Source organism: Phaenicophaeus curvirostris, chromosome 1 (assembly GCF_032191515.1).
Source record: "Phaenicophaeus curvirostris isolate KB17595 chromosome 1, BPBGC_Pcur_1.0, whole genome shotgun sequence".
Taxonomy (NCBI): domain Eukaryota; kingdom Metazoa; phylum Chordata; class Aves; order Cuculiformes; family Cuculidae; genus Phaenicophaeus; species Phaenicophaeus curvirostris.
In genome coordinates this window covers 206,782,648-206,920,236 of record NC_091392.1, presented here as the reverse complement: position 1 = coordinate 206,920,236, position 137,589 = coordinate 206,782,648, and the positions used below count along the sequence as shown (strand labels likewise).

Below are 137,589 nucleotides of genomic sequence, written 5' to 3'. Positions count from 1 at the left end.
TTTCAATATTAAGCCATCCATTATTGAATTGGCCATTTTTTAGCAATTATCTTCATTCCAGCATTTACAGAGGTATAACACCTAAACCAGGATGTTTCCTTCAGGAAGCTTCACAGACTAGGAGGCGAACTGCATCCTGTGCTGCATCAAAAGAAGAGTTGCCAGCAGGGTGAGGCAGGTGATTCTGCTCCTCTTCTCAGCTCTCGTGACACCCCACCTGGCGTACTGTGTCCGTTTCTGGAATCCCCAACATAAGAAGGTTATGGAACTGTTGGAATGGGTCCAGAGGAGGACTATGAAGATGATGTCCCATATGAGGACAGGCTGAGAGGGTTGGGGTTGTTCAGCCTGGAGAAGAGAAAGATCTGAGGAGACCTAAGAGCAGCCTTCCAGTACCTGAAGAGGCCTCCAAGAAAGCTGGGGAGGTGGGAGGTGTCCCTTCCCATGGCAGGGGGTTTGGAACTGGATGAACTTTAAGGTCCCTTTCAACCCAAACCATTCTTTGATTCTAACACTCTTCATAGAATCATAGAATCACCAGGTTGGAAGAGACCCACCGGATCATCGAGTCCAACCATCCCTGTCAAACACTAAACCATTGCCCTTAGCACCTCGAAACATACATTCCAGCTCTCTGACTGAAAGTTCCCAATATCTTGTGTAACAGAGGTTCTCTAGTGAGGAAAGTACTAGAAATAAATGTAGTGAGAATTTGCTAGTTGGATGGAAGCGTGGTTAAGTGAATGTAGCTTGTGGATTCTGAATTTCTAAGGAGCAGTAGGGAGAGAATGGGTCTGTTTGAGGCTTTATTCGAGGGTACTTGCAAATGAGAGAAAACTAATCCACCCAGTAGGCCACCACCGCCCAGCTAAAGAAGACATGCTTAGATAATATGAGGGCCCAGATAAATATCATCCCTAAGAAATGGAGCATTATTGAAAAATATCCAAAACATATTATCCTGCTGCAGGTATTTTCCTGTTCCCAGATGTCTGCTGCATACCATAGCTACAAAATATGTGTCTCTGTTTCCATGAACACACTCATAAAGTTTTTTTTCTTGGCTGACTTTTCAAGTTAATAATAGTCGAGGCGCTTTGGAGAAAGAATTATGTCAATGATACACAGGTTCAGCAAATTGTCAAAGAGTTCTGCTATGCAATTAATCATCTTCTCTCCATTACAATTTGTAAGTGCCAAACGTATACACAGAACCATTTTTATAATATAGATATCACAGACATGTAAGTACCACATGAACCAGCTATTAAAAAAGTACCATGGGTGCTTACTGCCACACAGATTTGTAAATCTTTCTCTGTATAAGACACCCTTTCAAAAATTGGCGAGGCTGTTGCATTTAACTGTCATCATTTTTATGACAGTAGTTTAAGCAAATCAGCATCTCGATTGTATCTGTGCTTGCTAAGCTGCTTCATCTAGAATAACGTGCATTAGGTTTTTGGGTTTTTTTGCCAAAGAGATGCGATTCCTCATTAAAAAAAGGCAAAACCAAACACAAAATCAAATCCAAAACCATAAGAAAAGTTATCATCTAAGAGATTTGTTTTCATAAAAGGATTGAAGAAAGGTTCCACATAGATCAGGAGACTGATGGTACTTAGCAGGTCATCAACAGTAGCTTCGCTGGATCCTCTCCAGTTCATTGAGTCAACATATGATCTCCCAAGATCAAGCAAAGAGACAGAAGTTGTCTTCTTTTCTCTGTGCGAGAGCTGCTGCCTTGCACCCCTGTGCATGGTTTAGTGTTTGATAGGAATAGTTGGACTCGATGATCCGGTGGGTCTTTTCCTACCTGGTGATTCTATGATTCTATGATTCTATTCCGAAGGAGCTGCAGGTTACGTTTTCAATGATTTCTGTGAGACACTTTATGACTCAAACTTCTCTGAGAACCAAGAGCAGCTTTCCTCCTTTTCAGGGAGAGGTAACCTAAGCCTGAAAGTTAGACTTCTGAGTGATGTAGATTCCTAGGTCAGCCTGATTAATCGATCTGCCTGCTTCTATTTTCCCCTCTTTAAAACATCATCCAAGTCAAGCTCCTTGTTGCTTTACACCAGCATGGTCTCAGAACACAGTTTCTTATAAAGTGTATTAATAAGTAAAACTGTAGACTGGACACCAGAAGAATCACGGAGGAATTCCAGGGGAAGCAGGCTCATCTCCAAAGGCATCAGTGCCAGGAGTGCTCATGTCTTCCCCCTTCTATTCACTTTTCCTCTCCAAGGGATTCTGTGAGAACTCCATTTCTTTTAAAAGTCAATAGTCTATTGCAAATCTTAACATTCTTTATGGAACTCAAGAATACAAAATTTCCAGGTTATTAGCATTTATTACCCCAATAACTTTTGGAAGTCAGTTTTATAATGTGTATACTACAGCATTCCACACAGATCAAAGCAAACAAACTGCTCTAATTGGGTTTTGAGATCAAATACACCAAGCTTTACATTCACTGATCTACACGTGGCTTAAATTATCTATATTGTACAATCCTGGACTGCATATTTTGTGCTGTACAGTAAGTAGAACACATGTGGTTTGGAATGTGCCTACTATATGCATTAGTCTTTATGTTAACCAACAGGATCACCTAAATGCACAGTCAAGAGCCTAATAAAAGTTGATTGTGATATCCAGATTCAGACCTGATGTTGGAAAGACACCGGTTCATTGACTTCAGTGGGGTCTGCAGGTGCTAAAAGTAATGTTAAGCCTTTAATGTGAGGCTTCAAACACAAGTAGACAAAGAACCAACACAGCACAGAGTAAATTCTGGCCTCTCTCTCATTAATGTGTTCAATTACTCCACATTTCCATGAGTGAAACTGGTATCAGAACACGTGCATGCATAGATTGCAGAATTCCCCCTCTTTTTGTTTTTGCCCTTTTTTTTATACAAGAAATACGGTGTTCATGCCTGCATATGTGTGGGATTTACATTAATACAAATAATATAAAAAGCCCCACTTCTAAAGACTATGAAAGTTTTTGTTGATTTAAATGGATAAAGAGAGAGAGAGACCAAAAATTATTTTCTTGTGTTTCACTGAGAATTTTAAAACACATTTCAAGAACATACAAGCAGATCACCTTGAAGGAACTTGGGTTCAAAAGATGTTTGAACTACGTAGATAAATTAAATTTCCTATTTCAAGATATTTGAATCATAGAATGATTTAGGTTGGAAGGGACCTTAAAGATCATTTAGTTCCAAACCCTTTGCCATGGGCAGGGACACCTCCCACCAGATCAGGCTGCTCAAAGCCCCATTCAAACCGGCCTTGAACACCTCCAGGGATGGGGCAACCACAGCTTCCCTGGGTAACCTGTGCCAGTGCCTCACCACCCTCGTCATCAAGAATTTCTTCATAATGGCTAATTTAAATCTTCCCCCTTCCAATTTAAAGCCATTCCCTTCATTCTGTCACTCCATGCCCTTGTAAGAAGTCCCTCCCCAGCTTTCTTCTAGCCCCTTCAGGTACTGGAAGGTCGCTCTAAGATCTCCTCAGAGCCTTCTCTTCTTCAGGCTGAACAAACCCAACTCTCTGGGCCAGTCTTCACAGCAGAGGTGCTATTGGTAGCTATTTGTCTCTTGTAGGAATGTATCAATATTTAGAATCATAGAATCATAGAATCATAGAATAACCAGGTTGGAAGAGACCCACCGGATCATCGAGTCCAACCATTCCTAATCATCTTTTAAGAGTTACTTGACAATTAAGAACTGTTCAGTGGTACTTTTTATAATAGAATATTTGTATGATGTGATCAGAGAGAGTGTCCTAGCATGAGAAATAGGATATTTTTCAGGGAATTCAGATCCTTTCTCCCAAGAGCTGTGAAATACACTCGGGTCAGTGCAGTGAAGCAGCGTTTTGAGAAGGATGTCAGCAAAAATCAGGCCTAGAGGAAATCTGTTTGGTCACCAGGAACAACACCATCTTCTAGACAAGCTTTGATGAAACACTTGCTCATTTTTCTGTCTGTCCCTGTGTTTCTAACTCTGTAAAGCAATCCCTTCTCCCTGCCAGCTGCAGGGCCATAGACATGCGCCGTTCCATCCCGTGTCATTAACACCAGGGCCGGCCCCGCGGAGAGGAGCCTGGCTTGGCAGGCGTTCACTGATGAACCTTTGGCATGGAGCAGGCAGTGGGAAGATGCCTTTACTCCAGGAATATCTGCAACTGCTAGTGGATCTGCCCTTATATGTAATATTTCAAATATTACAGGAAATCATTGATTATTAACGTACAGCAGAATGTAAAGCCTAGCACAGCCAGAATCCATGATAACAGTTTTCTCACTTTCCAGAACTTTTGGCACCAGGAAACCTGAAGGCACACTTGCTAGAGAGCTGTCACTAACTTGTCTCACAGGAACAGCCCTCACAGCTGACAAGAGTGAGATCTTTGTCAAAGCTTCTACTGACGCATGGTTTTGATGCTCCACTGTTTGGAAAGAAGTGTAGCAGAAACAAAAAGGCTTGGGATATCTTTAAAGAGGAAAGGCAGAGAGGATACACAGCTGTGACTGGACATCTGCTAGTGAAGCAGTGTAACATGAACACAAGAGATGAATTCTTCTTTTTACCATGGTGCATTAGGCAGGAATTAACCAGCAATGCTAAGAGACGAAGTAATATTGTAGGTTAAGCTATAAACTATTCTGCTACCATAAAAGAAAAAAAGAAAGCTATAAAATGGTGAAATCTTTCCTGGAAAAGGGTATATTTTCATGTGTTCTTATTTCTGAGCTAGAAAAAAAACTGACAGATACCCATTTTCCAGCAGTTTCTGCACTTTGAGATGTGGGAGGATATCATGCAGGATGTTGATGTGTTTGGAACAAGTGCAGATGTGCTCATCAGCAAACAGGCTTGATTTTTCAGTCAAGGTGATCACTCCCAATGTATATTGCTTTCAGAAGAGATGGAGGTGAAATACCTGAATATCCTACAAACAGCTAAATCTTTTTGTGCCCTTGGACCTGAACTGAGGAAGCACTTCAGCATTCCAGAAGAGCCTAAGGGGCAGATTTAGACTAGACACAAGGAGGAATTTCTTCACAATGAGTGTGGTGAGACACTGGCACAGGTTGCCCAGGGAAGCTGTGGATGCCTCATCCCTGGAAGTGTTCAGGGCCAGGTTGGATGGGGCTTTGAGCAGCCTGATCTAGTGGGACGTGTCCCTGCTCATCACAGGGGGATTGGAACTAGATGATCTTCCAGCACAAATGATTCCATGACTCTATGATCTTTTCAAGCCATGTGGACATGAAACAGTCAGTAATAGACTTCAGACTGGAAAAAATGAAACGGTAGTTGTCTTCTCTGGCTATGTCCATGTTGCCAAATGAAAGAGAGAGAAATTCACAGCACTAAAGTCAAATAGCATGACCTGACTAGTGCCCTTGCTGTGTGGGACACTCTGCCCGCCAGGCTGACTCCCCCTGCCCAGCACAGGAGATGGCTCAGCATCCCTTCTGGCTCTGGAGTAGTGTCCCTGGGATCCTAAGGCATGAATATTATTCTAAATGCATTTCCTACTTGCAAGGTTCCTAAAATTGTGTGAGGGTTGTGTGCCAGAAGGCCAGAGTGAGTGAAGCTCAGGGTAGTATGATCCAGGGTGATTGTTTGAGATTTCTGGGATGATGCTTAATAACAGATCAATCCATGGTGACTTTTTTTAGCAACACCTGAAAGAGACTTCAACTATCACATTGGAAGAGCTAAGTGGAGGGGTCCAAACCAGAGCAGGAGAGTGAGCTGACCATTAAGCCATCTAGATGCTCAAAAGACACGTCCTTCAGCATGTTGCTTAGAGCCATAGAATCATAGAATGGTTTGGTTTGGAAGAGACCTCAAAGCCCATCCAGTTCCAACCCTCCTGCCATGGGCAGGGACACCTCCCACCAGACCAGGCTGCTCAAGGACACACTCAACCTGGCCTTCAAGGCTTGCAGGGAGGGAACAGCCACAGTTTCCTAACCTTTCCCTCTGTCTCACCAACCTCATTGTCAAGAATTTTTTCCCGATGTCTTGTCTAGATCTTCCCCCCTCCAATTTAAAGCTATTCCCCCTTGTCCTGTCACTCCATGCCCTTGTAAAAAGTCCCTCTGCAGCTTCCTTGGAGGCCCCTTCAGGTACTGGAAGGCTGCTCTTAGGCTTAGCAGCACCTCATGAGTTCTTGGTGGAACTGGTCTGCTTCCGTAAATTTATGTAATCAAGATCTCTGTGTAGCAGGGAACTGTATACCAAATATCATTTAATAACTACAAAGCTAAATGAGAAGGGTAGAAGGGCACTTCAGTGGTCGACAGGTAGAAGCGTTTGGAATCCAAATCTCAAGAATACAGGCAGAAAGTTATGGCTAAACGAGGTAACCTTTTTTTGTGCCTTTCTTACACGGGATTTATTCTGTCTCTGGAAACATTTACTTTAATACATTCTTCTGTAATTCATTTCTGTATATATTTTCCATATTTTCTCCCCTATTTAATTTTGTTACCAAAGGTTACTTGCATGGAAACAGAAATATTTTGAGGGTTTCTATCTAAGTTTTTCTGCTTTTTTTTTTTTTTACATCATTTTTTTTGCTTAAACTCAAACTCTGTCTGTCCAGTCTGTTTGAGTATTGCTCCTGAGACTAACAATGGGATGGCTCAGCTGTGACAGGGATGTTTGCAGAGGAGAAGCTATACCCTAGGGAACAGCACCATCAATCCCCATATCAGCTTGGCTTTTCCTGCATGTGCCTGACGCCTTAGAGCTCAAAGGGCACTTGAAATTCAGGAGTATTTGTCCAACCGGTTCCAGCAGACACGGATTTACCAGGCAGTGCCTCCTTCTGCTGCAGCTGGAGAGAGGCCAAAGCAATGCACAGTCAAGTAGGTGGAAGGGGAAAAGGAGGAAAGGAGAGAGAATCTGCATGCATATCTGTATGTGATCCTGGTCTCCACAGAGTTAATTTTGTATCCCAAAAGCAGGCTTTTCCAGCCTCATTCCCCTGCTTAAGTAGAATCACACCTACCCCTCATTTCCCTCGTTACTTAGCAAAAGACAAGAGAAAGGGTAATGCTTTTCTCCTGATACCTGCTTCTTGGCTTTTATAGTATTGCAACTCTGTCTTAATATATATATTCGGTTTTCTCTGCGCATTCCTAAAGCGAAGATAGAAAGCAGTAAGCGTACTAGGTCAAACACGGCTAGGAAAAACACAGCAGTGCAGATATGGGTGGCATCCAGAAAAGCTGCAGGAGTCATCCTCAGACCACCTACCTACCTTCTGCGTCAAGACTGCTGCAGCATATAAATTCAAGACAGCAGAGCGCAGTCCCTACAGCCTGTTATCCAGAACTGCCTACTGTAGGTCGCTCTTGTATATAATTCGATGCTAAGCTTAATACGGCTGGGTTTCACACAGCCCACTGCATTTTTACTGGTGTTGAATGTGTCTCGCTCATATAAAAGATAAAACATGCTAAGCCTCCCTTTCTCTGCTCCACTTTATCCTTTCATCGCTTTATTTCTCCTGACAGTGAAGAAATGGAAAACACCTTTTAGATTTGTTGAAAAGAAAAATAAGAGATGATCCATTTTCTTTTTCATTTTTTTTAGCTAATGTTTAAGCTTAAATGTCTGTAACTTTTTTTAACAGCTTTTTTTTTTATTAGCCACTTGTTTTTACTTCAAGAGTTTTCCCGGTACAGTTTTAGAAGTGTGGCTGTGTCTACCAGTAGTTTATTTTAGGGACTCTAAAGCACATGTTTCTTCAGTGAATCCTACTGTCTTTGTAGTCAAATGCAGTCAAAAGCCACATTTCATCTGACTAAAACTTAGATATTTAATCTAACGTAGTTGAATCAACTCCCTTCAGAGTCAATGAAAAAAAATAAGATGTATATAAAATAAAAATGTCCAAGATACAATTCACTTCTCTCTACTGATTGCAGAAATAGCAGGAGAGCCTACTGGACTATAAACCAAATTTTAACTTGCCTAAAAAAGATCACTTAATTCATAAAAATGAGGTAGTCCCATCATTTTGAGAACTGAGATTAGGAAAAAGGAGGTTCTTTTCTGAAGAAGGGCTTTGATTTGAAACAGTTGCACGGGATCTGATAGCAATATCACTACTCATGCGTAAACATTTCATTTAGAAATAAGTGGTTTTATAGGAAGAAAGAGTTTCAGGAAAGAGATAAGTGCAAAAGTCCTATAAAGCTCTCTTGTATTCCTGAGATATTTGACTGCACACAGAGTACTTTCGCATGAAATACGACCCTCATGTTCCAATTCCTTTCACAAGGAATCAGTCTTAAAAGGATCATGGCAGTTCGGAACTTAGTAGGATCGATAGAGGATGTTCCATCCAATAGTTATCCAGGGGTTTGGAAGTCAGGCTAGATGAAAAGTCTTCAGGAGATGTATCTCGACCAGAAACACTTGAGAATTGTTAGATCAGGTCATTACTGGCAATGTGCTCTCACAGCCCAGAAGGCCAACGGTGGCCTGGGCTGCATCAAAAGAAGTGTGGCCAGCAGGGCGAGGGAGGGGATTCTACCCCTCTGTTTCTCTCTTGTAAGACTGCTCAAGGTCCCATCCAACCTGGCCTTCAACACTTCCATGGAGGGGGCAGCCACAACTTCCCTGAGCAACCTGTTCCAGTGTCTCACCACCCTCTTACAATGAAGAATTTCTTCCTAATGTCTAATCTAAATCTTGCCCCTTCCAAGTTAAAACCATTTTCTTGTTGTCCATCCAGCTTTGAGTCTACGTTGCTTCATATCCCTCCCTCTCCAGTCTTGCCATAGATATTGGGTCCCTGACAGTAAGATTTTGAGCCTGGCCCCCAAGATTGTGATGAGAGGATCCCCCCATGCCACTTTCTAGGCTTTCCTGTCTCTGTACCATCTGTATTGCATCTTTCATCATGGAGAAAACTGCAAAGCAAAAATGACAAATGATGCTTCAGGAAAAACTGAGCACCCAAAAACTTGCCTATTTATTTATACTCAGTTCAGGGTTAATTCTCGGACTGTTCTTGTCTACTCTACCATCACGTCTTCTGACCCCAAAGCCCATACTGAAGCATTATTAAACTTTCTTAAACCCAGACCTATAGAACAGCAACATCATCTGTTCCAGAAGTGCTGTGGAACGTACCTCGTCCACGATACTTTTCTTCGTGAAACACATTAATAAATAAGGGGGCAATGTCCTTATAATCCAGATTGCGATCACCCGAGAGTCAAATAAACAGAAATTGCCAAAAGAAATAATGTAAATGGCAGGTACTTTTGTATTTGAATGCTATTGATTTCATTTCCAGTAGAGGAATTGATCCAGCAGATTTGATTTATTGTTTGCTCAGCTCAATAGCATTGAGTTAGGTATTGAGCATGATATGTGCTACTGCAGTTATTGTTTCCCTGAAATAATTTGGTTTGATATATAAACATTGATTGAATTTTTACTATTTTAATACCAGTCATTATGGTACTGGCATGACACATGCAAGCACAATAAACTGGTCTTTATTTCCTGAGCTAGTGATATGACTTCTACAATTCTTTATTCAGATCTAAAGTTGTTGTAGCCACTTTCCTTACAGGGTGGGAAATCACAGAATCATTAAGTTGGAAAGGACCTTTGAGATCATCAAGCCAACTGTACCTGTCCACTACTAAATTGTCATATACTTTCTCTTTGCACACAACAAGCCTCTCAACTGATGGTCTTTGTGATATTCTGTGTTTGGGTTTCTGCTAATTTGCTATGTCTTTTCCTTTTGTTTTCCTGCCTTGCTTGGGATGTGCTGGGTTTTGCTTTGCAAAATCTCGGGTTTTAGTACAAGATAGAATCACTCCCACTGTGTGGTGTTGTGCACCTGCCCTCACATTTGCTGCAAGCAGGTATTTGCCCTTGTAATCTGACTCTATCTCTTCGTGTGTAGTTTTCATTAGCTGCACCTTAGCTGTACTCAAGTGCTTTCACTTTACAGAATACAATCTTCCCTGCAAATCTTCACTTCTACCTGTTCTAAGCAACATCGTGTCCATTTCTCACAGGGAATGCTTTGCTTTGATCTTGTTGCCAGTTCTAATGCTTTTAATTTGATGTCTAATTATTCCCTATAATAACTGTTTCAGTTCATGTGTCTCAGCTTTAGTATAAGGGTGATTAAGTACTCAGTGATCCTGCTTGGCAGCCAACTTCTAGTGAAAAAACACACAATTCTCTGATAGCATTCCTACAGGAGTCCATGTGCGCTTAAAATCTATGATGATTTTAGAAATGTATACCCTTCTTTATGTTCCCAGGATCTAAGGTATTGTGAGCTGTGATGAGCTCGCCATAAATAGAATTGTAGAATCATAGAATAGTTTGGGTTGGAAGGGACCTTAAAGATCATCCAGTTCCAAACCCCCTTTAATGGGCAGAGACACCTCCCACTAGATCAGGCTGCCCAAGGCCCCATCCAACCTGGTCTTCAACAGCGCCAGGGATGGGGCAGCCACAGCTTCCCTGGGCAACCTGTGCCAGTGTCTCACCACTCTCATCATGAAGAAATTTCTCCTTATGCCTAGTCTAAATCTGCCCCTCTCCAGTTTATACCCATTGCCCCTAGTCCTATCACTCCAAGCCTTTGTAAACAGTCCCACCCCAGCATTCTTGGAGGCCCCTTCAGGTATTGGAAGGTCGTTCTAAGGTCTCCTCACAGCCTTCTCTTCTCCAGGCTGAACGACCCCAACTCTTTCAGCCTGCCCTCGTATAGGAGGTTCTCCAGCACTCCAATCATCTTTGTAGCCTCCTCTGGACCTCTTCTAACAACTCCATATCCTTCTTATGTTGAGGATTTCAGAGCTGGACTTAAACACCTGTGTGAAATACTTTCTGAGCTGCATAATTGCAGTGCAAAGACTTTTTTTATCTGCTTTTCTTATTTGTTTTTTTTTTGTAACATTATGGAATGATTGTGTTACATATAAGAATGCTCATTTAAAGAGAACTTTATATCCTAATTTTCCCAGTCTTTGATGGACCAAGATTGCAACCGGTTACAGCCCTCTCACGTGGCTTGAAAAACTCTGGTGACTATTGTAATGCTAAGAAACACTGAGCTACATACATTGTTATAGATTGGGAAACCACAACAAATTTAATTAATTATAGCTTGCTAACTTTGTCAGTGCATGTTTCTAGAGTTATAGGCAATACTTTATTTTTTTATATCAAATAACCAATTATGTTACAAATGGAAACTGAATTTATACAGCTGTTCAAAGGAATAGGTCTGTAATGTAGAGACAAACTGGCTCTCCTTTTTCTTTCCTTTTCCACTGGAAAGTGATTTCAACTTTCAAAACCAGAGAGAGAATTTCACCTTAAGGATGTTTCCCCTTGCAAGGTTTAAGAAAATATAAAATTCTTTAAATTAGAAATTAGAAACACATGTTAATCAAATATATTTATGCTGGAGCACCTCCCACACGAGGACAGGCTGAGAGAATTGGGGTTGTTCAGCCTGGAGAAGAGAAGGCTCCAAGGATTCCTTATAGTGACCTTCCAGTATCTGAAGGGGCCTCTTGGCCATGTAAGAGCAAGTATGATGACCATGGAGTTAGCACAATATTGTAAGTGTGCTACGCATGTGAATGTTTCCAGAGAAGATTTCACAGATGGAACAATAGCTGCTGCTTGAAGGAATCCTCATTTAATCTTTATATTTTACTCCTGCAGTAGCTGACTGGAAATGTTCTCATTTGGTGAATATCTGGATTTACAAGAGCAAACTTGCACTTTCCACCTTTTTTTTAAATTCCTGGTTAGGCAGGAAACTTTCAGACCTATTATGTTGGGATATATCTATTATTTTGACTAGTTTTTCCCTTCACAATAATCTCTCCCTCACTCTTCTGCTTTCATCTCACTTTAAAGCTTTATAATCCATATCTCCTCTCCAATGGAAAAGAAAGGAATTTCAGTTCTTTCTCACACTTTGTGCTTCTGCGATCATTTTGTCCCTGACTCTTTCACCTCTTCCCACTCATGTCTTGTTGCTTGTGTCAGAGGAGCCTATTTGCCTATTTTCTATACTAAGCAGCACGTTGATTTCCCAATCTTTTTATAACCTTCCTTCTTTCCCCATCAGATTCAGATTCCTTGCTTCTGTCTTTGATATCACATCATTCTGCCCTGTGGTGAGCCTAATGTTACTTGTTCTCTCCCTTCCTCTCTATTTCATTTTCTTAGTCTCCTTCCCATCCACTTTTCAGCTTGGCCATGTTATTTTCTCATGTTATTTTAAATCCAGTCTGATGGGAATTTCAACCTTACTATTGTTTTAAACTGCTCTTTGCCCACGGAGATATAAGCAGCAGAAGTATTTCTAAGTACTAGCTGTTATTTATTCACCACGTGCATGGCGAACCTCTTCTGCATTAACAGTACCTGTAGGTCCTGCTCTTCTTAGAAGCTGCAAATAAAACGAGCTCGTGATCAAAGTATTTCTTCTACAAACACTGACGATTTTAAATTCTGATTTCATCCTAAAACAGCATGGTAGCTTTTGATACCAGCTTTGTGAAGTTCAAACCACAATTGCATTCATATGCAACCTGACTCAGGTTTCCCTTGTGAATTTTTTTGTGTTCTAAATTAATCCAAAGAATGTGACTTTTCTGAGCAACCCAGCTACAGCACGGGTGGATGAGGTACTGAGGGGCATGGTTTAGAGATTGGTGGGAATGGTTGGACTTGATGATCCAGTGGGTCTCTTCCGACCTGGTGATTCTATGATTCTACAGATATCTTTCAAGTGTTCCCTAATCACTGTTCAAGCAAATATTCCCAAATCCTTTTTTTACACTATCAGTCCAATATCAATGCAGTAAATTTAAAAGGGAGATAAGTATGAGATACAGCTACATTTATTTAGAAAGACAGTAATTTGTTTATTTACAAACACTGGGGTTTGAAATGATATTTTCCCTAAGTCTGTGCCAGCATGTCAAAGAAAAAATAAGTAGATGTTTTCTTGTTAATAATATTTGTTTACCTTGGTATAAATGTGTACAAACAGACATGACTGGGACAAGCTTACAGCATGCCTGCAAGGCATATTTTGAAATGTATGGACACAGACTGGGGTTGCCTAACAGCAAGAGGATTAGTCTTGCAGCTAAAATGACGTCTTTAGCATTTTGCTAGCTATCTTTCTAAATCTCTATTTGGTTGATACCTATGCCCTCTTGAAACCAGCAGAGAGTTTTTTGAGTGGGCACAGTGCCACCCCAACAGATGGTCACAGGCGAAGGCATGCCAGGGAACCAGTATGTGCATCATGTTTGAGTATTAAGCAATGGATTTCCATCCAAGAATGTCAAAACAGCAGGCAATGCAGAACATCTGAGCCTATGGTTAAGGGGGTGTGCTGTCTATTCCCAATCATAGCTGGATTAACATTCAAAATGATAGGGTTTTTTTAATTAAAAAAAAAAAAGGAGAAAACGTTCTCCAGCTGTGAGATTTTGGCTCTAACAATACAAGAATGGAAAAAAGATTTAATGAAATACTCATCTTTAACAACTACACATCAACATCAAGCACCTGAAATCTCTCCAAGTAAATACAAATAGGCTTCCATAGCATAGCTCAGTTCCCTACTGAATAGGTTAACCAACAGCAGAAATTACCTGCAGATTGCACGTCACATTAGCCCATGTCTGCTTTCTGGTAGACACATTGGAGTCCTGGTCAGGGTTTGTCACACACCGTGTCAATGCAAACTAGCAAACACTGGTGAATAATATTTTAGTTGTGCCCAGAAATTTTAGTGCATCAACAATTGACAACACTCTGTACACTGGGAAAATACAAATTAAAAATGCAAAAAGAGTAAATCCAAATTACATATCGTACATCTTTCTGTTCATTTCTCATACTGATCTGTAGTAGAAGTAAAACCCTGAAAGAAATGGAAGGAACATACAAAGAGCTCTGAAGATGATCAGAGCACTTCTGCTATGAGGACAGGCTGAGAGAGTTGGAGTGGTTCAGCCTGGAGAAGAGAAGGCTCAGAGGAGACTTTTGAGTGACCATCCAGTGCCACGAGAAAGCTGGGGAGGGACTGGTTACAAAGGCTTGGAGTGATAGGACTAGGGGTAATAGGTATAAACTGGAGAGGGGCAGATTTAGACTAGACAGAAGGAGGAATTTCTTCACAATGAGAGTGGTGAGACATTGGAACAGGTTGCCCAGGGAAGCTGTGGCTGCCCCATCCCTGGAGGTGTTCAAGGCCAGGTTGGATGGGGCCTTGGGCAGCCTGATCTACTGGGAGGTGTCCCTGCCCTGTTGGAACAGGGTGATCTTAAAGGTCCCTTCCAACCCAAACTATTTTATGATTCTATGATTTTTTGATTCCAAGATTGGATCCAGCATTTAGGTCTCCTGAGAGCAGACTTTTTTCACTAACAAAAAGCAGAGGTAAAGTACTGCTTTCTCAGTGCTAGCCTAAACAATCATGAACAGGATTTAAGGTTTAAAGCACTGGAGGACTACGGGGAAAATGAAAGGAGCATTTGCAGCCTCCTATATGTCATATACCATTCCCATCACCCACAGGGTTGATGTTTGGGCTTCATACTAAAATAGACATCCTACAAGATGGTTCTATAAGGTGTGAGCTCTCTACCTTGCAGGTTAATGGAAAATTAACCTTAGGTTTTGTCACAGGCAAGAAAAGGTGCTCCAAACCAACTATTTACATCTCCTGCCTCCAGAGTGATGCTAACATTTTTCACCTTTTCCAAATTCACTGGAAAAGTACCCTTTCATGATCCTGCTTTCACTGTTGTCTGCAAGCATGATCACCTAAGTTCCTAAAACAACTCTCCAGCTGCTTTTCTTCTGTCCTTCCTTCTCTACCCAACAGTTCAGGATGTTTTAGATGCTCTCTATATGATGAATCTCCTCTTGCATTGGTTGAGAAAATGACAAGTAAAATGGCAAGGAAATTTGAAAATAAAGAAGTACTTACTCTAATTCCTGTTCCTAGGGAACATTTACATTACAATTTTGATGCCTTTATAGATGAGCTTGAAAGTAATTAACACCTGTACCAATTTCATTGAAACACTTCATTGCAGCAGTCACTGCAGGGAGAAGACTGACTTTTAACCAGGGTGAAAATGAGATTTTCAGCTGAGTTCTGTCCTGACACACAGAGCATTCTGTTAGCCTTGTCTGAATTATCTAAGTTACAGGAGCTGCTCCGGTACAGACGTCTCCTTCATCTTTTTGCTGTGATGACAATTTTCACTTCTACTGATATGGAATGCTATTTTCTATGACTCCAGATGTGATAATTTCCATATTAATTCTCCCGGGATAGATTAAACATTTGGGAAATTCTGTTGATTTTAGGTATATGAGATAGTTGGGAAGCAGCAGGACAGTAATTGCATACACAAACACACAAGTTGTCTTTCAGAAACAAGATATTTATTACCCAGAAAACATAAAAAGATTCAAACAAGGCTTTCAACTCTCCCCAAAATAGTCTGAATGCTTAACAGAAGCAGTTTTCCTTGCAGTTGTACTGTAAAATAGCACATAAATAATGTTCCAAGTTTTCCTTTGCAGCAGTTTCTACACAAATTTGAATTTTCATATTCACATTATATGAAAACCAAAGGCCAGGTAGAATTTATCCAGTAGTCTGCTGCTGAAGATACGGGTGAAAATGACTGTGTTATAAATGTCTTCTGGAAGAAGAGAAAAAAAGAAGTGAGATGAATATGGAGCCATGGGAATTGAGGACAACCCTACTCTGGGTTGAGTATATATTATAGTATATATAGTATATAACTATTGAGTATATATTGAGTATATATTATAGTATTTATAGTATATAACTGCCTGTATATATTATTTCTATACTATCTAGAGTTGCTGGGAGCATAGATGGGCAATGAAGCTGGTGAAAGGGCTGGAAAAGGTTTATGAAGAGCAGCTGAGGGAGCTGGGGTTCTTTAGTCTGAAGAAAAGATGGCTAAGGGGAGACCTCTTCACTCTCTCCAGATACCTAAAAGGAGGTTGTAGTGAGGTGGGAGTTGGTCTTTTCTCCCTAGTAACTAGTGATAGGACAAGGGGAAATGGCCTTAAGATGTGCCAGGCGAGATTTTGGTTGGATATTAGGAGGAACTTCTTCACTGAAAGGGTTGTCAAGAATGGGAACAGGCTGCCCAGGGAGGTGGTTGAGTCACCATTATTGGAGGTTTTTAAAAGACGAGTAGGCGTCATACTTGGGGACATGGTGTAACGGTCAAATAAGCAGGATTGAATCAATGGTTGGACTCAATGGTCTTCAAGGCCTTTTCCAACCGAAACCATTCTGTGATTCTATGATTCTATAGTTTATGATTGCTCTGACAAATTCTCTCCAGTTAGATCTTGGTATCAATTAAACAGCTTTGAGAAAGCTCTGGGCAGCCTGTTGAAGGCAGGCATTTTGCATGGGGTGCTGTCTGTGTTTGCCAAAGAAAGGTCTCCAGTTCCTCCGAACAGGCATGTTATCAGAGCTCCTTTTCTGTCCTTTTCTTTCCTGATACTCTTTTAGCCTTTCCTTGCTCCCATTTCGAGTGGTGCCTAGCTCCAGGGGTGCTTCTGCATCTAGATTTGCTTTGATACACCAGCATCCACATCCCACTGACTCTGGCCTACATAGGACTGAATAAACAATTCCCAGAAGCCCAGGACATCCAAAATAGCCTAGGTCAATGCACATGTGAATTCATTTATGTGGTATATCAAAAAAGGGGTTTCTATGAAGTAGTTGGCAGTTATACAGTTCTCTGAGTCCTTTTCTTTCTCAGCAGTTGGTACATTGTGTAGTTTTTTTCACATCTCTACTCAAAATTGAGAACACTGAAGTAAGAAGATACTTGAAAAAGCCAACCTTGAAGGTTTGAGAGCTTATATTAGCCTGCTGAAGCTCTTACCAAAGATTTGACTTTTGCTAAGGACAGTGTCCTCAAATCAGGTACCACTCATCATTTGTTCAGTGTCCTAGTGGTGAAAAGGCAAGAGCTACTCCAGAGGAGTGCCTCTTTCTGGAGGAAAAGACTAAAAGAAGTAAAATGAACATGAAAAAGGGTGCATTGAGGCATGAAAGGGCAACTTCAGGATGTATGTTTATGTTCTTGAGGAGCTCAGAAAACTGGTGAAAGGAGTAGTTAAGTAAACATAACTGCTCTTCTACTTGAAATGATGGTGGTTCATTTTGTCCATAAAGAATGATATAATGGATATAAAGACTGATATAATGGAAGCACACACCTGTTTATCTTACTTTCACATGTTACCTGGAAAATGAACCTGACTGCCCACCTCAGAGCCTCTGTTTTAGAATAATACAGAATTGTAGAATCATAGAACCATAGAATGGTTTGGGTTGGAAGGGGATGTAAAGATCATCCAGTTTCAACCTCCCTGCGATGGGCAAGGACACCTCCCACTAGATCAGGCTGCCCAAGGCCCCATCCAACCTGGCCTTCAACACATCCAGGGATGGGGCAGCCACAACTTCCCTGGGCAACCTGTTCCAATACATCCTCTATATACACCCTTTAAGTGATTGGGGTTGAGTAAAGATTTGAATCGTTTTCGTATCAGTTTCCCAGATTTGTTTCTCATCTTTCAGGATTTTTGTATTTCACCAAACATTCACAAAACAGTAAAAAGCCTGCAAATCCCTGCAAAGTCAAAAAGATCAGTTGTAATGATTTAACTTGAGAGCTGACACGCCTCTACTGGAAATGATCCACCTTTAAGATGAAAACTATGCAAAGGAGGTATTGATTTATGATTTGCAACAAATGCCAGTATTCTCTACATTTGAAGGGTTTGAAACTGTATCTGAGCAAGAACTTTCCTGCAAAATATGTGTGTTTACTGATCAAACTGTTTATGTGGTTTTCCTACCTCTTCCTATGGTATCTGTCTTTTATTTAGGGAAGAAAATAAAATAGAAGCAGGTGTTAATCTCTATATTATTGCTACTTTCTGAACCATTTACAGTGCAAGGTATTCACAGCACAGATTCAGAATATCTAAATCTTGAGATGTGAAAAAAAATTCACTTCTAAAGGCTTAAAGTACCAGTATTCATGAGGGCGAGGAAAACAGTATGGGTCCAGGAATTTAAGGGATAAGAAAGGTTTTTCTGGATTAATATGTAGTGTGTGTTTTTTCTTCCAGCATTATATGTCACTTGCCAGAACTGCTTGATGCTGTGAATTAGTTGGGATTTGTAATTTCATGAATAATTCACAACTCACTGCAGTGATTCCAGAAAGTCATAACACCTTATCATACATTCATATCAGTGCTCAACACTGAAGGGAATATTGTTTTGTTTCTAGAAAGTGTTGTGATATCTTGGAGAGTAAGCGTAGTTCAGTTAAACATTAATAAAAATTCTTGGGTGCTTGCATTCATTTTCTTCCTTCCAATCTTCTGTGTTAGCCACAGCAAAACATCTTTTTTAACCTTGACACCCAGCCTGAAGCTACTCCATGGCCTGTGCCCAGGATTTTGTCACCATTTCAATGGCATTCCATTAGTTTTCCTGGGCTACTGGAATTTTGCCTTTAGGGTACCAAATAGTCACGTCCTGTAGAAGATGAAGTAGATTCACAGATCCTATCTGTGACTAAATTGAACTTCAAAAAATATTGTTGTCACCTTTCCTTGGAGACCTCTACAGAGAACAAGAGACCCAGGTAAGAAGGCAGCATAAAGCAGGAGAGAAAATGGTTCTGAAGTGGAAGTTTTTCAACTTAGAGGATCAAAATCTTATGTCTGATAATGACAGTCTGAGCTAGTAGGGAATAGATCTTTAAATACAAAGAATTCCTTTCTGAAAATCATAGAATTACTAGGTTGGAAAAAATTTTTGAGAATAAGCCAAACTGCATTGGTCCACTACTAAATCACATCCCTGAGCACTTCATCCACCCATCTTTTAAATACCTCCAGGGATGCGGACTCAACCACCTCCCTGGGTAGCTTCTACCAGTGCTTGATAAACTCCTCTGGTGAAGAAATTTTTTCTAATATCCAATCTGAACCTCCCCTGGTGCTTCTTGAGGCCATTTTCTCTCATCTTATCACCTGTCACTTGGCAGAAGAGATCAACCCCCACCTTGCTACAGGGCAAGGGGTGATTAGATTCGCACAGGACAGGAAGCGTCTTTGCAGACCATGTGCAAAACGAAAACTTAATAAATGTAGTTACAGACTAAAGAGAGAACCCTGGAAATGTGCAACCACATAATTCTTATTTATCCAATATCTCGGACAAATCCCAGAGGAGCAAAGTAGAAATGTACTAACTTAGAGCAACTCTAAACTGATGGCTTCAGGGAGCACAGATGGGGCTTATCCTCATGTGTTGTGACAGATCAGTTCCCCACCACAGATGACTTGCTAAGTTCACAGTAGGTCTCAGAAGTCTGAAAGCGAGAGAGTCAGTTTTCAGCGTTCAAAGAAAGACTTGTTTATAACTGCGCTGGGAAGAAGAAACACGTACCTGTCCTTCTGCCACTGTACCTGCAAATCAGGGTCAACGGGAAAAGTACAGAGGCCAGATTATCTGCGTTTTGCTGAATCACGTACAACTCAGCAAAAGGAGGATAAAACTCAACTAAATTGGAAAGGCAGCATTTTATGCTTTTTTTGCACTGGTGCCAAAACTGGGTAGAAATAAAATGAAGGTTTTAGTCCAAGATATCTTCCTAAATACCTGAAATCTTTATTATAGAGCCTCAGAACTTCTTAGTTAGTGTTATCTTGCTGTTATGAAAAGATTTTGACTGTTTTCCAGAGTGCCCTGGGTTTAGGGTCTTTCAACAACTAAAATAGTTTTAATACGAGATGATGTTAACATGGTAAAATGAAATTATTATATCTGTCATTGATGAATATGAATAAATAAAGCACTATTTGGAGTAATAAATCTCCATACTTCTGGGTAAATAATAATGAGTTTTGGGGTCCTCGAAAATTATTTGATGAATAATTAGGAGTTACATGACTTTTTTAGTCGAAGCAGACACAGGTTTGCTTAAGAAACTCAGAAATGCTAGAAGAACTGTAACACTGCAAAATGTTCATCGGAGCTAAGAAGATTGACTCAGAGCAGTAGGCACTTGAACTATTGAAAAGAAAGGATTTAGAAACTTGTGCATCTAGATTCAGATGAAACAGAGACAGAATTTGGTTTGATAGACAGGTAAGGGAGTGCCTCTCTGTTCCCGACTCTAAGAAGTTAAATGAGCCCCTAGAATAGCATTCGCAGCAGGTTTTCTCTGTGTCTAAGACAGTGATAATGATGAGAATAATACATTTCCCTGGTAGGGTTCCACTTAGAACACAGTGTTCTGTTCCTGTCAATTCAGATTAAACAAGATATTACAGGCTTTGAAAAGTATAGGGAGAAAGTGCAGTGAACTATAAAGATGGAATTGTACAAAAACAAGTAAACATGTGTGTCTTAGAGGTTCAGGGAAAACTAAATAGATAACATCTCAAACGTGTGTACAGTAAACCTGACAGGTGTGATGATAGAGCTCCTGTAGCCACGTGTGAATGTACTTGTCCATAACAGAGTTCTATAAATGTTATAGGCAGAAACCAAGTACAAATTATATGTCAGGTTAGCCAAATGCCCCTTACAAGATAATGTTTTCAGAGAACTACAGATAAACAGTTTTATGGGTTTTATTTTTCAGATCTACATTATACTCTCGCCCCACGAAGGTATCGGGGCATGGTTCTGCTAGGGGGTTGACAATTTCCAAGAACAACATAATGGAAATACACATTTTTCTCTATTTAGAAAATAATTTTAAAGCCATTTTACTGTCAATCTCTAGTCTTTTTCAGGTACTTTAGAGTGAAGGCTTGAAATGCTTTTGAGTTGAGTTGTTCTACTGTCTTTTGCTATCCCCAAGAAAACTTTCAGTGTGATAAAAGAATCATAGAATGATAGAATCAGAGAATCAGAGAGTAGTTTGGGTTGGAAGGGACCTTAAATCCCATCCATTTCCACCTCCCACTAGATCAGGCTGCCCAAGACACCATCCAGCCTGGTCTTGAACACCTCCAAGGATGGGGCATCCACAACTCCCCTGGGGAATTTTGATCTTGTGAGGAGTGCATTGAGTTGATGAGGACTGTGATGGAGGTCAGCAGGTTTAAATGGACTAGGATTCCATTTTCACTGAGCTTTTCATCACAGGTGCTTCATGTGGTCAAAGTGTGTTTGTGTTTTTTCGCAGAGCAATGTAACCTCTGGGATCACTGTTAGACTTTCACCTGCAAGGATGGCTGCAAATGATACTCCATGATAAAGAAATTGAGCTCCCAGTCTTTCTTCTCCTGGTGGCCTTCAAGTGAGAGGGATGACGGTGCCAGGTGAGGGGTAGATGAGCAGCAAGTGGGAGTTGCAGACCAGGAGGAGATTTGCACCTTGACATGTGAGCTGGGGGTGGGAAACTGAGCTGAGGAGGTCAGAGAGGAAAAGTAGAAGAAGGTGGGAAAAGGCAGGGCAAAATGTAACCTGATTTGGAAAGTAGGAAACCGAGAATGAGAACAAGAGCTGTGTTGGATGACCACTGGCTTGGAGGACAACATGGATGGAGACACTCTGCTTACACAGGGAAGGTTGCCTATAGCGTGGTCTTTTTTGGAGCTAGAAACTGACCCCAGAGGACATTCCAGTACCTGAAGGGGGCCTCCAAGAAAGCTAGGGAGGGACTATTCACAAAGGCTTGTAGCGACAGGACTAGGGGCAATGGGTATAAACTGGAGAGGGGCAGATTTAGACTAGACATAAAGAAGAATTTCTTCATGATGAGAGTGGTGAGACACTGGCACAGGTTGCCCAGAGAAGTTGTGGCTGCCCCATCCCTGGAGGTGTTCAAGACCAGGTTGGATGGGACCTTAAGCAGCCTGATCTAGTGGGAAGTGTCCCTGCCTAGGGCAGGGGAATTGGAACTAAATGATCTTTGAGGTCCCTTCCAACCCAAACAGTTCTGTGATTCTATGATTTATGATTCTATGACGTGTCTGTGCAGCATGTGGCAAAATAATTTGTCCTATTCCGTGCTCATCTAATCAGCTGGCTAAACAACCATTAAAGGCTCATAGTTGCCACCAGCTTTGTCATTAGATGAAACAACAGAAACCTAGGGAGCCAGGAGCCTGAACTCTGCTTAGCAATTCCCAGGTCAGAACCTAGTATTGTTCTGTCTGATTAGGTATCTGTTGGAAAGGGGCTGCTCTTTCCTGTGGGTGTTTCTTCTGCTTATTTTTAGGAGAAAAAGCCTTATGCCTTTTAAAGAATATTAAGCTTGCAAATTCAATTCAGAAGTTGACAAAGACCAGAACTAACACTGCTCACACAGTCTGATATTTACAATATCTTTAATTACAGGATCACATGTCATCTTCTATAGAACCCTTGCCTCAGTCAGGATAGACATGATAGGTGGATGAACCAGGACGTGTGGGAATTGAGTTATGGTGCCATTAGTGTCTGAGTAGGGATTCAGGCCACCCTGATTGCAAAGCAAAGTAGATGCATTTAATACACTTGCTCTGGGAGCTTAAAGCTACTCAGTGATGAAGGTTAAAGGGTGAAGATTAAGCCAGCAGTATACAGTAGACACCTTTACTTAGCAGCAAATATTCCCATATTTGAATTAAATTAATGGTGTGTGTTTCAGTTTTATCTACAGTCCACCTTCCCAACCATCATTGGCTGTCTCATTTCCAGAGTCATGCCAGCAATTGTTCCTGTGGAGAGTTTTTAAGGGGATACGCAATTATACGCAATAGAAAATGTCCATTAAGTCACTAATTGAGAAGACCTCTATCCAAATTGCTCATTTCTCTCAAACCAACTGTTTTACCTAACAGATCCTGAAGCCTTTGCCCAAGACCTTTGTGTGTAAAACACGTTTTATTTTTAATTAAAAATGGAATACTGAACTCCAGAAACTGAGTTCAGTTTCCGGTTATATTTTTTTTTAAATTAAAAGAAATCTCGCAGTAAAAGAAGACCCAGAAGTGATACAGAAAGTAATTTTTTACAGAAAGTAATTTTTTACAGAAAGTCATTTTCTGCCCCTTTTCTATCCACCCAGCTGTATTCACAACTGCAGCTGGTACAGAGCCCAGATAAATGTTGCTGCAGAGAAATGCATCCATTTTAGTGGAGTAGCTTGTGTGATTTCTCATAAATGCTTTACAATAATGACAGCCACAGCTCGGAAGCTATCATGGTCTTTTTCTCTGGAGAGCAATACGTGAACCATACTTAGTGTTTAACCTTTTCTGAGAGGGCAAGTGAAGCAGGAGTCAGGCATAATCAAGAACTAGAAGAGGGGGGAGGAACTATATAATCAAAAATGTTTTTCAAAACTGTCATTCAAACAGTTTGTTCTGGTTTGTTTCAATGTGTCCTTTTCTTGGGGGCCGGGAGGGTGGAGAGAAGGGCACGAATTGTAAAAACACTTCATGGCTGATCAAAAAAAAATATAGCTTTTCCACACAGGTCCAGAGGAGGGCTACAAAGATGATCAGAGGGCTGGAGAACCTCCCATATGAGGACAAGCTGAGAGAGTTGGGGCTGTTCAGCCTGGAGAAGAGAAGGCTCCAAGGAGACCTTAGAGTGACCTTCCAGTACATCAAGGGGCTACAAGAAAGCTTGAGAGGGACTGTTTACAAAGCCTTGTAGTAATAGGACTAGAGGAAATGGGTATAAACTGGAGAGGGGCAGATTTAGACTAGACATAAGCAGGAATTTCTTCACGATGAGAGTGGTGAGGCACTGGAACATGTTATCCAGGGAAGTTGTGGCTGCCCCATCCCAGGAGGTGTTCAAGGCCAGGTTGGATAGGGTCTTGGGCAGCCTGATCTAGTGGGAGGTGTCCCTGCCCAGGGCAGGTGGTTGTAACTGGAAGGTCTTTAAGGTCACTTCCAAACCATTCTATGATTAATTTGCATACCGACCAGAGAGTTACCTCGCTCTACTGAGTCAAAGACCTCCCTTTTGAAGGCCTTTCTCCTGTGTGGAGCAAAGTGAAAACATCAGTTTTGTACAGGCAGATGCTGTCCACCTGCACTTGCCCATGGTTTTACAGCCCATTGGGGATCTCCTCGTGCATTTGGCCTCACAACGGTGAAGTCTTTCGTAGCTCTTGCAACTGATTTCAGTTGCCTGCAAGATGAAGCCACTTGTAAGTATGCAAAATACCCATGGACATCTCTAAACTTGAAGGGAAGGGTCCTTAAGTAAGTGATCCTAGATTCGTTTGCAGCCTGTCCTGGACATCAGAAAAAAGTTATTCACAGAAAGGGTCATTGGACACTGGCAGAGGCTGCCCAGGGAGGTGATTGAGTCACCATCCCCAGAGGTATTTAAAAGACGGGTGGATGAGGTGCTGAGGGGCATGGTTTAGTGATTGATAAGAATAGTTGGACTCGATGATCCTGTGCGTCTTTTCCAACCTAGTGGTTCTGTGATTCTGTCTTCAATGCTAAAGAGCACACATGGTTTCTAATCCGAATACAGATCCTTTATTAACTCACCACCGAGCACGAGCCTTTGTGTCTGGAACAAAGTGTTGCTGTGGCAGCTGGATACATATGAAAGACCTTTGTGCTATAACGGCCACTGCTCATGCGTTTTACCCTCTCAAAAATCATATCTATTTCTACATATTTAGCATGTTACAAATACATATCTCACAGCTAATTTGACATTAAAATTGTTGTAGTCATTCTATCGGTTGGGATTTATTTGTTGTTTTTTTGTTGTTTTTTTTTTTCTTAAGTGCTAGGGAGGTAAATGAGAACATAATTACATTGTCAAAGTCAATAACAGCAAGCAGGCTCTGTCAGGTCTTGCTGCGCTCAGCACTGTTTCACAGGAACTGCTGGGGAGCTCTTCCGCCACCAATCCATTTGGCTCCATTTAAGAACTGAGTACAGGAAGGTAGTTATTGTACAAGATTAGTTTCCTGTATGCTGCAAATTGGCAGTAGCAGAAAAATACAGGATGAATTTATTAGCTTGCAAGGTCAGCTAATAAAAAGAAAACTCTGTGGCTCGGACTGTTGTTTACTTTAAGTCGGATCGCTTATTAGACTTCATGCAAAATTTAAGCAATTAACTCCTGCGTTTCCAGCCCACAAAATCATCACACACACACAAAAAAAACCCTAATACAAAGCTTAGCCGTGATGTTCATATTCAAGGAATATTGCAGGGCTAAAATGCCCTCCTCTTTAAAAAAATATATATACTAAATAAACAGACCTGGAGAACCACAGACAAGTGTACTAATTGCGTTTTGTCACTACTGTAGAATGAATATGATGATGAAGATGACCCTATAATATTTCATTTGTGCAATGAGCATAAGAATCAAGTTTTGGGAGAGATTGATGTTGCTAATGAGATTGAGATTAGGCCTAAAAATTACTTTCATAGTTCAAGGCAAAAGTAAACATGAGTTTTGGACAAAAGATGGTGTTTGAATATAATAATAACGCCGCGATGTTTCCAAGGAACACTATATGGTGCAAACTCACTGACGTAATTAAGTTATTCACCAATGCCAGTTCATACTACCTGATCATCTGGACTTGGTTCCTGGGATGTCCAATGCCTTCTGGAAGATCTTGAATAAGTCACAATGCATCAGGAAGATTTAATTGAAAGGGATGTGGGGAGCTGCATTTTTAATGTAAACTGAGCAGATCTGGGGGTTTTGGTAAGTTAGTGCAGTCAAGAAATCAGAGATAACTTCCATTTCCATGGGGGTCACACTAGGTGGAATATTGAAGAGTGTTTTGCAAATGCTGGTCCTGAGCCAAAAAGTTTTTATTTACATACATAGCTCTGTTTACTGAGGTTCCCCCCTTAAAATAAATTAAAACACTCATTTTGAGGGTTACCTCTTGGAGTTGCCCACAGGTTCCTCTGCCTGCTCTTCTCCGTCCTGTAAAGTTGGAGCCTTGGAGCAGGAAGAGAGTGAGTGTACTCTTCCTTCGCTCACTCTCTCCCAGAAGGAAGTAAGATGGCATCTTGAATCCCTACAGTACTGACCCACTAAAGCCTATGAGATTTTAACGCGTAATTTAATCTGGGTAAGGTTTAATGATGCAGCCAAGCTGGTCTATGGCAGGAAGCAGGGTAGATCTCCTTTAAGCCATGGTGTGCAACAAAGCAATTCCCTCTTTGGAAGAGAGGAATTGTTGTAAGTCTGCCTCCATCTGAGACAAGAGTCACAAAAGAAGTGGTCTTGCCTCGTCTCCAGGATAGTCAAGCAGTTGCAAGCAAGTCGTATCATGACGATAAGCAAGTAAGATAAGCAGGAAAGTGTTTGCGTTCACCTGAATGAAGACTACACAAAGCTTCCTTTCTACAGTTTGGTTATCTTGGTCCTTGCAACTACAGTAAATAAAAATGCAGGCTCTGAGGGAGCAAGAATTTGATTGAGTTTTTAATCCTAGCACAACTTGCCTTTTAAATTACAAACTAAATCCAAGTTTTATCAATCTCTGCCCCACAGTCTTGCTGAGATTTTCCACATTCCTTTGCTAGCCAGTTTAATTAGAATTTTAAGGCTTTCATGTTCAAAGTGTCCACTTTGAACTGATGGGGTCAGCAGAGTTCAAAGGAAGGGATGAAAAAGTCGCAAGTCTGAAATAGAAACAAACACCAAGCCTTATCCCAGCTTCACAAATGCTGAGGAAGTTTGGATCTGGAGGCAGATATTGCAGTTTGAGTTTGAAGGCAGAAGGGAAAATTATGATTTTCACACTACAGGGCATCTCCACATGTTGCGAAGCTGATCAACCTTACCACAAACCCTGAGCCAACAGAGCTAATCCAGTAATAGCTAGTCTGGAAGAGAAAATATAGCCACTTCTCTTGCTTTCTTAGTCCACCACCAGGCTGAAGACTTACACCTGGAGAATTTTTATTAGGACTACTGAGGTTCACATAGAATCACAGAATGGATTGGGTTGGAAGGAACCTTAAAGATCACCCAGTTCCAACCCCTCTGCCATGAGCAGGGACACCTCCCTCCAGACCAGGCTGCTCAAGGTCCCATCCAACCTGGCCTTCAACACTTTCATGTACAGGACATCCACAACTTCCCTGGGCAACATGTGCCAGTGTCTCACAATCCCCATTATCAAGAATTTCTTCCTAATGTCTTATCTAAATCTTCCCTCTTCCAGTTTAAAGCCATTCTCCCTTTTCCTATGACTCCATGCCCTTCTAAAAAGACCCTCCCCAGCTTTCCTGTAGCCCCCTTCAGGTACTGAAAGCTGCTGTAAAGTCTCCTCAGAGCCTTCTCTTCTCCAGGCAGAACAACCACAAATCTTTCAACCTGTAATAACATATATGTAAAGGAGTGCTTAAATATAGAGGGTCATGCCAAGCATCATTTAGGAGAAATATTAACACTATCTTCTTGGTTTGTAATTATGACTTGTCACATTTCTCCCTCCCCCACAAAAAAAATGAAGTATAATGTAAAAAAGTATAAGAAATCATAGAAAATATACAAAATAAAAAAAAAAAGCTTTTACATTGTAGTGCATGTTCAGTGACCTGTTTGCACATAGGTACCCAAATTGTTACAAGTTGCATGTCTGGTTTTGAAATTCCTTATTTTTATAGAGTGATAAGGGATGTGATAAACCAGGGTGACGGCATTCCTAGTATTATTCAAAGAATACAATATAAAGATTTATTCCTACCCACTAGTGCAGAAACACAGAGCTAAATGAATAAAAGAATGAATACACACACTGTAAAAAACACTCTCCCCTCCAGGCGAGATTAGATGTCTGGTTAAACTGTTCTGCATGAAGTCCATCATGCGTAGCCGTGCACACTTTGCCTACAAAGAAAACACTCTCTCTCTCTCAGCAAAGAGGGGGCTGAACCATACCAACAGGACAGCCAGCTTTGGGAGTTTTTTACCAATTCCCAGTTTACAATTCCCTGCCAACTGGAAGTGGATGGACCTGGTGTTTACCCTGAATGAAAGTAGCTGAAGGAACATGAAAAAAAGGCCATCAATACATAAAAAAAGAAGGTGGTGCATCAACATAAACGTTATGTAAACACTAATGTAGTAAAATGTAGTACAGGGGAAGAGTAGAGCTCAGGTGAGAGGGAGTTTAGCCAGGATCATTGTGCATAAATCCAGGATTTTGAGCTTTTATTCATCAGATATAATGTGTGTTGCTGTCACAAGTGTTTGGCTGGCATTTGTAGTGTTACCTGGTTGAAGAACAGGAGAACAGATATATTAAGGTCATCTATCTGGAAGTGGAAAACACCCAGAAAGTTTTAATACTGTTTCTGTTATTCTAGTTTTCTTGCTCAAAGGGCATTTAAACATTCCCACCTTGTGAGGAGGAGGAATCATAGAGTGGTTGCTATTGGAAGGTGCCTCAAAGCTGATCCAGTTCTAACCCTCTTGAGGTGGGCAGGGACACCTCTCACCGGACCAGGCTAACCAGGGCCCCATCCAACCTGGCCTTCAACATTTCCAGGGTGGAGGAATCCACAACTTCCCTGGAGCAACCTGGGCCAATGTCTCGCTACCCTCATCGTCAAGAATTTCTTCCTAATGTCTAATTTAAATCTTTCCCCTTCCAATTTAAAGCCATTCCCCCTCATCCTACCACTACGTGCCTTTGTAGAACTTCCCTCCCAGCCTTCTTGTAGGACCCTTTCAGGTGCCTGAAGGCTGCTGTAAGGTCTCCTCGGAGCCTTCTCTTCTCCAGGCTGAACAGCCCCAACTTTCTCAGCCTGTCCTTATATGGGAAGTGCTCCACCGCTCTGATCATCTCTGTATCCCTCCTCTGGACCCGTTCCATCAGTTCCATATCCTTCTTATGTTGGAGATTCCATAACTGGATGCAATACTCCAGGTGGGGTCTCACAGGAGCAGAGAAGAGGGGAAGAATCACCTCCCTCAACCAAATGGCCACATATCTTTTGATGAAGCCCAGGATACTATTGGCTTTTTGGGCTTCCAGTACAGGTTGCCAGCTCATGCTGAGCTTCTCATCAATGAGCAACCCCAAGTCCTTCTCCTCAGGGCTGTTCTCGACACGTTGCCCCCTCTCTTGTAATTAAACTGCAAAGTACCCTGAGCCAAGTGTAGGATCTCTCACATGGCCTTGTTGAACCTCATCAGGTACACACAGCCCCACTTCTGCAGCTTGTCCAAGTCCAGGACACTCAGAAGAATGCGTCTTTTGGCCCTGAAAACATACACAGCAGCCAATGCTCAAGAAAAGGAATCATAGGGCTAAGGAAAACTGCTGATTGAAAGAGGTGTTGAGGCATATTTGGAACAGAAGAAGGCTGGCAGAAGGGGAAGGATAAAATCTCTTATCGCAGTTCAGACAAGTTACATAAGACCAGTAAAAGGGATGAGGAAAAGATGTAAATGGTAGTGGGGAAAGGACTATAGTTTTCTCCCTTTTTATCTACTATTTTCCTCTTCCTTCCTGTATCCCTTTTATTCCCAATAGATTGTTCCGCGGATGTAAATTTAAATAGAAATCCAAATTAAAACAAGGTTTCGGTAACAGTAAAGCTGACCTGTCCTTCTCTGTGGATAACCCTACAGCAAGTTGGCCCCTAAAAATACTACAGAGAGCCATGACTCATGCTCACAAGCATTGGTTGATCAATGGAAACTTTGAAGAGTCTTTTCTAGGTATTTGTGTGTGAGAACATGCGCATGAGAGAGACAAAGAGCAGGAATGTGTTGCTATTAGATACCTCACTGTGTCCTGATGAATCCAGTGTGTGAAGGTAGCACTTATTCTGCACTCCAGAAGGCCTGCTGTGTTATTCCCCCTGTACAATTGTTTTGGCCCTCTTATCAGAGCATATGTTAATGGCTTTATGCTACTTACACTGAGAGCTGGAAATTGCTAAGAATTTCAAAGCTCCATCAGGGAGGAAGTAAGAATGGTAGATGCCCCAGAAACACCCTGCGGAGACATTTAACTCCTAGCTGCATTTTTACCTTTAGACTGTTTTTTCAAGCACTTACTGTTTTCCCTCAGCTGGCAGAGGCACCTTTTTTCAGCAAAATCTCCCAGTGCAGGAAAAAAATGCTATTCATATCCACGTATATTAATCAACTGAGAGTAAAATCCGCTTCTGAAACATGAAACTGGTAAAGCAGAGCAGCATATTAGCTTGAACACATCCAAGTACTGAATGAAGATGCTCAGCATCTGTAGTAAAGCATCTTATATGCTTGCTTTGTAAATCGTAATGAAGAAAAAAGTGATTTGTGCGGTACATTTGGCAGCTTTTGTGTTTTCTGTCATATATTTCACCTCTTTATTCCTGTCACAGAACACTGTATGTATATTATTAAAACCTTTAGAATAATGAACAGCTATAGTGAGACCCCACCTGCAGTACTGTGCCCAGTTCTGGAATCCCCAACAGAAGGAGGATATGGAACTGTTGAAATGGGTCCAGAGGACTGACACGAAGATGATCAGAGTGCTGGAGCACCTCTGCTATGAGGACAGGCTGAGAAAGTTGGGGTTGGTCAGCCCAGAGAAGAGAAGGCTCCAAAGAGACCTTAGAGCGATCTTCCAGTACCTGAAGAAAAGAAAGCCTACAAGAAACATGGGGATGGAAATGCACCCTGTTGAATGGCAAAAAAATGAGTGAATTGTCATTTCTGCTGAGCTCTTGCTATTTTACCAGAAATCTTCTTTAACCAGGGCCAGCAGTAAGAACAGTTCTCTCTCTTTTAGGAAATGCCTATATAAACTATCGAATGAAACCTAGTGGGTCCAGATTCAGACAGTTGTGACTTTGATTCACTATGTTATTTGATACAAGAAAGAAAACGCCACATCAGGAAGCGAGAATGGGTAATAAGTGAAAAGAAAGGGGTTGCAAGCATGCCCTCAGGCTAATCTGTGTCTGGTAATTGATCTCCACCTATAAAAAGCCATATATCTTCCATGCTTGATGGTATAAATCCATGCAACCACTGCATTTTGGAAGCTCCATGCAATTCCAGGCCATCCCCCTTAGGAAACAATGAAGTGGACAAGGAAAGACTCATAGAAGGGAGACAGGGACTGGCAAGGGTGTGGAAAGGCTGCTCTGTGAGAGGGAATTAAGTTGACTGCGACCTCTCAGTCTGGGAAGGAGACAGAAGAATATGACAGGAGTCTTAAGAGACATTGAAGAGGGGAATGTTGTAGTACGAAAGCTATTGTTTCTTCAAAACAAGTGAAGTTTCTTTTTCCATGAGGCACGGAATTAAACTATGGGACTCCTGGCTGCTGTAAAGCTGTGTAGAGCCAAAAATATACATATCTTTAAAACTACCTTCACGGAGTCGCAGAAGGAAAATCTATTGCGAGCTACTAAGAGGCAAGATATTGCCTTTGTGCCAGGTGGATTCTAGCCCACTGCTGATGAAAGGCATAGCTAAGGGGCATTCACTATCCTCTGATTGCTCTTATAGACCCACCTCATCATCAGTTACTGGACTGCATCACAGAGAGAGGATATAGAGTCTATCAGACCCCTCTGGTCTGTCTCAGTACAGCTTGTTCCTCACATCCTTACATTACCTTTATTTACAATGCAGGAGCTCCATTCCAGACAGCTCCTCTGTCAGCAAAGACTGGCTTCTGCTTGCACAATGAATGACCAGGAGACGTGGTTATACCTAAAAAGTCAGCTCTTTGCCTCCTACAGCATCAAAAATCTCTGGTACTGAGAAATATCTCTATATATACACTACATATATTCAGTATATATCTATATACCAGTTTCATCTTCAGCTCTGAGCAGTCAATCAGTGTGTATATAGCTCAAGAACAAGCACTGATGCCTCTAGTCCATCAAGAAGTAAGCTCAATCATCTAAGTGAGCACTGAGAATGACAGGACAGAAGATGATGTAGTCACAACAAAGCAAAGGAAAGGATATGTGCAGGAGCTATGAAACTGCATTTTAAGGAAGGCAGATGTTTGCTGAAAGTTTGAGGTTTTGCAAGAGGAGAAAGATCTATAGCTTGGAGCTTGCAAATAATTCCATTAATTAATCTCTTTTTGAGAGCTGCAGAAATCAGTTTGTTGAATTGGAATCACAGAACCATAGAATAGTTTGGGTTGGAAGGGACCTTAAAGATCATTTAGTTCCAACCCCCCTGCAATAAGTATATTTTCAATCAGTATTGATATTATTTGACTAAGAAAACAGAACCAAATACTAATAACATGGAATTTATAATCAAACCATTGGATAATTTAAGTCCATTTAACACCTATCCTCATAAATCAGCCCATCTGCAAAAATCAACTAATTATTATACCTCACTGCATTATCATCCTGCTCAGCTTGTGTCTACTTTAAATAATTTGGAGATTTTTTTTGTTTATTAGCATTGTAAGAAGCTTCCTGCAACTGTACAAATAACTAAGAAAGATGAGAGCTCAGAACTTCTGAATAGAGTGTGTGCTTTATTTCATCCAAATAAATACTTTGATAGATTTCACAAGAAAAATAGCTTAGTAATTTCCCTGTTCAGCTCAATTTTCACTGAAATTAAAAAGCACCAGAATACAGCTGAGAAAATAAGCTCTGTCTAGTTGTACTTTGTTTACATTTTATTTATGTGGATCAGCTGCAAAATAGAGTGCTAATGCTATCCATCTTTAATGAACCTTTGTACTAAGGACAGGGAGTTTATGAGGACTAAACCCCGTGAATAATATTGGACTTCATAACTAAGTCAGCACAGTAGGACTAAAATGCTTTATTGGATCTTACTCACAAGAGGTTTATACTATACTGCTGATACCTTCCATTTCACTTAATCACTTTTATGAACGGAAGCCAAGCCCCTACTGCAAAGTGCCACCAGAGAGCTTAGTGATCTAAATGACACTTCTCTGAAGCCTCAGAAAGTCTCTTTGTTCTGGAGAAAACATACTAAATCACAGCAACCTAACCCTCATGGTTTCTTAGTCGCTTTAGGAGGTACTTGTCTCCACTCTTCTTTCATGGGATTATATGAAAGAACAGAGACATTATTGAAATGTATCTGTCATTCATCTGCATTGTCACAGCCTGCATTGTCTATACGTAACTCAGTACGCAGAAGGTCACATATTTGTATTTCCTCAGGGCAAGAAGTTTAGTAACAAGGTTTTGTAACGTAAGTGACTTTATATATGTGATTGAGAGCAGCCCTGCAGAGAGGGATAAGGTGGTGCTGGTTGATGAGAAGCTCCACATGAGCAGGCAACGTGCACTCCCAGCCCATGTGGCCAACAGTATTCTGAGCTGCATCAAAAGAAGCGTGGCCAGCAGGGCAAGGGAGGGGATTCTGCCCCTCAATTCTTCTCTTGTGAGACCTCATCTGGAGTACTGTGTCCATTTCTGGAATCCTCAACATAAGAAGGAGATGGAGCTGTTGGAACAGGTCCAGAGGAGGACACAAAGATGATCCGAGGGCTGGAGAACCTCTCATTTGAGGACAGGCTGGGAGAGTTGGGGCTGTTCAGCCTGGAGAAGAGAAGGATGTGGGGAGACATTAGAGCAGTCTTCTAGTACCTGAAGGAGGCCTACGAGAAAGCTGGGGAGGGACTTTCTGCAAAGGCATGTAATGATAGGGCAAGGGTGAACGTCTTTAAATTGGAAGGGGGAAGATTTAGACTAAAGGGTAAGAAGAAACTCTTGATGCTGAGGATGGTGAGGCACTGGCATAGGTTGTCCGGGGAAGTTGTGAATGCCCCCTCCTTCAAAGCGTTCAAAGCTAGGTTGGATGGGGCTTTGGGAAGCCTGACCTTGCAGAAGATGTCCTTGCCCATGGCAGGGGGTTGGACCTGTATGATCTTTGAGGTCCCTTCCAACCCAACCCATTCCATGATTCTATGATATTAGTAATATTATTACATTACTTTTATGTTCTAAAGATACCACTACGGCACTTGTAATTGTCAGATGTGTTAATAGTTATGTCCTGGTATCTGACAGTAGTTGGACCTTTAAAGTAGCTTTTATTTACCCATGGGACATGTCCCACTAGATCAGGTGCCCAAATCCCCTTCCAGCCTGGCTTTGAACACCATGGAGGAGGCGTATATTCCCAAACCCTTAAGTCTGCTTTTGCGTACACTGTGAGTAGCCTGTGCTTTTTTTTTTTTTTTTTTTAAATAATCCCATTACCTTTTCTACTGATCAGGGCAGTCTGAGTCTGACCAGCTGATTAGCTATTATTATGTCAAAATACTTTGTAATCCTCTCTGATCTCTTCTTAGCAGCAATGCCAGGGCAGTGATAGTCTCATTTGAATATGCTCAATCAGGCACTCAGAGAACAATGCAGCACGCCTACTAGGCTGGTCTAGAAAATACAATTCACTGCTTCTGACTTCCTATAGGGGCAAGACAGACTGGGAGGCTGCTCCAGAGCTTGCTGGGCAGAGGGAGAGGGGATCCAGAGCTCCTTAAGTCTCTGGTCTCAGCTGCCCAAGTTTCATAGAATCATAGAATCATCGAATCATCAGGTTGGAAAAGATCTCTTGGATCATCGAGTCCAACCATTCCTATCTGCCACTAAACCATGTCCCTGAGCACCTCGTCTACTCATCTTTTAAATCCTTTCAGGAATGGTGACTCAACCACCTCCCTGGGCAGCTTGTTCCAGTGCCCAATGACCCTTTCTGTGAAAAATGTCCTTCTAATATCTAGTCTGATCCTCCCTTGGTGCAGCTCGAGACCTTTCTTTAGTTAACAATGTGTAGGTGATGCTACGCTTGGTCTTCCCTTGGTGTGGAGCTGGGACCCTGCTCCTGAATCCATGATGTGGGAAGCAAGATCTGATTCCCTAATCCTTGGTGTTTATATCTCTTGTGTCTCTGTGCTTCAGAATAAGTAAATCAGCAGCTATCATGCCTGGAAGTTACTGTTGGATAACTGCATGCTGGGTCTTATCTCAGCCACAACAGAAAAAAGATGTAACGCAATCGGAAGAAAACAAACAAAAATTAGTATTAAATTGAGGAGGACAGAAACAAGTCAGTGCCAAATTCACCTTTTGTAAATCAGCAGAGATTCCCTGTTGTTTACATCAGCTAAGCAGAAGAATGGAAACTGCTGACAGAATGTGAGCTCAGAGGCACATGAGTCACCATTCACTGAATTTCCACACTCTCCTGACCTCGTACTGTTGTCGGGGCATTCAGCAGAAGGTGCTGCTTAAGATGTTTTCCTCATTCCAATAAATGATTTTTTGCATTCCAGATGCACACAGGAGATTTCTGAGAAGTTATAGTGAAGAAACAATTCAGATTACCAGGTTGATATCAGTCAGCTAGCATCTCGGGCGAAAACTACTTGCCAGGAAGATCATAGAATCATAGAATATTTTGGGTTGGAAGGGATCTTCAAGATCATCCAATTCCAAAATCCCTGCAGTGGGCAGGGACACCTCCCATTAGATCAGGCTACCCAAGGCTCCATCCAACCTGACCTTCAACACCTCCAGAGATGGGGCAGCCACAACTTCCCTGGGCAACCTGTGCCAGTGCCTCACCACCCTCACAGTGAAGAAATTCTTCCTTATGTCTAGTCCAAATCTGCCCCTCTCCAGTTTATACCCATTGTCCCTAGTCCCGTGGCTACAAGCCTTTGTAAACAGTCCCTCCCCAGCTTTCTTGGAGGCTCCATTCAGGTACTGGAAGGTTGCTATAAGATCTCCTCAGAGCCTTCTCTTCTCCAGATCTGCTAGGGTAAAACAGTGTCTCCGAAGGGAAGTAGTGGAAATATCATATCTTGACACATCACCAGCTCCTTTGGATAAAGCACTAGTACAAGCACCAGAAGAAGCAATCTTGCTTTTCACAGGGAGATAAGTTCAAACATTGAGCTGCTGAGACGCTTTGGAGGCAAGTGTGATGTGAGGTCTAAAATAAACAGAGCACTTCACTGCACTATCAGTAATGAACTGTAGAGAACTATCCTGCTTATTGTACTCTGCCAAGAGGGCTCTATCTTGTGAAATACCCAACACTGTAAATTCTTAGAAAGAACATACAGTACAACCAGGGAAGTGATTGTGCCCCTGGACTCGGCATCGGTGAGGCTGCACCTTGAATACTATGTTAAGTTTGGGTCCCTCACTATAAGGAGGACATTGAGGTGCCCAGAGAAGAGCAACAAAATTGGTGAGGGGACTGGAGAACAAGACTTACGAGAGGCAGCTGAGGGAACTTGGGTTGTTTACCCTAGAGAAAAGGAGGCGGAGGGGAGATCTTATCATTGTCTACAAATGCCTGAAAGGAGGTTTTAGGGAGGTGGGTGTTGGTCTCTTCTCCCAAGTGACGGGGTAGAACAAGAAGAAATGGCCTCAGGTTGCATCAGGGGAGGTTCAGAATAGACATCAGGAAAAATTTCTTCATGGAAAAGGTTCTCATGCACTGGCAGAGGCTGCCCAGGGAGGGGTTGAGTGCCTGTCCCTGGAGGTATTTAAACGACGGGTACATGAGGTGCTTAGGGATATGATTTAGTAGTGGACAGGTACAGTTGAGCTTGCTGATCTCAAAGGTCTTTTCCAGCCTAGGGATTCTGTGATTCCTCACCTTGCTCTAGACAGATCCGTCAGCCTTCAAGCAGCATGTCAGCATGGAAACTGGGAGATTCTGACCACATATTTTTCTTTATAATGAATATCTTACCCCTCCCTGTGTCACAGCCTCGAGATGCAGGAGACCCTGTTTCTCTGTCCAGCTGCATCCAGATCTCCAGACCCTGCAAGGAGCTGAAGCTCCACCCTAGCCATGACCTACTGAGCCACTTAGATATTTCCAGAGAGCTCCAGTAAAGATCCTCTCTTTAAACATCCCAGCTCTGAAAGAAGAAGCTGTCTGGACTCTACATATCGAAACTCTACCTCAGACCCACACTCACTTCACAACCAACCCTCAGCTGCCTGGTTGTGTCAACCACTTGTTCTTTATACAGCTAGTAAGAATTTTTTTTTTCAGGAGATTCCTTGCTTGCATGAAATTTCTTGTCTGGATTGCAAAGCAGAGCAGCAAAGCAATATTGTGTTTTAAGGGGGCCTGGAGCACCTCCCATACGAGGACATGCTGAGAGAGATTGTTCAGCCTGGAGAAGAGAATGCTCCAAGGAGACTTTAGAGTGACCTTCCAGTGCCTGAAGGGCCTCCAAGAAAGCTGGGGAGGGACTCTGTACAAAGGCTTGTAGTGATAGCACTAGGGGCAATGGGTATAAATTGGAGAGGGGCAGTTTTAGACTAGACATGAGGAGGAATTTCTTCACAATGAGAGTGGTGAGACATGGGAACAGGTTGCCCAGGGAAGCTGTGACTGCCCCATCCCTGGGGGTGTTCAAGGCCAGGTTGGATGGGGCCTTAGAATCATAGAATCATAGAATAACCAGGTTGGAAGAGACCCACCGGATCATCGAGTCCAACCATTCCTATCAAACACTAAACCATGACCCTTAGCACCTCATCCACCCGTGCCTTAAACACCTCCAGGGAAGGTGACTCAACCCCCTCCCTGGGCAGCCTGTTCCAGAGCCCAATGAACTTCTCTGTGAAGAATTTTTTCCTAATGTCCAGCCTAAACCTCCCCTGGCAGAGCTTGAGGCCATTCCCTCTTGTCCTGTCCCCTGTCACTTGGGAGAAGAGCCCAGCTCCCTCCTCTCCACAACCTCCTTTCAGGTAGTTGTAGAGAGCAATGAGGTCTCCCCTGAGCCTCCGCTTCTCCAGGCTAAACAACCCCAGCTCTCTCAGCCGTTCCTCATAAGACCTGCTCTCCAGCCCCCTCACCTTGCCTTGGGCAGCCTGATCTAGTGGGAGGTGTCCCTGCCCATTAAAAGGGGTTTGGAACTGGATGATCTTTAAGGTCCCTTCCAACCCAAACTATTCTATGATTCTGTGAGTCTATGAAACTGCAATCTGAAACATGAAGTCAAATCCATTATTTATCTTTTTTCCAAAGCGTTCAGTTGAGTGTAATCTTCAGACAACACACAAAAAAAAAAATAAAATAAAACACCTTATTTCTTTTCAGCTTAGGAGTAATTTTTAAAGGATTTCTCCAGGCTGAATTTTGCGCTTTGAACAACTTCTAATCAACACTTATATTGCTTAGCATTGCACCGTGAATCATTGACTGACTAATCCAATCTTCTCTTTCCCTTCGCAACACTGAATCGAGGGACATCTTTTAAACCAGGGGAAGGCTGGTCCCCTGAAGGGACCAGTTCAGGAGGAAAGGCCAGTCACTTAGCATAGAAGACTGGTAGCCACTCTAAATGATTGTGCCGCTGGACTCGGCATTGGTGAGACTGTGCCTCAAATCCTATGTTCAGTTTTGGGCCCCTCACTTGTAGAAGGACACTGAGTACCTGAAGAGCATCCAGAGAAGAGCAACAAAGCTGCTGAAGGGGCTAGAGAACAAGCCTCATGAGAGGCACCTGATGGAAATGGCCTCAAGCTGCACCAGGGGAGGTTCAGATCAGACATCAGGAAAATGTCTTCACCAAAAAGGTTCTCAGGCACAGGCAGAGGCTGCCCAGGGAGGTGGTTGAGTCCTCAACCCTGGAGGTATTTAAAAGATAGGTAGATGAAGTGCTCAGGGAAATCATCTAGTTCCAACCTCCCTGCCATGGAAGTCCCACCAGAGGCTGGGGTCACCAGGCGCTGGGTCAACATGTCCCATCAAATCAGGCTGCTCAAGGTCCCATCCAACATGGCTTTCAACACCTCCAGGGATGGGGGAGTCACAGCTTCCCTGGGAAACCTGTGCCAGTGTCGCACCACCCTCATTGTGAAGAGTTTCTTCCTAATGTCTAATCTAATCCTTCCCCCTTACAATTTAAAGCCAACCCCACCATCCCCCCAATCTATCACTACAGGCTCTTGTAAATGTCCCTCCCCACCTTTCTTGTAGCCCCCTTCAGATACTGGAAGGCCATTATAAGGTCTCCCCACAGCCTTTTCTTCTCCAGACCAAACAACCCCAACTCTCTGCCTGTCTTCATAACAGAGGTGCTCCAGCCCTCTGATCATCTTTGTGGCCACCTCTGGACCCCTTCCAACAGTTCCATCTCCTTCTTCTGTTGAAGATTCCAGAACTGGTCACAATACTCCAGATGAGGTCTCACAACTGCAGAGCAGAGGGGCAGAATCACCTCCCTCACCCTGCTGGCCACATTTCTTTTGGGCACGGTTGGCCTTCAGGGCTGCAAGCCCACGTTGCCAGCTCACGTCAAGCTTCTCATCAATCAGCACCCCCATGTAATTCTCCAACGAATAGTATATTACAAGTACACCAGCAATATAGACCTCTGCTAGGTAATTGCAGAGGGATTTTGGGTCTTTCAAGCTATTTGTTGATGCTTGACCTTGGCCAAACCACACAAGATTTAAAATCATTTCCGCTTGAAAATATTGTCATGCCCTCAAGCAACAAGTGGGGAACTCACGTCAAAGCTAGTGGTTTCACAAGGATGGCAGAAAGTGGAATATGAGGTTGTGGCTCCTACAGATCATTATCTGAAGTCATAGTGACCTTTGTGAAAGGCTGCACTGAAGAATAAAGAAGCATTATATAAGCTGTGCATCCTTAAGAGAAGGCAAAAATACATAACAGCATCAAAGCCCATTAATTCCTAACAGATCTTTTCACAAAGGGAACCTCTGCTCTTAAATGACTAATTCAGTCCACTGAGTTATTTTCATTGCTAAACCTCTGCTTTATCAGTCATTTTCATACAAAGAGACCTATTACTTCTGATTTTCAGGATTTTTTTAATGTGTATATTTAAAATCTCATTAATATTCTGAGGACTTCACATGTGGGGGTCACCAAGGGACTGTGCAAGTGCCACCCTCTTTAATATGTATATTAGCCACTGGTGACTGGGGAGATTGCTAAGTGTAAGATTGCACAAGCAAATTGCCAAAACCACAACTCTGCTCCCCTGCCATCAATTGTAGATGAAACAGGGTTTTTCTTTCCCCTGCAAAAGAGACTCTCTCTGAGACTGGAAGTCAATCCAGCTAAGAAATGGGTATTAGAAACGTGCAAAGAAGATGAGAGTGAAAGGAAGCGCAATGGAAAATAGAAAAGCACTATTAGTGTTAGTCAACTAGCTATATGTTATTTCTTCTCTTCAGTATAGGTTTCATTGCAACATTGACGGAATACGAATCAACACAAAATTCATGTAAATTTATGTAAATGCATATATAAATGAGTTGCAGCCCTCGGGCTCCTGGCAAGTTGCCACAAGGGTTCTGAGCAGAGCAGAGAGTGCACCACTGTAGGACTCTGAGAGGTGTTATTGTGAATTAGGGTGCGGTTTTCAGAGAAACATTAGTAGCTTTATCAGTTTCTGCATGGAATTTGCCAGGGGCGAAAGAAATATCACTTTGTGAACTTTGGGCTTCTTCTCTGAGTTTGTAATAGCACTGAGCCTAGAAATAGCTCATGTGTGACCATTACAAACTCTTTCACTTTCTCGGCTGAGTTTATAGTTATTGGGAGACAGAAACACGCAGCTCGTGAACGTGATAAACTTCACTCGCATTTCTTTGGAATCTGTAATAGCCATGAACTCAGGAATAGCTGGTTCATAACCATTATAAACTACTTGGGCTTCTCAGTGGAGACTTTCTAATAGCCATGAGCACAGAAATAGCTGGTTTGCAACCATTAAGATCTTTGTCAACATCACCATTGGGAATATAATGGTTGTAAGCCCAGAAATAGCTCGCTCACAATTTTTACACATTTTTTGGCTTCTGCATACTGAAACACGACCGTGTAGCCAATAATTTGCCAGTAAAAAATAACGTCATCGTATGGGTTTACTTAGCCATTCAGGGATAATGTAGCAGAATAAAATATAATATATTAAGGTAAATTCCAGGATTGGATTTGGGTAGTTTTCCAAAGCTTGTGGCTTATACTTGATGATTTTCTATCTATCTGTCATGGTATTTAGCCCCATTGGATTGACATTAATGGGATCCAATCACATTTACAAGGACAAAAGACAGCTTACAGGAGGTGTCAAAGGCAATAATGAGAGCAAGGATGGGAAAGTGCGATAGGCTGTTCAGTGGGTCAGTTTTTCTTGATTTTCTATATAAAGGATCTCAGGATGAATCATAGAATCATAGAATCATAGAATAACCAGGTTGGAAGAGACCCACCGGATCATCGAGTCCAACCATTCCTATCAAACACTAAACCATGTCCCTCAGCACCTCGTCCACCCGTGCCTTAAACACCTCCAGGGAAGGTGACTCAACCACCTCTCCGGGCAGCCTGTTCCAGTGCCCAATGACCCTTGCTGTGAAGGATTTTTTCCTAATGTCCAGGACATTATGACAGCTCTATGCCCTGTCTACAAAAATACCTGTGGCCAGGTCTATAGAGGTACTCACTGGATTTTTCAAACTGACATTATATTGAGTCTGGTTGTTTTTCTGCTCACCATATAGCCAGATAAAGATATCTGACAGTATGTCTCATCTTGGCCTTTAATAACCTATATCTCTGTGCCCTTTTGTGCCCAGATGGCCAAGAAAGCCAGCAGCATCTTGGCCTCTATCAGAAACAGTGTGACCAGCAGAACCAGGGAAGAGGTTGTGCTCCTGTACTTGCCATTGGCGAGGCTGCACCACAAATACGGGGTTTAGTTTTGGAACTTCCATTACTAGAAAGAAATTGAAGGGCTGGAGTGTGTCCAGAGAAGAGCAACAAAGCTGCTGAAGGGGCTGGAGAACAAGGGTTATGAGGAGCGGCTGAGGGAGTTGGAGCTGTTTAGCCTGAAGAAACAGAGTTTGAGGGGAGACCTTATCACTGTCTACAACTGCCTGAAAGCTTGTAGTGAAGTGAGTGTTAATCTCTCCTCCTAAGTGACAAGCCAAGAGGAAATGGCTTCAAGTTTCACCAGGTCATGCTCACATTAGACATCAGGAGAAATTTCTTGACGGAAAGGGTTCTCAGGCACTGGCAGAAGCTGCCCAGGGAGGTGTTTCCCCATCCCTTATAAGATTGGTAGATGAAGTGCTCAGGAATATGGTTTAGTAGTGGACAGAGATGGTTTGACTCAGAATCACAGAATCACAGAATCACAGAATCACCGTGTTGGAAAGGACCCACTAGATCATCGAGTCCAACCATTCCTATCAAACACTAAACCATGTCCCTCAGCGCGTCGTCCACCCATCCCTTAAACCCCTCCAGAGAAGGTGACTCAACCACCTCCCTGGGCAGCCTATTCCAGAGCCCAATGACCCTTTCTGTGAAAAATTTTTTCCTGATGTCAAGCCTGAACCTCCCCTGGCGGAGCTTGAGGCCATTCCCTCTTGTCCTGTCCCCTGTCACCCCTTCTCTAGGCTAAACATAACACAAATCAACCTTTAATTAATTTTACTGAGTTTTTAGCTGTTTATATTTCCCTGCACTTGAGTAGGAAAAGAACAGATGGATCTTTCAAGGAGGTTAAAGGATGAAACAAAGGACTGAATGGGCAAATTAGCAAGAAAACAATAAGGGAAAGAGATACCGAAGAGTTTTGTTATGGTGGTGCTAGGAAAGAAGGTTAGTCCCAAGAGAAGAAAGGAGATGATCAAGGGTCTGATCCAACAAATCTTCATGTGCTTATGTGAATGATCTCATTGATCTTAGTTGGACTCTGTGTCTGGGAAGCTATTTGTGGAATAAGATCACAGAGTGTTAGAGAGCAAATACTACCTCGTTCATGGCCTAACCGGCAAACATTTTAACAGAGAGGGACATATCAGGGGGTGGAAGAAGAAGGACGAAGGGGTGTTGGAGTAAGAAAGTAACACAAGAGGAGAGATGACACTGATGCCACCTTGCCACCTCTTGGTATGAAAGAAAAGGGAGATCCAGGTATTTAAGAACGTATTTTGAAAATTAAATGCAGACCCTGGAGTGGATTGAGATTTACTTCACCCAAGTTTTAACTCAAGGAAAGCTGTGACCATAACGTTATGAAAAACAAGAGATGTTGATACAAATATCTAGTTTGATGTAGAAGCCATATCCTACTGATTAAACGCGCTACACTATGAAGTATGATGAGGCTGCTAAAATACAAATATTTGCTGATGAAATACACCTCTCAAAGTAAAAGTTTTGGATTAAATCCTTGGTCATTGCATTTCCCTTGAACTCATTACAATACCTGCCCAGTCCCAAAGTTTAAAAATATATTTGAATGCCTGACTCCTCCTGAAATGGTAAAAATTAGGTGCTTGAATGTCTTCGAGGGTTTGAGCTACAGTTCGCTAGTACTATCAATTTAACAGTACTCTACCTATTTTCTCCTAATGATGTGTCATCCAGTTTCTGATTGTTAATTATTGTTATTTTCAGCCTATAAGAAAGCTGGTGAGGGACTTTTTACAAAGGTCTCTAGTGACAGGACGAGGGGCAATGGGTATAAACGGGAGAGAGGCAGATTTAGAGTAGATATAAGGAGGAGATCTTCATGAGGAGAGTGGCGAGGTACTGGAAGAGGTTGTCCAGGGAAGCTGTGGCTGCCCCATCCCTGGAGATGTTCAAGGCCATGTTGGATGCAGCCTTGAGCAGCCTGATCTAGTGGGAGGTGTCCCTGCCTGTGGCAGGAGGGTTGGGAATGGATGATCTTTGAGGTCCCTTCCAACCCAAATTATTCAATGATTCAATGATTCTATGATTTTGTTTCACAGCACTGGTAGCACCTTCATAATTTATATTTATATACAGGAGCTATCAAGAATGTTTTCCAGTGAAAAAGATTTCACTTCCGAAAACTCTGGAATGAGTAATAAGTGACATACACTTACACTGCAAAAAAAGGTATTTGTGGAGATTGCAGTTTCTCTAGGACCACAGACCTATACTTGTTATGAGGTGCTAAGGTGCTCCTGTTGTCCTTGATGACACAAAAGGTTCCTTTCCCAGCCCTTAAAGGAAAAGCAAAACAGCAGATGCAATGTCTTCTGTTCTATTGCATAACCTGCCACTAATCACAGAGCAGCTTAATTGCCACAGTGAGAAAGCTGATACTTTTAGCTCTAGCATTATAGACACCGGGGTTTTTCAGAAAAGTGTAGGGAAAGGATTTCTAGAAATTCAAAACAAGAATAAAATTATACAGCGGTTTTTCCTAACAGGAAAAAAAAAAATTCTAAGTTACTTAATTTGACTATAGGAACTACTGTACAAAAATGTACCTATCATAGAATCATAGAATTGTAGAATCATAGAATAGTTTGGGTCTATGTTGCAGGCAAGTAGGAAGGTAGACAGAAAAGCAGGAAGGCATGGGTAGGCGACTGGAGCAATTATTTATTTAATTCATTTATTCTTCATTTATTTAATTCATATAAATTTATTTAATTTATATAAATTAAATATTCTTTTATTTAATTTATATAAATTAAATATTTTCTTCTTTTTCCACATGTAAGTTTACTTTTGGAGAGAAATAGCTCAGTAATGACATTGTGCCAGAGAAGTCTGTACTTTCTCCACCTAAAGCACAGTTTAATCTGTCTAAGACCATAAGGATCAGATCTATTTTTAGTAAACACAAGGCTAAATAACTTTCTTTGCTTTAATTGAGCTCACTGGACTAATCGCTAGAGATAGGAGATCAAGGCACAGTTCCTTGAGAACTATGACTGTAGTAAATATTGACAATATTAGCAATCTTTTCTAAAATATAAAAGTATAATATTATTGATTTTTATTTCTCTTGTTTTGCATGAATGCAAATATAATTCCACAGCCTCAACAGAGTTTCTCCACGTCTAACTCAGCATCCAGAAATCAGGAACAGCCTTGTTCATTCACCAATCTTCAGCAAAATATCTGGCTTTTCGCAGCGCCAGAATAATTTCTTTTTGACCAATTTTTTTTGTGACCAAATTTCTTCCGTGAAATATGTCAAGTCACATCATTGAAGATATCCTGGCTCACATGAAGAGGGTGGACTGAATGATCTCCATGGTCCCTTCCAATCCAAACTATTCTATGACACTATGGTAACAGGAGATGCAAAGTAAAACACTAAGACACAGTCATCACTAGGTTCTCAGAGCTGGAATCACATATTAGGATCATAGTATTTCTTATTATTAATGTGAATAACTGTTTCTTTTCCATTATAAGGTTTCGACTGTTTAGACCAAAGATTGTCTTTATGCCTGAAGTCTGAAAAATGCAAGAATCAAATTTTGACATATTTCTCTTTATAAAAAATTCTTGTCATGAGGTGGTTTATATCTTAAATAGCTGTATTTTGGAAGTTTTCCCCACCTTGGCTATCTATCCTTCCTAAAGTACTTTCCAAAGGCTCTATAGGGCAGTTACTCAGAGAATCAGAGAGTCACAGAATAGTTAGGGTTGGAAGGGACCTTAAAGCCTATCCAATTCCAACCCTCCTACCATGGGCAGGGACACCTCCCACTAGATCAGGCCCCATCCAACCTGGCCTTGAACATCTCCAGGGATGGGGCAGCCACAACTTCCCTGGGCAACCTGGTCCAGGACCTCACCACTCTCATGGTGAAGCCCTAGCTGTGGTCAGCATCAACACCACATTCACCTTGAGTTGGTGGCACAGAGCAGCGCTCCACATTATTGTCACACCAGTGACACCTCTTTCTTCTCTGTTGCATGGAAGGCAGGACAGAAGATGACAAAACCAGTGAGTTATGCATATGCAGAAGAGTTGCCTGTTGCCAGTCAGATTGCAGGTGAGGTGAAGAATAGAATAGCAGATTAGGCCTAAAAAGCAAGTAAGAAAATTGCACTTTGATGATAAATACTGTGATCAACTGTGCACCTAAATAAAGAACTGCAAACATCCACATTTTCTTGTAAAACTTACTGAGGTATCTGAAATTTTGTTGTTCCATATGTCTAGATGGGCCAACATTGTAGCTAGGCTTAAGAAGTAGATGACTGGCAACCTCTAAAAGACTGTTTGGACATCACTTCACTAAGCACCAACGTCTTCTCTGAGATCAAATGCAACACCTCTTCACATGCCCCTCCTGGACCACTCAGGGAAAGAGGAAGCTGAGGAGGGACTCTTCACAAAGGTTTGTAGTGACAGGAGTAGGGGCAATGGATGTAAACTGGAGAGGGGCAGATTTAGACTAGACGTAAGGAAGAATTTCTTCACCATGAGAGTGATGAGGCACTGGAACAGGTTGCCCAGAGAAGCTGTGGCTGCCCCAGCCTTGGGGGTGTTCAAAGCCAGGTTGGATGGGACTTTGGGCACCTGATCTAGTGGGAGGTGTCCCTGCCCAGGGCAGAGGGGTGGAACTAGATGATCTTTAAGATCCCTTCCAACCCAAACTATTCTATAATTCTATGAAATCACATTCACCAGGTGCTGGACTTATTTTCTAATAGCCAAGCAGCCTTTTAGCATGAAATTTGGTCTTCTCAGACCCTACTTAATCAATACAGTTATTCATACTTATTAAAAGGAGCACATTTCAGTGAAATGACAGAGAAAGGCTTACGATGAGCAGGAGTCTCCACATCAGATTGAAAGCATCTCATTCTCTCTGTAGGCTGTACAAATCTTGTGTGCATTTTAGAAATACCTGATATATTTTACTATCAGTGGAAACTTATAATGTAAATAGGAAAAAGAACATTGGGCAGATAAACCAAATTAGAGCTTTGCCACTGCAATTTCATTAGGAAACAGATATATTAGAAAACTAATCTGCTAGGAGGTGCGGAAGAAAGTGACACTTGCCTTTAAGCTCTTAGAATGCCTGAATTATAGAATGTATTATTATCATTATCTTAACATATTTAAATTAAAGTCAATCAAGTATGTATCTGAACTCTAGAATGAATTATTATCACTGTGTCACTGCCTTGAAATCCGTTAATTATCTAGGAAGAATCCATTTGGAGACTTGCTGCACAGATAGATACGTACCATGTGCCTGATCTGAAGACTTTCACCTATCTTCTAAAATAAGATTAATCTCTTGAATGTCAATACATGAGTAGAAGCTCATGAATCTGAATGAAATGATTCTAAGGCAAATTCATAATAAAATGGAATTCCAGTTTCTTTTTCTGGAGGCTAAGAAGATAAATAGACTTTGTTGTCAGATCTGATGCTTAATTTACTCAGTAATAAATAAACAGCCCCTACCACAAGAAGAAGGACTGGCTGCCAGCTCAGACTCTGCATCAGTCTAACACCTGTGTGCAGCGTACACCTATTTTCAAAGTAATTTTCAGAGAAAGTAGCTTGTAGGACAGGTGACAAAGAGGGCAAAGAGGGACAGGGAATTAAAGTCTTGCAGGTATCTACAAGATCCAGTGATATTAGCATCTAGAGGAAGGGTAATGAAGCTGGTGAAGGAGCTGGAGAACAAGCCTTATGAGAGGCAACTGAAGGATCTGGGGTTGTTTAGCCAGGAGAAAAGGAGGCTGAAAGGAGACCTTATCACTGTCTGCAACTGTCCGAAAGGAGACTGTAGCAAGGTTGGTCTTGGTCTCTTCTCCCAAGTGACAGGTGTCAGGACCAGAGGAAATGGCTTCAAATTTCACCAGGGCAGGTTCAGATTGGACATCAGGGAAAATTTCTTGACTGAAAATGTCCTCAGGCACTGGCAGAGGCTGCCCAGGGAGGTGGTTGGGTCCCCATCCCTCGAGGTATTTAAAAGATGAGTAGAAGAAGTGCTCAGGAATCTGGTTTAGCATTGGGCACGTATGGTTTGACCTGACGAACTCAAAGGTAGTTTCCAACCAAGAGATTCTATGATTCTATGAAAGAATGAAAAACCTCTGCTCTGCAGTGCAAGTTAAGACATCCAAAGCTAAATATGCAATGTGAAATCCTGACTCCGCTAAGTCAGTAGCAAAACTCCTTAAGACTTTTAAAGGCCAAGATTTTCCCTTCTCTCATTTAAAGCATCCATGAGCCCAGCTTTGTAAGATGATAAACATCCAGAAGTAGTGACTATGCACAATGACTGCCAGAGTTATGACTTGATTTCAGATCAGGCATATCTGAAATATTTCATCATACCTTATAGGAAAGGAGATGCTCTGCACATGTAGGAAGAGGTCCTTTAGAAATCAGAAGTAAAGACTGTCTTATCAGAGTATTGTTTAGGTGTCCAGAGAGAGGAAAAACGCCTCAAAGGAAGGAAAATCCCCTACGCTTATTTCTTCCATCTACCCTCCTCTATCCAGGAGCAATAAAAGAAGTTCCTTTTGTAACCTGCACAAAGAAATTTTCCTGAGAATCTTTATTTTGAATTTTCCTTTGACTAGGTGGAAAAGGAACCAACAAGACAATTTACATGGTTGTTTACTAGTTGCCCAATTAAAACAATCAAACAAACTAAACAGAACAGAGAATAGGAGCACAGTAAGGAACAAGGAAATAAAGCAGCCCAGCAAGGCATAACAAGCAATAAAATGTTCCTATTGATTTCATAAACAGTTCCAATTGTTCTTGGAACCTGATTCAGGGTCGATTGTGAGTTATGGGAAAGGGAAAAAGGACAAAGTCCTACTAACAGATAGAAAACTGACTCAAATATGGTCTTTAGACTCTGGGATGAAAAAAAAGGCAAAGGATGTTATGCAAGCTGAGAAATCAAACTTTTTATTTAAAGGAGAAATGCAATGGATTGTTTTCATTCATTGTTTACATCACTGGATTAAGCCATCAGGATCCCACATATATTAATTCAATTCCACATAGAATCCAGTTTCAAAATCTATTCATTTTTTTGATTGGTTTAAAAAAATTTCCTAGTAATGTTTTGATTTCCTGCTAACTCTCTCCTGAACAACTCCCTCAAGAAGATGTAAGGGAGAACTTCTCCATGATGAGGGTGGTGAGGCACTGGAACTGGCTGCCCAGGGAAGCTGTGGATGCCCCATCCCTGGAGATGTTCAAGACCAGGTTGGAAGGGGCCTTGAGAAGCTTGGTGTGGTGGGAGGTGTCCCTGCCCATGGCAGGGTGGTTGGAACTGGATGATCTTTAAGGTCCCTTCCAACCCAAACTATTCTATGATTCTGCATCCAAATAGGGTACATTTTTAGTGAGTTCCTATTCACACATTTTCATCTGATCTTATTTCCTGAATGTTTAGTCTTATCTCTGTTTGCTAAATCTTTTATCCCCATCGCATCTAGGGATTTCTATTCACAGACAGAAAGGCTTCCACTTATAACAAAGTGCCTAATGCATAATATTTATAAACAGGGAGATCTCAGCTAGAACAAATCAGAAAGCAGTTCTAAAACTGGTCTGGACCAGTAATGATAGAATCATAGAAGAATTTTGGTTGGAAGGGACCTCAAAGAGCATCCCATTCCAAGCCCTCTACAATGGGCAGGGACACCTCCCACTAGGTCAGGCTCCTCAAGGCCTCATCCATCCTGGCTGAACACCTCCAGGGATGGGGCAGCCACTAATCTCCTGGGCAACCTTTTCCTGTGCCTCACCACTCTCATTGTCAAGAAATTCCTCCTTATCTCTAGTCTAAATCTGCCCCTCTCCAGTTTATCCCCATTGCTCCTTGTCCTGTCACTACAAGCCTTTGTAAACAGTCCCTCCCCAGCTTTCTTGTAGCCCCCTTCAGGTACTGGAAGATCGCTCTAAGGTCTCCTCAGAGCTTTCTCTTCTCCAGGCTGAACAACCCCAACTGTCTCAGCCTGTACTTATATGGGAGGTGCTCTGATCATCTTTGGAACCCTCCCCTGGACCCATTCCAACAGCTCCATATCCTTCTTCTGTTGATGATTCCAGAACACAACACAATACTCCAGATGAGGTCTCACAAGAAACATCTCTCCCAGTCACCACTGGAAGAGCTTCTAGCACTTCCTCCTCTACAAAATTATCTCCAGTTAAAAAACTCATCAAAATCCTAAATTAGGTGTTACCTGAAGTAACTAAGCCATATCTGTGTCCCCACATAGTTAAGATCTCACCTGCCTTACGACAAACTGTTGATTCTCTTATGTTTCTGAACAGGGTTGGCTAAAGTGCCCTGGTAATTCTGCAGCAAGAACACACCTCTCTGTCAGCAGCAACAGCCTTGGTGTTTTATGCTGTTTCCATCAGGGCAGCATCTGAGCACTCTCTTTGTCAAATCAGTCGCATTAGGAAAATAAATCTCCTGTGAACTACACAGTTGCAGCCACTTTTTTTTTTCTCCTTGCTTTGAAGTTTTGATAGCACATACTTTATATCTTTGCTAGCTTTTGGTGATGACTTGCATGTTTCTTGGGGCTTGAAAAATAAGTCTTCATAGCCCAAGAATGCCTACAATACTTCAAAGCAGCAAACTATACGTGTCTTAGGAAACAGCCAAAGAAATTCTTCCAAGAACTTCTAACATAGATTAAATAACCTTGCAGACATGGACTTTTCTGAATTCCACCTAGACACCACTGATCCTAAAGCATTAGGCTGTGTATCTTTGATCTTTTTTAGCCATTCCAATATCACTACCATGGTTCTATTACTCATAAAAATTACAAACCTTATGATGATGCCCTGGAAGCTCTTGGTTTTTTTACGAGAGAGAGCTAGGCAGACCTGTTCAAACAGAGAGAAAATGAATTCTAACCTTCATGGAAGCTTTCCAAAAGGGTTTTGCTAAGGTTCAGTTAGAGATCAAAAATTTAATCTTAACTTTTTTAATAGATTTTAGTATACTGGATAGCATAGACAGCATTAGAAATAATGTCTGAGATAACCATATCAGTAACAATATCAGTACCAGCTGAGCAAAGCATGAGAAGAAATGGTAAACAGTGTGAGCTGAGCTTAGCTTTAGCCATGGAAAGAAGAAATAAGATGTCTGGGAAGCGTCAGTAGTGAGAACATTCATGTTTTTAAAGCTGTATGACAGCTTTCAATGGGTGAAGGTCAAAAAGCAGCTCTGATTGTAAACAAAGAGTTCTGTCCCCTCGGGCACTAAACCTGTATTCTTGATTAGATTCCCATCTGCAAAGGCTTTAAACCTTCTCAAAACTCAGATGCTGAACTGAGGTTTAGTTAGAATGTGTCCTAAATGTCATACACTTGCAGCAATTTCTAGAATACCTGTGTTTCCTTTTTGTTCATTATTCATACAATTACAAACCTAATACATACATTCCATGTTATTGTTACATATGCCAATAACAACTAGCCTGCATTGCATTGCTCTTCACGGGCTTCTTTAATCATGCATCTGAGATTTTAAATGAAATTATTTTAATCTCTTACTATGAGAATATAAGGTTTAGTATTTGGTAGGAACGGTTGGACTCGGTGATCCGGTGGGTCTCTTCCAACCTGGTTATTCTGTGATTCTGTGATTCTGTGATTCTGTGATAGGTCTTTTCCAACCTGGTGATTCTATGATTCTATGATATACAATCAGTTCTTCCAAACACCTTTGTTTCCAGCTCTATCAGGCTGATATAAGGCTGAGAGAGTTGGGATTGTTCAGCTTGGAGAAGAGAAGGGTCCAAGGAGACCTTATAGCAACCTTCCAGTACCTGAAAGGGCTACAAGAAAGCTGGGGAGGGACTGTTTACAAAGGCTTGGAGTGACAGGACTAGAGGCAACGTCTCTAAACTGGAGAGGACTCTGGATTTAGACTAGACATAAATGGATTTAGACTAGACATAAATGGATTTAGACTAGACATAAGGAGGAATTTCTTCACTATGAGGCTGGTGAGGCACTGGCCCAGGTTGCCCAGGAAATCTGTGGCTGCCCCATCCCTGGAGGTGTTGAAGGCCAGGTTGGATGGGTCCTTGGGCAGCCTGATCTAGTGGGAAGTGTCCCTGACTGTGGCAGGGGGGTTGTAACTGGATGATTTTTAAGGTCCCCTCCAGCTCAAATCATTTTATGATTCTGTATCTAGGGTTCAGCACAAGCCTTCTCTTGTATCAGAGCAAGACTTTCAGACTCCGGCTAACACTGCTTATTGAAAGAAATTTTATTTGCAGTGATGCTCTATATTTCAAATCAATTTAATACATTAGAGAAGGAACACTATCTCTTCAGTCCTCTAAAACATGTGCTCTGTGGTGATGGCACAGAAGCAATAAACAACTCAAGATTTAAAAGTCACCACATCCAAAGGAAATAGTGCCTTGGTGTTTGAGTTACCATCAAATCAACATTAGCCCAAGACAGGCATTTAAAATAGGTACTAGGTAGATGGAGAAACAGTTATTAAAACCAATTCTTTACAGTAGTTCAAATAGTTACAGACTAATTACTTGTTTTAAATTCCAGTTGAAAGAAACAGAAGTGGAATAATGATTACAGATGTGTGTATTTTAGGTCCACCTAAAGGCATTTTTCTTCTTGTTTGCTTCAAATATTGCTAAGATGCTCCCATACACACTGTTCTTAGCATTAAACTATTACCTTTCACTACAAGAAGAAAATTTAGTTGAAGGCAGAGATGTGCATTCAGACTCCTGTTGAGGTCGTACTCAAACTCAAACCTTTACCCCAGCACAGATACCTGCGATCTGCAATTTAATTAGAGTCATAATTTAGACATTTTTTTCCTGAGGGGTTATTTGCCCTCCCCTTCTAATTTTGTCTTATTAATGTTCCTTTGAGATAGCAAGGTGGAATCATCTCCCGGTAAACAGGAACTTTGCTAGGGACTATTCTGAGTTTAATATAAACAAGTTATTAAGCCGTGGGGTAGATGATGTTCCCTCCTGCCTGATGTTCAATGAATTCAGCTCTCAGTGTATATATCCTTTGCAAACAAAAATCTGTATTGCATGTAAACATCTAAGCAGTGTGTTTTATACAAGCATAAAATTACAGTGTGAGCTGGCTCATTGTGTGTTCCTGAGTGAGGGCAAATATAAGGCTAGACAAAAAACTTTGGAGAACAAATCTTACAAAGAGAGGCTGAGAGAACTGGGGTTGTTTAGCCTGGAGAAGAGGAGGCTGAAGGGAGACCTCATTGCTCTCTACAACTACCTAAAAATGAGGTTGTAGAGGAGTGAGTGTTGGTCTCTTCTCCCAGCTGACAGGTGATAGGACAAGAAGGAATGGCCTTAAGCTGCATCAAGGTAAGTTTAGATTGGACATTAGGAAAAAGTTCTTCACAGAAAAGGTTATCAAGCACAAGCAGAGGCTGCCCAGGGAGGTGGTTGAGTCTCCAGCCCTGGAGGGATTTAAAAGGTGGGTAGATGAAGTGCTTAGGGATATGATTTAGTAATGGACAAGTACAGTAGGAGTACATGATCTCAAAGGTCTTTTCACGCCTAATGATTCTATGATTCTAGAGTCGGTTTGAAGTTTTCCTTAATCAAGAATATAGAGAATATCATACTGTATTTCACATTCTCCTGTGCTAATCATGGCTATGACAATGAGCCCTTCCTTCACTCCAAACCTGCAAACATATTTTTTTAAGTACAGGTCAATCAAGCCCACAAACTCCAGCAAAATTGTTTCTTTGTTAAAGCTGGATCCCAGGAAAGGTTGAACTGTTCCCAGCTGGCACCTGTTTTCAATTTCTGTGCTCAAAGCTGAAAACACAGCTGTCACCTTGATGTCCTTAGCCTTTTGTTGTCACTGTAAAAATTTCAGTGGCTAGAAGTTCTGCTTCATCTTTTGCAGAACGTTACCCGGTTGTGTTCACTGCGGCTTTTTCTGAAAACAAAAACTAAATCCATGTAACTTAGACGTTCATTTTCTCTAATGACAAGGCACCGTAAAATAGTTTGTCCCTTTCATGTCCTCGGACACTTTGTTCACCCTCTTTGCAAACTCACCTGGCTCACAGCTGCATCTCAGTACCCTCAGTGCTGCTGTAGGGCTGCTTTGGGCTGTGCTCTGATCACGGTAACCACAAAGATCAGAGGGATATTTTTTACTAGAAAGAAATTTTGATCCTTTGAATGATCTGGTTTGCAACCCTTCTCTACAAATCGTTGTATCAGCCCAGCTAAGAAAGCTGTAGGAGAAATATGGCAGAGAGCAGGAGCAGATCTTCTTAAACTGATAAAATCAGAACTTCTTAAACTGGATTTGCTGATCCTAGAATCATAGAATCAGAGAACGATTTGGGTTGGAAGGGACCTTAAAGATCATAGAATCATAGAATCATAGAATAACCAGGTTGGAAGAGACCCACTGGATCATCGAGTCCAACCATTCCTATCAAACACTAAACCATAACCCTTAGCACCTCTTCCACCCGTGCCTTAAACACCTCCAGGGATGGTGACTCAACCACCTCCCTGGGCAGCCTGTTCCAGTGCCCAATGACCCTTTCCGTGAAAAATTAACTTCATGACATTGAGACATCCTTCATGGACTCGTCTTCTTTCTAGAAATTCCCAGTGAAGATTCTTAGAAGTATTGTGTTGGAAAAGACCTTCAAAGATAATTACATCCAACCATACCTGTCCACTACTAAACCATATTTCTGAGCACGTCATTCACCCATCTTTTACATACCTTCAGGGATGAGGACTCAACCACCTCCCTGGGCAGCCTCAGCCTGAGAAAGCTTTTGGTGAAGAGATTTTTACTAATATCCAATCTGAACCTCCCCTTGTGCAACTGGAGATCATTTGCTCTCATCCTACCACCTGTCACCTGGGAGAAGAGACCAACACCTTCCTCATTACAACCGCCTTTCAGACAGTTGTAGACAGTGATAAGGTCTCCCCTCAGCCTCCTCTTCTCCAGGTTAAAACAACTTCTGTTCCCTCAACCACCTTTCATAAGGCTTGTTCTCCAGCCCCTCCACCAGCTGCAATGCAGATACAACCTGCATTGCATTCAACTCCGCCTAACCTTCATTTAAGCCAGCAGTATTTGTTGTAAATTGCCAAAAATCACTGCAATGCTGCTGCTCAGACAGAGTTTGTCTCCTTTGCATTACCTACAAGTCTCAAAATAAGGACAGATTAAGCTTTTTCCTTTGCAATAGTAACAGCCTTACACAGGAAAAAAAAAGGAGTAAGAACCCTGAAATAACTGACTTCTCACTGATAAGATGTTCTCATTGATAAGTTACTAAAATTCCTGTTTGATACATGCCCACCATTATACGAAAATACATTCTTTCTGGTTTTTGCTGTTTTTATAGAACAGACTTTTTTAACCCCTAATGGAGCGAACAGCAGTCAAACACACAGTAATCAAACATAAGAAACCCAAAAGAGATGATAAAATCAAGGCAGTCTGAGAAATTAAACTGAAGCTTTGTTTCCACAAAAAAAAGGAAAGTAAACAGCAGCAGGGCCAGCAAATTCTTGTGTCCTTTTAGTATGACTGTGCAAAAAAGCTTTGCCTATTGGCAAAACAGCCCATGCGTCTGGAGCCCCACACCAACAGCTTATTAATGTTAAATCCCTAAAACACCACCTCATCCTCCATTGGGTTGGATTCTGAGAGCATCACCTCATTTTCTACTAACCTCGTTGAACTTGGGTTGCTCAGCACTTTTCTGAGCTGGGTGCTGTTTAAAGGGTTTAACTGCAAACAAGTTTGCCTTCTGGATAATGAGGAGGAGGATTGTTATTATTATTTATTATTAGTATGAAAATCAATTTCCATGCTTTAAAAAGATAAATTTCTCCCTGGAAAAAGTAAAAAAATCTCAATAATTTCCTGTGTTCAGAAAGATTTCTTCCTTCTCTTGCTTTTGTCAGCACACACCTGACTGCTGCTGTGGCTGACACTGATAGCCTTTGCTCTGTTTACTTTCAAGAATAAGCCACTGCTGTTTGATTTAGTTTTTCATTTTTAGCGCACAGGCCCTCACTTGATCCTGCTTTCCAGAGAACAGGAACCAGAGTTCCTTTAAATATCACATGGGCTGCCTCTGAAGCCAGAGTTGTAGATGTAAATCACCCTAGCAAATTTATATAACTGAGATTTATAGGAGGAAAACAAAAAAAACTAAACATGTGAGCACCATCTTCCCTCAGCACCATGAATGTGACAGGTGTGCCTCAGCCCAACCAGTCACTTCTCATTTAAACTCGTTTAATTCTCCTAGCTGCATTGCACCAGTATAGCTTCTTATTCTAAAGGTCAATCACCCACACCAAAGTTCAAAAAGGCATTTAATGCAAACAAAAAATTCAATCAAAGGTTGCTTTTGTCAGACCTGACTTGAACTAACTAGGCAAGATAAGGTTCATTAATACACAAGTTAGAAATGTTAAAGAAAAAAGTCTTTTCAGGGCCATATGAATTGCGAAATGACTGAGATATAAAGAGTTATGTTCTTCCTTATGTTTATATCTGTTTAAGCTACTCAGGCTATCATGAAAGTTACACAAGGAGGGATTTCTATATTCGTGTAAGGAAAGAGAAAACTCTGAAAAGCCCGACTTAACATTTCATACATATGGAAGAAACACCTATCTGCTCTCAGAAATCTCAGTGTAGTTGACTAGGGTGGTCAGAAATTGGTTTTAAACTATCTTGAAGAAGAATTTGGGGGTGATGATTGATGAGAAGCTCAACATGAGCCAGCAAAGTGTGCTAACAGCCCAGAAGGCCAACCGTACCCTGGGCTGCATCAAAAGAAGAGTGGCCAGCAGGGTGAGGGAGGGGATTGTGCCCCTCTACTCTGCAGTTGTGAGACCTCATCTGGAGTATTGTGACCAGTTCTGGAATCCTTAATAGAACAAGGATATGGAACTCTTGGAACGGGTCCAGAGGTGTCCCTGCCCATGGCATGGGGGTTGGAACTGGATGATCTTTAAGGTCCTTTCAAACCCAACCCATTCTATGATTCTATGATTCTATGATTCTATGAGTCTATGAGTCTATGAGTCTATGAGTCTATGATTAATTCTATGATTATGAACCCTGAATCCCAGGTTCCCAATCCCAAAGGCACTCTCCAAGGCATCATGCTGGAAGCACCTAGTAAATCTTTGACAACCACTCCAGCATATAATACCAAGAGGGTTGTGGTCAATCCTCAGGCCAGCTACCTAAGGCTGCCCAACCCTTCCCCCATATGACTGAGAAAGGCAGAAAATGAGCTCAGTTCAGTTAACAAAGTCAGATGTCAGTAGATGTCTCTATTTAGCTCATATAAAGCCAGTTTAGAAGGAAAAAAAATCATAGAATCATAGAATAACCAGGTTGGAAGAGACCCACCAGATCATCGAGTCCAACCCTTGCTATCAAACACTAAACCCTTCCCCTTCTCTTTTCTTTCCTTTCTCATCTCTGGAAGGAGATAGCAGAGGAAGCACAACAGCATTCCCAAAACCTGGGGATCCTGCTAGGCAGGAATAATCTTTCTCGGACCAAATTGCTTGTTTTTATGCTGCCAGATGAACAAAGCAGCCACTGTGTCCAAGAGGATTGTAAACAGGGTAACAAATGTGAAATTAAATAAGGTTTTCTTTGGTTTGGTTTTGTACAGCACCAAAATGCAGCAATAGCTGCTCGGGATGTAAACACAGTCCTCTTTAGCATGGAAACCACTTCTACTAGTTGTTTGAATTGGCTGATCCTCAGCAAGCGAAAGAAGATGTTTATAGAAATCCTACACATAACGACACAGAGACATCTTAATCCAAATTTTCAGACTCTGTGTGAAGACTTCATGATGAATCCCGTCCATTAGAAGCTTTGTTCTGATGTAAATATTTACAGTTCTTCACCAGGCAGCTCCGGTCCTTGGGTGTCTTGACTGATTTCATGAATCCCTATCCTCACAGTGATCCTGGAAACACCTCTAGGGATGTACAGTGATCCCTAACACGTATCTGACTATCTTAAGATAAAGGGAACAGATTTTCGGATGGATTTTCCAGTATTTTGAAGCTTATGCGGTCATTTACATTCTATCATTCTATGATCTGATCTTCAAACCCTTCAGGCTGTTTTAGATACCATAAGGCAGGAAAAACAAACAAACAAACCAACCAAAACTCAACAGCTTTTCTTTCTCTTTGTTTTCATGTATTTTTTTAGTTCAGACTTAGGCTTAATGGTTGCCTTTTTTTTTCTTCCTGGGAAAGAAAAAAAAAGCTCAGTTGCAATTTGCTTTATTTTTCAGTTTTTGTAAGACTAATAATTAAACACGTCCAGTTGGAAGCTGAGCTTGGAGGAGTTTATTGTTTTTCTTCCTGTGGAATGTAAAATGATGTGGAATGTGAAATGATGTGAAATTCTGCTATCAATCGCAAAGCCATTTCCAGTCAAAAGCAATTTTTAGCTTCAAAAACTCATCAGTGTTTTTTGAATGCAGAATGTTTAAAGGAAAATTCTGTGCATTTCAAGGTGCATTCATATTTCTTCACCTCCTTCTAAAAGGCGATGCAGAGTCTCAACTTGAAGTGTTTGTTCAAGTGTTTTGCTGCAGAGGAGCCTCTGAGACCTTGATGGCAGAAGGCATTGTTGTGGTGATTTCAGACCTCGAGGCAGGAAGCAAATTGCACATGTGGCATCTTGTAAAGGACAGAGAATAACACTGGCTTTTTCGGAACATATAAAAGCAGGCTTTTCCTTGGAATCTAAATGCACAAATTAATGGTCATCAGCAAAGGCAATGAAAGAACAAGAAAAATGATAGAGAAAGCAAATAATGGAAGAATAGATGTCTTTCTTCCTACAGGCTTTGCTGAAATGCTTTCAAACAATTGCCTTTGGATCAAGAAGAATTCCTGAATGATTTTGCAAAACAAAGTAGGACTGCAAATGAAAGCAACACTGACAATCAAAGGAGATGTTTCCCAACCGAATATTGAAAAACAAAAGGGGTGGGGGAGGAGGGTGGGGATGAGTGACTCTATAAAAGAAAATAAATAAAAAGAGGTTTTTGGAGGGCTGTAAAGATGGAAAATCACTTTTATTTCCTGAAATTTCAGTGGCACATTTGCAATGTTTCACAACCCTAACGTTGACTGGTGTGGTTTGTAAGAGAATTTGTGCTTTCATCCTCTTGCCACTATTTTCATAGACTCATAGAATCATAGAATGGTTTTGGTTCAGAGGGACCTTAAAGATCATCTAGTTCCAACCCCCTTGTCATGGGCAGGGACACCTCCCACCAGACCAGGCTGCTCAAGTCCCCATCCAACCTGCTCTTGAACACCTCCAGGGATGGGGCAGCCACAACTTCCCTGGGCAACCTGTGCCAGTGTCTCACCACCCTCATCATCAAGAATTTCTTCTTAGTGCCTAATCTAAATCTTCCCCTTTCCAATTTAAAGCCATTTTCCCTCATCCTATCACTCCATGCCCTTGTAAAGTGTTCCCCCCAGCTTTCTTGGAGGCCCCCTTCAAATACTGGATGGTCGCTCTAAGGTCTCCCCACAACCTTCTCTTCTCCAGGCAGAATAACTCTAACTCTCTCAGCCTGTCCTCATAGCAGAGGTGCTCCAGCCCTCTGATCACCTTCATGACCCTCCTCTGGACCCATTCCAACAGTTCCATGCCCTTCTTATGTTGGGGATTCCACAACTGATTTATTGATTTTTCCTGTTGATAAAGTCACTGATGTTTGCGTGTCATTAGAAGTGTTTTCCTCCAGCTGAAGATATCCATAAGTTCATCTTGCTGAACAAAGACAGGTAGCTGTTTGCCACCTATGCTACATGCTCCTGTGCACAGGAACTCACTTTGTTGCTTTCTTAAGCCCTTAACCCAGCCCATAAACCTCATGGTTCATCTCTACTTGCAGGGCACTTGGATTGGTTTTTTTTATTTGGGATTTCTGAGTCAGCAATTGTGCAATGTTTGGAAGGCTTCCATTTTTGTGGTGAACTGCACATATATCCATGGAGGACAGGTCATCCTGGACCTTGCCTCAAATGCGATCCCACGGTGTGGGACTGGCAATAGGACAAGAGGGAATGGTCTCAAGTTGCACCAGGGCAGGTTCAGATCAGGACAACAGGAGAAATTTCTTGACTGAAATGGTTCTCAAGCACTGGCAGAGGCTGCCCAGGGGGGTGGTTGAGTCCCCATCCCTGGAGGTGTTCAAAAGATGGGTAGATGAAGTGCTTAGGGGTATGGTTTACTAGTGGACAGGTGCAATTGGGCTTGATGATCTCAAAGATCCTTTCCAACCTACTGATTCTATGATTCTTTTCAGCTAGATAGTCACTTCTGCCACTCTCTGATTGTCTCCTACCCACTATCCACATGCAAGTTCACCACCACTGCTTAGTCTTTGTGCTGGGAAATATCCTAGACCCCAGCAGTGACAGTTGCAGGGCACTGTCAATTCATGAGGACAAAGAAGGTCCCCAAAAATGCACAAAATATGTGCATCAGTCCCTAATATCTCAGTTTGCAATGCAAGAAAAGGGAGTGCAGCCTGACTCAGCCCGGAAAAGACTACCTCCAGTTAAGCATTATTAAACAAATTTCCACAAAAACATTAAAAAAGAAGTATATTTATTGCCTATATTCCAGGAATCTGACTGAATAAACAATGGACGTTGCTTACTGTAGGCCAGAGAAAATTCTCTACCTGAATAAGATTTTATTCATGGCTTAACTACGTTAATTCAAGAGATCCAGACCTGGCACTCAGGGGCTTTAGTTCCACAAACACGTTGGTCCAGCAGTGAGGCCAAAAGAAGCAGTCCTATTCTCCCATCGCCTTCATTTTTTTTCTGACTCAACATTGCCCTTTTCCTTGTTCTGGCATCAGGAGGTGCATGTGAATGCAGTGAACCAGAGCAGGGAACAGACCCACGTTTGAGCTCGCCAAGCCCCTTTTCCTGGCAAAGCTTTCTCCTGGATGAGTTTGCGTGCCCAGCACACTCTGCGACTGCAGAAAACCTCACGGTGGCACCGAGGATGGCGTGGATGAGGGGGAAATACACACAGGGGCAAGGAGAATGCAAACCTGACCTTTTATAGAAGTGCATCCTTCTCAGTGCCTTGATGTTGATTCTGGGCTGCAACAGAAGAAGTGTGACCAGCAGGTCAAGGGAGGGGAGTCTGCCTCTCTACTCAACTTTTGAGAGCCCCCACCTAGAGTATTGTGTCCAGCTCTGGAATCCTCAACATAAGAAGGATGCGGAACTCTTGGAAAGGATCCAGAGGCAGCCATGAAGATGATCTGGGGGCTGGAGCATCTCTGCTATGAGGACTGGCTGAGAGAGTTGGGGCTGTTCAGCCTGGAGAAGGCTTCACGGAGACCACAGAACAACCTTCCAGTACCTGAGCGGGGCTCCAAGAAAGCCGTGGAGGTACTTTTTACGAGGGCATGGAGTGATAGGACGAGGGGAACGGCTTTAAATTGGAAGGGGGAAGATTTAGATCAGACATTAGGAAGAAATTCTCAACGATGAGCATGGTGAGACACTGGCACAGGTTGCCCAGGGAAGTTGTGGCTGCCCCATCCCTGGGGGTGTTCAAGAGCAGGTTGGATGGGGACTTGAGCAGCCTGATCTAGTCGGAGATGTCCCTGCCCATGGCAAGGGGGTTGGAACTGGATGATCTTTAAGGTCCCTTCCAACCCAAACTATTCTATGATTCTATGGTTCTGTGGTTCTATATTAAAGAGTAAGAGGATGTTACATACACAAGGCATTTACTAAAGTGACCTCATACACCTTACCCAAAGAAAATATACAGACCATGCTGAGAGTACGCAGCACACATATTACACAGGTTTATAAATGGTTTTCACTACATTGATGCTGAATGTCCAAATCTGGTACTCAAAAGCCTGCATTTCACAAACAGTGGCGTGACAATGCTCGATCCAGAATGGGAAATGGACTTAGGTTAGGACTGATCATTTAATTCTCCCATAAACCTGCCGGTAAATAAAGCAGAAATGCTGCTGAAAAAGACCTAGTGGAAAACACATGCCAAAATAATCCATTTGATTTTAACAAACCGCTTAAATAAATGATTTTTTTTTTTTCTCAGCTAAGTTCTGGATAGGCTTTAATAAGGAAGGAGGGAAAAAAATAGCAATATTTTTCTGGGACCAAGAAGCAGCAGTTCAGCTGCTTGGCGTGAGTCCCTCTAGAGTACACAGAAGAAGAGTGAGGCATTAGGCTGTGCTGTTTTAAAAGACTGCTTTCATCGACTGGAACTTTATTCGCTGGACTGCAGAGCATTCATGCTAGGACAGTATATGACATTTTTTTACAGTCCTTAGAACTTTTTGTATTTCCCAGCACTAGTCAGAAGGAATTGTAAGTATTTCCTCAGTGACACGGATTGTTCTGTACTTCTTCCTCTCCCCAGGACCAACTGAGCCATTGGCAACCAACTACATGGGCATACTCTTGGGTCTAGGAAGAAATTCTTGATGATGAGAGCGGTGAGACACTGGCCCAGGTTGCCCAGGGAAGTTGTGGCTGCCCCATCGCTGGAGGTGTTCAAGGCCAGGTTGGATGGAGCCTTGAGCTGCTTGGTCTGATGAGAAGTGTCCCTGCCCATGGCAGGGGGGTGGGAACTGGATGATCTTTAAGGTTTCTTCCAACTCAAACCACTCTAGGATTCTACTATCTTACAGATTCAAACATATAAGACAAAAGAGATAAGGATGGGGAGAAAGGTTCTGCGGGTGGGTTATGTGGCGAGCACACTGCAGAGCAGCAGACTGATGTTGCAAAGACTGCACAAGCATCAGAACCTAAGAATTTTGGTACTACTTCATATCATGTGTGTTTGGAGCTGCAGCCCCCTGCCTAACAGTTCTGAAAAGGGGGAAGAGGGGAGAATTGTTGTTAGTTTGGGATTTTTACTATCTTCTCACTGTTTTTCATTTCCCCTGGTAGTGAGCAAGTAGAGTGGTTACTGTGCGACATAAGGCTGAATATTAACTGACAAATAGGCACACTAAATCTGCTTCTTGTCCCCTCAGGCACTGGTCCATAACTGTTGGCTTGGAGACAACACGTTGAGCACCAGATTCCTCAGCTTCACTTGCAGCCCTCAGGGAAAGCAGAGCACAGCATCAGACACCACTTTACTTCTTCTGTATATTACCCCAGGCTAGTGGAAGTTGAGGTCCTCTGCTTGGATTAGACATTGGACAGAAGACATCGGAAAGAGAAAATAGCAGAATATAGAAGAGATGTGGGGTGATCATAAAGATAACCTTGTCCATTACCTGAAAGTTCATCTTGAAACTGCAGCAAGCCCTAAAAAGAAGGCTGGGCAACTCTTTGCTTTCAGTACTTTCCACAAACAACTTCTTCAGGTTCATGAGAAGAGAGGTATCATCTCTCCACTAGTTACAGGCTCTTGGTGCCACACTGCATTTCCTGAGGTAGCTGGAAAAAACACATCTTTATTTATAACAAAATAACCCAAACCAACCAATCAAAAAAGATCTGGAAACATAACAAAGCAATTCAGATCATACAGAGTTTTTTGCCTGGTTTGGGATGATTGTTTTCTTCAGTTTATAGAGTTATTTAAAACCTTTTTGGAATCCAAACTGGCCCCACACACCTATTTATGTTTCAACTTTAAGTAGAAAAGAAAATTATCCATTAAATACTTGCAGCGTGCTGCTGATTCATAAGCGCTGGTATGGGAAATGCCCACTGAACAACCCTGAAGATACTTCTTTCCTATATTCAAGTATAGTAATAATAATGATGATGGAAACCAGCTACCTGTTCTTCTATTGCAAAGGGCAGCAGCAGTAATGCCTGTTCAGCAGAAACGAAGGGCTCTCCAAGCAAAGAAGACAGATACAGAAGTTAGCATTGCAGATAAAATAATCCCAGTTGGCTGGGTTTGAAGTGAAACACACATTTATTTATGGTATTGCCAGCATGCTCATGCCTGACACTCTCCAGATTTGGATTATAAAGGCTACATGCAGAGGAGTTAATCCTCTTCACTGCACAACCTGATTGTGGCTGAGAGAGAGATGATCTATCTTAAGGAATCTTCTCTTTGAATCTCTACTCTGCATGCAGGAATGCTCCCCAGGCAGGGCTAACAATCTTGTATAGATCTTCTACATGGAAGAGAAGGAGAAATACCTTTACTGGCTTCTTGTAGCTATTTCATTTGGGTCAGTGGCTGTCCTCTCAAGTGTAATGGGCTCCCTCAGGCTCACCCTAGCACACTGCTGATGTGCTTTCCTTCCTACCAAGTAAATTTTTAATACCCTGCAAGCTCCACGTGTCTCTTGGTTGTGCTGAGCGCCGAGTACCTGCAGCAGCACAGCTTGCCTTGCGAGTTGCCAAGGCTACCCTGAAAACTCTTCCCCCCTTCTCCCTGCTTCGTGTATTCTTTTCTCGGTACACAAATGTCAGCAGTTGTAACCTACTGTGGGGAGGCATCTGGCAGTGATGGCAGCCACAAAGGAGGAGGCTCTTGCCGAAGACACTCTGCCAGCAGCGTTATGCAGACTCCCCTTCTCAATTCACATTTTCTTGGCACCTACACCCCTGTCTGACTGACTTTTAAATAGGCAAAGAGTCAACCCAACAGATGGGCTGGGTGGCAGGCAACCAAGACAGTATGAATGTACATTGTCTGGGTGTGGAGAGTCAAACTGCCAGTCAGGAATATCCAAGGAGCTGCCTGTCACACCGCTATTTGATGACAGCGCAAGAGATATGCTGTGAGTAGCCAACTTTGAACGCCTTCCATAACAGCAGCATTCGTAGACAGAAAATGCACAATAAAGTGGTGTTGCTGCTGGCCACGTTAGGGAGGAATCCAAGAAGGAATTTTGATGGAGAGTCAAGGCCAGCAGAAGAGCAACCTTCCACTCACGATGGGTCTGTCACCATCCCGTGTTATGATATCTACCAGCATCACAGGAGAAGGTTTTTATACAGGGCAAGTCTCTTGTGAGGCATCACCTAGAGTATTGTGTCCAGTTCTGGAATCCTCAACAGAAGAAGGATATGTTGGAAGGGGTCTAGAGGAGATACAAAGATGATCAGAGGGCTGGAGCACCTCCCATACCAGGACAGGCTGAGAGAGTTGGGGTTGCTCAGCCTGGAGAAGAGAAGGCTCTGAGGAGATCTTAGAGTGACCTTCTAGTACCTGAAGGGACTACAAGAAAGCAGTGGAAGGACTGTTCACAAAAGCTTGTAGTGATAGGACTAGGGGCAATGGGTATAAACTGGAGAGGGGCAGATTTAGACTAGACATAAGGATGAATTTCTTGACAATGAGAGTGGTGAGGTGCAGGAAAAGGTTGCCCAGGAGAGTTGTGGCTGCCCCATCCCTGGAGGTGTTGAAGGCCAGGTTGGATGGGGCCTTGGGCAGCCTGATCTAGTGGGAGGTGTCCCTCCCTGTGGCAGGTGGTTTGAAACTGGATGATCTTTAAGGTCCCTTCCAAGCAAACTATTCTATGAATCTATGGCAAGCAGCAGAGAATGTTTATTTTTTTGTCTCTCAGGAGCCCTTTAAAATTAGTACAAAAATCTAATATATTAAACATTCTTGCTAAATGATCATTACATGTGATGTGGTGGCCTCTGCATGCATGGTGTGAGCAGGCTAGCCTAGCACGTCTAGTTACCAAGGAAACCGATTCTAAACTTGAAACATAGGCGGTCAGGATGACAAAGAGGTCTTACGTTTTTTGGAATGTGCCTCTCTTCTGAGGAGGGAATGTGGAAGGAGGCTTTAAAAAAAGTTCCTTGCTGTGGTCATGGGGCTGGTGGAAAATGTTTTTGCATTGACAACCCTGACTCACTGATCCAGCAGAAGAGGAAACAGAATACACAACAAAAGTTTATTACACAGCATTGCCTAATGCTTTACCTTAAAATAAAGCAAATGGGGGTGTTAATTAGCCAAGGACTTCCTTTCTTTCAGGGAGCCAATCAATCACATTTCATCTGTCCTGAAATAAGGATTTTTTTAACATAAATCTTTTAAGCTCCACTGCTATGGGTTTATAGGAAGAGGAAATGTGTAAACAGTCCCTCCTAGCTATCTTGTAGCCCCCTTCAGGTACTGGAAGTTTGTTATAAGGTGTCCCTGGAGCTTTCTCTTCTCTCCTCTTCTCTTCTCTTCTCTTCTCTTCTCTTCTCTTCTCTTCTCTTCTCTTCTCTTCTCTTCTCTTCTCTTCTCTTCTCTTCTCTTCTCTCTCTTCTCTTCTCTTCTCTTCTCTTCTCTTCTCTTCTCTTCTCTTCTCTTCTCTTCTCTTCTCTTCTCTTCTCTTCTCTTCTCTTCTCTTCTCCAGGCTGAACAACCCTGACTTTCTCAGCCTGTCCTCATATGGGAGGTGCTCCAGCCCTCAGATCATCTTCGTAGCCTCCTCTGGACCGTTCTAACAGTTCCATGTCCTTCTTATGCTGGGGCCTGCAGTTCTGGATACAATACTCCGTGTCAGATCTCACAAGAGAGGAGTAGAGGGGAAAAATCCTCTCCCTTGCCCTGTTGGTCGTGGTTCTTTAGATGCAGACCAGGATATGTTTGATCTTCTGGGCTATGAGCGCAGGTTACTGCATCTATCCACCCCTGCTAGCAGTAACAGCCCTGCAAAAGACTCGATGCAATGTGAACATTGGCAAATGAAGACCCATATTTCTAAAGTACTAGGACAAGATAACCTGAGAAACAACACTGAAGATCTTAATCTGCATTAATATTACACTGCTGCCAAAAGTGGTGATGCTATTTAAGCAGGGAAAACAGATTCAGGTTTTTGACGGCACAGACAGGCTTATCAAACAAATTGTGCCAAATTAATACTTTCACAACTCTCTCTGTGCTATCCTACTACTCTTTTTTGTATTTTTAAATAATGAGATGACAATTAAGTTAGGAGAATTTTGTATTAAGGGGTCTTAAGCAGCTTGGGCTGGTGGGAGGTGTCGCTGTCCATGGCAGGGGTTGGAACTGGATGATCTTCAAGGTCTCTTCCAACCCAAACCAATCTCTGATTCTCTATCACATAAATCTATCCTCTCAAACAAGGCTTGTAAGAAAATTACAGTGGGCCTTAATATGATGCTTAGTCATAACTAAGCTATTCTATTGACTTCAGTGGGGCTGCATAAAAATAACTGTTAGCAAAACTTGGCTCAGAAACTTATATAAAAAAAAAAAAAGAAGAAAAGAAATCCTTAAACCACAAACACTGTGTGGTTCATTTTGCGAACAATTACTTATCTCACTAATATATCAATGATAAAAGCAAACCTCCCCTATTCCCCAGCCAAGAGAAAAAAGAAAAAAAAAAAAGGACTAGGAAAACAAAATTGCCTAAGCAGGGTAAATGACACACAAATAAACCAGAAAAGGAAAAACATATTAATGAATCTTCTTTTAAGAGGTAAACAAAATGCTGGCTTTTCGCCAAGGAGGCAAGCATCAAAATCAAGCAAGGGATCCCAGAAAGCGAAGGGAAGCAGCTGATAAAGTCACTTTAGTGCTATAAATGAGGCCGACACAATCGGAGTGACGGTTGTGCCACACACACACAATGGAGTGGCCCAAGCTTGCTGTTTTGTGACATTAGAGGAGAAATTAGGAAGAAATTTCTGATGGTGAGGGTGGTGAGAGACTGTCACAGGTTGCCCAGAGAAGATGTGGCTGTCTTCTCCTTGGAAGTGTTCAAGGCTAGGTTGGATGGAGCCTTGAGCAGCCTGGTCTGGTGGGAGGTTCTGGCTCATCTGGCTTGAGCGGGAACAGCAGGAGCAGATGATGCATCCATCCCATCAGCTCAACCTGTCCCAGTGGCCTGGGGGGAGGCTGGTGTCCATTTCTACAGAGCTTTTGTACCCACTACTGTAAAGACTATGCAGTTTCTTGTATGATCGTAGAATCTCTAGGTTGGAAAAGACCTTTGAGATCATCAAGCCCAACTGTACCTGGATTTCTCCAGGTACGTCACATAATAAATGTGCTTGCTGAAGAATAAATGAGCAGGTTTCCAGAATGAAAATTATGCTGTCTTGAACTCTTCTGCAGTACAGCATTTCGGAGTTTGAAGGCATTGGCCTACAGCTGCTCAACCAGAAATGTCATTTTCTTTATTCCTTTTGAACAGAAAAATCCCAGGGTCTGTTACCTTCTGAGAAATACAGACACAATCCATAAAGTAATGAAATGTTTATATTGTCTAAGTATTTCCTGTCAAGTAGTAGAACCATTATTTGATTAAAATAATATAGGATCCAGCACTAGGATATTAATCATGCTGCATCAAAGGCAGAAAAGGAAAATATTATTCCTCTTTTGTCAAGTCAGTCTCTAAGAAAAGACACTACTCAAAGCAGAAACACTTCAGTATTTGTTCTTTAGATAAATAAGATTAAATTTTAACCTTTATTCTTCTGAAACCCTTAGAGAAATATTTATTTATCTGCAACTGAAATTAATATTGAATTCCTTTACTGATTCATTAGGTAAAGGCACAGACCAGCTGTGAAACTTCCTCTCTGCTTGCCTTGACACACTGAATGGGGGCAGAAAAATGTAATTTAAAAGCAGTTTAGCTTTGAGAAAATGGGCAGTCATTGTGAGGTTTGGCATTCTAGGAAAAAAAAATGTTCTTCGTGTATTCCACTTAAGAATCAAGATATTGATATGGAAAAGCTTCATAGATACGATTAATAACTAAGCATAACTACATTTCAAAAGCAATCTTAGAGTCATAGAAACTTAGAATGATTGACTCATAGAATAGTTTGGGTTGGAAGGGACCTTAAAGATCATCCAGTTCCAACCCCTTTGAAGAGGTCTTGAACACCTCCAGGGATGGGGCAGCCACAGCTTCCCTGGGAAAACTGTTCCAGTGTCTCACCACTCTCATCGTGAAGAAATTCCTCCTTCTGTCTAGTCTAAATCTGCCCCTCTCCAGTTTAGAGCCATTCCCCCTAGTCCTATCACTACAAGACTTTCTTAAGTCCCTCCCCAGCTTTCTTGGAGACCTCCTTCAGGTACTGGGAGGTCGCTCTAAGGTCTCCTTGGAGCCTTCTCTTCTCCAGGCTGACCAACTCCAACTCAATCAGCTTGTCCTCATAGCAGAGGTGCTCTAGCCTCTGATCATCTTTTTTAGCCTCCTCTGGACCTTTTCCAACAGCTCCATCTCCTTCTTACGTTGAGGATTCCAGAACTGGGCACAGTCTTATACCAAAACACAGAAGAGCCCTCAGAGGATACAAGGTCTAAAAAAAAAACCAATCTATCACAAGTATATAAACAACTTCCCAAACAACTCTGAGTGAGAGCTTTGATGGCAGTAAATCACCGTGAAGGCAGTGGTGGCATATTCCTAATCTGCGGCCACCGAGAGCGGGGCCCCAGGGTTTATCTTTGCGCAACGGCTTGTGATATTTAGACAGCAAATTGGCAGCAGTAAAAGGGCAATTGGTGGCGACATTGTAGGTGATCCAAGTGACCCTACGAAGGGTGAGCTCGGTGTGAACTTACTTCCCAGGCTCTGTTTATACCCTGATCCTATGGCAAGCGTGAGATCATTTGAGGTAATCACCGCTCCTTATGGAACAGATAAACACCTCACAGTTACCTCAGGGTCAGACAAAGTAAAATTATAGATATGGTGCTGTACTTGTATCCTTCATTTCTCCCCTGTCTCCACAGCTTGTTTAACTATATATACATATTCATGAACCTTGACTGCTTCATGCAGGTTTATCACACAGCTGAAATCTCTCTACAACTACCTGAAAGGAGGTTGTGGAGAGGAGGGTGCTGACCTCTTCTCCCAAGTGACAGGGGACAGGACAAGAGGGAACGGCTCCAAACTCCACCGGGGAAGTTTAGGCTGAACATTAGGAAAAAATTCTTCACAGAAAGGGTCATTGGGCACTGGAACAGGCTGCCCAGGGAGGTGGTTGAGTCACCTTCCCTGGAGAGGTTTAAAAGACGGGTGGATGAGGTGCTGAGGGACATGGTTTAGTGATTGATGGGAATGGTTGGACTCGATGATCCGGTGGGTCTCTTCCAACCTGGTTATTCTATGATTCTATGATTCTATGTTCACCTCTGCAACACAGCTTACTCAGGCTAAAGAATGAATGGGGAAGTAATAACTACATTGTTGGGTACACCCACATTTTCAGATAGGATCCTTACTTGTTTAGAAGGAAAACTATTTTTGGGAGCAGAGATTTTGAAGACAGAAGATTAAATGCTTAGGGATACGATTTAGGGGTACGGTAGGACTTGATGGTCTCAAAGGTCCTTTCCAACCTAGGGAGTCTATGATTCTAAGTAAACCAAGGTTCCCAAGGAGGCTGGAAGCCATGGAATGCTTTGAGGTTCTTGAGAAGGATTGTCACTGGATATGGACTTAAGAGCCACTCTGAGATCAGTGCGAATGCTGCTCTGTTTGGAAGCCGCTAATATGACACTAAACTGTGCTGTGTGGGGGCCAAGTATCCAAAGGTTTCCTTTATGTTCTGTCCGAGAATCCGACACTTGATTTCCAGACAGCATATCTAATACATTCTTCTATGGTATCATAAGGTAGCACTCACACACCCTGTTGACAGCAGAAAAGGAGAAGACACTTTTGGATAGCTGTATTTCTCCAGAGCGATTTCAAAGACTAAAGCAATTGCTCTTTCTCTTCAAGGATGTAGGCACCGTAAGATCCACAATATCCCAATTTATGTCCCCTAGCCAAGCCTGCAACTAAGACGGTCAGGACAGATGAGAGAAGGAACTGAATGTTCTCTCTCGGGCAGCATATACATTATCTGTGATTTACGTCTGCATTCTGTGGCTTATATGGACACTCCAGCAACCACAGGATGATCCTACTGCAGCAAGAGACAGAATTGCTCTTTTCCATTCAAGCCACTTCCAGGTTTTGTGCTTTTAAGACAGAGTTTTGTGAGTACAGTCCTGGAACTATCCCCAAAACATAAGGTAAGCATGAAAGTATAAGCCCACTGAGTGGTAATTTGGCCAGGAGAATATAACACATGTATTCCAAGATGGAATTTCACCCTAAATGACTTTAAATGTGGTACAGAGAGGCCACGTCTCCTCCTGCAGCAACAGGCCTTGCAAGTGATCCTCAGGCTTCAGCTTAAGCAAAGATCTCATCAACCTTCTGCTGTTAAATGGCCATCAAGATTTTTACCAAGCTACTGTTGTCATCCTCTGCCCCTCAACACCACAACCCCTGTCACGCGTCAGAGACCTTCACACAGGTCATTTACCTGGGTGCAAAGAACATTGGAAAAGGGTCATTTTCACAGGTATAAGGGACATTCACACACAGCACAGCAGATGAGAATACCTGCATCAAGAAAGAGAAGCAAGGAGGAGAAGTAACACTGTGTCAACCTCATGAGGTTTAGCAGGGCCAAATACAAGGTCCTACACCTGGTTCAGGGCAATCCCTGGGTTCAAAACAGGATAGGCAATGATGTGATTGAGAGCAACCCTGAGAAGAAGGAATTGGCGTTGCTCATTGATGAGAAGCTTGACACGAGCCTGCAATGTGCACTCAAAGCCCAGAGGGCCAACCATGTCCTGGGCTGCATCAAAAGATGAAGGTGGTGAGACACTGGCCCAGGTTGCCCAGGGAAGTTGTGGCTGCCCCATCCCTCGAAGTGTTGAAGGCCAGGTTGGATGGGGCCTTGAGCAGCCTAGTGGGACATGCCCCTGCCCACAGCAGGGGGGCTGGAACTGGATGATCTTTGAGGTCCTTTCCAACCCAAACCATTCTATGATTCGATTCCCGTTCACCTGATACTGGTGTAAGCGACCATACGGCACGTATAGAGCAAGTCTGTTCCCCCTATACAGGCTTCCAGAAGGACTCTCATAGTCTTCCATTCACTTTTAAAACAGGAATTAAAAATTAAGACCAAATTCTGTTACTTCCATCGTCATTTCCTCAATTAAACAAACTTTGCCTTTATAATACTGATCTTTTTATCTTTAAACAAGATTTTAAATGATTTAATGTTTTTTCAGGAGTGTTATACACATTAAAAAGAAAGCAGCTAAGTATATGCAGAGTAGTATGTATTCAGATAAAGCGTGTTTCCATTTTAAAGAGAGAATAAACTGACTTTATGTAAACAACCAGAAATACCATCCCACCCCTAGAGAAAAGAAGCACAAAAATACTTTACTCCTTTCATAAATAATGTATTTTATTGCATATGGCTATTAAGGAGAGCATCCATGATCAATACAGACTAAATACAATACACTATTCTAGTTCCATTTATTCTGGTCTCCAGCAGCATCACATTTATCCTTATATACAGCGTGTACATTGGAAGACACGGCAAGATAAGTTAAGTCTCTTGTCATATCACAATAGCAAGAAATATATTTAACATCTTGATATCCAGAAACAATACGTACCCAAAAAGAAAACACTGCTTAATAATCATTAAGGTTATATAGCAAAAAATATTTTAAATTTAAGGTAAGTCAGGCAAAATGTACAAAGACCCAATATACATTGTGAAGTTTTAGCAAACAACATTTATACATTTTGGTTCCATTCTGTAAACTAAATTAAGAATGTAAGTATTGCATATGCCTTTGTGAACTATACAGGAGAGAGACAAATTGACTATCTTGTCAAGTTTTTAAGTCAGTATATGCATTTTAACCATATTTTTTAGTGGCATGATTTCTTAATTGGTACAGGGGGCTACTTCAAACTAGAAGTTTAAAACATTGAATTCAGCAGGTACCACACTCGGTGCTAAGGGAGGAGGTTCAGACAGAAAATGTCAAAGGTATTTGTTTTTTTTTTAGTTCCAGACTTGAACAAGCAGCACTTTAGAATGTCTTAGAACCATTTATAGTAGTATTATTATTTAAAAAAACCCTCAAAAAGATAGATTCGATAATTAAATTGATATTAGATCTAATATTGTATTAGCCTATGCATTGCTGTGATGTAAGACCCCCAAAATTACACTGAAAAAAACAAAGTGTATCGTGGGGTAGGGAAGGAATTAGTTTACATTCATCTTTGTCTTGTGATACAATCCTCAGTTCTAAAAATTCAGCATGTAAGCAGGAAGACCACGTTGCCATTCATTACATTTGTAAGACACTGACACTCGTCTTCCTCACAAAAAGAAATTCCAAAAAAAGAAAAATAAAAAATGCATTGGTAATCACGAAGGACAGGTTCCACCTAGCACAATGAGTTAAAGAAAAAAAGAAGTCTCACGTAACTCAAATAATTTAGTAATAACTTACATGTCTATCAGAGCAGGCACTGGGGAGGTACCCTTCAAATGTATATAAACTTTTCAACCAGTTCAGCAAAGAAGAAAAAAAGGTTGCGTGACATTCTGCTAGTCTGGTGCAACAGACAACGTTGTCTACGACATCTGTTGACCGTAGCTGCCGCATCGCTCTGATTTTCAGGCTATGCGAAATGCGATAGCGCAGGTAGCCTTGACAAGAACTCAGGATAAGTGACTGCAATGGTTCTTCTTCCCTGTAATAACGCCTGCAGCTGCAACGGTGCTTTCCTGGCAAAAGGCAAATATCAGGACTTTCTAGATGGCAAGATAATACTGTGTTAATATTAGCGCTTGAATCTGCCCGACACCCATTATCATCTCTGCATTCCTAGCATGCCTACGTGGATTTTTGGTTACAAGAAACGCAGCTAAGAACAAGGTTAGCTGACAAAAGTGAGCTTGTAAATAGGAGAAAAGGCTTTTGCAATCTGAAGTACCTACATAAACACCTACATAGAGAGGATTAAACAAGTGTGTCAAAGGTAAAGAGAGATACCCCCAATACAGTTTGATATTTTTAACTTACGTTGCTTCAGTTACACGTTTTTATATTTTTTTTTTTTCGTTTTTAAACTACTCCGAATCCTCCGCCCAAGTCCGATTCACAGAGTTTCATCCCATTTTAGACTCTTCAGTGCCCTGGTTCGGCTTTGTCTGAGAAGTAAACCCCACGGTTAGCGATTCACAACCCAGCAGCAGCGTTGCAAGTTCAGTAAGGCTGATGACCGTTCTTGAGAGAGACTCAGCATAGAGATAAAAGGAGGTCCTGTCGTACACCAACACCGCAAATCCGGCTTTAATTTTGAACTGAGGTAGTACTGTGGTAGGCTTGAAATTATACCAGATCTCACTGCTCCAGCAGGTGTTACAGAATCCCCTAAGATGCCAAAGAATAAATAAGAGCTTGTCCTCACAGAAAAAGGAAATGAAGGCATTGGCCGGGAGTTAAAGAGGCCGGCAGAAAAGTTCCTACGATCTAAAACGCATCTCCAACTTCTGTCGAAGCAGCAGCAAGACAATACCGTAGATGCCATGAGTTAGGTAGGTTGCTTTCCCTTCCTCCCAGATCTGTTGCATGGGTTAATCCAAAACACTTAAGTAACTGTCCGGACCAACAATAACAACAACAAAAAGTAAATCTTAAGCAGCTTCTGTTACCAAAAGAAACAAAATACCAAAAAAACCACCCCCAAAACAACAACAAAAACCAAAAGGGTATATGCTGAGCAGCTTCTTTGAATGTTGTACTCTGTTGTCTGAGGTCATGGTGAGAAAACTAACTCCTTCACTCTGAAAAAAAAAAAATGGAAGAAAGTCAATAAAAGCTGCAAAAAAATCATATTTATGATTTAAACACAAAAATACCAGAGATTATTCAGAATAGGGTTTTTTTGAGGAGGGCAAGCAATGCAATAACTGTTTTTATATTTGTGTATAATACAAGGTACTGCAGAGATAATAAAGGGAGGATTCCCCAGTCCAATACCATCTTCATTTCTTACAACTTTTCAACTGTGGCTCTTCATACCAGCAAACCACGTGCGACAGAACTAGTTAGAAAACCCAAAAGAAAATCCCCTTCCCAGTTCAAATTGTGTCCATCACTGTTTGCATCACTGTTTTAAATAATGCGGCTGATTAATTTCACGTTTTTTCATGGCAAAGAATTAATGGATAGAATGTGTCACGGCCTTAAAGGGACATCATTATACTGATCAACTCATAACATTGTTAACAGGGTCATTAAACCCTAAAATTTCCTTAATACGTTGCTTATTTTGTAGATTTTTCCCTATTTGCTACAATACGTGGAAAGCAGCAATTCACAAACAGCAGTGATTAAAAACACCAGGACTGTATATTTTACATCACCAAACATTGACACCTCATTCCAAAAGGTGCCAGCTAAGTGGTAATTCCTGATAGAACACCAGAGTGCAACATTACACTCACGAAAAGTGCTACTAATAGCATCTAGTTCATTTAATAGTTTATAGTAATTATTTTCATTGCATGCCGTTGTCTTGAAGTCTGCAAGTTAGATGAAAAGTTTAGTTTGAAGATGTATTATCATAGAATACTTTGGGTTGGAAGGGTGGAAGGGACCTTAAAGATCATCCAGTTCCAACCCCCCCTGCCATGGGCAGGGACACATCCCACTAGACCGGGCTACCCAAAGCCCCATCCAACCTGGCCTTGAACAGGTCCAGGGTGTTACACAAGTTATCTAAAACCAAAAGTGATTTAGAACAAGTTGGTAACTAAGACTGTTACTTAAGAAATGTCTATAAAGGATAGAACCCATACATTTTGACTATACTGATACAAGAAATCAGTATTCCTGTATACTTTTAATTCCTTTGGGGACTATAAAATCAAAATAATTATATACAAAACCTGGACGTCAAAGTAAACCTCGTGTTTCAGTGGGCAAGATTCAATCCATATAAGCCTCTGATAAACCAATAAAAAAGCTTTTCCTTCGAGTTGACACAAAACTAAAGGTTGATAGATCTTGGCATATATGTGAGAATCACTAAATTGGGACAAGGGGGAATGGCTTTAAATCGGAAGGGGGAAAATTTTGATTAGACATTAGGAAGAAATTCTTCACCATGAGGGTGGTGAGACACTGGAACAGGTTGCCCAGGGAAGTTGTGGACGCCCCGTCCGTGGAGGTGTCCAAGGCCAGGTTGGATGGAGCCTTGGGCAGCCTGGTCTTGTGGGACATGCCCATGGCAGAGAGGTTGGAACTGAATGATCTTTAAGAACACTTCCAACCCAAACCAGTCTATGTCTCTATGATCCCTGCTGAGTTTCCCAAAGTAAAGTCATCTAATTCCACCAGTGCTTCTTGGGGAATGAATCAGATTATAAACACACACACACACACAAATTGCTAGGAAACTACCAAAACCTCAAAGATTTGTTAAGTATACTGTGAAGAGAATACAATGGTTAGTCAATTAAAGAAGATCTAATCTACTTATTAATTTTCAAAGTCAGTAAGCAATGAATAAAAATGTCCTTAATTCCTAAAAATAATTCTCATCTGCTAACGAGCACGCAGACAGAAGCAGCTATTCATGCGGCTCATGGCAAAACACGTTGCTACTTATTCATAACCAGTAAATTTATTCCACTGGCAGCACGACTGCCAGAGTGGATCAGGCATTGGATGCAGAATCCCCAGCTCCACCACAGGCTTCTGCCCTGACTCCAGGCAAATTACTGGGTGGCTCTGTCCCTTTGTTTCCCCTCCCCATGCTGCCTGCCAAATTGATTAAGGCTCTGATCCCGCTAACTAACTTCTCCTGGAAGAGCAATCTTATTGATATAACCAAATCTGGAGGTTAACACAACATGTACATCTGTGGGCATCAGCCCAGGGCATTCAGCCCAAGGAACCAAATCCCACCCACAGGGAGATGTCTCTGGCCCCTCAGACACCTAGGAGGAGATGCAAAACCCTGAGCAAGGCAGCTGACCAGCCATCTCCACTGCCCTCCCTACCCTCCAGCTCCATGCCTTGTACCTGGCCATGCCCCTCACAGGAGATAAGGCTTAGAAGCACATGCATGGGCTGGAGCCTTGCACCTGAGCAGGACCTTACCTACACCCAGAGCAGTCAAGTAATCAGAGCAGGCAGGCAAGTGATGAGGGTGGGGAGGGACAACATGGGTCGTGACACCGATAAACCTGTGCCAAGCTGGCACAGAGAGCAATGGGAGATGGTCCAAATATCAGTCTTGGAGGGCTTTTGGATGGGAGGGATTATAGGATGGACCTACACATCTTGCAAGGTTACAAAATTGGAGCAGCATCCCAGTGTAAACACAGCGTGCCCGCTACCCAGGATGCTACCAGGGGGATGCACAGTAAGAGCCAAATCGTAGAATGGTTTGGGTTGGAAGGGACCTTAAAGATCATCCAGTTCCAATCCCCCTGCTGTGAGCAGAGACACGTCCCACTTGACCAGCCTGCTCAAGGTCCCAACCAACCTGGCTTTGTCTCCTCTGGACCCATTCCAAGAGTTCCACATCCTACTTATCTTGGGGATTCCAAACTGGGCACAGGACTCCAGGTGGGGTCCCTGCCTGCCCTGCCAGTGCAGTTCCCTCTCCTTCTTAAGTTCAACCAGCAGGTCTCGGACTAAGCCACGCCAGTCTCTTCCCTTCCTTACCTGATTTTCTACATACGCAGACTGAGCGCTCTTGCACGTTATGGAACGCATCCTTAAATATTTTTCAGCTCTGTTCTGCTCCCTTGTCTTGGAGGATCACATCCCAGGGGGTCCTACTGAGTAAATCCTTGAAGAGCTGGAAGTCTCCTTTCCTGAAATTTAGTGTCCTGACTATACTCCTCACACGTGCCATATCCCTCTGGACCTTGATCTCCACTGGCACATGATCACTGCAGCCCAGGCTGCCTCCGATCCTCATGCCACTGATGAGTTGACTTGTATTGGTGACCATAAGGTCCAGTATTGCATCATGTCACCCCCCATCCTGTACTGAAAACACGGATTGCCCCGACCTAGGTGTAGGATCTTGCACTTGGTCTTGTTGAACCTCATGAACCTCAGTTCTGACCCAGCTCTGACTCTCATTAAGTAATTTAGTGAATACGTAACATTAAGTATAAAACATAGGTACCATGCTCAGGATAACAGAACAACTAAACATGTTGAGCTATGGCCCCCACGAGTACTTCCAAGGAATCCGGGCTCACACCAAATAAAGACAAGCTCAGTCACCATCACAGGAATTGCTTTCAACAGAGCTTAAACATCTGCTTAAACAGTTCGCAAAGCCCATGAATAATACCCATCTGAAGTAAAATGTTTCCACATTTGATGGGGAAAAACAAGTTAAACCATGAAATAAAAAAAAATATGTTGTTATCAAGTCGCAGTTGATCATACTTGGAGACATTCTGTCCCAAGTAACGAGGCTCTTTTGGTGTGTTATTCCTCTAAGAAACAGTACACAGTGTTATTTAGATATGTCTCGGCTGTTATAGTTATTCAGAAAAGCAAACAGCAACTCAACGTAGGTTCTTCATGACTGTTAATAAAAAAAATCACTGAATTTCTTTAAAGTAGTAAAGTAAGGATTTTACAGCTAGTTATCTATATTAAAATATGCTTTAGACTACTTTTCTCTCATGTCAAGTAGTTAAAAAATCAGAATATCCAGAACTGCATGAAGATAACCACGGGGAAAAATATTATCTTCATCTTGTGGCATGGAGAAATCTCCGTGAGTGTCAACTTTTATCCAAAAGCACTATAAACTGGAATAATCCGTATTTCATACCATATATTTATGCAACAAACATTTGTTTTACCTGCAATTTTACACTATAGTTTAAGCAGCTCAAACTCCAGTAAAAGTACAGAAGACCACAAGGGCTATGCTCAGTTGATTTCAGAACCTGATCTAATTTGTGTTTCATATCAGTTTGCCAAGGTTCTTATAGATTTTGTAGTATGAATAACTAAACATTAAAATGTAATTATGTGGAAAAGAAAGGATTAAACTTACAAATGTCATTATAATGAATTTACGGCTAAAGTGCTGGTCTAGAAATACATTTCCCATATCAATTATAATAAAAATAGGCATTTTAAATTTGAAATTAAGAAGCTAGACATGCTCATTTTTCCAGGATTCATTTAATGCAGTTGCTATTATCTCTTTATTTCAGAGAGACAGCCACTGTGTACTATTAAACAGGTTTGTATAGATGTGATTTAATCCTGTGATCAGGGATAAAATAAATTAGTCAAAACAACCTCAACATAGAACTATCTGAAATTTGATCAATTATGCTCTTCCTTGCAAGTTGGGTATACAACTGTTGAAACGCATTACACAAAATTAACATGTTAAATGAGACCAAATCAAGCTGTTTTCTATGAACAAGCAGAGAAAAATATTTAGTATTTTTTGGCCTTCCATTGGGAATTTGTAAGATAGGAACGGTTGGACTCGATGATCCAGTGGGTCTCTTCCAACCTAGTTATTCTATGATTCTAAGATGACAGAAATACAGCCATGGAAGCAGATGTGAAAACTATGTAGAGACTGTGCCACTGAAGAGATTCACCTGTGGCAGCCAAAAACCTACTCAACAGTCCACACATACAGGACAGGTACATGTACAGTTCACACGTACAGTTCAAGTGTTCAGCTGGGGAGGAACTGTTCACAAAGGCTTGTAGCGACAGGACTAGGGACAATGGGTATAAACTGGGGAGGGGCACATTTAGACTAGACATAAGGAGGAATTTCTTCATGATGAGAGTGCCGAGGCATTGGAACAGGTTGCCCAGGGAAGTTGTGGCTGCCCCATCCCTGGAGGTGTTCAAGGCCAGGTTGGATGGGGCGTTGGGCAGCCTGGTGTAGTGGGAGGTGTCCCTGCCCATGGCAGTGGGGTTGGAACTGGATGATCTTTGAGGTCCCTTCCAACCCAAACTATTCTATGATTCCATGATTCTTCCCAGGAGCAATACGCAAACTTTAGCAATAGCACTTTGCGTATGGAGCGATAGAATTTTTGCAAAATAACATGCTCACCTTACAAGTAACGAAGGGTGAGGGAGGAAGGGCTTGGTGACTAATAGACTGAACTACCTACCAACTCCATCTTTGCAGACACAACACAAGCAACCAAATTAGTAAGCTTGCAATACTCAGCTGACTTCTGCCATCCCCGATGAGTACCTTTACATCTCTGACCTACTCACCCTCTGAGAAGCCAGTCATCCCAGCTCCTTATAGTCAAGGAAAAGAACCAAGCACTTCTAAGCAACAATTCTTCTGCCCTATTTCATCTTGGGCTCAGAGGAATAAGAGTTGTTATGAAAGATCTATGAGTCTGTGAGGTGCAATGACTTGGTATTCAATTTTAGGAGTAGAAATCGTATCCTTTCACACACCTTTACAATAGCTGGTAAGTTTGCTCAGCTAGGATGTCAAAAGCATGTTTGTCCTTCTAAGACACATCAGTAATGTCACCAACAAGAGCAAAAAGGCCTGACAAGAAAGAAGAGCTCTCGTAAGTGAAGTTGATATTCTCACACAATTGAAGGGGATCCACAAGAAAGCTGGTGAGGGACTGTTTACAAAGGCTTATAGTAATAGGACTAGGACAATGGCTATAAACTGGAGAGGGACAGGTTTAGACTAGATCTAAGGAGGAATTTCTTCACGATGAGAGTGGTGAGGTACTGGCACAGGTTTCCCAGAGAAACTGTGGCTGCTCCATCCCTGGAGGTGTTCAGCATCAGGTTGGATGGGGCCTTGGGCAACCTGATCTAGTGGGACGTGTCCCTGCCCATGGCAGGGGGGTTGGAACTGGATGATCTTTAAGGTCCCTTCCCACCCAACCTACTCCATGATTCTATCTACCAACCAAAATGCCACTGATGTTAGTAGACCTATTTAAGGCACGTTACAATGAGGGGGGAGAAGCATAATCAGACTTCTGGTTCGATCCACTACTGAGAATCACTGTCATTCTTCATATGAATGCCAATAGCTTCTTCTGAGCCCACTGCTTTACCTCCATCCCCATGCGTGAATGGACAGTGTTAGAGTGTTCTCAAAGAGCTTAAAAGCATGCTTTTCTCTCTCTCATTTGGGAGAAAAAGCAATCTTTTCCAGTGATTAAATTGAGGAATTATTCATACCGAAAATTTAAATATTCATGGCAGCAGGGATAAGGACTCATGTAAGTTGTGGGAAGTCATGTTCATTCTCCCTTTCCACTACAGTGGATATCTAATTATTCCATGAAAACAGCTTCAGTACGAAAGAACGAGGGCACCCTACCAAAGCATATATAGCTAAGAAGCACTAGGGATGGGGAAGAGGATTTAGATCCAGAATGATACAGGATGATGGTCAGTCCTGGATGAGTCCTGTAGCCATGGATGTCTTGCAGGCAGGGGAGCAGAAACACTACATCCAGGCACTCTTTGAAAGACTGATCCCTGCCTCCACCACGGCTAAATGGGCTTAGGCACCCAATATCAGCAGAGGCTTCAGATCTATGAAGTCTTCAAAGAGACTGCAGCATTCCTCCACCCTAGAGAAAGACATTTATCTTCCAGAGAGCAGCAAGTTATAAAACACAACGCTCTCCTCAGCTTTCACAGTCAACTATTTGCCTGGTTTGCACACTGACTTTTGGACTACTTACCAAGGAGAATGAAACACCCTTGGCATTACATACATTCATTTATGCATCTAAACACATTGAATAGTCACACGCTAGACATCAGGCTGGTGGCTGCAGCTTTTGGGCTTTCAAGTCAGGAGACACGTCCAGAGAAATGCTTCTCACAGAAGAGACACATGGGGAGTGAAGAGAGAGAAAGGGAAGGTAGAGAAGGGCTAAGAGGCATGCGTGGTAGGGCAATCTTTTCCCTGCTGCTTCTTGTTGTTACTCCCTTGCTTAGAACTCTGAGCATCTGCTGGTAGGACAGAATAAAAAGGTTTTAAGGGATAATTTGCAATTTTTATCAATGTTTTTTCTAGAAATCCTTTGTGTTCTTACCATTACTGGAGCAAATCAGTCAGTAACAAAGGAATGAGGGAAATGAAGAGCTAGGCAACAAGTTTCAGACTTCACTTTCCATGATGAAAAGACACCACTCCCACCTTGAAAGCCTTCCCAAAGTCAGTTAATGAAATGAGCAATACAGCACAAACCAGCTGAAGTAAGCTAAACGCTTGTCTAGCCCAGCTTCCTTTCTTTGACATTAGGTCAAAAGCTGCTGCTTAAGACTACAAAAACCAAAGCAAGCACAGAATCATAGAATGGTTTGGGTTGGAAGGGACCTTAAGGATCATCCAGTTCCAACCCCCCTGCCATGGGCAGAGACACCTTCCACTACACCAGGCTGCCCAAGGTCCCATCCAACCTGGCCTTGAACACCTCCAGGGATGGGGCAGCCACAACTTCCCTGGGCAACCTGGGCCAGCGCCTCACCACCCTCATTGTCAAGAATTTCTTCATAATGTCTAGTCTAAACCTTCCCCCTTCCAATTTGAAGTCATCCCCTCTCATCCTATCACTCAAAATGCCTCCATGATTCCCACAGCCTTGTCTTCTCCAGGTTAAACAAGCCCAACTCTCTCAGCCTGTCCTCATAAGGGAGTTCCTCCAGCCCTCTGATCATCTTTGTGTCCCTGCAGCCTTCTCATTCTATCACGATGTGCCCTTGTAAAGATTCAGCTTTCTTGGAGGCCCCCTTCATGTACTTGAAGGCTGCTCTAAGGTCTCCCTGGACCCTTCTTTTCTCCCGGCTGAGCGACTCCAACTCTCCCAGTGAAACTTATTGGCAACACATAAAAGAACTGAAAGAAAAAAAATCACCACTCCAGAGAATTGCTTAGAACCACCACTGCAAAAAGAATTTGTAAAACTAAATTTGCGAGGGAAAAAAAAAAAGCTATTACGACAATACCTTGTGTAAAAGGTAAAGTTCCTCATACCACCAGATCACTTACAAACCTTTCACAATAGTGAAGAACTAAACCCAAAGCAGAGCGTTTTATCGTGCATTAGGGACACGGCTCCCAGCTGCTGCTCAAGCTGTAACCCAGCAGGTTTTCCTCCAAGTAGAGTAAGTTATTGTTCATTGCATCACCCCTGAGCACGCGTCTTCACTTTGTTTGCAACACAGCTTGGTATTCACTCTGCTTGTGACACCCAGACACTGGGTTCAGTAGGCTGTCATGGGTATAAAAAGATGAGAAACTACCTATTCCTGTGAATATTTTGTTTTTAAGCTTTAACAATATTTCTGTAGGAAAATTATTTCCGACAAGCTTATCATATCACTAGCCAAGAACGTTAAGCAACCTGTTTCTGTTCATTAAGGTATTACAGCTGCTATTTTATAATTACCTATGCATCTTGCTGTATTTAGTTACACTCCTTACCTCTGTGGTACCTGTTAAATCTGGCATCTGTAATCTATGTAACACATAGGCTTAGGTAGAGAGAAAACAGTCACAATTTAGATCCTCAGAAATGGCTACATCTGAAACAAGGTGATTGGACTCCACTGATAGCCCTGAAGTCCTGAGCGGTAAGCAAGATCATTATGGGAAGCCACCAGAGAGCCCATCACAGTGCTCAGGGAATCCTTCCCTGCCTGAGGCTGGATTTCCCCCACTAAGATGAATATCAGGGGACAGAATGGGGGTTGGGAAGTGATGAAAACCTGGGCCTTTTTCCTGTCACCATCACTGCAGTCAGAAGGGGACTGGAGTGCCCACGCCACGAGCCCAGGGCTTGAAAAATGTAAACGTCCTGGTCCCGCAGCTCAGACACAGCATTTGGAGACAGATACTGCCCAGGATTAAAACAGTTGAGTGGAAGCTAATAATTCATAATACCTCCACGAGGAATGATCAAAACATCTTGGCCCCATTGTGCAACTGAGGAAAGGGTATGATCATCTCTCCAAATGGTTTTTAGAGAAGTGCTCCTAGCCAGCTCGTTAATGACCAGGAACTGACCCCTCATTAATTTTGCTGGGACAGCAGGCTTGCCAATCACAGCTATGCTGGGCACAGTGGCTACTTTCTCTCTGAAAGCCAAGTTAACAAACTTAGCGAGGTACCCTGCCCCTGTTATTTCCAAGACATTTGCCCATTTGAGCCTTAAAACTCACCACTCCTTACAGCAGCTCACCAAGTCCCCTTGAAAACAGCCACGCTTTCTCTAACACAACCCTCCAGCAGACATTTCCTATGTTCCTTAAATAAACAGACAACCCCCTACCAATCAAAAACAGATGATGTCTTAAGGAATGTATTTGTAGATCCTTCTAGTACCTCAAGGGGACCTACAAGAAAGCTAGGGAGGGACTGTTTACAAGGGCATGGAGTGACAGGACAATGGGGATTGGCTTTAAATTGGAGAGGGGCAGATTTAGACAAGACATAAGGAGGAATTTCTTCACTATGAGAGGGCTGAGGCACTGGAACAGGTTGCCCAGGGAAGTTGTGGCTGCCCCATCCCAGGAGGTGTTGAAGGCCAGGTTGGAATTTAATCTCAAGATGAATTAACATTTCTTTCTGCAATGCTATTTTCTTTCTGATGCTGATAAGGCTTGTATTACATATTTTGGATGCTGGTATATTATATTTTGGTTTATGGTTTTGTCATATGAGCATCATAAACGTCATCATATATCATTCCTGGAGGCTAAGTCATGCTCCATTGGAAAGCAGAGGCAAAACGCTTAGTAAACTGTTCAGAAAACTAATTTGCAGGTTAAAATTTATCTTCTGAGAGCACCAGTTTAGAAACTGGAAGCTGGCCACAAAATAATGTGTGATAGAAGAAAGCATATGGAGTAATTAACCTCCTCTGTCATACTTGTATTTTATTTTCTTTCTCAAGCGAGAAACATAGATTGTACGGAATGAATGAGATTGTTCCCAGCTCCACCAGATGCATCTTGAATCCTCCCCACTCAACAGTTTACTGCAGACAAAAAGTGAAGCAAGCACACATTCATTAGCCCTGCAAGACCAAACACAAGCTAAAGATTCATGTTTAAGAAAGGCAGCAAAAGCAAGAGAATGCAAAACGCCAAGTTTTGCCTACCCTAAGGAACAAGTAAGAATATATGAGACATGCAATGACTCTCAGCTTAGAAAACAGCACTTATTTCATTGTTTTTCAGCCATGAGCCGTGTAATACAAAATGTTACCTTCCTGAAATGAAACATTTCATAGAATTATAGAATGATTTGTGTTGGAAGGGACCTTAAGGATCATCCAGTTCCAACCCTCTTGCCATGGGCAGGGACACCTCCCACCAGACCAAGCTGCTCAAGCCCCCATCCAACCTGGTTTTCAACTTCCAGGGAGGGGGCATCTGCAGCTTACCTGAGAAACCTGTGCCAGTGTCTCACCACCCTCATTGTCAAGAATTTCTTCCTAATGTCTAATCTAAATGTCCCCCTTCCAATTTAAAGCCATTCCCTGTCATCGCTCCAAGCCCTTGCAATAAGTCCCTCCTCAGCTTTCTTGCAGCCCCCTTCAGGTACTGGAAGCTGCTCCAAGGTCTCCTCAGAGCATTTTTTTCTCCAGGCTGAACAACCCCAAAATATTTGTTAAAATATGAAAAACACTATGATGTCAGCATACAGTGAGCTTTCCCAGCACTGTCCTCAAAGCTTCAAAGAGACTTTAAAGAATAAAACCCCAAAAATTTATCATCACTTACGCGCAATATTGCTAACTCCAGAGCAAGATGCTTTGCTCTGTAATTACAAGAGCTCTCAGTAAATATTTACACAAACAGAGGTGTACTCTACTGTTTAACCAGTTCTGTTTTTCCCTCCTCTCCCAGGTGACCTCACACAGGTGTCTTTGTTTTGTTTTCTTTTATGGCTCCCCCAATTCGTTGCCAGTAAGTATGTTTATAAGCAACCAATGGTGCTTCATTTTCTTAAAAGGACTCGTATAGCACTTTTGAAAAACACATTCTACTCACAGCAAAATATCTGACCGCACAACTATATAACCGGCACTGTCATCTTTTTAAAATTGTATCACGTTGCTGGGCCTGCTTCTATAAAACTGATTTAAAAATATCTTTGTCACTTATGAGTTTGGCTCTAGTTTCACAAGCTCAGCAGAGAATTCCCCGAGACTTCCATTTTTCTGGTACATAAAGACCTGCATGTATTTTCTCCCACTGCCAGCATCCCAGCTCTTTGAGCTGCTTAGGTCACTTCAAACAGGTATGATGGACACTTCATAGAATCACCAGGTTGGAAAAGACCTTTGAGATCATCAAGCCCATCTGTACTTGTCCACTACTAAATCATCTCCCTAAGCACCTCATCAACCCACCTTTTAAATACCTCCAGGGATGAGGACTCAACTGCCAACCTGGGAAGCCTGTTCCAGTGCTTGAGAACCCCTTCTGTGAAGAAATATTTCCTGATATCCAGTCTGAACCTCTTCAGTGCAACTTGCTACCATTCCCTCTTGTCCTATCACTTATCACCTGGGAGAAGAGACCAACAGCCACTTCACTACAACCTCCTTCAGCATAGTTGTAGAGAGTGATGAAGTCTCCCCTCAGCCTACTTTTCTCCAGGCTAAAAAAAACCCAATTCTCTCAGCTGCTCCTCTATGATGTTTGGTGAAGCGGCTGGAGAACAAGTCTTGAGGACGCCACATGAAGGAACTATAACTTCTTGTAGCATACTGTGCATTCAGTGAGATTTTATAAAGCTAAGATGCTGCTCTAGAAGGACACTCTGAAAAGAAAGGAAAATGAAAGATTGCAGACAACACGCATGAAGAAATACTTTGCAAAACAGCAGTGCCTTCCCCAAGGCGTCTGTGCCTTTAAAGTCCAAGTTAGATTCCAAGTGCTAAGGCCCTGATACTGCAGTATATCTCACATATTGTGATTGACCAGGAAATACATTGAAAAGCATTCAGCCAACAGTGCAGCAGCTGCATAGCAAGAGAAAACACAAATCCCTTTTAATTTCACATCTACTGAACAAGCACAATACATCATCAACTAAGTAGAGTACAGTCCAGGGCAGGCAGGAATACTTAGCTATGCCAGCTGATCCACATATGAATATCAGTCTCATTTCAAGTCCTTCTGCTTAAAATAGACTCCAAACAGCAAGTTCAATCTCAAAAGCCACAGCCTGCTGGAAGTTCAATGTTCCATTTATGGCAAGGAGATAGGCTCCCTGTCAGGGAAGATACGGTGGTGTGAACCTCCAAGTCTGGCTTTGAACAGCCTCTTCCAATACTTAAAAGGCACCTGTATCCTTCCAGTGACTACTTATGGAAGCCAGATCTTTATTTTGAGAGGCCTTTTCAGTCAGCTCCTGGCAAGGTAGGAATAGTTTGATAGGAATGGCTGGACTTGATGATACGGTGGGTCTCTTCCAACCTGGTTATTCTATGATTCTATGATTCTATAAGGTGCAAATGAGGTGTCTACAGACTGGACCAAACCTCACAGTTCTACATAAAAGGGCAAGAACACAAGCAGGTGAAAAGAAACACCATTTATGTAGCAATCTAAAATAGTAATCATAGAATAGCTTTGAGTTCGAAGACCTTAAAGATCATCCAGTTCCAACCCCCTTGCAATGGGTAAACCTCCCACTAGATCAGGCAGACCAAGGTCCATCCAACCTGGCCTTCAACACCTCCAGGGATGGGGCAGCCACAACTTTCCTGGACAAGCTGTGCCAGTGCCTCACTACTCTTATTGTCAAGAAGATCCTCCTTAAGTCTAATTTAAGTCTGCCCCTCTCCAGTTCTTACCCGTTCCCCTTAGGACTATCACTCCAAGCCTTTGTAAACAGTCCCTCTCCATCTTTCTTGTAGCCCCTTCAGGTACTGGAAGGTTTGTCTAAGTTCTTCTCAGAGCCTTCTCTTCTCCAGGCTGAACAACCCCAATTCTCTTAGACTGTCCTCGTATGGGAGGTGCTCCAGCCATCTGATCATCTTTGTAGCCCTCCTCTGGACCCGTTCCAATAGCTTCCTATCTTTCTTCTGTTGTGAATTCCAGAACTGGGCAGAACACTCCAGATGCTTCACAAGAGAGGAATAGAGGGGTAGAATCCCCTCCCTTGCCCTGCTGGCCACGATTCTTTTGATGCAGCCCAGGACACTGTTGGCCTGATGGGCTGCGGGCACACACTGCCAGCTCTTATCAAACTTCTCATCAATCATCACCCCAAGTCCTTCTCCTCAGGGCTGCTCTCAATCACATCATCCCCCACCCTGTGTTGAAATCGTTGTAAATGATCGGTTCTTCCACCCCACAGCTTTCCAAATTACAGCCCATGGACTACTTTATATCATGGCTGAGGTCCTTATTTCCAGTAGTATGAAAGTACATAGAAAAAAACTAATTGAAGTCATTAATTATTACTATTCCAGAAAGATATTATGTGGTCATGAATGGCCAAAAAAGGGACTCAAGATAACTCACGAGAAGGAAGAGCAACGGTTTCAGGCCTCCCTATTAATATCTCATCACTGCTATGAAAAATCTTGGAAACCTCTGTCACATTAAGAGTTATCACACCACAGAAGCAGCTGAGAAGTTTAAGAAAGGTGCGACTATATGCAGTAAGACAAACACACATACTAGGAGAAAAGTAACTCTGTCAGCATCTGATCCAACAAAGAAAGAGAATTTCAGACCTTTAAAAGACCGAAGGCAATGCTGATCACTGAACAGCTACAGTCATACTCCACAGTCCTACAACCTATACATAACACAGGACCACTTACTTCCAGTATTTTTCCTAAACAGAATTTGGACAAGTATTTCCTGCTCATGGATTAACTGAGTTACTGAATATAATTCTTTCCAGCATAGTGCTTTGTTTAACTGATGAGACAACTGGCTTTTATGTCTCAAATACACTTTATTCCCTTCTTCGACATAATAATTTGCTTGGTCAAAATGCCTCCATGCCTCCCAAGCTTCCTGGAGGCCCCCTTGAGGTACTGGAAGGCTTCTCCATCATCTCCTCGGAACCTTCTCTTCTCCAAGTTGAACAAGGGTCATTGGGCTCTAGAAAAGGATGCGCAGGGAGGTGGTTGACTCACCTTCCCTGAAGGTGTTTAAGGCACAGGTGGACGAGGTGCTAAGTGATATGGTTTAGTGTTTGATAGGAATGGTTGGACTCGATGATCCGGTGGGTCTCTTCCAACCTGGTTATTCTATGATTCTATGATTCTAAGCCCAATTCTCTCAGCCTGTCCTCATACAGAAGGTGCTCCAGCCCTCTGATCATCTTTGTGGCCTTCTCTGAGCTCGTCCCAGCAGTTCCATATCCTTGTTAGGCTGGGCATATTTTATTTTGAGACACAGCAAATTGTGAAATGTTTCACTGACTACAGAAGTAAAATTAAGGTCTTACTCAAGTACACTCAGATAGGCAAAAAAGCACAGCTCCACCAATCAGTAAAAGTCACTTCACAATCCAGTATAACAATGGGTTGACGTGACGACAACAGTTAAGATTGCAAAGAACAAATTTAACATACAGTTCCAATAAACAAAGTATTTGTCAACTGTTTTGCCATCTTCTGCAGAACTTAACAGAACTTTGCCTCCAGAGTGGAATGAAGAATTTGGCTGCTCAGGTAGCCCTTTATGGGAAAAGGCATCAAGAGAAGTGAAAAATCAGCAAGCTGCACTCTAACGATATGGAAATTAGTAAAAATTAATACAAACTTATTTTTTGCAAAGTAAAAATAAGTAGAATGGAAACCTGAGCCTCTATGACCAAAAATATAACGTAAAGAACTCTCAATATATTTCTTAAAATAGTACGGTTGAAATGTTATCACTTGTAAAAGTGACAACAGCCAATCCAAATGTATAAAGAAAACAGCAAATATCTACTGAGGAGTGAAAGGAATAGAAAATGCTGCAGTTCGTTCTCTTATTATGACAAGATAACATGTTAAAGTTTGCCACGCTGACCAGCAAAGCAGACTCAAGATTTAGGGAATAATTTCAGACTCGGGGAAGACTCTCTAAACGATCTTTTGCAATGACTTGATCCAACAACAGCGTGGTATCTAAACTTCCCACATAGGTTGTCTGCAGGACAGTCCAGCTTCTTCTGTGTTATAGTGCACCAGTTTGACGGCGTTCACTCAAGCTGTAAGAGCTAAGCCTATAACTCCTTCTTCCTAGCACAGCCAAGCATACACTTATTAAAATAAAGGTCCATCAATTTGTTTCCCAAGGGCTGAATTCTAGTCCTACTAAAAATCAATAACAAAAACGTCCAGCTACTTCACTGCTATCAAGTTCTGACTTTAAAAACAAACAAACAAAACGAAACAGATGGACTGTCTCATGCTACCATATTTTACAAAGCTTTTAGTCTTCTGTCACTTGAATATTCATACTAACAGGAAAAAAAATAATAAAGAGAAGACTTGGACTAGAAATCACAGAATCACTGAATAGTTTGGGTTGGAAGGGACCTTAAAGCCCATCAAGTTCCAACATACCTGCCATGGGCAGGGACACCCCCCACCAGATCAGGCTGCTCACAGTCCCATCCAACCTGGCCTTGAACACTTCCAGGGATGGGGCAGCCACGACTTCCCTGGGCAACCTGGTCCAGTACCTCACCACTCTCGCAGTGAATTTGAATCTGGAAATCATCCTATGGGCTAACATTCAACAGCTGAGTACTATCAATTTATTTGTTTAGAAGCCACACAATCTACTATTTATTTACAAGTACACCAGTCATGGTTGAAGCTAAAAGCTTATCTTGAAAGGATTTTCATTTGACAGTTGAAGATTAAAACAGAACGGTAGAATTTGTAACTTTTCTGTAGATATCCAAAAGAAAGCAGTATTATTCTACCATTCACTGGTGCACGTCAGAATCTCTCACTGGTACTTTTGAGAGTAACTGCTAGAGTACTGGGATTATAGTCATAAATAATAACCATTTTAAGACTATGGCAAATTCTCTCAAGTATTCTGTGCCTCAGGATTGTGTGTGTGTGTGTGTGTGTATATATATATATGCCTAATGCTCCTCCATATCTTCATCTCTCTGTAACTATTGTTAAAGTCATGAGCGCTAATTCTGTAATGTCATCATTGTTATACAAGTTTGATTCCAAATCCAAACAGAAATGCTCAAAGTTGTATGCTAGGTCAAAACGAAATAGTTGTAAATAATATTATAATGTGACTTTTCAGAGTTCACAAACAACTTTAATATTAAATAACCATTACAAGTCTTTATTATAAGTTTCTATACACGACTGTATATAAGTTTCTATACAGCAAGAGCAGAACTTTTCTCCTTGCTGTGTTAAAGAGACACTAATATGATTGCTATATTTCATTGATTTTGACAGAAATAATTGCTCAGGACTGAAACTCATTGTAAAAGACTCAAGTCCATCCTCCCATAAACACTTCTAAATGTTTATGTTGTGAAAACACATGATATTGCAACACAACTGAGTGCAAATGCCTTATAAAACAATCTAACCTCCACCTTCCAGATCCAAATCTCATTGTCACCTTGCAAGTCTTTTTGAGGTATCAGTGAAAACCTTGGTTAGACACATTACCTGACATTTGGTCTGTCTTTTAAAGTAAATTAAAAACACTCACTGGAGTTTTTGAAAAAAAACCCAACAAAGCAAACAAACAAAATAAAAATCCAGTATAAGAGAAGCTGTTAAAAAGGCTACAGAAGAAATCCATACCATAACTCCTCAATAATTCAGTCACTGTAGTTGAAGCAGTCAACACCTGGAGTCCTGTGCCCAGCTCTGGAAACCCCAACATAAGAAGGATATGGAACTGTTGGAACAGGTTCAGAGGAGGGTTACGAAGATGATCTGAGGGCTGGAGCACCTCTGCTATGAGGACAGGCTGAGAGAGTTGTTCAGCCTGGACAAGAAAAGGCTCCGAGGAGACCTTTATAATGGCTTTCCAGTACCTGAAGGGGGCCTACAAAAAAGCTAGGGAAGGACTTTTCACAAGGTCATGGAGTGACAGGATGAGGGGGAATGGCTTTAAATTGGAAGAGGGGGAAGATTCAGGTTAGATGTTAGGAAAAAATTCTTCATGCTGAGAGTTGCGAGACACTGGCCCAGGTCGCCCAGGAAGGTTGTGGCTGCCCCATCCCTGGAAGTGTTGGAGGCCAGGTTGGATGGGGTCTCGAGCAGCCTGGTCTGGTGGGAGGTGTCCCTATCCATGGCAGGAGGGTTGGAACTGGATGACCTTTACGGTTTCTTCCAATCCAAACCATTCTATGAACTTGGTGATGTAAAGGGTTTTGCATTAACTACAAAACCGATGAGGTTCACATCCATCTGTCGATGCTATTCTTATTTCTGTTAAATGATGCTAAAATGTAGCAGTACCTGCTATTGCAAGCAGCCTTCTATATGCTCAGTTATCTCCATCAGTGGAAGCAGATTAAGGCAGTATCATTATTGTTTTCCTGGTTTTGAGCAACTCTTCAACCCCACTGTCTCCTGTGTAAGAGTTAAGCCCAACTCTCCCCCCAGAGATGTCACGTTTAAGCCATTCAGGGGCTTCTGGTGTGCAAAAGCCCAGATCCAACGAGGAGTTAAAACGGACATTAGGATTGTCTCAGTTTTTAAACAACATACTGCTTAGGAAGATGCGACGCAAGAGGCAAAGCTAAAATTGCTAAGATCTTATTCCATTGACATGACTTTCCCACTCTTACTGGAATGATTTATTTATTTGTCTTTGAAGAGAAGCAAAGTCCTCTGCCTCAAGGTCCAGTCCCGGCGATGTTCTTAGTCTACTTTATGTGTAAAACAGATTGAAGCCCAATGGATCAATGAGTTTCACAACTTACGCTCATCATCACAACATGCAAACAAATTTTACCAAAGCATCACTTCGAAAAGCTTGGAAAATTCTCCACTGTGCTCCTTTGTTTCTAAGAAACTTCTGCTGTTTCTGCTATCAGCAAGTTTGCTATTTTGGCGTCACGGTAAAGCCCCAGTGCCTCCATTTCTGACCCCTTCAAACAAAAACAAGCTGCTCAACAATGTCTAATCCGTGCGTCATGTAATCCTGCTTAATACCCTACAAACTCTGGGTAATATTTGGGTAGTTTTTAAATTTAGCAAAGAACATCCTGGCCTACTTCAAATATACCCTTGCCTTGGGTAGCGTCCCCTTAAAATGTCCCCCACGCTCATTTCCAAGAAGAAAAGCAAGAAGAGAAGATGCAAGAGAAACGAACAAAGGAGAAAACAAGAGATCCTGGTCTACCGGCATAATAAAAACATATAATATTACAAATCAAATTATTGAAAAGGGAATGCATTATGCCAGCACGAAATATAACACTCATAAACAACCAAAGAGACCTTCTAACACTGCGCTGACCCCATTTACCAGCACGAGACAGAGCCCTGCATGAGTACATCCAACGCTCGGCTTCCAGCGAGGGGAGGACAGCGGCACGGCCAGCTAAGTCACGCAAGGCGTCCTCCCACCACCACCGAGCTATTAATATCAAGTCGGCTATCGTTCCGCCGGAGAAACAGAAAATCCCTTCTTCGAGACATCTGCTTTCCACAGCATCATTATCTTCCAAGTGGCTCGCGCCGCAAACGCTACCGGAGAGGTCTAAATGAAATTTCCATTATCAATCTTCAGTACAGCCCCCGGACTGTCCTTCCTAACATCTCCCAGACCCTTGCTGAAGGACAAATATGTTCCTATTTTGTTTAGGCTGTCAGGCAGACAGTCTCCAATCATTAGCCTCTTGTCAACAGCGATGCTGGGGTAGATTACGAGCGCGGAGTGCTTGTCATGGCAGGTGCATGGCCCTGGGGCTGCCATCTGCCAGGAAGGAAGTGTTCTCCTCTCAGAGGCTGAAGAGATTGACAAATAATGTAAACAAAACACTGAATCATTCCTAATCTATGGAATCAAGCGTTTGCATTCTCCTTCTGCAAGTCGACGTTACCATCGGAGGTGGGGGGTTAGGTCTGGGGCTTGGGTTGTTTTTTTTCTCATAACTATTTCTACGATGGATTTACTAAGATTAAAAAAAAAAACCAAACACACTCTAAAATAACTTTTATTTAACAGAGACAGGCAAATCTGGATTTGAAAACAAACAAAAAAACATCCAAGTATGCTTATTTTGGAAAGTATTTCCCCACTGTTAACTTGTAATGTGCCTCTTTCCAGAGTGGATGGCTCTTCACTGTGCACAAGGAATGGGATTTTAATTACTAATTTTGCTACACTTACACACAACTTTGAGCAATCATCACTGATAAAAAAATTGAGAAAATGCTATTTTAAAAAAAAAATTCAGTAAAAAAAGTCTGGACAGTAACAGAACACCGAGTGTTGGGTGTGGTCTTATAAACCATTTTTCAAAGGCATTTCTCATGATCAGATTGAGCATCTTCCCTAAACGGTGCTTGTTCAGTGGCCCATTTTTTTTCCACAGCACAACTCCATGCACTGATCAGGCGAATCGCTGCGATCATGGCTATTCTTCAAAGTTATTTGTTTCTGTCTAACTAGCAACCCAACTTTGAGCGAGCCTCACGTTACTGTACACGTTTGCACCCCAACACTCCACAAAGTATGTTTTGAAGTGAGCTTTTGTAAAGACGTACGCAATCTTTATATTAATTTCTCAGTGTTTTCCATCAGGCGTGTGACACCTAAGCCTTAAAAACTCACTTTAAATACAAACCCTTACAACTCTACAACTAAGAGATTTGTTTACAGTTGGACTCCAACGCAGAGGTCTTTTCCAACCTGATGATTCTATGATCCTACCTAAACCAGGGTGGAAGCTGCAAATGCAAATCTTAAGTGGTAATCCTTGTTTCCTCTACAGCTGACAGATGCAGAGAAAAAAATTGTGCTACTTTATAACTTGAATTTAAAAGACGTGGGAGCAGTCATCCTTGCTGGCTCTGTTTACTGCTGGTGGCTCTTCAGAGAGCCTGGAGGACTGACTTGCCCAAGATGCTCCCATGCTGGATGGTTAAAGGCAGATGAGACAAACACCAGTGGAAACAAACAAACCCCACAAAACACGAGGAAAATTTTCCTTTAGAGAAGTTGCAGAAGGAAAACCAGATTTTTCAACAATGGGCAGCAAGGGGACTGCTGAGCTGAACTCAGCTTTGCGAGGCTGCCACTCTTGACCCTCTGGATCCATACACACAAAAGCTTTAAAAATAACTACATACCAGACAACAGACACACAAGCAAAACATATTTGAACTTTGGGGTCACTCCACCCTCCTCTAAAACCTCAAAGGGTACCACTGATTTCCATGTATACGGCGACTGCTTCTAAGCCAACACTGTAAAAAACAACAACAGAGTTGTGAAACCCTCATTACACATCCTAATTTATCCAATCAGGTGGTACACTCGCTTTAAATTGTTATTGCACACAGCACGACAACATAATATTAAAACTTCTACAAGCTCTGCTGAAGTATATCATGACTAATACACAACACAAAGACAAAACACATGGATGACCAGTATAAAAATATACTGTACCTCAACAAACTGGGGGAAAAAAAAAAAAAATCAGATATTATCATCTCTTATGTGCTTGTTACTTTAAAAAGACACATATTAATGGTGCTTAAAGAAAACCTGATATAAAGTGAAAACACCTGACGTACCCACGTCACCATTTAACTGCTGAACAGGGAGGAAAGTTAGATTACGTGCAATTAACTGCAGCTTAATTTTTCTGTACATGCTTGCTGGGTTTCAACTTCTAAACCACTTCAGCATTCCAGCATAAATAATGCTATTTACAAATCATAGTAAACCAAGTGTAAAGAAACCTGTGTTATTCCCTCCCTATTTAAAAAAAAAAAATTAAATCAAACCACCTCTATATAAAACCTGTCCTAATGCTGTTTCTGTTCAAACATTCCTTTATCCACTTTACTTACAAGAGAACCTTAGTCTCTGTTGCTATCTTGAAAGAAATCAAGTAATCAGAAGCAATCATCAACCTAAGCATTTCCTCTGCCTTGAGCAATGACTGTACTGGTTCATTTTGGAACAAACCCACCATTCAACTTGGTCTATAACAATTTATCTTAAATGACTCAAAGTAACTATGACATTCTTTCTATAAGCAGTATAACTAAACATAATCTAAAGCATAAAGGGGAAAAAAAAAAAAGTCCACCACGTTACACGTTTTAACATTTCATCTGCATAGAAGAAGCTGACATCCGTAAAATCAACTTAATTTAAAATATCAAAGGTATAATTTAATCTTAGATAACTTCAGTTTGTATTTCACATCTCACAAAAGGCAGTGCCAGGTTCAGACCTACCCATTTTGGTGTAAAATATAAGCTGAACGACAAGAAATGCATGTCTAGAGACAGTAGAAACCATTGAATTTTTAATTCTGTGCGTGAGAGGTAAAAAATAAAACTACGTAAGGTATTAAAAGTAGTTCAGTTCTTTCCATTCTCATTTTGACATTCTCACAAAACTTATCAGTAAAAGAAACTCCTACACTTACAACTAATTTATTCAGAAAATATTTTAAAAGATGCGTAGCTCTTCTCACAGAGAATAAAGGGGTTTTTTAATACTTTTAAGAAGTCATTTAAAAATTAATACGAGTTTTGTACGAGACACAATTAAACATTCTCATGCCAGTCTGAGAACCAGAACTTTATGGCAGTTGGCATATTATAAGGAAAAAAATAAATGTAATTTGTTGTGCAAAGTAATTCCAAAGAAAAAGGAAACAAGGGTTATGTCTTCAATGATCTAAAAAATGCCATTAGAAAGACACAGGAAAAGATTTCTTAAGATAGGCTTTTTATTGTTTAGCTGCAATCATAAAAGCCTCACAAACGTAAGAGCGCGGGAAGGGGTCATTATTATGAAAAATCAACTTACTACATCTCAAGTAGATGCATTACAGATGATGACTTCTTTAAATAAATCAAGACAAAAGAAACTAACACAGGAGGAAAACAACCCTCAGGGGGTTTTTTTTGCACCATTACACACAGCATCTGTTCACTTCCAGAGAACTAGACCAGCTACTAGAAACATTCACAAGTTACAGAGCACTTGGTTAGCGGAAAAAGAAAACAAAATTCAAGATAACCCACCCCAAGCCTGGTGTTTTCAATCAAGGAAAACGCCCTATTATAAAGTCATTACATTTAATAGGAATTTAACTTCAGAATTTCAGGGTTACACACAAAGAATGAAATCTTAACCTCACCAAAACCGAGACAGAAGTCCCATTTGACTTCAACAGAACTAAGATCCATCATAAAAAGTCACATTATTATAGGGTGTGATCTGTCATAAATACACCAGCATAAATAATTCACACTCCATGAGAAAAATCAGTGTAAATATCTCCACAAATAATAGAAACAATAAACAGTTCATATGTTTTTAAGCAAAAAAGCAGTCATAATTTAAGAACAAAGGCTAATTATCACCAAGTAGCAAGTTTTAACCAACCAGTAACAATTTTATTTATACACTGATGCAAGCGTTTCTCCAGTTATTAAATATCGACACACTTTCAGAACACAGCAAAACTAACTGATAATTTCAAGCAACCTTTTAATTCCTCTGTTTTGACAGCAGCTGCGGATGCTCTAGCTTGCTCGACAGGATAATATGGACAGAGATTTCCAAAAACACAGCACTCCCTACAGCAGAGGCAAGTTACCGATAGCAGAAAGACAAGCTACAGGTAAAAGAACAGCCACCTTTTAACAATACAAATTATTTCCTTTAAATAAGTATCCATGCCAAAACACGCCCACAGCTACCAACCTTCAGGAAGAACTCAAATTGCTTTTTTTTACATGCATTTTACACAGATCGAAGTATTAATCTATTGAGAAGATAATGACAAAGAGTTTGTTTGCATCCCCTCAATCTCTGAGATTCTCCAGTTCTAAATATTAAATATATGTGGATTTCCCATTGTTTTGGAATCCTTAGAAACCTCTCGTAGCTTTTGAAGCTTCTCACTTCACTAATAAAGACAAGTGTGAGAAAGGGTAAACAAGCAAAACAATGTTGATTTTATACAAGCTACCTTTGTGCAAACCATTGATTTTTACAAAACTAGCTTCTCTCAAATCTACCTGAACTACTGCCGTGTCAAAATAATCTTGCTCATGCTCAAAATACAGTTTTCTCTAGATTGCATATGTGTTTCTCTGTAAAACACAAAATTCCTAGTAGTCTCCCCAAAATCACAACATTTAAAATTGAAATATGCTGCCATGATACTTGGTGGTCTTCTCGAGCAGTGGCGGAAGCCGTTGCATAAACAAACTTCAGGGTGAAATCCCAGTGAAAAGCAAAAGAGAAAGTAGGGAATTTGCAAATGTTAATGACTTGGATAAAAGTCCTTTGTGATACATTTATCCTTCACCATGCTACGACTTTTCCAGTTGGCTCGCCACAAGGGCAATTCACCCGAAACCCCAGGACTGGGACCTGCACACTGGTGACTGCTGATCATAGAATGATTTGAGTTGGAAGGGACCTTAAAGATCATCTTAATTCCAACCCCTCTGACGTGAGCAGGGACACGTCCCACTGGATCAAGTTGCTTGAGGCCCCATCCAACCTGGCCTTGAACACCTCCAGGGATGGGGCAGCCACCACCTCTCTGGGCAACCTGTTCCAGTGCCTTCCCACCCTCATTATGAAGAAATTCCTCCTTACGTCCAGTCTAAATCTGCCCCTCTCCAATTTAGAGCCATTCCCCCTCATCCCATCACTCCATGCCTTTGCAAAAAGTTCCTCCCCAGCTTTCTTGATGCTCGTGTTGACTTTTTTTCCTTACCACCTTGGCCCAATATTGGCTGCAGCCACCTCCGAGCCCCAAAACCCTGAGCGCACGCGGCAGGTGGGCACGTTCCTTGGGGGCAACCAAGTGGTGGAGAAGACAGGCTCCCCTCCTACAGCCAGCTTAGATCTCAATGAGCTTCTCCAGAACACTTCTCCATGTGGTCTGCGTTTAACAGCTTATAGGAAAGCGGAAAAATAAATACGCATGCAGATTAACTATTAAAATAAGGCAAGCCTGTAATCACCCTTTGACAAATACATCGCAGAACTGAATCCCTCTCCTCTGTACACTGGGTACCAAGTGAACACGACAATGTTTACATTATTATCCTTTTGTTTACTGGATGGGAAGGAGAGCAGTCGGTTCCCTCCGCTTATTCCAGCTCTGCGAGCACGCTCCCATCCACTCCAGGTTTTCTCATTAACTGGTGCCCGCTCCCCTCCCCCTTTTATTCCCCCCATCCCCTTCAGCAGCCTGGGGAATGTTGTGGAAATAGCTCTTTCCCAACAAGGGGCTTGGTTTGCAATTGGGGCTGTAGGTTGCTTGAGAAAAAAAAAAAAAAAAACAACAAAACTTCTCATTTTCTGGGGAAAAAAAATCAGTTTGCAGAGCAAAGGGTGGTGGGAGCTCCTCATTTTTGTGGAGAATAAATAAATAAATAAATAAAATCAGTTTGCAAAGCAAAGAGTGGTGGGAATGCAGCCGGGATCTGGTTTAGTAGCGGACAGGTACGGTTGGACTCTATGATTTCAAAGGTCTTTTCCAACCAAGTGATTCTATGATAAGGAAATCAGGAACTACCACGTCCGCACTGGTCTGGGTCAAAACAGAGACCCTTAAAAACGACCCCAGTAAAACTAACAGCAACAGATAAACCACGCTCTGCTCTCGACCCTTCCTGTCATACAGAATAAGCGTTCATCCTTTCAAACTTTTGACATTTCATTCAACAATCCTCTCGCCTTAATTAGGTTCAAAGCTTGCTCTGCAAACGGTGGATTCTCTCATCTTTTCCATCTTCCTCTACTTCCTATCAAAAGAGAAAATATTTTCTTCTTCCTAATCAACTGGCTACTAAGAAAACAGAAGAAAACAAAACCTGCGAGCGGATCTTGCAAACCTGCTGCTGTTTGACTGCTCTGAGCAGCAACACTTACTCATCACCAAGCAACTACGCTTACCTGGCACATCATTGCACCTCGCAAGACCCATAAACGTACATCCCAGCTATATGTGAACGCGGGATTAGAGCGCCCTATCTTGCATATATTCTGCAGCAAAGAGAATCCCTACAGCTTCTCCTCATTAACTTTTAACCCTTGGCAGCCTGGCTGGTCTGTGCCCTCTTCAACCAACCCCCAAGTGCACACGTACAAACTCTCACTTATCATAGAATCATAGAATAACCAGGTTGGAAGAGACTCATTGAGTCCAACCATTGAGTCCATCATTGAGTCCAACCATTCCTATCAAACACTAAACCATTCTCCTTAGCACCTTGCTAAGAGGAGGTAGATTGCTATGGGAGGGGGGTGCATTTCTTTGTTTCTCTTTTTTTTTTTTTTTCTCCAAACAGCATAACTAGCACCTCCACAAAGGAACAGCTACACAATTAAAACCTCCGGTTTTCTCTCCCACTCTCACGTTTCAGATTTCTTCGGTTTGTTTTCTGTCTCTGCACCCCCAGCATTTGCAATCCATATCCAAGCGAGCCGGCCAACTGGTCATTCACGCTGGGACTGAGCCGCCAGCTGGAATCTCCTTACACATCACCACAGGGTGGGCCTTGAAGTGAAATGCGTGACAAAACACGCGACAGCTCAGGCATAAAGTGACTTTTGGAAAGATTACTTTTTTTTTTTCCAATTCACATTCCACGCTCACCATGATTTAAACTTTTGCAAGAGAGAAGATACTTCAAAACCAAGATATTAGAGTTTAGCCTATTCATTTTTGGTATGATTGACCTACCCAGCTAGACAGCCAAGGATTTTTCTGTAATCTAATGTTCTCCGTCCAACAATCCTGTTTTTTAACGCAATCATTCTACATTTTAAAATAGGATTTAGAAGCTGCATTAACATAAGGTATTTTGGTCACATTTTCCAAACGCTTTCCAAAATGTTACATAAAAAAAACCCTCTGAAGTACAGCCTAAACATATTAGCTGCGTAAACGTCACTTTCTATTGGGGTACCCAGAAGCATACATTCATAATAATAGCACAATAGAATTCCAGCGCGAAAAAAAGTATCCCCAAATTAAACTTTTTCTCATACAAAGAGCTAGTGAGTTCCTCCAAGGCTGTCCATTACAGCATGCATTAGGGGAAAAAAAAAAAAAAAGAGATTTTTAAGAAAGCAAGGAGGAAGAGCACTCTACCCAACAAAACACAACCTGCGGTGAGAAACAACTACTAAGCACCAACAGGAATCAGAGGCAGCCGCAGACGTAGCTACTCACCTTTCACAGCACTCGCTTCTTTCAGGTTGTGAGACAGAAAGTCTATGCTGGCATAGGCGCTCATCTCCACGCCGTTGATGCCCCCGTTTAGGACGTGCCTGGCCTTCGACCTGGCTCTGTCGCAGTTTGCCAGCGTGCCGTCCATCACATCGATGGCGATGTAGTTGAGGCCGTTCTGGAAGCCAGCCGAGGTCTCCCGGCACATAGGGCTGCTACCCTGCTCCTCCTCCAGGCCTTCGCTTTTCCTGAGGGACACGTTCTCCACCGAAGCCGAGTTGTGCCGTTTGGGGTGGTGCGCGAAGGAGGGGGACACGGGGGTCACAGTGGTGGTGGAGGAGAACGTTTCCGAGCTGTGCCTCCTGCGCCCCTGGGGATCGGCCCGGATGACCTTGGCCCCTCGGTTGGGGTCAGGGGGAGGGTTGGAGAGAATGAAAGCCTCCACCCCAGAGAGGGTGAGCCTCTTCACCCCAGCTGTGGGGCTGGTGACCCGGGCACTTTCTGGCTTCTGAACGATGGGTTGGGGCGGCGTGGTAGCCATCCCAAAGGTCATCTCAGTGTAATCCCCACCATCGGATGGGCTGGACAAACAAGCCACCTCCACCGCCTTCAGGTAGCGCCCATCAGGCTGGCTGGTGCTGGAGGAAGAGCCTGGCGAGAGCGCTTCCAGGGAACCCACCGAGACCGTGCCCGACTGGGAAGGGGACTGCGACCCAAAGTCAATGTTCATGTAGTCGGAGAGAGGGGAGCGCCTCTGCCCCGTGCCCGAGCCCAGGGAGGAGGCTGGGCTGTCGGCAGGCAGCGAGGGGGGAGAATAGACAGCGGCATCCCCAAAGTCAATGTTGATGTATTCCCCGGGGCTCTTGGGTTCGGGTGGCAGAGGGTGCTCGTTCATGCTGGGCAGCATCGTCCGCAAGGTCTCCAAGGAGAGACGGCTGGGCCGGGCCACCCGCTGGCACCGCTGGCTCAGGAAGCTCTCGGTCCGGCTGTGCCGCAGGGGCGAAGGCACCATATGGCTGGAGGGGGCATAGGTGCTGGCAGGGGACTGGCCCGCTCCGCACACCACCACCTCCTCCGGGATCATCCTCCCGGGGGAATTCATGAAGACGTACTGGTCGTTGTCCTTCGCCGGTCCCTGGCTCTTGTAGGAGCGGGGCAAGGAGCCGTACGAATAGCAGCCAGGCTTGGGGGGCTCGCCAGACCCATGGCCCGAAGGGGCAAAAAAGAAGTCTGGAGGGGTGAGGGAGGGAGCCTGGGCTCCGTGATGGGGATCCCGAGGGGACATATTGATATAGTCACCGTTACTCAACCTCCCATCCGAGCTCTCCACGGACAGCTTGGAGCCACACCACATCCGCATGTACCCGCTCTCATCTGGGGAGCTCTCCCCGGGCGAGCTGGTCTTGTAGCTGCCCCCATTCCCGGGGGACCCACCGCCCAGCCCCGCTCGGGGCTGCAGGATCTGCTTGGGAGCAGACACGCTGGTGGGACTCATGGGCATGTAGTCATCACCACCACCTCTGCTCCCCTGGCCCAAGGCGGCGGCCACGCCGGGGGTCATGGGCATGTAGCCATCGTCATCGCCCCCAGCGCCACCTCCTCCCGTCGGGGGGCCGAGGTTGGTGGTGCTGCTGCTGCCGGAGCTGCGGTGGGAACCGATCTCGACGTCGCCGTAGTCCTCGGGGTACGGCGTGTAGGTGACTTTGGGGGACGCCCCGGCGTGGCAGGAGGGAAAGAGGCGGCCGGAGCTGCCGGAGAAGGTGGCTCGCATCAGCGTGTACTCGTCGAGGGAGGCGGAGGAGACCTGCGGCGGCGCCGAGCGCTGGCGGCACGGGGTGGTCAGCGAGTAGGTCCTCTGGCGGTGGCCCCTGTCGCCCGCGCCGTCGGGGCACGGCCGGTAGCAGAGGCGGCCGCTCGGAGGTCGCTCCATCGCCACGTAGCCGTAGAGGTCGGCGTCCCGCACCGGGGGGGTGTCCGCCACCGACTCCGGGGTGTTGCTGCGGTTGCTGGCGGTGGACGAGGAGGAGAAGGGGCGCGGCTCGCCGCCGCCGCCCCCCGGGCTGGAGCCGTACTCGTCGAAGGACATGAAGCCGGCGTCGCTCGGGGAGCCGGAGACCGAGGCGCTGCCGCTGGACGGGCGCTGCGGGTGATGCGGGGGGGCGGGCTCCGAGCCCAGCCCGCTGCTGGACGACAGGCTGCCGGGGCTGGCGGCCGAGGGGGGCGAGTGCGAGGCGGGCATGGACATGGAGCGGCTGCTCGGCAAGCCGCCCCCGCCCAGCACCGGCAGCAGCTTGGCCGCCTGCCTCCCCCCGCCGCCTCCCAGCGTGTGCGAGCGGCTCAGCGGGGTCCGCGCGGGGCCGGGGCTGACGGGGCTCCCGGCCAGCGAGCCCACCCGGCAGCCGTCGCCCTCGCTGGCCGTTCGCACCCGGCCCGGGGCGCCCTTGGAGCCGGCCCCGGCGGCGAGGCTGTCGGTGCGGGAGCGGCGGAGGAGCCCGGTTTGGCTGGGAGGGAGGTTAACCAGGTGATGGTGGTGCCGGCGCCCGGGCACGGTGATGGGGTGGGTGGCCGAGGCGCCGCCGCCGGTGCTCCCCGCGGCCCCGCCGGAGGAGGAGGAGGAGGAAGACTGGCTCTTGCTGCGGGGTCGGAACTCGGAGAGCTCCTTGAGCGCCTTCATGGCCTCCAGGATGGTCTCGTGGATGTTCTGCGCCACCACCGAGTCGTCCGCCTGCATCCAGAGCTCGCCGGGGCCGGTGGCCGCCGAGCGCCCCACCTCGATGAAGAAGAAGCTGTCGGAGTGGCCGCAGCGGCGGATGTTCATGAGCTGCAGGGTGACGGAGGGCAGCTCGCAGTTGAGGCGCACGAAGCCGATGGTGCGGGCCGACAGGCAGAGCCGGTGCACGCCCGTCAGGTTCTTACTCTGCCCTAAACCTTTGGGCTTGAGCGTCACCTGCCAGACCTCCCGGTAGGCGGCGGCCGCCGGGGTGACGAGCCCGTAGTTGAGCTCGTCGCCGGCCAGGGAGGCGGCGGCAGCGCCGCAGGAGGCGGAGAAGGGGGAGGCGAGGTGGCGGTGGTGGGGGGACCCCTGGCCGGCGGCTTTGCCCTCGTTGAGCAGGTCGGTGAGAGCCCGGTACCAGCCCTCCTGCTCCTGCTCGTTCTCCGCCGCCACGGCGAAGTACTCGTCCTTGGTGTAGAGGGCGATGAGGTACTTGTGCTTGGCGTCCGCTCGCTTGTTGATGTTGAGGCACGAGTCGAGCGCGATCACCCGCTTGGGAGCCCCGGATTTGTTTCTCCATTTCTTCTCGCTCTCGTAATACTCCAGCCGGGCCCCCCCCGCCTCCTCCCCGCCGCCGCCGGGCCCCCGCAGCACGAAGAAGCGCTTGTGGCCGTGCTTCTGCTTGCGCAGGTAGCCGCACTTTCTCACGCCCTGGTTGTTGTTGTTGTTGTTGTTGAGGTTGGGGCCGGGAGGGGAGCTCGGGGGCGGCGGGGGGGGCAGCAGCCCCAGCACGGCGGAGCTCGCCATCCCCAGCCCCGCGGGCGGGGAAGCGCGCTGCCCGGCTCTTCTCTCTCTCTCCCCGGTGAAAAATTTAAAAAAAAAAAAAAAATACACACACACTAAAAAAAAAAATAAATAGAGAAGGGATGGCGGTTAAAATAAAAGTTCTTCCTTCGCGCGGTCCTCCGCCGTCGCGTCGAAGCAGCGGCGGCTGCCGGCGGCTCCGCGGCTCGGGGACCGGTGGCTCCGCTGCTGCTGCTGCTGCTGCTGCCGCCGCCGCCGGGAGTTTCGCCGTAAGTAACACATCGCAGCCGGGGCGCCCCAAGTAAAAAAGAGCAAAACAACACGTGACCGCCGCCCGCGCCGAGCCGCTCACACACCGGGGCGGGAGGGGGCGGGGCGAGCGGCCGCCGCCGCCGCCGCCGCTTTCCCATTGGCGGGCGCCGAGAGCGAGGGGCGGGCCCGCCGGCCAATGAGGAGGCGGGGTGGGCGGGGTTAACGCCGGAGGCGGCGCGCCGGCCAATGAAAAGCGAGGGGGCGTGGCTTTAAGGCGGAGGCGGCCCCTCCCGCCAATGGGAGGTGGGGTGGGCGTGGCTACAGCGAGAGGCGGTGCGCCCGCTGATTGAAATTGAAGGGGCGTGGCTTAGCGAAGAGGCGGTGCGCCCGCCAATGAAAAGCGAGGGGGGGTGGGTCTTAGGCGAGATGAGGCACCGCCCACCAATGAAAAGCGAGGGGGCGTGGCTTAGCGAAGAGGCGGTGCCGCCCTGCTAGAAAGCGCAGGGGCGGGTCTTAGGCGAGATGAGGCACCGCCCACCAATAGAAAGCGAGGTGGGCGTGGCTTACGGCAGAGGCCTCCGCAAGCCACGCCCCCCGGCTGTAGGCGCGCTCCCTCCGCCCCCCCCCCCCCCTCAGTCCTGCCTCCCCCCTCCCCTCAACCAGGCATGGCGAGGCGATCTGGTGCAGCCCCTCATTAACCCAGAAGGAGAGGGGGTGGGGGCCACGGGTGTCGCTCGCGGCATCCACCAACCTCCCCTCCCTCCTCTCCCCCCCGCCCCAATTCGTTTCCGGGCGCTGTGTGTGCGTGAGCTTCTCTTTTTTTCTCTCCCCCCCCGCCCCCAACCCGCGTGTGTGCGTCAGGCCTTGTCGCACACGCCCACACGGCGACTCCCACCCGCAATTTAATTACGGGGGGGGTCAATGGATGCCTCCCCCCCACCCCTGAAGTCAGAGGGGGATGCTTGACAGAGAGGAGGGGGCATCACTTAGCGCCTTTCAGTGGGGGGAGGCGCTAAGTGATGCCCCCTCCTCTCTCTTTAAGGCAGTTAAAGTGAGAGATGCGGGTCTCCAGGCCCCCCCACCTCGTTTACCCCCTCACCTTAATTACAGGGGGGGTTTCTCCCCTTACAGCCAAAGGGAGGTGGATGGTGAAAGGGGAGGGGGCACAATTTTCCATTCTCTCTCCCTCAACACCCTCGGGATGGCTTCTTGGCTCCCTCCTCCCTGAAATTCTCATAATAAGCTGTTTAGAAATCAACAGCCCCTCACTGGGGAAAGAAGAGGGGGGTGGGAATTGGGAAAGCTGCCTGTAAATACCAGCACGATGCAATAAAGCAGCTTTTAAAAGAAAAACTCTCCCATTCATCTCTAGTAACTGTGGCCGGTTCTGGAATCCTCAACATAAGAAGGAGATGGAGCTGTTGGAACGAGTCCAGAGGAGGCTACAAGGATGATCAGAGGGCTGGAGCATCTCTCATTTGAGGACGGGCTGAGAGTTGGGGTTGTTCAACCTGGAGAAGAGAAGGCTCTGAGGAAACTAAGTTAGAGTCACCTTCCAGTACCTGAAGGGGCTACAAGAAAGCTGGGAGGGAGCTGTTTATAAAAGCGTGGAGTGATAGGATGAGGGGCAATGCGGATAAACTGGAGAGGGGTAGATTTAGACTAGACATAAGGAGGAATTTCTTCACTATGAGGGTGATGAGGCACTGGAACGGGTTGCCCAAGAAAGTTGTGGCTGCCCCATCCCTGGAGGTGTTCAAGGTCGGGTTGGATGGGACCTTGGGCACCCGATCTAGTGGGGGGTGTCCCTGCCCATGGCAGGGGGTTGGAACTGGATGGTCTTTAAGGTCCCTTCCAACCCAAACTATTCTATGATAATATAACAGATCTTAGAAAATAGAAAAACTCGGGAATAGCTGATTTTCTGCCTATGACTGGAGTGGGTCAGGCTCTCTGCTGCACTCGCACTACGGAAAACATAAGGAGAGTTAGTTATCAGTACAATTTCTTGCCACTCTAAGCCTTCTGGGTCCATAGATACCAAGAACAGCCATTTGTCTGCAACACCTTTGGAATCTGGAAAGATTTTTCCAGGCGTTTATGAAGTATACTTGGTACCCTTGAGCAAGCATTCTTAGGTCTGACGTGTAAAAAAGATGAATATCAATTCATGTACTTCATATTTCCATATATGTTATCCACGAGTAGGTAATATTCATTGGATATACTGGTTGTCACAGCAGAAATAAGTCTGCAAACATTTTCTATGGCAAAGGCATTAGGATAGAGCAGAATTTAAGGTTGACGTTTCTATTTTTTTATTTATGCATTAAGGAGCATCTATGACAGCTCATATTTAGCAGTGTCCAATTCATTACAAATATTATATTTTCCATAATTTTATTTGGAATTTGTTTTTTAATGCGTAACCTGGGCACAGAGCACAAGAAGTGGGACTTGGTTGTGCATATAATTCAGGTTCAAAAATACTATTGTTTCTTGACCGATGCTCTAGAACAAATGACCCCAGTTTACCTGGGCGATTTATCTTGTTTGGAGTTTTTTCTGAACTCCTCTAAATTGCTTTTCAAAACTATCTCCCTATTATTTCAATGTAATAACAGGAGCATTTAATTAAAATAAATGCACTACCACTGCTCGTCCATCTCACCTGCCAGCTACAAGTCACTGTTTTTACAGGCTGGCACGTCTTATGCTTCAGCTATTCCTATGTGTTGTGGACCATAATAGCTTTCATTTCTGAAATAAGTGGGTTTTCAGAGATACAGCGGGCTGTGAGTTTGGTTGGTTGAAGCACAGCACATGCTCTCTTGTTCCACCAAGTAATTTCAGGCAGAAGAGGGTGGTGGACAAATAGGGACAGCAGCGTCTTCAGTAGCTGCAATAGATTTGCCAGAGGATGTTTGCTTAAATCATCTCTGTAGAATAATTCCGTCATGATGAAAGAAAAAAATGATCTCGTTTTATCTTCCTTGTTCCTTTTTTTCTGTCATATCGCCCTGCCCCTTCTGTGTTTCACCACGTTTATCTTCTAGTTTGAGGTCTCTGCTGGGAATGCCTTGCTAATATAGGAAATAGACCAACAAAATAGTGCTAATATTCACACCTTTCCTGCCTGCTAAACTATGTTTTTGCCAGTATACCTTTACTGCAGCCATCTCCTTTCTCCTCCAAGAAAAATACACCATGCTGGGTAGTGGTCAGATTTAGCAAAATATGCTCTCTACGTGAGGGGCATTTGCCATCAGTTATGTCAGTCGTAAAATGTTACCTCCGTCCACCCTAAACTGGCGGAGACATGGCTCGAAAATTACAGCCCTGGCTTAGGAAAACGACGTTCAGTTTAGATATTGCAAACACAGTATTGCTGGCATGGAGCCCTGCTGGTTTCACGTTGCCATGCTTCCAAGCTAAAAAAAAGAAAGAAGTGCGATTATTTCATTTAAGAATGAATGTGCAACAGGGTTAAGTTACGTGAGGAAGCTGGATTCTACAAGCCCAACACACACAGAATCCCCTTGTTTTTTGGTTCACACGCACACATAGAGTCATAGAGTAGTTTGGGTTGGAAGGGACATAAAAGATTATCCAGTTCCAACCCCCCTGACATGGGCAGGGACACCTCCCACCGGATCGGGCTGCCCAAGGCTCCATCCAACCTCGCCTTCAACACCTCCAGGGATGGGGCAGCCACAACTTTCCTGGGCAACCTGTGCCAGTGTCTCACCATCCTCATTGTGAGGAAATTCCTCCTTCTGTCTGGTCTCAATCTGCCCCTCTCCAGTTTATACCCGTTGCCTCTCGTCCTATCACTCCAAGCCTTTGTATATAGTCCCTCCTCAGCTTTCTTATAGCCCCCTTCAGGTACTGGAAGGTCACTAGAAGGTCTCTTTGGAGCCTTCTCTTCTCCAGGCTGAACAACCCCAACCTGTCCTCATATGGGAGGTGCTCAAGCCCCACATTAGGGGCATTGAAGCACCAAGCCCTATGAATATGCAGCTATATTTAAATAACATCCAAAGTCACAGCCAGACTATTCACAAAACACTTTCTGAGAAGCACAAAGAGGTTGAATTTCAATAAAAATACATTTTTTTGTTTGTTATTAGTCTAAATCTCATTTTGAAAGGTCTTCCAGTCCCAGCGTAAAGAGTCACAGTTGAAAGGGATGTGTTTGATGTTTGGCTTGGCTGTTCCCTTCTACCTGTTGCCAGGATCACAGAGCTGATGGTAGTGAAGCCATGGGAAAAAGCGTAAAGAAAGATTATGTGCGTCAGCAACACTTTCTTATACTATCAAGAGTGCAGTTACCTGTTCCAACAAAACAGAGTGATTTATATTTTGATGTCCTTGAGCTTCTACATAAACAGGTGAAGTCAGTTCATTCCCTTGTACGTTTATTTGCCTACTTCTGAGACAGTGTCACTCTGGTTATACATTTCATAACCTTACTGTAAGAGGACGTGAACTCCCATCAACTTCTTTCACTCTAACCTTTCTCAGCTCCTTTGAGTGCTAATGTACCATGACTGCGCTACTACTCAGTCGTGAAGGCTGTGGTATTTGGAGAGGAGGACAAGCCATCTTTCCAGATAGTTTTACGAAATAGTTTGTTGATAGTACTCATTTAGTAACCGCTTGTGGCATGTTTTATCCCTCTATAACAAGAATTACGCTCAGGGATATAGTTGCCTTACCCCTTTAAATTGAGTCTGCTGATTTACTGCCTGTTTTTTTTTTCTCTGGTCCTGTGCAAACAACTGTACACGAGGGAAAGATACTCAGAAATCACAGACTCTGAAAATACTTTTTTCTTAAGCAAAGATTACCTGCCTGAGTGAATATTGCACCCAGAGATTTCCAGAGAATTTAAATAAATTGGGGTCACGGTTATACAACTCTGTGCATATTCAGTAATTATTGATGCTAATAATAATAAATTGAGAGCAACCCTGTAGAGAAGGTCTTGGGGGGGGCTGGTGGATGAGAAACTCAACATGAGTCAGCAACGTGCGCTCACAGCCCAGAAGGCTAACCCTGTCCTGGGCTACAACAAAAGAAGTGTGGCCAGTAGATTGAGGGAGGGGATTCTGCCCCTCCATTCCTCTCTTGTGAGACCTCATCTGGAGTATTGTGTCCAGTTCTGGAATCCTCAACAGAAGAATGATCTGAAGCTGTTGGAACGGGTCCAGAGGAGGCTACAAGGATGATCAGAGGTCTGGAGAACCTCCCATATGGGGACAGGCTGAGAGAGTTGGGGTTGTTCAGCCTGGAGAAGAGAAGGCTCTGAGGAGACCTTAGAGCAACCGTCCAGTACCTGAAGGGCCTACAAGAAAGCTGAGGAGGGACTGTTTACAAAAGCCTGTAGTGATTGTATTAGGGAAAATGGTTATAAACTGGAGAGGGGCAGATTTAGACTAGACATGCCAGGTGTACCCCCAAAAAAGGCCAGTTTATGAGGACACCTGTCACACTCTGGTGGAGACAGAATAGGACCCAGAACTACTTTTAAAGATTTAGTTTATTACCTGTAATGTTTCAATTCTAAGTCAAGAGTATAAGCCCAAGTCTAGACCAATATTAGCATCCTATAAGGGTTTGTGAGGGACTGTATGACCTGGCTGGAGTTCAGTGATAAAGTCTTTTTAGATGTTTCCACAGGGTTGCTGTAGGTGAAGTTTTTGCAGACGCTCTGGTGCTCGGAAGGATAGGATCCATGATGTTATGTTGATGTCAGTGGGGGTCTCAGATCAGCTGAGAGGGCGCTCTGATTATGACCAGCTCCTCTCATTCTCTTATAGTTTCTTCTGGAGTGGTAACATCTGGGGTATCTGTTGGTCCAGCTCTTTATGCTCTTTACTTTTGGTCAGTAGCACTGATGGTAGGGGACACGGTGGGTTGCTTCATCCCTCCTGCCGGTGCAACCATCAATGTGTAGGGATCCAAAAAACTCCAGGGTCATACATCAAGCCGTTTCCAACACACAAAACTCATGGTTTCCACATCCATAAGTCATCCAAGTACAACACATATTGATTTCTATTCCTAATCTTATTAATACTCCTGTTTTCAGGATCACTTCTGATTCTCTGTTCTGTGGCTATGGTATAACTCTGCATACCTGCAGTGATGTGTGAGGGGGGGTGACCAGGAGCAAGTTTGGTCATCCTGATAGGCAAATGGGTGGCTAGTGGTGGAGACATAATGGCTAGCTCATTCTCTCCCACTCATCCTTGCTGCACACGTGGACTTGGATGAGGCAGCTGATGTGGAGTGGCCACCAGACCTTCGTCTCACTCCTCTCTACCCTGTGGCTCAGCAGAACAGTTGCCCTTCTGCAGCTTCAAGTTGGGGAGGGGTATGTCATTGCTGTGCTTCGCCACTGGGTCCCAAGTGGCTTGGGGGTTCCACCAGCAGGTCCCCAAAGTGGCTTGAGGGTTCCCTAGCCACCTCCAACCCCCTAGCCCCATCCCAATGCCCCTCCACAACCCCATCCTGGTGGATTCCTCATGTTTGGTGGAAATCCTTGCCTTTTTTTAACCCTCCTTGGGGTTAATCCCAGGCAGGGAGGTGGTGGGGTGGACACTGGGGGATTGAGATGCATCAGCACATCGCACGGTGTCCCCGCTGCCTCCTGGGGTGAAAACCTTGTGAGAAAAAGCCTTGTGAGAAGGAAAAACAAAGGAGGAGTTGTGAGCGGGGAAGGCAGCAATTCCTGATGTCCCTTAGGAACTTTTCTGAGAGCATCAACAAAGAGTTGTTAGACAAGGAGGGGTTATTTTTTTTGGGGGGGGGGGGGAAGAATGCTGTTTTTCACTCCTTCTGGAGCAATCCCAAAGGCTTGTAGTGGTAGGATTAGGGGCAAGGGGTATAAACTGGAGAGGGACAGGTTTAGACTAGACAAAAGGAGAAATTTCTTCATGATGAGAGTGTCGAGACACTGGAACAGGTTGCCCAGGGAAGTTGTGGCTGCCCCATCACTGGAGGTGTTCAAGGCCGGGTTGGATGGATCTTGGGCAGCCTGATCTAGTGGGAGCAGTTTGGAGCTGGATAATCTTTAAGGTCCCTTCCAACCTAAACTATTCTGTGGTTCTATGAATCACAAATCTGAAAAATCATAGATTCATCACAGAATGGTGATTTGGGAAGGACCTTAAAGATCATCTCGTTCCAACCCACCTGCGATGGGCAGGTAGTAACTTTTTTCCCCTCTAGCTTTTTTTCTTTAAACTTCAGAAGGCAGCCTAGTTTCTTCCATCATTTATCTTGATATCAGGATAATGTTCCTAACAGCAGTAAAGAAGCATTGGAGTAGATGGTCAAGTGTTTTTTATAGAGTCCCCATCACTGGAACATTTTAAGCTGCACATATATTTATTAGGAATGACACAAGTACAGTTGTCCTGACTTAGGGCAGCGTGATAGTCAAGATGATCTCATGTTTACTTCCAGTGCTGTTTTATTGGATTTCTGTGATATGTACACCTTATAAATAGCCTTAGGTTTATTACTGCTGAAAGGGAAAAACGTTCTTCTTGGGCAGTCTGATCTAGTGGGAGTTGTCCCTGCCCGTGGGAGGAGGGTTGGAACTGGATGATCCTTGAGGTCCCTTCCAAACCAAACTATTCTATGATTCTATTATTCTTTCTCACTCTTTTTTTTTAATCTTTCCCTTCTCTGTCACTTATTTGATTGTTCAAATTAAAGACTATAAAACTATGATTATGAATCGTTGCTGACTCTTACTGTGTGAGATAAGCTATCGGCGCAATTGTTACTCATGCACAACATCTGCCGGTATAATTTGTGCACCCACAAAACCATCAGGGAGATAAAGACACATTTGGGCAAACAGAGTCACTACGGAGGGAAACCCTGCCTGTTTTTTTCAAGTCAGAAGGACTGACTGCTATCGAGAAGAATTATCATCTTTCTGCATTATTTAGACAGTGTCTGGGAAACTCACTGGAGCCTCAGGGTCCCATTGTGCTGGACATTGTGTGGATGAGTAACTAATGATGGGCCTCCTTCTGTTTTGTTTAATATATATATTGTACGTATAGGATGAGTTGAGGGTGACTGCTGATGTGGGGAGGCAAACAAGAGAAAGGAAATACAGGCCTTATGAGGAACGGATGAGAGAGCTGGGGGTGTTTAGCCTGGAGAAGAGGAGGCTGAGGGGAGACCTCATTGCTCTCTACAACTACCTGAAAGGAGGTTGTGGAGAGGAGGGAGCTGGCCTCTTCTCCCAAGGGACAGGGGACAGGACGAGAGGGAATGGCCTCAAGCTCCGCCAGGGGAGGTTTAGGCTGGACATTAGGAAAAAAATTTTCACGGAAAGGATGATTGGGCACTGGAACAGGCTGCCCAGGGAGGGGGTTGATTCACCTTCCCTGGAGGTGTTTAAGGCACGGGTGGACGAGGTGCTGAGGGACATGGTTTAGTGACTGATGGGAATGGTTGGACTCAATGATCCAGTGGGTCTCTTCCAACTTGGTTATTCTATGATTCTATGAAATTCTGCAGTTCTCCAGTCCCATGAACAGCGTGGCTGACAAGCAGCAGCTTCAGCTTACCTATTGCTTGACTGATGAATGCTGCAGGCATGCTCCGCATTTAATGGCTTTAAATTGGAAGGGGGAAGATTTAGATTAGACATTAAGAAGAAATTCTTGATAATGAGGGTGGTGAGACACTGGCACAGGTTGCCCAGGGAAGCTGTGGATGTCCCCTCACTGGAAGGCCAGATTGGATGGGGCGTTGAGAAACATGGTCTGGTGGGAAGTGAGGGAGGTTGGAACTGGATGATCCTTAAGGTCCCTTCCAACCTAAACCATTCTATGGTTCTATAATTTAAAGAAAAAGTAGCAATCTCCTATATTTTCGTGGGCTCACATGCAGAAAGCACGAAAGGCAACAACTGCCCCGAAGGAACTGGTGTGCTCTCTTTTTCGATATATTCTTGAAGCATATTTTTTCAGACATGCAGCTTAGATTTAACTATTGATTTCAGAAAGATCAAGCATCACAACAAAATGAGAACAACACTGTTAGCACAAGAATTGTATGCAGTTTGTTGTATCTACAAGAAGAGTTGAACAAAACCTTCTCCCTGTCAGTGGGCATCGTGGCTCTAACACCACACCCACTGGTACGGACTGTCATGAATGGCTGGATTGTGGGGCAGAAGAGGGAGGAGTGGGTATATCCAAGATCCTTGTTGTAGAAAGAACTACTGTGGTTGGAGGCAATTTATGTCTAAACAACAACAATAAGGCCAACCATATCCTGGGCTGCATCCAAAGAAGTGTGGCCAGCAGGTCGAGGGAGGGAATTCTGCCCCTCTGTTCCTCTCTTATGAGACCTCTCCTGGAGTATTGTGTCCAGTTCTGGAATCCTCAACATAAGAAGGATATAGAACTGTTGGAACAGATCCAAAAGAGGGCTACAAAGACAATGAGAGGGATGGAGCACTTCCCTATGAGGACAGTCTGAGAGAGTTGGGGTTGTTTAGTCTGGGGAAGTCTCCAAGGAGACCTTATAGCGACCTTCCAGTACCTAAAGGGGCTACAAGAAAGCTGGAGAGGGACTGTTTACAAAGCTTGTAGTGACAGGACTAGGGGCCATGGGTGTAAACTGGAGAGGGGGAGATTTAGACTAGACATAAGGAGGAATTTCTTCATGATGAGGGTGGTGAGGCACTGGCCCAGGTTACCCAGGGAAGCTGTGGCTGCCCCATCCCTGGAGGAGTTCAACGCCAGGCTGGATGGGCCTTGGGAAGCCTGATCTAGAGGGAGGTGTCCCTGCTCATCTCAGGAGGGTTGGAACTGGATGATCTTTAAGGTCCCTTCCAGCCCAAACAATTCCATGATTCCATGATTCTATGATTCTATGACAATAACTAGCTAAACAATTGCTGTCTAGTAATTTCCACAAAATAAATTAAAAAAAGAGAAGATTCATGCATGTTCTGCTGAGAGCTCTGGGATACAAAGAAAAATGGTCACTTAATGTCAATAAAATATTCATGTGAACATTACATTTTCATTACTGAAGAGGGAGACCACAAAATCAAATACAAGTGAAGAGTGTGCTTTCAGTTAAACTGCTGATTAAGCAAAGGAACAGCATTTATAAGGGATGGAATGAGGTAATCATAGCAAATGAACATGTTTTTAATTTCGTCTTTTGCATTTAATTTTAGACATCAGGAAAAATTTCTTCACCAGAAGGGTTCTTAGGAACTGGCAGAGTCTGCCCAGGGAGGCGGTTGAGTCCCCATCCCTGGAGATGTTTAGAAGTCAGGTAGATGATGTAGATGGGGATATGATTTAGTAGTGGACAGGTACAGTTGAACTCAATGATCTTAAAAGTCTTTTCCAGCCAAGGGATTCTATGATTCTCTAATCATACAATAAAGGAATGTTTCTGGGTGCCTCACTTCATTCCTACATAATTCTGTTTTATTCTGTTCTCATTAGAATTATAGAATAGGATCATAGAATACTTTGGGTTGAAAGGGACCTTAAGGATCATCCAGTTCCAACCCTCTTGAGATGAGTAGGGACACATCCCTCTAGATCAGGCTTCCCAAGGCCCATCCAACCTGGCCTTCAACACCTCCAGGGATGGGGCAGCCACAACTTCCCTGGGCAACCTGGGCCAATGTCTCACCACTCTCATGGTGAAGAAATTCCTCCCTGTGTCTAGTCTAAATCTCCCCCTCTCCAGTTTATACCCATTGCCCCTTGTCCTATCACTACAAGCCTTTGCAAAAAGTCCCTCCCCAGCTTTCTTGTAGCCCCTTCAGGTACTGGGAGGTCACTCTAAGGTCTCCTTAGAGCCTTGTCTTATGTATAAGGACGTGGGAGAAGCCTCCAAAAAGAAGCTTCCTAAGAATATGTTTTTCTTACACCCTCCAGTGAGCTGAAAGGGTCTTCCCTGTCTGGTACAAAGCATTCTGAGTTAACAAAACACATCTTTTCTCCCAAATAACTTGGACCTAGTGAGAGATCCCTGGGCTGCACCATAGTTTGGCCTTTGGTTTACCTTTCCCAACCCATGTATCTACCCAACAGTTTACCCTGAATCGATTTCCTGAGATGGTGGCTGTCTTTGTGACAAAATTGCCTTCTTTGCTTTGTTTAGAAAGGCATAAGCACAACACTTGTGATAAACATGTAACTATCACGTCGGTATAAATTACACAGATGCGATTTATTGATTGTGGAAAGACTGGCTAGTTTTCAAGTCAATGGTTGGCTGTCAAGTGGTTAATTGAACATTGGCTGAAAAATGCCACTGGGTAAGTGATCTAGATATTCTTGCAGGATAATCAGGTCTAAAAACAACAGTTGTCTGCCACCTTCCTGCACTGGCTATATTTAAAGAAATACCGAGTTAAAAATCAGAGTCTCCACTGTATACTGGGCTGCATCAAAAGAAGCGTGGCCAGCAGGTCAAGGGAGGGGATTCTGTCCCTCTGTTCCTCTCTTGTGGGACCTCATCTGGAGTATTGTGTCCAGTTCTGGAAGCCTCAACATAAGAAGGATGTGGAGCTGTTGGAACGGGTGCAGAGGAGGCTACAAGGATGATTATAGGGCTGGAGCGCCTCTGCCATGAGGACAGGCTGAGAGAGTTGGGATTGTTCAGCCTGAAGAAGAGGAGGCTCCAAGGAGACCTTAGAGTGGCTTCCAGTACCTGAAGGGGCCTCCAAGACTTTTTTTACGAAGGCTAGTAGTGATAGGACTAGGGTCAATAGGTATAAACCAGAGAGGGGCAGATTTAGACTAGACATAAGGAAGATTTTCTTCATAATGAAGGTGGTGAGGCTTTGGAACAGATTGCCAAGGGTAGTTGTGGCTGCCCCATCCCTGGAGGTGTTGAAGGCCAGGTTGGATGGGACCTTGAGCAGCCTGATCTAGAGGAAGGTGTCCCTGCCCATGTCAGGGGGGTTAGAACTGGATGATCCTTAAGGTCCCTTCCAACCTAAACCATTCTATGATTCTGTGATCAGAGTGGGAAGGTAGCAGGACCTTAACGTAAGCACCAAGGACACTTGGAAGCATGAGGGCTGCTGCCTCACAAGATGACCTGATGCACCAGTCTGATTCCCCATCACATTATCAGCCATTACTTCTATCGCACCCACAAGTATTGAGTAATACCAACATATATGCATCTCCCCACCTATTTGTCTTAAGCTTCATCCCTGCTTCCCTACAGCAACCAAACCGACCCTACCGCGTTCGCAAACCCCAAGCTGTTTCTTCATCCCAAGCTGGCACTTCAGGTTTGGCTCCCTACAGAAATGGAACCTAAACATTGAGGGGCCCCTTGTCCTGCTCCCTCATTTCCATCTGAAGATCTAGTGCTGGAGACTGAAGAAGATAAAGAGATCATGGTCCTGGGGCTGGCTCCATGCAATCTGGTATAGCTTCTCAAGTTAGCATCAAACTGCTTTTGTATATGTTTTCTCCCTTCCAGACTACAAGAGTGGGGTGAGACCTACAGAGATTCTTTATCATTTCCCTTTTAAAGCATTCCAGGAATGGAAAAAGGAGTGGAAAAGTAGTATCTTTATCCAATGCTCCTGGAGAAAAGAGACTAGAAGAAAAGGGAGGAAGTCGGAGGGGGGTGGATGTGGACAGATAACTGTCCTCCCATTCAAACAATGACTGTCCCAGATGGGACCAGCAGACCATTCCACCTCTTACATATCGAATCTCTGGGGAGCAGGAGACAGGAAAATAAGCAGGACACTGTCAGGATGGGTTTCCCATTAAACATCTCGAAATTTCAGAACTGTCTTGAGCTTCTTGATTCACTCTGAGACTTGCTTTGTGCTTACTAAAATAAAAAACAAAAACAAAAACAAAGCCGCCACAAGAGCTAGCAAAGTTGTGCAATCTTGTTTACAAATAATGAAGCCAAAATCTTGTTTCCCCAAACACATCAAGGAAAAAAATCCCTGCTGTTCTTCTGTGCCTTATTTATCACAGAACTATAGAATCATAGAATAGCTTGGGTTGCAAGGGACCTTAAAGATCATCTACTTCTACCCCCACGGGACATGGCCAGGGACATCACTGTGGCAGCTTTCATTGTTTCTGTCTTTCTCTAAAGAGAGCTTAATTTGATGTGACCACCATACCGATTAGAAGACCATCTCTGACCCTTCCAGAGTAAAACTGTTGATCACATTAGCCAACTTTCTTCTATTTTGCACTAAAACAATGACCATCAACCTTTCCCTTTTTTCCATTTTTTCCCCACTGCCATTTTTTAGAGTCCTGTAAGAGTAATCTGCATGACCTTCTCCCAAAATATATACAGTATAAATTGGCACTGTTAATACCAGTATCCTTTCTGCTTAGCTAGAAAGTTGTCTCTATCACTTCCTGCTTGTATTCCAGTTCTGGAATCTCCAACAGAAGAAGGATATGAAGCTGTTGGAACACGTCCAGAGGAGGCCGTGAAGATGACCCAAGGGCTGGAGAACCTCTTCTACGACGACAGGCCAAGAGCATTGGGGTTGTTCAGCCTGGAGATGAGGAGGCTCTGAGGAGACTTTAGAACAACCTTCCAGTACCTGAAGGGGCTACAAGAAAGCTGGGGAGGGATTTTTTACAAAGGTGTATAGTGCAAGAACAAGGGGGAATGGCTATAAATTGGAGAGAGGCAGGTTTAGACTAGATATGAGGAGGAAATTCTTCACAATGAGGGTGATGAAACACTGGCACAGGTTGCCCAGGGAAGTTCTGGCTGCCCCATCCCTGGAGGTGTTCAAGGCCAGGTTGGATGGGGCCTTGGGCAGCCTGATCTAGTGGGAGGTGTCCCTGCCCATGGCCAGGGGGTTGGAATTGGATGATCATTAAAGTCATTTCCAACCCAAACCATTCTATGATTCTATGATTCTATGATTCTGTCCTCATGATTCTTCTTGTTTTGTCATTTGCATCACTAGAAATATTACCACTTTGGGTTTTTTTCTCATGCTATAAGTAAAAACATGGCATAGTTATGCATTGATTTCCTGAGTTATACACTTTAGTCTCATTTAATTTATATTTTCTTGATTTTGTTCTGGTTGGAGTGTTTTAAGCAAGGTGTTGTGGTATCAGTGCTTTGATGGAAGTCTGAAAGACATTGTTTTGTCAACATAGTTACCTTTATTAAACAAATCAAATAATCAAAAGTCTTATCTCATAAAACTACTGCGCAGTTTGTTTAACCTAACCTGTTTTGCATAAAGTCATGTTGACTGGCAGTAATTATGTTACCATTTTTTATTTCCTTATGGACAGGGTCCCAGATCAGCTGCTCAATTCTTTCACATGGAACCAAGGTCAAGTTAACTCATCTACAGTTACCCTGGTCATCCTGTTTATGCTGTTGAAATATCAACACAGCTCTAGTTTTTCCCACGCCTCTTGGGCTTCTCCAATGTGCCAAAGTTTTTTGCCAGTGAGCAGCAGTACAAGATTCCTTTTAAAACCTTCAAATCTGGTCCTGCCAGTTCAAATAAATTGATAGATGCTCTTTACCATCCATTTAGGAGAATATCAGTGTAAATGATGCTTTGGCAATACAGACTCCGTTTCCCTTTCGAAATGCGAAACACAAATAATCAATGAATGCTTTTTCTTTTCCACAGCTAGCAATGGAACTGTCATCACTCGGATCTCTGTTGTACTGAGTGGTCCTACAGAAATTAAGTATAAATCAAATCATGGAATCATAGAATGGTTTGGGTTGGAAGAGACCTTAAAGATCATCCAGTTCCAACCCCCCTGACATGGGCAGGGACACCTCCCACTAGACCAGGCTGCCCAAGGCCCCATCCAACCCGGCCTTCAACAATTCCAGGGAGGTGGCAGCCGCAACTTCCCTGGGCAACCTGTGCCAGTGTTTCACCACCCTGAGTATCAAGAATTACTTCCTAATGTCTGATCTACATCTTCCCCCTTCCAATTCAAAGCCATTCCCGCTTGTCCTATCAACTCCATGCCCTTATAAAGAGTTCCTCCCCAGCTTTCTTGGAGGCCCCTTCCAGGTACTGGAAGGTCGCTCTAAGATCTCCTTGGAGCCTTCTCTTCTCCAGGCTGAACAACCCCAGCTCTCTGAGACTGCCCTTATATGGGAGGTTCTCCAGCCCTCTGATCATCTTCGTAGCCCTCCTCTGGACCCATTCCAACAGCTCCATATCCTTCTTCTGTTGAGGATTCCAGAACTGGACACAATACTCCATATGAGGTCTCATGAGAGTGGAGCAGAAGTGAGAATCCTCTCCATTGCCCTGCTGGCCACACTTCTTTTGAAGGATATGGTTGGCCTTCTGGCCTGTGAGTGTGCACTGGTGCCTCTTATCGAACTTCTTATCAATGAGCATCCCCAAGTCCTCCACAGGGCTGCTCTCAGTCATATCATTCCTCCAGCCTGTATTGAAATCGCAGGTTGCCCCGATTCAGTTGTAGGATGTTGCTCTTCGCCTTGTTGAACCTCATAAGGTTCACACAGACCTGTTTCTTCAGATTGTCCAGATCCCTCTGGATGACATCCCATACTTCTAGTGTGACAACTGCACAACTCAGCTTGGTCTTATCTGCAAACTTGCAGAGGGTGCACTCGATCTCACTGTCCATGTAGTTGATGAAGATATTAAACAGCACTGGTCCCAATACAGATCCCCGAGGAACAGCACAAAAGACATGTTCTTCTTGTCTTTACCCATAAATTTTCATAGATATATTTTTTGGATACCAATATACAGCGTTTATTAATTGATTAATTTATATGACTTGCCTGTTAACTATCGGTTTTTCTTAACTACAGTTATTATCTATAATTGTCTTTTAACCATTCTATTAGTATTTGTATACACAGATACATGTATACATAGCCTGATGTACTGCTGTATGCGCTAATTACAGTGCACATACTAATCAGCACTGAATCTTATGTGCACATCTTTAATTAGATCACTGTTCTGTGCTTCCTGGCAAGTTTTAGTTATATGTTTAGTGAGCAATCACTTTCACGAGGCAGAATGAAGGATAATGCAGTATTATGTTTTCTCTTCTGACAGAAATTTCAGTCTATACTATTTAGAGCATGTTGTAGGGAATATGGAACAAGAGCTTTAGCATGTAATATTGTATTAAAACCTTTTTATAGCAGCACTGTTTCCTGTATTGTGTCCAGTTCTGGAATCTTCAACATAAGAAGGAGATGGAGCTGTTGGAATGGGTCCAGAAGAGGGCTGCAAGGATTATCAGAGGGCTGGAGCACCTCCCATATGAGGAAAGGCTGAGAGAGTTGGGGTTGTTCAACCAGGAGAAGAGAAGGCTCCGAGGAGACCTTACAGCAACCTTCCAGTACCTGAAGGGGTTACAAGAAAGCTGGGGAGGGACTGTTCACAAAGGCTTGTAGTGATAGGACAAGGGGCAATGGGGATAAACTGGAGAGGGGCAGATTTAAACTAGGCATGAGGAGTAATTTCTTCACGATGAGAGTGGTGGGACACTGGCCCAGGTTACCCAGGGAAGCTGTGGCTGCCCCATCCCTGGAGGTGTTGAAGGCCAGGTTGGATGGGGCCTTGGGCAGCCTAAGCGTAGTGGGACGTGCCCTTGTCCAATGCAGGGAGGTTGGAACTGGATGCTCTTTGAGGTCCCTTCCAACGCAAACCATTCTATGATTCTATAATTCTGTGATTCTTTTATAGATTCTTTTTTTTTTGCTTACACATGTTACACGAGGTGGAGTTCATCTCACCTTGCTTGATAACATAGTTATCCACTTCTATGCTGATGTTTCCCTGGGGTGACCGTGCCTCTGTCCATAGAGAAAACCAGACATTTTAGAGCTCAATGAATCTGACCTATTTTAGATGCCTACATTAGGATGGTATGACTCATGCCTTAAAATGCTTTTTCTCTCCTCACCCCTCCCCCTTTTTTCCCAACAGACAATAAAAGGAGCCCAGGGTGATTAGTCCTGATCTAGTTCTTTGCATTGCAGACTTCTGCATCTGGCCAGCCGTACTGCGTTTTTCTTTTTTAACTGAAAAAAGTCATTTATATAATCATGAGGAGAAGAAGCAGCTGGGCCTCTGAATCTTCAAGATACAAAAAACATTTAAACCCATTCATTTTCTTTACCAAAATTGAAGCTGGACTATGATTCTATGAGATATCTTTTATTATTTTTGTTTAAATTTGATGAATGAACTTAAATTTCTTAACTAAACATCTTTGCATTGAATGTTTATAAGTAGATAGTTGATGTTACTCTATGTCAAATGAATCACACTAATTCTCCTCTACTCCTCTCTTGTGAGAGCTCATGTGGAGTATTGCGTCCAGTTCTGGAATCCTCAACAGAAGAAGGATATGGAGCTGTTGGAGCAGGTCAAGAGGAGGGCTGTAAAGATGATTTGAGGGCTGGAGAACCTTCCATACAAGGACAGTCTGAGAGAATTGGAGTTGTTCAGCCTGGAGAAGAGAAGGCTCTGAGGAGACCTTAGAGCAACCTTCCAGTACATGATGGGGGCTACAAGAAATCTGGGGAGGGGCTGTTCACAAAGGCTTGCAGTGATAGTACTAGGGGGAATGGGTAAAAACTGGAGAGGGACAGATTTAGATTAGGCTTAAGTAGAATTTCTTCATGATGAGAGTGGTGAGGCACTGGCACAGGTTGCCCAGGGAAGTTGTGGCTGCCCCATCCCTAGAGGTGTTGAAGGCCAGGTTGGATGGCACCTTGGGCAGCCTGATCTAGTGGGAGGTGTCCCTGCCCATGGCAGAGGGGTTGGAACTGGATGATCTTTAAGGTCCCTTCCAACCCAAACCATTCAATGGTTCTATGATTCCAAATCAGGACAGCATTCTCTAATTCGGGTAACTACTAATTAAATTTACTCAATCTCTTCTTACTTGGCTTCCTAAATATTTTTGGGTTTTTTCCCTACGTTTTTAAATGTTAATCTTTAAAGTTTTAATGATTTAAAATGTGTTCAAAACTTAAAGCTTGAAATGGGTGTTTCCTTCTACATAAAACCATAGTGGCATGGATGACCTCTAAGAGAGCTATCTGAAGGGATATGTTGAAGGTCATTTCAAATAACTCGTCTTAATGTACCAAGCAATTTGGAAAAGGATTTCAACACATTGCCCTGGTGCAAATAGCCGGCAAGATTTCTTCAAAAAGACTTTGACGACTGAGTGAAGGATTTCTTTTGCCTTTGAGAATTCTGCTCTAGTGATGAAGAGATGGCAAATCCTCAAAGCAGGGGTTTGCAGTACAGGTTTTAAATCCACTCTTAGGCTCACCAAAATACTTTTGATAATCATCAGTGCAGTTATTAAGCCTGTAATTTGAACAAAGAGTACATTTCTTGGATCATAAAGCAGGAGACCTCCAGAAATAACAATGCATTGTTTAAGTGAATTTCTGATCTTAGAAAACACCTTTCCTATTGATAATATTTGCTTGGCTGCTCTTGGGATTGAAAAAAAATCAAATAAAATAATTTAAGACATTTGTGATATTGAGCAGTTTCCCTCTTTATGCTGGCTATGCCAACAAAACCTGTAGACAAGCTAAAACTTTCTCACTACCTATATCCATAGGTTGGAAATCATGGCATAGAATTACAGAATCACAGAATCATAGAATGGTTTGGGTTGGAAGGGACCTCAAAGCCCATTCAGTTCCAACCCCCCTGCCATGGGCAGGGACACCTCCAACCAGACCAGGCTGCTCGAGGCCAGATCTGACCTGGCCTTAAACACTTTCAGGGATGGAGCAGCCAAAACTTCTCTGGGCAACCTGTGCCGATGTCTTACCACCCTCAGCATGAAAAATTTCTTCCTAATGTCTAAGTCTTCCTCTTTCCAGTTTAAAGCCATTCCCCTGTGTTCTATCACTCCATGCCCTTGTAAAAGGTCCCCAGCTTTCTCGGAGATTCTCTTCAGCAACTGGAAGGCATTCAACCCCCTAATCAAATGACCCAAAGGCTTAACCATGCACAGCATCAGAGATTCTTGTTGTGAATATATCTCTAACAACCAGAGACTTGGAGCGAGCCACAAGTCTTGAGACCTGTATCATGTGTTTCATAGAATCACCAGGTTGGAAAAGACCCATCGGATCATCGAGTCCAACCATTCCTATCAAACACTAAACCATGCCCCTTAGCACCTCGTCCACCCATCCCTTAAACCCCTCCAGGGAAGGTGACTCAACCCCCTCCCTGGGCAGCCTGTTCCAGTGCCCAATGACCCTTTCCATCAAAAGCTTGAATATTTCTGCCATCTTTTAAAGCATAAAACATCATGCCGAGGGCTATGCTACAGCCTTCATGTGCTAATGTGGTTATCATAGAATCATAGACTAACCAGGTTGGAAGAGACCCACTGGATCATACTGCCTCTTCCAAGGAGGATAGTAAGAACTAATACATTTAACATCTAATACTTGGCCATGTCTCCTAAAGACACATCCATTTGTATCTAATATATGGTATTTCTACCATAACAGATGCTTAAAGATTAAGCAATACATATACATTCCCGTTCTACACACAGTCTTAAAGAAGACTTGCACAACTCTGTGACTTCCAGGATTAGCCGGAGTGCTCCTAGTTGGGAGAATTCAAGGAATATTCTGTGTATCGTGGTATCCAGAGGAAGGCCATGAAGATGATCTGAGAGCTGGAGCACCAGCTCCATGAGGAGGGGCCTCCAGCTAGGAGGGGCTGAGAGCACTGGGGTTGTTCAGCCTGGAGAAGAGAAGGGTGTTTAGAGACCTTAGAGCAACCTTCCAGTACCTGAAGGGGCCTCCAAAAAGCTGAGGAGGGTCTTTTTACAAGGGCACATAGTGGTAGGACAAGAGAGGATGACTTTAAATGGGAAGGGGGAATTTTTTGATCAGACGTAAGGAAGAATTTTTTCATGCTAAGGGTGGGGAGGCACTGGCACAGGTTGCTCAGGGAAGTTGTGGCTGCCCCATCCCTGGAGATGTTCAAGGCCAGGTTGGATGGGGCCTTGGGCAGCCTGATCTAGAGGGAGGTGTCCTTGCCCATGGCAGGGAGTTGGAACTGGGCGATCTTTAAGGGCCCTCCAACCCAAACAATTCTATGATTCTATGATAACTTTTGTTTCCTTGACCCAATGACACATTCTGAATTGATTTGACTGTGCGTAGACTTCATTGCAAATTCACAGCAGTTTGCGAGTTTGCGTCTCCTGCTGGGTAACAAGATTCCCATCCATCTCTGACTCTATAACACAAAAGGCCTGCATACTAACATAATCTTCCTTGAAAAGCTAGAATCTTATATCACTATTGGTTAATGAATGTTTACACTGAAATTTCTGAAGAACCTGCAGTAGAATAAAAGCTCTTAACTTTGGAGTTGAACGCTGAAATGCCTCAACATACAAGTCCTCAGTCCCTCGTCTTATAAATGTAGAACAATTCTCAGATGAAGTCTGCTGAACAGCCCTTCGTGATTGTTTTCTTTCTCTCACATTCTACCATCTACTTCAGTCATTCATATCCAAGGTGACAGCTCTGTGTGGCCTGCCAAGTAGAAGGCAAGTTTATTGTAACAGCAAGTACAGGATAGAAAAAGAAGCTAGAATAAATTTTCTGGCTTTTTTTCATTATGACTTCAGCTTCGGACAGTGTTGTTACAAAATAAATCAACCAACTGTGACAACACAGTTATTTTAATAACTGTGGAGATACTAAGCATTTTTATTTAACCTTCAGTGACTGCAGAACCCTGTTTATTTAGCAGATGACTTTAGACTTACCTATGGATATTAGAAAAGAAATCTTCAGGCAAAGGTAGTACTCTATTTTGGATATTGCACAATTAAGGAAAGAGCAATATTTTGTTTTTCTTGGCACAGAAATTTTTCTTGAGCCTGACTACCTGCTCCTTTTTCTTTCCCTCCCATGCCACATTGCAGCAACCATGACCACAGGTGCCTCTGCTGGGTGAACACCTGTTCCATCTACGCAAGAAGGAAAGGAAAACAAGGGATGACATGTTTACTGATTTTGTGTACACAACAGAGTGATAAAAAGATGGAGAAATTGGAAGAAAGTTAAATTTACCATGATTAAAAGGAGAGAGAGGAGAGGAAAATGATCATGATCCTTCAGGAACAGGTTTTGTGGGAGACAGAGGACAGGTAAGTCTAAATATGCTTTTTTCAAAGACAAACCCCTGGTCTCTGTGTCTGTCACCCTTCCTCTAACAACATATCTACTGAGGTAGCACCTTTTAAAAGCGGTTTGCGGGTAGACGTTTGTCCCTCCAGACTGCAAAGCAACAAATAAAATGAGCACAATGGGAGAGCACGTGCACACATTCATCTGACAAAGGGACAATGAATTTCTACAGTGCCACAGAATATTTTCCCCTGGTATCTTGTTGTAACTTATATCCTCTGAAATTATTTTCGTAATATTGCTTGATTATGTAAAAAGCTTTGCAGAATTCAGTGAAATCCGTGTGTATGATATATTAAACCCCTTCATGTATATGATTTTTCCTACTCTTGCCCTAAGAGGACATCCATTTTGTTCACAAATTTGCACTCATTTTACATTTAAATGCTGAGGGATATGGTTTAGTGTTTCATAGGAACGGTTGGACTCGATGATCCGGTGGGTCGCTTCCAACCTGGTTATTCTGTGATTCTGTGTGATTCTGTAAATTGTAGGGTATCCTCAAGTGTTGTATTCTAGATCGGATGGAAGAGTGCACAATCACTACTTTCTTTTACTACTCAAAATGTCTCAGTGTTTCTCTGCCTACTTTGCTATGAAACAATCTGTATAGCACAGAGGAAATAATTTTCACATGAGGCAGATATTGCCAATCAAACATCCAGTTTTTGAGTGTCGTTGATGCACAATTTAAAATCATACCATTTGATTGGTTATAAATGATCTGTTCTTTAGTTGGGCATCCAGTGAAAGGCTTCATAAACAGGGAAAACATGAGTGTATGGGTATGCTACTTCTTTAGGACAGCGAAGAATAACCGTGGAACTATTGTGTTCTGTATTTGCCCTCAAAGAAAAAAAAATATCATTAAATAGCCCAGCATTTCTAAAAATCTAGGTTTCTTAGTCCTACCCATCACTCCTAATATTACTAAGTCTGCAATGGTGATCCTGGTTTTGCTACGTCATAGTAAAAATGCCCCCTTCCCTTAGGTACAAGCTGAAGTGAGAATAGCCTTATCAGTCACATTAATAATAGAATCATAGAATAGTTTGGGTTGGAAAGGACCAGAAAGACCATCGAGTTCCAGCCCCCCTGTGATGAACAGGGACACCTCCCACTAGACCAGGCTGCCCAAGGCCCCATCTGACCTGGCCTTACAAACCTCCAGGGATGGGGCAGCCAGAGCTTCCCTGCGCAACCTGTGCCAATGTCTCCCCACTCACATCACGAAGAAATTTCTCCTTATTTCTGCTCAAAATCTAATGACCTAAACACAAATAGCTACCTTCAAATACTTAAACTCATCAATAAATGAGTTGTTGGCCTGTGTGTTGCCAACTCATATAAGCCAGATAGTTTTCCAGTTGTTGTATGTGACTCCTTCACAATAATCCAGACCATTTTTCCCATACATTTATCTCTGCAGAAACAGTGACCAAGTGAGAACAATGAGCCCTCAGATGAAAATGCACGAGTATATTTCACCAAGCCAAGAGAAACTCTTAAGGCATGTTCCATTCTTACAGTTGCGGGGCAATTTCTCCATTTAAGGCTCTTGAACGTTAATATTCCCAACCCCTATTGAAATTGCTGTCCCTGTTCTGCATCACAACTGAGCCTCACCATTTTACACTTAGTTTAATCAGTTGTATCTGTTCAGCTTCAGCGGTGCACGCATCCCTGTCCCTAAAGATATACAAATAGCACCAAGAACCTCCCAGTGGTCTTCAGTGCTTTTTGCCTGATGCCCAACAGTCCTCTGAAAACCGAACTCACTTTATGATGAAATGAAAGAAGTCATGGGAAATACTCCACTGCCTTCTGGTGGGATCTTTCACAATGAGCAACATGGGGAAAAAAAACAGAGGAGCAAAGAAATAAACTGTGGAATCTTCCAAGAATGCAAAGCAGCAATGTTGTAACAGCTGTGTAGACATAGTGCTTCCAGAGCACTGTGCAGACATGCTAATTCCAAATGCAAATTGCATCACTGAGGATAATGAAACACTTGGGCCATACTGCTCCCTCTTTCAGAGGACTTGTCTTAGATAGAGATGGTCACAGCACATTTCAGTCGTATGTAGAGTTCAGGTCTCTTTGATAAGCTTTGTGCTATGTTGAGGGTGGACTACAGAATTTTACAATGTCATGTAGTGATAGAATGAGGGAGAATGGCTTTAAATTGGAAGGGGAAAGATTTAGAGTAGGCATTAGGAAGAAATTCTTCATGCTGAGGGTGGTGAGACACTGGCACGGGTTGCCCAGAGAAGTTGTGGATGCCACCTTCCTGGAAGTGTTGAAGACCAGGTTGGATGGGGCCTTGAGCAGCCTGGTCGGGTGGGAGGTGTCCCTGCCCATGGCAGGGGGATTGGAACCAGATGGGCTTTAAGGTCCCTTCCAACCAAACCATTCTGTTATCCTATGATTTTATGAAAATAATAAATTGCGAAGCTTTTTAGGAAAGTCAAGTCCAAATCGACAGAGTCATCTCCTTTAGGGTATCTCTGCAAAACCATGTGTTACCTGTGTTCTTCCATGTGTCCACTATTGCATTAGGACACGAGTAGTAACCACAGTACGGACTCAACGTTGCATGAGCATCGCTGATGGCAGCTTTCTGCAGGACTGGTCTTGCAAATGGCAAAGCATAAAAGAAGGTAGGTGCGAATTTAAACATCGGGGCTGGCGTAACAAGTACGCTTGGCAGCTGTATAAATGGTCACTGAGGTAGTTTGTCTTACGTTACTTTTATAGTGGTAAAAAGCCCAAGGGGAAGTCCATTTATCGTGACACAAAAGTAGTACAGCTTATTTTGCACTTCGCACTGGTGGGTGTGTTACATAGGTAAAGCACTTTTCTTGCTCATAAAGGCTCTCCCTATCTTAAAACGTCTTACGGGAAAGGCTGTTATAATAAATCTTGCCTAGCATGGATTTGGCCCTGACTTTGTACTGGAGGAAACTTCCATATGTGTGCTTCTCTAATGGAGTAAGAATGATTTTTCCCATTTATCTTGAATATTTTACTGACAGCTTGAAAATAAAAACATCCTCCTGTACCAAGAAGGAACATAACATGGACAAGCACTACGGCAACTATTCTGGTTTCAAAGCTAATTAAGTTTACCTCAGTGTGGCTTTCCCCGCAGACAAACCCAGAAGTGCCAACCCCATCAATCTTTGCCCGATTCACCTCCCTGACCTATCTTTAAAACTAGAAAAAAAGCTGATCAGCTCCTCTCCATTTCAATTTTGTGCTCCCCAGCCTGAAGATCTTTTTAAGTCCTAGCTTCTGGCATGGTGCCTTCCAGTCACTGGTCGGATTCAGCAGTGGCAGCTGCTCACAGAAAATCCTCCTATTCAAGAGATGACCTTATGTGCTCCAAACGCTGCTTTCTCATTCTGCCTAAATCATTTCTCCGTGTTCAATGCCTGCACTAACACCATGATGCAGATAGATAGGTTGCAAGTGTTCTGGAACAAAAGGTATTATTTAAAACACAAGAGATTTCTATTTTAAATTCCAAATGATGGTCTTTTTTACTAAAAAAAAAAAAAATGAACAAAACATCACACATAGCATCCAAATTTGATTTTGAAGTCAATGCCACAGTATCCATCCTGATTCCCTTATGAAAGATCCACTGTAGAGTCCTGTAATGCCTCGTGAATAATTTTAGTGATTCACTCCCATGCAAATCTCTTATTTTCCAATGCAAATATTGCATAAGGGTAGCGCAGTCCTCTTAAACACGAACAAGACCTAAACCAATTTCATTCAGATTATGTTTGTGTCATAAATAAGGCCCTGTATCCACTCAGTTCCAATCGGCCTCCTTAAGCAGGCTTGCACTCGTTAAATCCTGTCTATGACCTCAGGCAGCCTGTTCTAAATGCATGACTCTTGCATGTGAAGAGAGGAGCTTGGAAAATAACACTGAACTGAGCTAAGGCTAAATCTATTTGGATTCATTACATCTCTGACTGGACTGTCTTTGTAACTAACACTTATTTACATATATTTTAAGAACTGTCGGGTTTGCCTGTGGAATCAGGAGAATATGAAAAACTCGCTCGAGGTTAGGTCATCAAAATTAAAAAAAAAGTTGGTTATGCCTTCATATTTTATAGAAAATACAGAGTCAGTGCCTGCCTACTGAAATCGCTACATTTCTTCCATCCCTTTTATTTTCCATGCTATTCATTTTTTGATTGCAGGCTTATCATACAGGGGTGAGTAGATCTTACATGTGCAATTCTCTGGGTGTGCGTGCATCAGAAATGACTGCTGTCTCTGAGTGACAAGCCAGGATCCAAGCACATTTTGATGCCTTTATTCAAACGTTTTTAAAGAATTTTTGAAATTTTCCAGCAGCTGAAACTATGGGCAAGTAAATAAAGTAACATACAGGTGAGTGTTTTTAAACAAACGTCTTCAGATGCTACACCTGGGTCAGGACAATCTGCGGTTTCAATACAGGATGGGGGATGATGTGATTGAGAGCAGCCCTGAGGAGAAGGACTTGGGGGTGCTGGTTGATGGGAAGTTTGACATGAGCCGGCAATGGGCGCTCACAGCCCAGAAGGACAATTGTAGCCTGGGCTGTATCAGAAGAAGCGTGGCCAGAAGGTCAAGACAGGGGATTCTGCCCCTCTATTCTTCTTTTGTGAGACCCCACCTGGAGTATTGTGTCCAATTCTGGAATCCTCAACATAAGAAGGATATGGAGCTGTTGGAGCAGGTCAAGAGGAGGGCTATAAAGATGATTCGAGGGCTGGAGAACCTTCCATACAAGGACAGTCTGAGAGAATTGGAGTTGTTCAGCCTGGAGAAGAGAAGGCTCTGAGGAGACCTTATAGTGACCTTTCAATAACTGAAGGGGACCTCCAAGAAAGTTGGGGAGGAGCTGTTTACAAAGTCTTGTAGTGACAGGACTAGGGGCAATGGGTATAAACTGGAGAGGGGCAGATTTAGACTAGACATAAGGAGGAATTTCTTCACAATGAGAGTGGTGAGGCACTGGCACAGGTTGCCCAGTGAAGTTGTGGCTGCCCCATCCCTGGAGGTGTTCAAGACCAGGTTGGATGGGGCCTTAGGCAGCTTGGTCTAGTGGGAGGCGTCCCTGCCCATAGCAGGGGGGGTATAACTGGATGATCTTTAAGGTCCTTTCCAGCACAAAGTATTCTATGACTATGAATTTTTCTCACTAAAGCATCCATGTAAGGTAACAGTTTTTCTATTCTAGATGTTAACCTGGTGTTACTCCTGTTTGAAAAGATTCCCTTCTGTCACCTGTTTAATTTTTAAATGCCGAGGTTTTTTCCTACTTTAGGCTTTGCCCCGATAAGTTGCTATAGCTAGAAATCTTCTGTGGTTGTGCTGCCACAGTTAAGGGATTTGACTCATGCTCACATCGGAGACTGACTCAGCAGCAAGAACAGCTTCTGCTGGTGTGGTTGTAATGTTTACTGCTCACAGTCATCTATTTTGGTCTAGCTTTCTCCCCTCCTTTGAGTTTACTAACTCCACTGCAAGATGGGGTAGGCTTTTTGGGAAGCAGACATGACCCCAAAGCTTTTAGGCCTGTCAAAATAAAGCAGCACTGATATGTGGTTGTTTAATTAATGGCCATTAGCAGGTTCATTCACATCTTAGTCATCCCTGAAGTCAAGGTGAGAACAGAGAATTGTGCCTGGGAAACACTTTATCTTTATCAGGTTGGTCACTCTTGCTGCCCAGTTTAATACCTTAAATTGTGGACATGGATCCTCTTTTAGGTCTGTCTGTGGTGCCTGAAATTACTATTATCCATTGCCATGTATTGGCAGGTTGTATTAACCAATCCAGTTTACCTAAGAAAGATTAAAGGAGGTAATGGGGGAAAACAGAGGGGTGCCTCTCCTGAGAGGATCCTGAGGATCTAGGAGATTAAAACATTATCAGAGTGTGCTGCTGTTTACAAAACAAAGTCCATTATAGGCAATGTCATGACCTGGACGACAACTGCTCAGCCTGAAAACCATCTCCCAGACAGGACTTAGGTGGATCAAATGCAGGTCCACGTGTTACCGTATCAGTTCTAAACCTGATGGTTTATTTTAATCAAAATTGTATTAAAAAAATTATTTTAATAGAAATCGTATGAAAAAATTCGAGGATCATTCTCTTGTTCTGTGCTGCTGTTCTCCTAAGGCAGCTGTCAGGGAAAAAGAGAGGGGTGAAGGACCAAGTAGCTGCAGGTGGCAACCTCTTTAGATGCTACAGTTTGCTTGTCTTCCCTCTAAATTTTCAGTGTCGAGAACAGGATCAAATGGACATCACATGACTGTGTAGAGGTCCTAAATCACATTGCACAGGGAGTGTGCAAGCTCCACTCTACTTTAGCTTTAAGGTTGAAGGGAATAACTACATTGGCACAGATAATCTAGTTTGAATTATCTGACACCCACCATTACAACAAGAGGGGATTTTTTTCCCCATATTTAAGAAGTATACAGGTTGATTCTAAGTATAACCCTAGACAAGTTAGAGTGGATTGGTTCAGTCTAGAATTAAAAGTAACTTGGCAACTCAGGTAAAACTGCTTGCTGGGAGAGGTAATACATGAACAGGATGGATTAAGGAAGATGAACTAGGTGAGAGCCTCAAAAAAATGCCAGTTCTAATTTTGTTCCATGCCCTTGTTTTTTCAGCAATTTACTAATTATTAGACCTTTTACACTACTGGTCTTCTTATGAGAACTCACCAACCTTCTCATGAAGGGTATTTTACTCACAAACAAAATAGCAAGCTAACTGCATAAAGGTGCCTTAAAGTAGGGTGCCACCAGGAAAACTTCGGTGATTCATGCTGGAACAATTTAAGCAGGTAGCTTCCCCAGCCCTCTGCTGCAACTCTCTGTGGAGGTTACCACACCTACAGTGAAAACGGCGTGTTTGCTTCCCAGCCACACCAGCCCACAGTCCAACCCATTAGGTTAGACTGGGACTGATGTCCATTTAAGGTAGCACACCAAGTTTGAGGCTGTGGCAGCTGAAGAGCTGGCACGGTGTCTGTTTTGTCAGGTTTACCAGAAGAGCACAGCAGCCAACAGGAGCAGTATTCTATTCTATGTTGCCCCAGCTGTGCTCTTTTAAAAGTATTCTTTCATTTGCATTTATCACATATATCATTTGTTTAGTCTATGGGCCATCCCTCTACGAAATCTATTGAGCTCATTTAATCCATGACTTTGGGCTTCATCTGTCATTAAGGGCAGGAGAGATGATCTGTGGTGTTGGATTATTGCATGCTGAGATCCAGAGCTTGCAGCTGGTGTTTGTGGTGTGACGAGAAGAAGGTCCAGGAGGGTGATTCTACCCCTGTACTCGGCACTGGTGAAGCCACATCTCTAATACCATGTTCAGTTCTGGACCCCTTACTGCAAGAAGGATGTTGAGGTTCTGGAGCATGATCAGAGAAGAGCAACAAAGCCACTGAAGGAGCTGGAGAACAAGTCTTATGCGGAGCGGCTGAAGGACCTGGGATTGTTTAGCCTGGAGAAGAGGAGGCTGAGGGGAGACCTTATCATTGCCTACAACTACCTGAAAGGAGGTTGTAGAGAGCGGGGGTCTCAGTTTTCACTGAAAGGATCATCGAATACTGGCAGAGGCTGCCCAGGGAGGTGGTTGAGTCACCATCCCCCGAGGTATTTAAAAGTTGGGTAGATGAGTTACTTAAGGGTATGGTTTAGTGACAGATAGGTGTGCCTGGACTTGATGATCTGAGAAGTCTTTTCCAACCCAGTGATTCTGTGATTCTATGATTCTATGATCCATGTCCATAGTCTGCAAGTTGAAGATGTCGATCTCAAGGAAGTTGCTGGGCACCACTACAGTTTGCTCAGTTTGATCAGAGTTCATTCTTCATTAGTTTGGATGCTTCTTACTGTAATACCACTGATATGGCATACAGCAACTGTAGAAGTTATGACATTATCATCATACAATGACAATTATCATCATACAATATGACAATTATCATCATACAATTTAATTCACCCAAAATAAAACCATGAGGTACACACTGGGATTCCCAATCCCTCTGCATCACCCACAAAGTGCATGCAGGTCCTTGAGCAAAATGATCCTGTGGACAAGTTCGACTTTGCCTGAGGCAAGCCTAACCCAGGCTGCCTTCCCTGACATCTTCCTGATGCACCCTATGGGGATTTTATCCTCTTCTATGGTATGGGGAAGCATAGATTGGGTTGGGCCAGCTTGATTGGTAGATCACCCTGGTGTTAACTAATCAGGTAGGTTTTGCTAAACATGTATCCCAATGTTTGGAGGTCCCACCACCCCATCCATTTCTCTCAGTGTATTCTTTAACAGTCCATTATATCATTTGATTGTCCTTGTGGCTGATAAGGGATCATAGAATCATAGAATCATAGAATAACCAGGTTGGAAGAGACCCACCGGATCATCGAGTCCAACCATAATGTGATATACCCTCTCAATGCCATCATCTTTGTCTCAGATGCCTACGAGATTGTTTAGGAAATGAATCCCACTTTTTAACTCAGTTCTTTCTGGGGTTCCATGTCCAATCCCCACCTTCTTGTTAGCAGGCCAGTATGAGAAGCTGAAGAAAATTAACTACTCCAGCTAAATCCAGGTTCAGAGGTACCATTACTTCACAAGGAAAATGTTTAAATAGGATTTAATTACTATTTTACTGTCTGAACAGTATTCCGATTCTCATCTATTAGTCATTGTTGTGCTTAATACTGTTCGTTCTGTGGCTTAGAGACTTTTATGACATATAGTCTACCCGAGTGCATGTGCTTGAGTTAATTTTTCTCACTCAAATCTGGCAGTACAGTCATGGGAATGGAGAAGCTGCCTGTGTGTCTTTTTGTTAGGATTCATTGCCGTCACAGAAACCTTATCATGATTCGTATGTAACGCAGAGCAGCCCTGCGGAGAAGGACTTGGGGGTCCTGATTGATGAGAAGCTCGACATGAGCTGGCAATTGCCTGGGAAGATCGTGGAATGGATCCTCCTAGAAGCTAGGCTAAAGCACATGGAGGACATGGAGGTGATTAATGGCAGCGAGCACGGATTCACCAGTGGAAAGTCCTGTATGACCAACTTAGTGGCTTTCTACGATGGGGTGACCGCAGCAGTGGGCACAGGTAAACTGATGGATGTGATCTATCTAGACTTCTATAAAGCCTTTGACATGCTCCCCCACAAAATCGTCCTCTCTAAATTGGAGAGAGATGGATTTGAAGGATGGATGGTACAGTGGATAAGAAACTGCTTGGAGGGTTGTATTCAGAGAGCAGTGGTCAATGGCTTGGAGTCCAGATGGAGATCCATGACAAGTGGTGTCCCACAGGGGTCTGTACTGGGACCGGTGCAGTTTAATAACTGTATCAATGATATTGACAGTGAGATTGAGTGCACCCTCAACAAGTTTGCACATGACACGGAGCTGAGTGGTGTGGTTGCCACACCAGAAGGATGAGATGTCACTCATCCAGCGGGACCTGGACAACCTGGAGAAGTGGGGCTGTGAGAACTTCATGAGATTCAACAGGGCCAAGTGCAAGGTCCTACACCTGGGTTGGGGCAACCCATGGTTTCAATACAGGATGAGGGGATGACATGATTGAGAGCAGCCCTGAGGAGAAGGACTTGGGGATGCTGGTTGATGAGAAGCACGACATGAGCTGGCAATGTGCTCTCACAGCTCAGAAGGCCAACAGTGTCCTGGGCTGCATCAAAAGAAGCGTGGCCAGCAGGTCGAGGGAAGTGATTCTGCCCCTCTGTTCCTCACTTATGAGACCTCATCTGGAGTACTGAGTCCAGTTCTGGAATCCACAACATAAGAAGAATATGGAGCTGTTGGAACAGGTCCAGAGGAGGGCTACAGAGATGATCCCATGGATTGCTGATGCAATCATGGGGAATCATATTTTGAATTGGCTTTAAAATTAGTTATTTACTTCACTTTCAGTCATTTAATGAGTAAGCACATAAATCTTCAAGTGATCATTTGTATTTCATTGTCCCTTTTTCTCAGTACTAGGTAACAAATAATTAGAAAGGTAACTATCTTCTTTATGGCACCTTTAATTTTGAAATAATACTTATTATTATGCGTGTCATCAGAAACAGAGTTGGATCATTTAAAATATGTAAAATTAAAATGGTATTACATTTGATAGCTTGAATAAGTAAATAAAAGGGGCACAACTATTTTTGCACAACAATTCGTTAAAATTCCTCTAAAATTAAAAAAATATTCATTTTTTCTTGTATTTTATTCTGTAACTTGTGTAGAAATGGATACATACTTCTTTCAGGTTATTTCTGTCTTATTAACAAGGATGACAGAATCATACAGTTGTAGAATCAGGCAAACATAGAATCGTTTGATTGGAAAAGACCTTTGAGATCGTTGAGTCCAACCGTACCTGTCCACTACTAAACCATATTCCTGAGCACCTCGTCTACCCACCTTTTAAATACCTCCAGGGATGAAGACTCAAACACCTCCCTGGGCAGCCTCTGACAGTGCCCAAGAACCCTCTCTCCCGTCACCTGTCACTTGGGAGAAGGGACCAACACCCACCTCACTCCAATCTCCTTTCAGGTAGTTGTAGAGAGCAATAAGGTCTCCCCTCAGCCTCCTCTTCCCCAGGCTAAACAACCCCTGGTCCTTCAGCCGCCCCTTCACCAGCTTTGTTGCCCTTCTCTGGACATGCTCAAGCCCCTCAATGTCCTTCTTGTATTGAGGGACCCAAAACTGAACGCAGGATTCAAGGTGTGGTCTCACCAATATTGAGTCCAGGGGGACAATCACCACCTTGGTCCTGATGGCCACACTGTTTGTGACACCAGTCAAGATGCTACTATAAACTACAGAACACAAGAGATGAATTTAATGTGCATCTTATAAATATTCAAAAATAGAACATTAGAAAAGTTTGTTTGAGTGACAAGGCTAGGAGAGTTGCAAATTCACATTTATGAAATGGAAGTATTTTGTTGAAAACATGTTCTACTTTCAAAATGAATGTAAAATTATCTTTTTATAAAATTATCAGGCATACTTGTAAAGGTTCAGATAAAATTAGAATTCAGTCAAGATGAAAAACTACTTCATATGCACAAAAAGGGACCCACAATTAGAGGCTGGAAGGGGGTTAGGCACAATAGCAGGAATACATAATTCAAAATGTCACTCAGCAATCTACTTAGGAATAATACGAGCCGTACACTGATTCT

At 43.2% G+C, this 137,589-nt stretch overlaps 1 protein-coding gene across 2 annotated transcripts; it reads right to left on the bottom strand.

The window, feature by feature from the left end:
- Positions 1-72,231: 72,231 nt before the first annotated feature.
- IRS2 (insulin receptor substrate 2) lies at positions 72,232-105,049 on the bottom strand. Of its 2 annotated transcripts, none has more exons than XM_069883466.1 (2): positions 101,279-105,049; positions 72,232-74,669 (listed from the first exon to the last, which is right to left on the bottom strand). In XM_069883466.1, the coding sequence occupies exons 1-2, from the start codon at positions 104,793-104,795 to the stop codon at positions 74,665-74,667; spliced, it is 3,522 nt and encodes a 1,173-aa protein (XP_069739567.1). In that variant the 5' UTR covers positions 104,796-105,049; the 3' UTR covers positions 72,232-74,664. The 2 variants fall into 2 exon arrangements, with proteins under 2 accessions (XP_069739567.1, XP_069739566.1); XM_069883465.1 differs by lacking the exon at positions 72,232-74,669 and adding an exon at positions 96,778-99,845.
- Positions 105,050-137,589: the final 32,540 nt, after the last annotated feature.

Bases quoted from the DNA above. Each gene is read 5' to 3' on its own strand.
- IRS2 (XM_069883465.1), bottom strand. From the start codon at position 104,795: ATGGCGAGCTCCGCCGTGCTGGGGCTGCTGCCCCCCCCGCCGCCCCCG. The intron at 99,846-101,278 runs GTGAGTAGCTAC...CTCTTTTGATAG, and splicing joins AGAAGCGAGTGCTGTGAAAG to GAAGTAGAGGAAGATGGAAA.